This window comes from Psittacula echo (genome assembly GCF_963264785.1).
Source record: "Psittacula echo genome assembly, chromosome: 4".
NCBI lineage: Eukaryota > Metazoa > Chordata > Aves > Psittaciformes > Psittacidae > Psittacula > Psittacula echo.
In genome coordinates, this window is record NC_137738.1 from 61,982,187 (window position 1) to 62,113,522 (window position 131,336).

Below are 131,336 nucleotides of genomic sequence, written 5' to 3' on the forward strand. Positions count from 1 at the left end.
GTAACTGCTTTTCAGCAGCTCCCAGGCTTGAAGCTCCACAGAAGTTATGGTTCAGCAGGCTTCGCTGTGACTTTTTGTCACAGCTGTCAGTGTAGGTCAAAGAGGGATGAAAGAAATAGAGGCTGGATGGAAAGGAAATTGCTGTGCTTTGAGCCCCCACCCTTGCTGTGCTGCCTAGGGTGAGAAAGAGCATTTCTGGTTTCTTTCATAGACACCTTGGAAAATGCTTTGAAATTTAACTCATTTTGAGTTACTCCAGTAACTTCCAGCCAGTATTTCCCAGACTGTCCAGTTAGCCTGATTGCCTCAAGTATTTTGGGTGCTCCAACTAGAGGTGTTTTTACTTTGTTTTGGTGAGTGTGAGGGTTAGCTAATTACGTTGAAGAACCTAGGGCATTGTAATTCAGCACAGCTTTAAAAGCACAGAAAGACAAATGAACTAATCTTCTAAAATGAAGAAGACCAAGAGTGTGGCAGTGCAACCACCTGTCATATAAATCTGTGTAATTAGCCAGAATGACTGAAAAACACGACTTTCATGTGGTACTGCTAGTAACAGATTCAGTCAGCAATGGCGAAGATGAGTCATAGAACCATAGAATGGTTTGGATTGGAAGGGACCTTACAGTTCCACTTCCAACACCCCTGCCACAGGAAGGAACACCTGCCACTAGACCAGGTTGCTCAAAGCCCCTTCCAACCTGGCCTTGAACACTGCTAGGGATGTGGCTGTGGCAGCCACAACTTCTCTGGGCAACCTGTGCCGGTGCCTCACCATCCTCACAGGGAAGAATTTTTTCCTAATATCTGATCTAAATCCATCACTGAGTCCATCACTTCTTTTCCAGCTACAAACCATCTCTAGCCATTTGCGTCAAAGGACATGCCCCATGTGTCAGGGGGAATTGTTCTGCTGGTTAATTATCCCAATACTGGAAATGTCCAGGTACTTTTGGCCCAGGCTTTTTGCCTTTTCTCCTACAGGGAGGAAGGCAGCGTTCAGTTCCCAGCAGTAGCCCAGTAAATGCCACGTTTCCATGACTGCTAAGATTATGCTGTTTTGGGTAACATAGCCTTTGAACAATGGTCTGCCTGACTAGAGGCAGGAGGCTGGTTTTAAAGCCAGAGCTGGATATGCGATTCCAGCATCAAAGCTGAAGGACTGTGGAGGATGACAGTAGCAAGTTTCTCAAAGTGATGATAAAGGAGGAGAAAACTACTCATTAAACCCTACCATGCCACCCCACCCCAAAAAAACCCCAAACAAACCCCAAAGATACTGGGTTTTTTCTATCTTTTCAGTTTTTCAAAAGGGTTTCACATTTTCTCACTGGTGCATAAAGGGACTTTTTACTCTCATCGACAAAGAGCTGGAATTTGAGGCCAGAGGATCTGGAAATGAGGGCCTGCTTGTTAGCAGCAGGTTATTAAAACAAGCTGTCATGGAGCAGAGCATCTCTTTTTTTCCCCTCAAGAGTGTTCAGGCCTGATCTGAAGCCCAGCTGGAAAATATGCTTAAAGCAGCCAAGCAAACAAGGCTCCAGTTAAAGCTGAGTGCTAAAGTTCAATACAATAGCTGCTGCCCTGAATTTAATAGCCTGTGTCATGCAGCAGGACAAACTAGGGAAAGGACATACTTTCTAGCCTTGAATTTTGGGTTATTTGAAACAAATGGATGGATACCCAAGCTCCATGCTTGTTACTCTTTCTGCCTAGTCCACCTTCTCCTGGCTGGTAAAATGGGAGTAATGACGCCAGTTCATCTGCTTTGGTTTATGAACTGCTTGGTGCTCCAGCCCTGAATATTTAGAATATCTAAGTGCTGCACAGCAAGTATTGAATGGCCAGGAAACAAAAACCAACCAGCTGCATGTCAACTGAGCATCAGCAGCCTGAAAATGGGCCTGGGGCTTGAGAACAACTGCTCTGCAATCCTGCAGTGGGCAATACTTGCAATAAAATAACAGAGGCAGTGCAACCTTTTCTTGAGGCAGCTAGTCATCCTGGAGGGCAACAGCATTTGCAGGCAACTGATGCACTGGGCAGAGCACAGCATTTTGCTGAAAAGGTCTTTAAATTAATCAGGCCATCACCTAAATAATAATAATGAGCAGGAGGAAGACATCCAGAGAATGAACTCCCTTCTGTGCACTGCAGAGATTCTTGCTGTGCAAGTATATAGTAAAAGACTGTTAAGTACGTAAGCCACTTGGAAGTGCATGAAATTATTTGCATCTGTAATATTTTATTATCAGGGAAAAGATGACTGGTGTGGAGAGAAGGAGATAAGTGTGGAGCCTTTAATGAACTAAGAGTATTTTTCAAATGACTGGCTTGTGTAAACAGCTCCTGGTCCCAAAGATTGTGGGGAAAAATAAGTTTGTTTAAAAAAGGCTGACTTTGTTTTGCCACTTAGGGTTACAGAAAGGCTGGAAGATGCTTGGAAGTATGTGTTCTAAGACCCGTAGCACAGGGAAGGACATAAACACGGTGCTTTTATAATTATTTTAAAGGGCTGGTGTGATTATGATTTTGTTCTATTGACCAATTCAGAAGCTTCAACCCAAGAATTTCGTCTCATTGGCATGAATCAATATTGCTGTTTGTGTCATGTACCAGCTACCTCATCTCTGCAAGGTTAGGATGTGGGTCTTGGCTTGCAGAAGTGGATTTAAGTATTCCTGACAACATGTCTTTACCTAGTGCACAAAACATGACTTCCACCTTTAAAGTGAAGATAAGCTTTCGTAACTGAGGCAGCTGCTGAAAGAATAAAGACCACTGACTTCCACATGCTCTGAGAGGGCTGGTTTCTCTGTTTCACTTGTTCCAAGGGCTTCTTACATCTGTGCGTGTCCAGAGCTGCTCACAGCTCCCTGAGGTGGTTTGCTCCTTCCAGTGTCATCTTGTGGGTGGTGGAGTAGATAGTAGCATGCCCAAGATATCCATTCTATTCCCTGAAACACATAGGTCAGGCAGGCCAATAGCATGTGTAATAACGCCATGTGAACTGCACTCTTCAAAGTACATACTAATAAGATATTTTAAAGAAAGCCTTGCTCCTTGTGACTGACCCAAGAAGTGGGGCTTGTGGGAGATCTTAGCCAAGAGGATCCAGAGTCATCTCTTCCCCTTTCCAGGAAAGTGATGAAACCATTTGGCTACAGGTTGGGAGTGGCGTGGGGACAGGACTGGATGTGATGGGATATGCGTTTAGGACACATGTTTATATCGCTCTTTTTTTTGAGGCCATGAACTGCGGGGAGATATGGGGAAGTAAACGAAGTTTTCTGTGACTAGAAGAGTAGATGATGGAGAGGAGATGATGGTAACCCTTCACGCAGATGTTTGTACCATTAGAAAAAAATCTCTGTCTTATATTTAGTTGAGATTGTTAAATGTTGCTATTAATCGCAGATACGTAGAGCCCTGTATCAAAACAGGCACTAAAGCTAGGATATACAAGCTCTCAAGTATTTTGATACAGTATGATGAGGCAGTGCTATCTGATTTACTGGTATACTTAATGTAATTTAGAGATGGAATTTCCAGGTAATGGTAGATAACAGCACTTTAATTTCTAAAAAAAGAAACAATCTTCAAATCATTTTAAATTAGTATATGTAATAGATAGGTACAAGCTTACAGATTATGGAAGAAGTAATAAAGATGGGGCGAGACTTAAATACCAAAAGCTTTTCATCCCAGAGAATAACCCAGCTGTCTGACAACTTTAATGACCACTGTATTCTCACAGAGAGTAAATACCAAAAGCTAGAATCTTGCACTGCAATTTTGATAGCTGAATATGGTTTGGGGTGCAACTTCTACAGCATTGCTAGTATGGATCCAGGTATGCATTAATCATTTATAGCTCCCTCCACCCAACAACAGCTTGTATAACTCAAATTATCTTCCCTGAAAATAATCTTCTAAAAGTAAGTGAACATAGGTGCATACGAAAAGTTCAAGTAAATAAAGAAAATCTCAAAGGTTCGCTGTAAATGCCAACGTTATATGTTTTATTTTTAATCAAGTAATTCTTTTAAACCTCACAATATCCATGACTGACAGGAAAAAAAGACATTAGGCATGAAATGAGAATATAAAATACATGATATGTAGAAAGGCAATCAGTGCTTTAGTCCCTCAAGACAGTAAACAGGTGAAATGACCTTCAAAACTTCAACTCACTGTCTTTTTCTTAAAACATAAAATTCAAGTGATTTTTCTTTTATTTCACCTTGTAAACAACGCACAAGTCAAAATGGACAATGAGGTAATCTATACTACAGAAGATAATTTAAAAACACTAGGTAAGACACAGTATTGAAAACATATAGAAATCAGTGTTCACTTTGGTCTCTAGTATGGTTATTGTTATTATTACCACAAGCAACACATACTAGTTTAAGCCAGTCTGGTGATGTTTGTCAGCCAGTTGTTGCTTAACTTAGTAATCCAAGAGGTAGTCAAAACCATTACCCTTTGTAAAGATGGTTGCTCTTACATTTGGTTCCACAACAATGGTAGCAAATACCTTGGTACTTCTCAACATTTTCATAAAAGCACTGCCGAAGCTGCTAATATACAGCTCCAGTTTATATAAAAAAGAGAAATATGTGTTCATAGATCAACCTCTTGTTATCAGTCAACAGTTGTAACAGGGGTAACACAACCAACGGATCTTAAAGAAGAGGCTGTTGATATACTAAGCAAAATAAGATCGATGCATTTAACAAGGCTCTGCTTGTTTCTAAAACAATACTCAAATCTCATTAAGACTTCTAGAAAATTAAAATCAGTGCATCTGCACATGTACATATCTTTCCAATTACTTTTATATCTAGCACAGGGGAATACATATATATTTTTTATGATAAACATTTCTTACAGATAAATTAATTAAATTAAATTTAAGATGAGATTTCCCATGTTCTTTCATAATTCTTCTTACAAAGAATGTTACAAGATTTATAAACACTTTTTATGGGGCTCTATTCACAAAACTAAGCATGACTAAGCAGGAACTCCAGGATAACACTGGTGCAGAATAGAACTGGGCTGAAAAAGGTGGCCTGCAAAGGGAAGAGGTAGGATCCAAACGTGGTGTTTGGCACTCCCTGAAAGCTGGCTAAAAGCAAAATATTGCAAATGGTATTGCAATGCCAGATTTACCCTCAACTGCAGTGAAAAGCTATTTGGCTCCTCCTCCTCCAAATACAAGTCTTCCTCATGGCCTAACTTTTGTAGCATGTAAATAAATACAATGACCTCTCCTTGGGGGAGAGTAAAAAATACCTCACCATGTCCCTTATGATTAAATCAAATTGAATATTTTGGGATGGGGGAATGGGAGGGAGATTCTTGCTCCAGACTATCCCCACTGTTATTAGGAGAAAAATACATCTCTCTGAGCAGACATCTGAACTATTTCTACTCAAATGAGTTTTATTGTGAAGCATTCTGGCAAGGACAGGCTGGTGAATAGGCTGAGCCAATGATGCAGAATATTCATTTTGTCCTGAGACATAAAGGAAGAATCTGAAATTGAGTCTCTGCTTCCTCCTATAAAGGCTTCTTTTCTTATCTGGAGCTGAAGGAGTATAATTAGATAGTTGTTGATTTTTTTTTTTTCTTACTGCAGCCCAGTGCCCAGTAGTTACCTGCTGCTATATGTTTAACTTAGGCATATACATTTTTGTCTTTTCTGTAGGTGTATTTATTTTCATGAACAGTGCCCATAATCCTTTAGACAGAAAAATAAAAGCTTTCAAAGAAATGTTTGGAAACGTCTCATAATTTCAAATGGATGCTTCATCTTAAACAAGTATTTGCCATAATGTATGCAGTGGTGAACTATCAGTTTCATATTTAGTACAGATAAAAAGTATGTACCATAGATCAACAGCCACCTTTAAGGCTAGAGCAGCACAAAGGTGTGTTTATGCAGTAAATATGAGGTAGCCTTTTGCTGTAAACAGAATAATAATTTTATTGTCACCTATGTAAACAAAGTGGGCTTGATGCTTTTGTGTTTTTATTCCTCCCTCTCCACCCCCAGTCCCCCATCCCTCCCCTCCTAGAAAAGCTGAGCACCAATAATTCTGACTGGAAGTCAGTGGGATCGGTGGTTGCCCAGCATCTCTGAAAACTCAGACCCTGTGAATGTAAAGATACAAATGTTCACATAAGTAACCAGCACAGAATACCACTTTATCATTTCACAGGAACTTATAATACAAAACGCTGAGATCTGATTATCAGAAATGTAGATCTATGTCAACTCAGAGGTAGTTACTAATATCAGTACATAATACTTATATAGAGATAAAAAGGTCTAAGACTATTTGGTTTGTTCTGAGTAAGCAGGTCTGCAGACTACTCTGTAAAGAAAAAAACAAAACATTCCATGGTATATTCCCTGAGCAAAGTTCTTTGTCCTGAGTATGTTATGTAATAGTGATCACATTCTAATATATAAAAATAAAACCTTAAGCTTTCAACAATAAGATAGGGTTTGGTATGTGCTCTTAGCAGTTCAGTCTGACTTTGGTGCACAGAGTGATTTCTAACAGCACCAATAAAAATCTGCATGTTGAAAATATTTCCTTTTCTCAGCTCTGAACTTCTTATGTATAAACAGGGAATGACCAGTTTTCAAATCCACAATTGCCCATTTCTATAAGGAACTTTGGTTTAAATTTTCAAAGTGACCTAAGTTTTGCATCTTTGCTGTTTAACCTGGTTTTTACACCGGCTAGAAGGTTAAGCAATGCCACTTTGATTTGTCTACATAATTTAAATAAGTTTACTATCCTTACGTAAGGCAAGGAAGTTCTTCTCTATAGATATATCACATTCAATATCGTCAAAGGTAAGCTTTGCATTAGCATACTGAGAACTTCAGTATAAACCATCAAGATTCTCGCAAACACTGGCATGGGAATTCACACAAAATAATTCTCTTCAAATTGTGCCCTTCGCTGAGGCGTTTGATTACTACCTGTTTACTGAAGCAGCAGCAGCAACAGTAAAAGTCTCATCTGGCAGGACAAGCGGGAAGGGGAAGGCCATGTAATGAGCCAGTCACATACCTGTTGTAACTAGTGGCTGCAAAAGAGTTACCACGGGTAGGACTTTGGCTCGCTGTAGCCTTTTATGCCGGCTGTTTCTTTAGTTTGATTATCCAAGCTTAAACCTACCCGGCACTTCCAAGCTTTAACAGCCTGTGTTTATTGCCAATGTTAAGGATTATATAGGTTTCTCTAATTAACTTACATCCACAATGGGATTTGTCAAAGTACGTTATCTTACGTATGACTTGGTAATTCAGAAGTTACAAATGGAAAGCGACTTGAAGTTTTGATAGGCTCCAACTCTATTAACCCCGAGCAAGGGCTGCAGCCCAGGGAGTCTCACTCTGAGGCCACCAGTCTTTCTCCTTTTTAATGCAGAAGTGTGTGGTCCCAGCGCACTCTGGACCAATGCTGGTCAGCAACAGCCCCCAGTTCACAAGAAGCAGATGATGCCCAGGGCTTCTGACAAATTTGCAGATCTCTTCACTAAGGCTTGTCTGCAGCTGACACCTGTTCTTCTTGACTGTACTCATGCTGTATCATCAGCAAGTGAGGCTGGCTGAGCAACCCCAAGCATCCACGTTTATTCTTAAGAAACTATTTATCCCAAGATCGCATTAGCTTTGCATTTCATTTTCTTTAAAACCAGAACATATAACAACAAAAATCCCTAGGAAGTTCTTTCCATTGCATTTCAACAGAAAACAAGGGGAAGTCACTTCAAATTGGGGGGCACTACTTTGAACCAAGAGAAGTTTCTGCTGCTGCTGCTACTACTGCCACCAAGGGTCCCCTAAATGTTCACAGAATACAAAGGGTTAAACAGGATGGTATCCTGATACCACTCAATAGGGTCAGTTTGGTAACAACTTGTACATTCTCCCTTACACAACAGTCATCTAAATTACAGTTACAGCCATATTAACAAAAATTTTTGAGAAACCAGCACAGAAACTACACATTCATTGTCTCTTCTGGAGCTTTAAACTCCTCATCCACAAAGGATGGTGGCAATGAGAGCCATGTTGAGTCATGACACTGCCCTGCATGGGAACAGGGAAGGGAGGGATTCTGGTGTTTTGTGGAGATTAGAAAAAAACCCAACCCTAAATTGATGGCATGGGGGATGTCTTAGTATCTGTAGTACCATATGGCAGCTTTAAAATATGAAAGTAACCTTTGGATCACAAGAGAAGTAACAGTCTTGATCTCAGTTCTGTGTGTGGCTTATCAAGTTTGGGTTTCTTCTGAGTGAGATTTCTTGGGTATTCCTGTTTGTTTTTGAACACGTTTGGAAACAGGTTCTAGGAATGAGTTCAGGAATGTTTGTGGATACTGTGCCTATTGCTTCACAGTGATGTCTGTGGGAGCTGGAGAGTGGTCTGACGGAAAAAAAAATATATTTATAGATATGTACACATACACGCACGTGCACACTCACACACACACATACAGAAGGTAAAACGTAATGCACCCTGCTCAAATGTATTTTGCTCGGAGTGATTTGTCTATTAAAGAAAAAAAAATTCACAGTTCCTCAACAGTAGTTAAAATTCCAGGTCAGCTACTGGTAATGAAATTATTTCCCCTGTACTTGCATGAGGTAGACATCCCAAGAGGATAAAGAAAATGGAAAGTTATGACAAATGCGTTAAGTTTTTTTCCTTTTCTGAACAGAAGGCCCCTTTCTGCTCGGTTCTTCGGGTGATGCAGACAACTTACTCGATGAAGCTTCCTGTGGTGACTTGCCCGAGCGCTCTGAGTTTTCCGACCTGCCCTCCTGAGAGTACAATGGAGACGAGTAGCTGTGCATTCCTCCCCCTTCTCTCAGGAAAGCAGAAGTGGAAGGCTGCGGTTCAGCTTCATGTCTTCCCTGAGAACTAGTGGGCTGCTGCGAGACAGTTTTATGGGGGCAGTTAGCCACCATGTGCATGATGCTCTGACAGTAATGGCACTTCTTTGGCTGCGGAGGTAGACTACATTCTTTAGCATGGTGGTCGAGGCCACCACAGTTGTAGCATCTAAAAATAGAGAGAAACAACCGGTTATAAAATGCAGTGTTAAACGGCAAGAGGTGCCATATTGAGTAACATCAGCGCGAGCGTGCAGAAGGTCTGCTGGTGAGGCAGCGTGAGTTTTGTTTTGTAAGTCCGTCCCTCGGAACGTGCCCCTTCGCCGCACCGGTGCCGGAACGCGCCTTGCGCTTGGGAGCAAGAGCCGTTTGCCGGCTCCCGGCCTGCCGCCTCAGTCCTCGCCACAGGCCGCCCCCACTAGAGGGCACCAGATATCCAGGCATACTGCCGCGCCGCCGGCGTCGCTCTCCGCCCGCGCACTAAACGCCCGCGAGTGCTTCCCCGCCTGGCAGGGCAGACATCGCAATGCGGGGCGCGGAGAGGAGGCGAGGCGGTCACCAGCGCCGGCCTCCCCACCCCGAGGCACTTCACCCCGGGTGCACCCGTCGCCAGTCGGGGCCATAAAGGAACGTGCAGAGAGAAGATATTAAGCACCAGATGCTGCTTTTAGGCAGGGAAGCCCAAACGTGGCGATGGACGCGGTGCCCCTGTCACTAACCGGGCTCTCGCCCAGCGCCCGGCTCTTGCCTTCTCTGGCTCAGCCAAGGCACGACAAGGCAAGGCTCTGGGCCAAGCTTTTACAGGGCTTGTGTTGCACAGGGTTCCTAATGGCACTTACGGTTTTAATTCAAAAGAAAATAAATAGAGCCCCGCCAAGAGTCACAAAAAAGGGTTTGTTTGTTTTCTCTGGAAATTCCCAAACCGCGTGCAAGTGGCTGTGACCCAGGGTGCCATCTGCAACAGGACACGGAGCTGATGGGCACAGAGAGCCTCCTCCCCAGCTCTCAAAAATGGCCAAAAGCCACAAATGCTCTTCTATTAACCTTGTTAGCCAGGGGAACCCTAAAAAAATCCCCAGCAATTCCTTACTGAATCCTCTTTGCAACACACTACAGAATGCCAGTCCTTGGATTACATTATTGTAACACATGATACAACGAAATAATTATATGCCTGTGGCTTGGTGACCCTATGCCAGACATATTCACCACTGAGTTTTCTATTTTGGCTATTTTTCTATGGTTTCTTGTTTCTTTGTTTCATAAAGCTTGCACTGATGCATAGACATTTGATTTATTATAATCCAACATGCTACTGGAGAGAGCTAAACCAGTAACATTTTTTTTTTTTTGCCTTCCACTAACCATCAGCTAATTTAAAAAATGACTGCACAAATACTTAGACCTGGTGGAGTCAGCTGAATGATTAAAAAAGACTGTAACTATAACTGACTGTATGGACAAAATAGCGCAACATGTTCTGGCTCAAGCCCACATCAAGGTATTTTAAATTTTCAGATTACTGGAAAGTAACAGGGCACTTTTTCAGCTAGTATTTAGTGTTCACTAGTACTCTATACAAAGCCAAGAAGTTTTGTTCACGCAAAGCTGTACGTACAGCTGGAGTCGCACCTACAGAATTTACTTTTCCTTCCAAAGAAATGCTATTGATAAAACCTGCATGATTTTAAGAAAGATTGCAAAATGACTGTTAACATTTGCAAACCATGCCAAGAAACCATCCCTCAGCACCTCCCTCTTCATTTCTCTTCACTATTAGCAAGACACTAACCATATCTTCATTTTCACAGACAAATGAAAAAAGAGTTGCCTATGGCATGTGTCATGTCCCACAAGACTGACCTATAATTTAGAGAAGTTAAATGATGAACAGAACTTCATTATCCTTTCAGAAAACATTGTAATTAAATTGTCATATCTTCCATAAAAATTAATAAGAATCAAGAAACCAAAGCCATTATACTGAACCCTGCTCTTCTGTAACAACTGCAATAACATATTTTAGGTGAACTGGTTCCATTTTTATGGAACTGCTTCCACTCCACTGAAGGTTTATGTGCTTTGTCAATGGAATCTAAAGACTATGCGTATTCTACAAAATAACCCATGAAGAGACACAGAATATAAAGCTTCCCTTCAACTGTGAAGAGAATAACATGTACAAGCCCTATTATCATATAGTATTGATTTCCCTAGCATAGGAAGGGAAAGTATGTATGGAGTATTTTGTAAACCACAAACATCTGATCTAAGACCAAAACATCAAGCTTTTCTCCCCTATAATTAAAAAAGGCAAGTCATTAAACAATGTCCATCTGACTACTATCCCCCAAATCATTGAAGATATTTTCAAATTAGTGACCCCTACTCAACAGTAGCATTCAGTTTTCTTAACTGGCATTCACCCAAGTATGTTTCCCTCACAAGCTTTCTAAACACTTCGTGGACAAAATAATAAGGAAGCAAAACTTGCAATCACAGAAACAAAGTAACAGCAACAACAATACTCCTGAACTGTTTTACCCCATAATAAATACATCTAAGAATTCACAACTGTGGTATTTGTTATAATTTAGGTTATATTAAATAATTATGTTTATTCTTAATTTCTTCACCAGTTTCTAGTAGTGTCTTGTTCCTGGGCTAAGTATAGTATAATACAGTATAACATAGGAGTGTGCAGACATTCTGGAAACTGGGGATTTTATCTTTATTCAGACTACAGAGTTTTACAGCTGTGCATGCATTTGCACTTGCTTCTTTCCCTTGATATTGCATGTATTTAGAAGAGTTAAAGAAGTTTGAAAATAGGTTAAAGGGCCTCAGGAGCAGGGTAGGTGGCTGCCACGGACAAATCAATTTAATCAGTCACTATGGTATGCACTGTGTTATCCAATTCAGTGAACCATTTCACCTCACCAATTGACCAAGAACCTGCTGTCAGGGCCCCTGCTTCCACTCAAGAGGCCTCTGTCACCTTTTGCATATATATTTATCAATACATTCTATTTGCAGAATATTGTAATTCCCTGCCTTTATTCACATCACAGCTAAAATGTCACCATAAAAGTAATCTCTATCAGCAGCAACTGTGATTAAGTTATGATTTGGCTTTTCAGGAATGTTTTTTGTTACCAACCAACTGGAGCATCTGGCTAAAGTATTGCATTAGAATATGTATATGCCAACCAGGCTGTGCCTGGACTTAAACAGGAGGGTGGTATTTATTCAGTTCTTTTAACTATTTATTCATTCCCTGTCAATAACTCTTACCAGGAGAACAGATCACACCCCGCTCTGAAATGCCTTCCTTCTTAAGGGATTTACACCAAAATGGAAATGGTCAGCAACCTCAGAGCTCACAAATGATACCACATGGCACCATCCACATGCATTATGGTATATAGCATTAATTCTTTTGTCCAAAATCCTTCAACTCTTTGCTCCTCTCTGCTGTGTATTACTTACGTTACAACACAATGAAACTTGATAGCATATGATATGCACACACAAGCTTATACATCCACATCTGTGTATATATAAATATATAGAACAATACACGAGCTGGCTTCTGCCAAAAAAAATAGCAAATTCTCACTTCAGTATGTTCTCACAAATTCTAGATTAGTACAACGATACCAAGTATTTCTTCACTTCAGAAGCACCATCAAAATAATATACGTTAGCTTCAACACAAGGTAAAAGTTTCTATGTAGATTACATAATGAGATGAATAAACCACAAAATGCCCTTGAAATTGCAATTACAGTAGAAGCAGCCTTACAAAAAGCAACAGCAAGGCGATTTGTTAAAATAGGACTGTCTTTCTCACAGTAGGCTTCCATGATTTACTAGGTAGCTTCAAGCTCAAAAAATAATGCAACAGGGTAAATAAAGAGATGGCAATTATCCTAACAGGGAATCCTTTCTTCATTATGGCACTGACAGGAAGGTAATTCAGGGTGATTTTTTGATTTAAAAAAGACAAACATTTTAATAAAGGCACACTTCAAGGAACTTGTGCAGCACCATATTTCAGTATTCGCAGGAAAACAGTAACATTCACACCTACTAACTAAGAAAGAAGAGAGCATACAGCAAGGTTAGAACACACTTCTAAATTCTCCTTCACTATGGATCTCATTACATGAAACTATAAGTATTAAAGGAAACATGAGCAAGCAAAAAGCACAGATTCCAGATTCATTAGCAATACTCAATTTCACAACTAAATGCAAATGCAAAACAAAACACTCTTTAGTTTTCAGGTTTTTTGCTTGTCCCAGCAGTCAACTCCTACTTAGGAAGCACATCCTAGCTCTATCTCTTTTAAAGTGACAATACCCCTGCCTTGCAAATATGTTCGGCACAATAACAAACTGAGCTAAGCAGTAACGAGGGTTAACACTACTGCTTGCTTCTTCTTGCTGCTTTATAATATGATTTAGTTGATAATCCAATATATGTGACAAGTAGAGAATAATTTGTGTGGCTCCATGCTATTATCTGTTGAGAAAAAAAGCTTTAAAATTTCCCTGATGACTGACTTTTCTTAGGAGGGGAGAGGAGGGGTTAACACCTAACGGGGTAGTAAAGGGGGTATAGTCAGAGGAAGACTAAAATAATCCACCAGGATATTCCCTACACCAACTCCTCTTTTGTTTTTCTGTTTTGAATGCTATCACACAAGAAGAAGCTGCATCTTGGCTAACAATACTCCACCTAGCAATGTTAATGCTTTGAAAAACAGCATGGTATTCCAACAGCATGTGCAAAAGAGAGGTTTTTACAATACACTGAATGGCAACTAAGCAGTTAAAGCATAAAGGAAATCTTTAAAATTGTACCTAAATGTGCTGCCCTGTCTTTTTTAGTAATTACTTTCACAACATACCTAAAAAAATGGCAGTTCTTGCAGACAGAACATGCTGTAGGTTGCCTGAACTACCCTATTTTGTTGTAAGGGAAGTTAAGCTATCCATGATATAAAACAAATATGGATCTTAGACAAAACTAGGATGTTTTACAATTCAAGGGCTTCAGTGACTTGTCTTGAAAACCAGGCTATAGGGCAGTACAAGGGAACACCTTTTGCTTGTCGATGTGAACACTTAGAAAAGCTCAAGGAAGCATGTGTTTGCACAGGCACCACCTGGGGCAAGTGAGACTCCAACACCTCTGCAGAGCTGAAAGTCTTCTGAACTGTTGAGGATCTGCTGATTTCAAATTGTCTTTGAGATAAATACAAGTATATTTTACTAGATTACTTAAGTATTCCAGCAACCAAATACTGGATATCAAACCTGTCACAGCAGCACTCCAGAGACTGGCAGGATCACAGGTGATTGCTGTTAAACAAGCACCTCTCATATGTTACTATACTGTAAAAGGATCGCTTATCACTTTTGCTTAATACAGGTATAATGCAAAAATCCTTCTTCCTGAGAAGCCTACACTTAAAAACCAGTTTGAAACAGGGTATTATCCTTATGCCTTAAAATAGATAGCACGTGCAGACATCATCCTTTTAAAGCAAGAAATGCTAATGTATGAGGACGCAGTTACTGCAACTTACAATCAGGAAGCAACTACCCCTGGAAAATAAACTTTGGTTGGCTGTCAGGGGAACAAGCTGGAGTGGCAGGAGCAGCATATGGTAAGGGAAGGGTGGGAGGTGATGGGGAACCCTGCGTACCCCAAAGAGTGGCCATCTGGCAGCTCCACGCTGATCACCAGCTCCTCTGGCATCTCACTTCTTCCTCCATGGCTTTTACTGGGGATTCCCTTGCAGGAATTGTTTTGGGGGATTTCTCCCTTCCCCCAAACCTTTTAAGCAACGTTAAATCCTAGGAGAAATCAAGCCAGCCTATGCTATTTTAAAAAACCATGGGGTGCAGGAGGGAGCCTTGCATGGCTGCTCTCCCTAGCTGCTGAGCCGTGCCCCACTTCCCGCACCCAGAGGGGAATTAACACACAGAAACGTGGCCCAGCTTTTTGTTTTTAAAGGACGAAAATCGCTGGCAAGTCAATGAGACATACACAAGACTCACTGAATGTACCCATTCTACCCGCGCCATCCGAGAGGGAAATTGCTGGAATGTTTCTGCTCACATGCACATTGCTGGGTTTTATGCCATTTTGTTTATCAACCTTTAATTCCTGAGCTGTAGCTGAATGCAGGAGTGAATACAGGTAGCTTTGACAACATGCTAATAAGGTATTAGTATTCAAAATACCAAATACTGAAATAATGTGGAAAAAAATCCTTTAAGGTTAAGTGAAATTATCTTGTTAAATAAACCAGAGAATGGAGCACTTAGCATCATCATCACATCATTTATGGTGTGTCCAGCAAGCAGGGTCACACTAAGGCAGAAAACCACTCACATCCTCATTTTTAAATTCATGAAAAAAAATTCAGCTAAATTTAAAAACTGTATTTATTTTTAACACAGTATGTTGAAAAATGGCATACTGTCAATTCAGAAAGCAGCACACTGGGGCCACATTTAGATTTGCGCTGATCCTGTATTTGCTACCCTGAACCCCTTGTTCATGCAAAATACTGAGCAGAGGCAACATGCTGGGAAAGTTAATTACAGGCTGTTGTTCTTCAGTGAAATTCAGTTTGAAAATTTCCTGTGCTTTACTAGCTTTTTGAGATTAACAGAAATAGCCTTTCTTTTTTTTTAAAAAAAAGGATAACCCCCATAAGAAATAAAGATGAAGTAAAATAAAAATGCTCACCTATCTATTTGTCCTCCAAATCCTACAACACACGATAACATACCAGAGATTGGAGACTTTCAATTTCACGAGAAAAACAAGGTCCCTCCATTTTTTTTTAAGCTTGCCTTCTTTCATCTTACAGATAGCCCCAGCAGCATGCTGACACAAACCCACTGTCTGCAAGGCTTCCAATAACACAGGGTCGAATATTGATGATGTTTAGTCTTGTTACAAATAAATACATAAAAATGCTCCGCTGTAAACTCATCAGATTGACTAGTTTTCTGTGGTTAGTTCTAAATCAATCTATTTTCCCCAGTGTATTGCAGAAGTAATATCAATAGGTTACAGTCTTTTGTTGCTTGGGTTTCCCCTCCCCCTCACCCCCCCAACAAAGAAGCTGACAAACAATGTGAGGCATTTGCCTGATAAATCAGGCCTGTCGGGATACAATTGAGCTTAAGTTTGTCAGGAAATAAATTTGTTTAAAATCTACTAATATTTTACTGGAAAGTGGATTTTTTTTTTTTTTTTTTGAGAATCAAGAGCAATGAAACAGAAAGATGGTTCAAAATGCACAAGAACCAGTCTTTTTCTCCACAAAAAATGGAAAGGACTACATGGAATGCAGCTCTTAAAAAACAACCTCGACAATGTTGCTTCCATTCTTTCTTCCTTTCCATGAAACCTTCTCTCTGCTATCCACTCAGCCCTCTTTAAAGGCATGGAGGGAAATTATTTTTCACATAATCACATAAAAATCCTTATGAAATGCATCCTCACAGAGGAATGCTTTGGATGTACTTTCATTTGTTGTAACAAAAGGGTTTTCTATATATTGAGAGTTAAGAACTCCTGAAATAACAATTTACAAAGTGAGGTCTTTTTTCTAAATAACATGAAAGATGGGTTTGCTGCAATAGTATCAATATGGCATGGAAAGAATGTGTATATTTTAACATCTTTAACCCATCTAGATAAAGCAGATACAGGATCAGTGACAGGTTAAGTAAGTTATGTTTTAAACAGTCGTATATCATGCATTTCAAACATGAAATGTTATACCATGATTTCAAGTAAGTCTACTACTGTTAATCTTTTTGCATAATGGAGCCACACATACAAATATTCTCAACCTCAAATTTCCCGTGTAAGCCTTAATTTCTATGGGAATAATAAAAGAAAAGGGATTTTAAATTAAAAGAGTTCTGTATGCAGTAATTTTAAAAACAGTGCTTTCCATAGCTGATGTTGGCGGAGAGGCTGCCACAGGCAGGTTTGCTCTGCGTATCACTGCAATGTGTACCCACACTTGCAGCCTATTGCCAAAGTTAGCTAGGGTACAGCACTGAGCTGTCATGGGGGTAGCCAGAACTAAGTAGACCTTGGCTGGCTGTGCTTGAAATCACGGCATGGTGCCTCTGCAGTTGCCTGCATATGCCCAGCAGCATAGTTCAGTAACACCAGAAGTCTTCACAGAGATGGCTTGAGCCTCCTGGCCATGTGGATAAGGATGCACACTGCATAAAACCAGATCAACTCTTTCTGGGTCACTGAGGTGATGTTCATGAGTTAAGAGGCACGCCTGACCTTATCTGCCTCTCAGCAGAGCCAGTTCCAGGGTTTCTACACCCACTGATCAGCTAATCCACAGATGAGATAAAAGGGTAGCAGGTAACTGGGAATTAGTTGTTAAAAACTTCCATTTCCCTTTTGTTCCTTATTTTATCACTAAAAATAGCAGCAAATACAAGTAACACCAGCTTCTCACAACAGCAGGAAATGGCAAATGGCATCCTGGCAGTAGGCTGGAGCACTGAAGCAAGTAGTGGCAGAGGAAAAGGAGGAGGAAGAAGACTGCTGTGGAAGTTCATAACCTATTCTTCTTCTCCAAATACCAGTTTAGAGTCATATGACTTTAGGTATCCTTTATTAATTGGTATAATGCACAAAGTTTCAGAAATACCTGTATCAAGCACTGGAACTGGCTGCCCAGGGAAAAGATGGACTCACCATCCCTGAAGAGACTTGAAGGATGTGTAGATGTGATACTTAAGGACACGGTTTAGTGGTGGACTTGGCAGTGTGAGGTTAACAGCTGGACTCAATGATCATAAAGTCCTTTCCAACCTAAATGAGTCTATAATTTTGTATCTGTCGAGGAGATTATGGACTTAGATGCTAGTTTTGAAATGTAAACTCCTATTATATTCACTGAATTAAGATAAATACAGGCTTCGGAAGTGTTAAGGATTGCAGGATTTGACCAGCAACTCCCAGCTTCTTTGCATTCATCAGAAATAAAGAGACAGTTACTGTTGACACACTCACTATGAAGAGGCCATGCCAGCTATCTCTATAGGGGTTGCTTACAGAGCTCATTGAATTGGTAAGTTATGTCACATGAGTGAACACTGAATTGGTAAGTTATGTTGCAGGCTTCCTTTCCCAACTGTGCAACAAAAGGACATCAAACATGGTGGTTGATTTTCCTTGAAATAGCACCTATAAGTTCACATGTTCAATACCTGCCAGAACAATTACACCATTCAGATGCTCTATAGCCACATTTTACTGGTAAGGGAAATCTGTATCACTCTGATGCACTGACTGAGAAAGAAACAGTCAGTTCCTAACTCGTTTTTCCAAACTTGCATCTTAGGATGTCTAAACTGGACTAGTTCTATATATTGACATTATTACTAAATGGCTGTGTTCGGCATTTTGTACAACCCATTTTTAAAAGGCCCTCAACATCTTGAAGAAAAAATTATTTTGAAACTTTCCACATAAAAATGCATAAGCAACAGTAAAGCATGAAAAGAGGATTTCAGCTGCAACAGGATTTAGCCTCATACGTAAAAGCTTTTAATTCCCACCTGAGGCAGGCATTTCTTGTTGTCCCACACTGCTCAATCCCTGCGAATTAAAAAGAGAACTAATGCCATTTTCTCCTATTCTGCCCTATCTCATCACAAAATATATCTTCCTTGTTAATTGTCTCTATAATTATGTACCTAAAAATAAAAACCACATTTGTGCATATAAAAACATTTTTAATTAATTCTTTTTCTTAGTTTGGCCTTAAGTTAAGAAAGAATAAATAAATTTCACACACAGGTTTGAGTTTAGTATCTCCTTCTCTGAATCCCGTTAATTCTTTGTACAGTTAAAAATTGTAAAACATAACTGAAATAATTTCACTGTATGTGGTAAACTAGATCACTAGATCCCTCTTGACTGTGATTACATAGATTAAGTGATGTCACTCCAGTAAAATGATAACGAGGTTTCTAAAACTTTTTAAAAATACTGCATCTTTCCAGAAACAGAGACTCTTAATGGCCTTAATTCTGCTCTCAGTCACACAGGTGTAAATCCAGAGCAATTTTGATGACTTCCCCAAACTTACTCTCCATTAACTTTAATATTGTAACAGAGAAAAGTATTTCCCACTGTGTATGAATACTGAAAAGTCACAGTTGCCAAGCAGTTGCAAGGCTGGTTGCAGAGGTCAGGCTGGCACAAGGTGTGAGGCAATGCAGCAATGCAGGCTGAAGCCCCTCAGTTCTACCTGTACATCTGTGTTCGCTGGTTGACAGAACTCTTGAAAGCATAATGCAGCATAAATCACAAAGGTGAAAAATGAAAACCAAAGAATTATAGCCAAGGTAGAAGAGTAATGTGTTTGATTCTTCTGCCTGTTTATGCTCAGCCCTTCAGGTTAAGAAAGAATGAATAAATTATTTCAATAAGGATGTTGATAGGCCAAAGATCAATTTTCTTGGCATAACTGATGAACTTTGCATCAGGAGATTTAGACAAAACAGGAACCCTAGACTTAAAATAAAACGCTTGAAAGCAAAGAACAACTCAAGATAATGGAACCTGAGTCATGATCAGTGCAGAAGATTACAAATTGCACTGGGACATAAAACACAAGGGATATGCTCACCAAGCACAGCACAAACAGATACCTATACTTTTGATCAGAAATTCACACCCAAGCCACAACTTCCATTATGGAAGCCCTGAATTTACAATTTTGAAAACAGTCACCAACTGGAAGAGTGACGAATGCCAGCACCATGCCTGTGCCTTAACAGTTCACCTATACTCTAAACCAAGCAAACTTTCAGTTATCCAGTAGCACTCACTGTGCAAAGCAGCAAAACTGTATGTTAAGATTGGAACTGCATGGATCCGTTTGGGGTTTTTTCCATTTTGGATAAATGGCCATTCTGGGTAGAGGAAGCAGGGAGTTCGCTGGCAAGCAGAGTGAGGAAGCCCAGCTGCTCAGCGACAGGTTGGAGCAGGGTCCCTACCACTGTGTCAGCGTCCTCCACTTGCATGAACCCTTTCTCAAAGCAACTCCTAAGGGGTGGTGTACGGGTGCTGCAACCTTCCATCTGTGCAACAACAAATTGTATCGGGTCAGTGTTAGGTGCCTGTATTACCGCACCATTGTAAAAACCGTATCACCACTCTCAGCAGCTGCCGTACACTTTGTATGTGAACTCTTTACCCTGTACTGCCCAGAGCCTCCATCGCTGCCTGCCCTCTTCAGGAACAGTCTCTCCCCACACCTCCTGGTGTTGCTTCTGCCACTGGATGTAATCCTCCTGTAACTGGTCAGTGACCCCTGTTCCCCACAGAGTGAAGGTGGGAAACTCCTGTCTCTTACCTACAATCTACCAGTCCTTCTTCAAAAGGCTGAACAATGACCATCTGGAGATCACAGCAACCTCCTGACAGAGAGAAGACTTGTTTTTCACACTGAGCACAGTATGTGGTGAGCCCTGAGGGACCTTTTGTGTATGTGAAAGCTTGCTCACTGGCTTGGGCCATTGAGCCATACAGCTTGGGCCATACAGGTGAAGGGGAAGGCTCAGGAGCCAACCTGGTAATTCTGCGGAGCTCAGCTGTAAACTACAGCACTGAGTTGCGGGCTGTCCAGTAGAAACCCTAACTGATTCAAGACAGAGACAGCAAGTAAATTTGAGTTTTGAGGCTCTTGGCAGTACCCAAATATTAAATCCAGGAACCCAACGCCTTCTGTGTGGTTGAAAATAGTAACACCCGAACAGTTCTAGCCATAGCAGACAAGGGCCAGGCCTTTACAAGTCTGACACTTCCTACATGATTCCTGCCTACTTTCAGGAACAAACCAATTGTTTATTAAACCAGTGTCACTCTTGAAAACCTGGAAGGCCAGAAAGCTATACTCCTAAATCAACTCTGGCCCTTCTCCTTACTAACCTTCTAATTCTAAATATCCAAAATACCTGAAAATACCCAATTCCAAATGACCACAGAATGGGGGAAGACTGTGTCCCCACCCAGGTCTCTGAACTTCAAGCACAGCCCACAAATTTAACTCATGAAAAGTCTCATCCTTCCCAGGCTCAGAAGCTGGTGATGGAGAGCATGGCATTTACCTTCTTTCTGTGTCACAGGGAGCCTATGTGACCCTATTGTGTGTAATATTTACAGGTATTAAAATGCCTATGTCCTATTGACTTTAGAGGCAAGCAAGACCCTTGTAGCTTTGAGGATCTGAGTCTGTGCCCCTCAGGATTATATCTGGTAAAGCAAGAAAAAAAAAAAAGGTATGGTTCAATAGTACAACCATACAGCATCAGGTCACAGATTAGCTGGCATTCACTCAACTAGTGGCAGGAATCAAGCACATCCTGGACAATGCATAAAATACTTGATTTTGAAATTGTCGTCTTTGTTATGGCTAGTTCACTGCTGTCCAACTATTGGGATTAAAAGTCATAGACAAGTTGTGTAAAGTCATTTCACTCATGTCTACAATCCAAACATTACACAGAAAATAAGGGCTATTAAGACCTTAAACGGACTTTGCACAAACACAGAAACACTCTCCACAGGTCTTTTTCATTCCCTGGTAGCAGGGAGCACAAAAGATGAGACTCAGATGCAGAAAACACTTTCTACATGGTGCAAAAATCTGAACCAGAATGTCTTCAACAAACTACTGCACTTAGCTTTCATCCCAGTTTCCTGCAAAGCTTTGCACAGCAAGTGTTACTGCTGCTTGCTGTCTTGGCAGCATCAGTGACAGCTCCTGGGGTGCCCTTCTGTTTTCACACTCCACGCTGTGAAACAAGCTAGCAACAGTATGCTGTGCCAGGCAGAACGCAGAGAACTGCCAGGGATCCTGCTCAAATGCTCCAACCCATCCGGAACTGTGAGCAGTGACCAGGACTCCAGCTCAACTACTTCACATTTCATTCATAGTTTTTCTTTGGTAATGTGAAAATAAAGGGAAGATAATAATGTTGTAAACAGACCCCTTCTAAAGAGGAATACTTCTAAAGACATGATCTGCTTTCAAAAACTCCTGAGGATGATCCATGCAGTAACTGAAACTGCTAGCCAACTCTCAACAGCAAAAGGTTTCAGTTAATTCATCTACGTTTTTCGGTTTGTAGTATTTGTTTAGCTTGGTTCAGCTCACACCTCCAGCTTTGAAGCAAAACCATAAACCACTGCAATGATACAACTGCGGGCGTAACAGACACTGGCAGGAGGTGGGAGGGAGTAGATTAAGCAGCGAGACTCCTGTCATTCTCAAATGCTCTTACAAGAGAAACAGCTATGTGGAACCACAGTCTGTGCCTGGGACTTACCCCTGGCTACAGCACGCACACACAGCCTTTACACAACTCCATACTGGATTTCTACCTGGATTCACGAATATAACCATAATAATATTTAATTTATCTGATCTGCAGCAGTAGGAGCGTGTATGTGGAGGATGGATAAAAGAATCACACATTGGAAATCCAAGCACAAGATGCAGATGTTGAACTTAGTTTTGTATGCATGTGTAATTCCCTTTCAGTTAGAGGCAGCGAGCTACCTGCAGGTGGACAATTTCCCTCCTACCTTCTTCACAGGTTCTGCCTTAGTGAATTATTCTTTCTTCCTTTTCTTTCCACTGCAATGCTTGGTGTGGAAGCACTGCACCTGTCAGGACTCAGCAAGAACAGCTCTCTGACTATTTTCTGTCTGAGCCTGTCATGAAGATAAGGCTTAAATGAAAAGCTGCTGCTCACAGACAGAGGAGTCTGGTAGCTAAAAAGGGAAAAGAGAAGGGAATGTCAATGGTGTGTGATCAATTAGTCATGAGATGACTTCTCAGCTCCATTTGTTTTGCCTGTAGTTACCTCAAATGCAGTGGGCAGGAAGCTTTCGAGGAGACTGGCAACTCTGATGTGCCTGTCAAATGGCATCTTACAATAATCACGGCTATGATTACAGGGCTGCTGCATACAGCCAGAAACTGAAATGTCATGTTTAAAGATATTCCTGTCTCTGTAAGAGATATGAAAGGGCAGCACAGAAGGACTGTGAGGGTGGGTCCGAGTGGAACAGAGGAAGGAGAAGGCTAAACAAGCATTGGGCCATCCACACCAACCCCTCCATTACCGGCATGTAAGGGAGCCCATCAGCAGTGACACTGGCTCACCTGCTGGCAAAGTCTGGAAGGTGCTGTCACTGCAGGGCTGTTCAATGCTGGTGTGGCTGAAGCCAAGCTCTAGAAGCGTGTCCCATCACAGCGGTACTGCGCAGCTTCACCAAGAAGGAAGTTTGGGGTGGCAGGATGCTTGCTCAGGGTGAGACTACCAGCATCGCCAGGATGACTGTTAGTCAACAACGTCTGATCATTTTAAGGTATGCAATTTTAATTGTTTAACTTCAGGAGGAGTATGAAGTTCTGCTCCACTACTGAACTCATGATTCTACGGTAGCAGGCAGCCAAGATGACTGGGTTTCTTGTAGTATTTGTCATCCAGTACAACACTAACCCTGCAACACTAGCTGTATTCCTCCCTGGAAATCACCTTAGATCTTTATCATACAGCTAACTGCGCAACTGCTTGTCTTACAGATTGTAAAACAGCTTCACAATTGAATTCCCAACTTTGATACTCATTCAGTAACAACTGAATTTATACTCAAGAATGGGACAGCCTATAGATTGGTTGGGTTCCCCTGAAGCATCTCAAAGCCAAGACAAAAAAGCACAATTTTTGCAAAATACTGTGATAATTCCAATGCTTTATGACACTCAATGGCACAGAAATTAACAGGCTAACATACCTGTTGATACAGCACTTGCTCTCTACAGCTAGAATTTTTTAAAGGTCATTATTTGCCATGGTTAACTATGCTATTAACCAAATATTTTGGTAGCTCTGAAAGCATAATGCTTTATAACAGAATACATTTCCATGTATCAATACCTCTTGTAGCTTAAAAGTGGATTGGAGTATTCAGAAATGGTGGTGGTAACATTTCTCAGGTCTGTAATAATTTCTGCTGTTAGCTGAATCCAATCACTAATATTATAATGTCCTTAAAGTATTTTGAGTAAACAATGTTTGACTGTAATTCTAATTTGTTGAAAGGAAATGTTTTTGTTTGTAAATGATTTAGCAAAAAAATCTGCACTTTCCAAACAGTACTTACAGATTATCTAAATGCTACTACTCTGTAACTTTCAAAGAACGTAATACCAAATGTGCTTACCACACGTTAGGAGACACTTGCCACGTGTGTTTAGAGTGGTGCTCCCTCTGGTCCGGCTCCAAAGTTAAAGCATGTGAAGTGTAAATTGTGTGTGACACAGCCAAGGAAACCCACTTTACTTAAACCTTGTTAATGGCGAGCCAGATGGAACCGCTGAGGCCACCCATTGTTCAGGTTTGCATTTTTGTGTAATGCCATGGTGTAGGTCCATAGAGCCTCATGAATTCCCCTCCTCTGAATATATACTGTGCTGTTAAAGGCACTGAAAGGATCAAGCTCTGCTCTGAGAGCAGCTGGCTTTGTAGTTTCTTAATGGTTGTTAGCAGCAGCAGCAGGTCCATTCTACTCCCCCATTCTCCCCCTTCCCTTCTTGAAATCTTGATCTGTCAGTTCTTGAGTGAAGCCAAACCCTAACTCTGTCCTGTGTAGCACATCATACATTACCTCAGGTTCATTACCCCAAATATTAATCAAAATCTCAGATTCTCCCTCCTCTGCAGCCTTAGACCCTGTCCCAGCAGTTCTTAACCACACAAATAATCATCATAGACTTCATCAACACTGAGGTTGTAATTTCTTTCCTACGAAACCCAAATAATGTGTGCCTGCATAATTTTTGATCCTTCCAGAAGGCTGATCATCACCTTCTGGAAATCTGGTCAAATTTTCCTGTCTTGACCTCTTTTGTGCCTTTAAGATCAAAATGGAAGCAAAAGGAGTTTTGAATAAAGATAGCCCACAGCAGATTCCTCAGTCTGAGAAATGAGGGGAAGCTTGTGAAGTGTCACACACCAAGACCCATCTGTATGGCGCTTGTGATGTAGAAGATAACGTCTTGCAATGCCCATGCCATGATGCAGCAACGTCAGACATTTGCTGATAAAAAGCTGCAACGCACAATGTAACAGAGATAGTGAAAAACTCACAAGACTAAGGCTGGCTGCCTAGCAGGTTTCCAGCTGTGGTGTGAGATATTGTAAGGCTGGGAGAGGGAAATACTCCCTGTTTACTCCAGCTGTGGTGCATGCTGTTCTGAATGAGTTGAGAGAAGCATGAAGCTAACCCTCCAGCCCTTCCTCTCCAGTGGGCCTGCCACCAGAAAAGCAAACTGAACCTCATGAAAATGAGACTGCAGCCAGAAATGATCGAATTGCACCACCAAACACCAAATAATGTGTCTGCTTCTTTGCAAAAGGACTTTGACATACTAGCTCCTAAAGACAATGCAGTTAGCATAACTTGTGAATGGTATTAAGAATTATCTGGTGTTACAGAAACTATGCAAAGTTTTTTGCAACACTGGGGGCAATCAGACTATTGAAGAGGCTGAGAAACCATAATCAATACTTCAGAGCCAATTCCCTGACCTGTTCAATGTGACTTGCTTTGCACTACACTGGCAGAGTAAGAAAAGAAATCCCACTACCAGAACTCCAGGTGAGTGCCTCACCTGGTGCAGGCGACACACTGTTCATTGAAGTGTATTATACTCCTGCTGTTCCCAGCTGGCCTATATGCCTTTAGGAAGAGGAGCCAGGAGGCACCTGAAGCTCAGCAGTGCTGAGCTTGCTCTACCGTGAACTGGAGCATGGAATAGAGGACCTGATCATTTCCCTTCTTTCCCCAAGCTGCTCTAGATGTGTCAGGAAGATCAGCTTCCCCCTTCCTACATGCTCCCCAGAAAAAAAGAAGAAAAATGCCAGCCAAACTCCTTCTTGGGGTTCCTATGACCTGACATAAAAGGTTAGGGACAACCATGACTGGCTGCCAAAGGGGGAGACCAACGAACTGAGGAACAACAGGAAAGACACACCAGCAAGAAAGGCAGGACATGGTAACATCTACTTTCTCCCCACACCAACAAGATCAGATTAAATTATGGCACTCACCACCTCTGTCTTTTAATATAAATAGTAGGGTGCAATTTAGGAAAGTTATTTTAACTTGAATATTTCTTTAATATGGTTGTCCTTGAAGTCTGCCTAGATGCTACGAGGTGGCTCAGTGGCATACACAGCACAAGGCATAGCAGTTTCATACTCACTATGTTGCTAAAAACATTTAGAATTCCAAATCATAAATCACAGGGGAGCATGGAAGGTTCAAACCAAGTGAAGCTCTTGGGTTCAGTAAACTATTTTTTACCCATTTCAGAGTTCATGTGGTAAACCTTATTTTAACTGATAATTCTTTCTTGCACACTGTAACAGATCCCTTTTGAAGGCTACATTACCTTTGGTACATTTCCATTGTCTAAGAATAGAATCACATTAACAAAACACAAATGCTAGGTAAGGTACAATAATAAAGGTAAAGCACAATTTGCAACTGATAAACTAACACTGCACTTTATCCACTTCTGAATTTCCAGGTCTTCTTTATAAGTAGGATGCAAGGCTGTCATACATATTTTGAGATCAGACTAGCTTGATTGCCCTTGCCTGTAGTTTTTATATCCTTTCATGAGCACTCTCTAGCCCCCAGTCCATATTTCAAAGCAAAAGATAATAACCCTGGACTGATGTGACGCTTGGTACTTTTAGCACCCGAGGATGGAGATTATATGCCCCCCTTGATTTCAGCATGTTAAGCTTTCTTGAAGCTTTGTTTCTTTCAGAGGCAGCTGCCTGCATTTCCATACCTTACCCTGCCTCCTGCCACCAGCGTTAAAATCACGTATGTATCAGTTAGAAAAAATAGCTGCAAAATTATTTCCTGTATGAAGTCTTGTCAAATGAATTAGTTCAGCTAGTAACTTTCCTCTGATAATGAGGACAACAAGAAAACCTTAAGCTGTCTTACAGAAAGAGAAGTCATCAATAAATCAGGACTTTAATTGCCCATATCACACACTTTGTACAAAAGAAACTCTGAATAACATTAATATCACTATAGAGTTTTACCATAAATTATTTTTTAAAAATGAACTGGTGGGGTTTTTTTGGTTACTTTTCTATTTGGTTGTTGGTTTGTTTTTTTAAGGTACTTGTTTAATTTTCCTGGTAACTGAGGGTGATTGAAAGACTTAAAATTAGTTTGCTATCTCAACACTGCAAATTAGCATTCTATAAAATACTTTTATACTTCATCAGTGTTTATGAATGCTTTGAAAACTCACTGATTCCTAGCAAAGACTAGGAAAATATGCATGCCTGGAAATATCAGGGAATATATGTTTTCCTTTTTTGGAATCCTGGAAAACACAACATTGAATGGATTATATACTGAGTTTCACAAGGTTACTGACACTTTTCAGCATGACAGTACTACTAGCTCTAAGTGCTGATTTTATATAATCCTTTTGTTCCATTCAGTGAGAAAATTTCCTTTGAGGAACTGTCATTAAAAAACCTGAAACATTCACTTCTTGTGTATTACACAAACACTGCGTAACTGATGCATGTAGTAAAATTAGGTGGAAAGAATATGGTTTCTGCTACTGTGCGTTAAATTTGTTATTTTTTCCCTTGTCACAATGAAGGCAGGTTATAATTTTCGGACATTTAAGTTCCAAAGTAAAACTCTGAAACTGTAACATATTTAAGACAATATGATTAATGTGAAATAGCAGAACATTATATAGGAAATGCTAGCTTTAGTACATATTAGTACATTGTCTTCACATCATTCAAAGCAGTTCAAAGTAATGCAACAGAAGCAGAAAAAAATTAAACAGATTGCTCAGAGGAAGCTGGTGGGGAAGGAACAACTGTGATTACACCACACACTGCATTCCTCTGGGCCTACTGCTCACATTTTGCAAGTTTTGAGGAGCAGCTGCTGAAGGGCAAGGGGAACCGAGAAATGACCACTGCACATGTGCTGCTCAGCCATACTGTAACACCAAACCAGAAGTTAACCATGAATTAAACCTAACCACTGCAGCTTTTAAAGGCTGCTCTTCAGCCCTGCAGGGATGTCAGGCACACAGCTGAGGAATGCTGCTTACCTTTCCAGTCAGTTGCCAACTGCCTGGTACCATAGAGCTTAATAAACAAGCTACTGGGGTGGTGGCACCAAAGCATCTAAAATAGGTAGGATTTGCTTTTCTCATCCTGTTTTCTCTCCCTCGCCAGGGAAACCACAAGCTTCAGCCCTGCTAAAAGAGGTCAAGTGCAGATGACATGATTCGTGCCAAGCTGCCCCTAGGGTTTTGTACTCCAGATAAACCCACCAAATGCAGAGGTTACCAAGAGGCATCCCCCACTCCACCCTATCTGTTTGCTCCTCGGTACCTTTTTTCTTAATTCAGGATTGGTTTCCTTCAATTAAACTCCCTGCACTGGCTCTGTAGAATTGGATCAGCACCAGCAACGCTACGAGGAGAAGACCACAATGCTGGCTGGGGATGCAGCAGGCCACAGCAGCCGACCATCTCCCGGTAATGTGAAACTGCATCCTGGCAGAGACCTGGCTTACAGAGCCAGGGGCAGCATCCATTTCTTTTAAAGTCACAGTTCCCCTACAGGAAAAAATAACTAATGGGGGGTGTTCAACCTGTTAATGCTGTCCAGTACTTGGGAGATTCACATTTCTTTAGCTGCTATAGCGCAGTGCAGAAAAATCAACAACTTAAAAACCTCATATACTTTAAACTACTGTATAGTATTGCTTTCTGAAATTTACAGTATTTTCAACTTAATAGTGACTCTCTAACAAGGAAAAACACCCTGAAAAGCATCATTTGTCAACCACAAACAAGCAAACCAGAAACCAATTCGTTGTATTATGAAGCACAGCACAAGTTTTGGGGAGATTGTTGGGGAGAGTTCTGCCAAGCCTGAACCAGATGCAGTTGAACACTAGCTGTGTGTCCCAGGGGAATGAGGAAGAGTCCCAAGACCCGCCTATGCATTAATGAACACAGGCATGAGATACAGAACGAGCTGATGGAAGTTTATGCTCTTGCTATTCAGCATATATGATCTACAAGCACATACAAAGGAAAAAAAAAGCACAACTCAGGATGCTCAATGTCTACATTGACAATAACCTAAATGTACACATTTACTGCACTTTTAAGAACACGATTATTAAGGAATTTGAAGTTAATCCCAAATCTGAAGGAATTTGTCTTGAGTCCTCCCTGAGAAAGGGTATGGCCTAGGGCTGGGCTATCTCTGTACCTTCGCTATCTTCTCTTTCTTTCAGAAAGACTCCTTTCCTGTGTAGAAAGAGAGTGCAGCATATGCAGAGTTAAGTTACCCGGCACATGCTGCCAGACAGGTCTCTAGGCCTGCGTGTATTAAAGCATCCTCAGGAGAACTCTCCTGGCCATGCTGCTCGACTGTCTCAGCCCATGGGAGTGTTTGGCAGCGTCATGAGTGCTGCCTGCCTGAAATACCAAGAGGGGAATTTTAGAAGTGCCTGTCATTTTACAGTGAACATTGTGCAAGCAATCCTCTCCCAGGAGGGGCCACCCCAGGATACCTGAGCCTGCTCATCCACATCCCACACAGCAGCAGCACCAGAACCCCTACCTTCAGACTACACTCTTGGCCTCCTACCTCAAATCGTCCGTGCATAGGCAGGAAAATCAGCTGTCCTGCTCCCCAAGGCTACACACCAGCCACAGCATACCTAGAGGGAGCCCGGCACACCAAGACACCCCCCACCCGGCTTCAGCACAGCCACAGCTGTGGCACACATCTTCATTTGCGCTGGCTTTCACAGATAACGCACACCCCATGCACATGCACACAGAGTGCCTGAGTGGCTACAGTGGGGTCAGCACCAAGCCTGCCCCAGCAGAGAGCTGCATCCCAGCCAGGCAGAGCACTCTGGATCACAGAATGCAAAGCACACAGCTACAGCCTGTGTTGTTCCTCTGTCTCTTAGCTAGCTTGCAGCTGACGCCCGTTTGGCACTCCACTTCTTCTGAATTATGTGAAATATGCATGTCAAAGAAGCTTCTTCAACTATTCCTCAATTTTTATGGGGGAAAAACTGGGGCAAAAGGAAGGAAAGCACTACAGCCTATCTGATTTGGGGCAGAAGTATGCTGAAAACCTGTCTAAAGGCACTTGGAAGTCTTTGGTCCATAGAAAGCATCAGGTCAGCAGCAACCCTGCCATTGAGAGATTAGTATTGCCCACCCACCATATCTCTTTAATCCAGTCAGCAGCAGTCCCACAAACTTCCTGGTTCATATCCAGCGATCCCTTTTACCACATTTCATCCCCATCTCTAGTTCTTCACACCCCCCCTCTTCAGTTCCATCCCAGTTCTAATCCTAATGGTCACGTTTAGCTTTTACATACTGATATGCATGAACCATTTCAGAGGTCACAGCTGGCCATCACAAAGAAATAAGGATTTTCAAACTGACAAACTTGAACTATTGTTTAATAAAGCACTGCTGTTTTATTAAAACCACCCAGACAATAAGAACAACAAAACAACACCCAGACTGTCCTCCCCTCCACCCCCAACCAATGGATTTGTTTCAGGTCTTTATACATTGTCCCTCTCCCTATGGAATCTTTAATTTTTTCTTTAACTAAATGAGAATCTGTTTTAAGAAAACAATTCCAAGTTAAATGGAAGTGGATTTATATGCCACACACAAACTACAGTCCTCTACAATGTAACAAAATATGCAAGCTTAAGCAAATTTACCACCTGCTACCATAGAAAGGGAACATGGTAGTATCCCATTCCCAACACAGCATCTCATTACAGCAGCCGTATGTTTCCATGACAGTGATTAGTGTGCATACAGCATCACAATTAATTTCCAGTACTCATACCACCTTACAATTCATGTACTTTTTCACTTCAAAGTCTCAACCATAATCTGTAATTCAAGAATTTTTTCAGGTTTGTGAAAACTTGCAACTGACCTTCTTACACTTGCAAGACCATAGATGCAAAAATGGCATGTTGTGACACCATTACTTCTGTTGTTACTTGGCCTAATGAGAGCAAGCTAACACAGTTATATCAATATAGCTTCATTTTGTCTAATACCTCATACTGCAAAAGGAGAGTAAGGCAAAACAACACACTCTAGGATGCACCAGCAGAAGAGAACTGGGAGAAAGGAGCACATGCTGCTGCCATGCTAACTACACAGACACAGACTGGGGACTGTCAGCTGGTTATAGGTAAATGACCTGCTAATATACCACATGCAGCATCTTTTAGAAGAAGCCTTAGCTACCAGTCTGCAATAAACTAAACTGTGTCACAAAGCCAGGATTCACCATTTTCCACAGCTTCACTTTGTTATGTGACCACCTGTACTGAGTTCACCTGGTGAAAGTTTGGAACAGAAAGGGAATCACTGTCAACATAAGGAAGAAGCACTGATCAGTTCCTGTCAGGTTTACCTTGCAACTATAAAAACTATGGGGTTTTTTTGTTTGTGTGGGTTTGTTCATTTGTTTGAATGGATGAGGTCATAATCAGGTACATCTCATTCTGAACCAATTTACTAAGTCATCTTCATTTTGACATCCACTTTCTTCAATGCTGCTGAGGCAACCTTTCATTGATCTATTGTGTGTACATTTATGTGTATACTATATATGTATACAACACATGTATGCAACAGATTAAATATTTTTTTTTGTCTCTAAGCAATTAAACTCAATCTTCTGTAAAATGTATCTTAACATTACACTAGGGTGAAGACTATTATTATTCTGCCAAATACAAAAGCTTTCAAATTTGACTCATTCATATTTTATGCAAGAATTAAGCAAGAAATGTGGGTCATTAAGAAAAAGAAGATATAATGGCTTAGATATATTATGGTATATTTCTAAAGATTTTATGGATAGCTAATCACCTGAAGTATCTCATAGACATTCACGATCACCTGGCAGTTGGGAACAATATAACCTCTGCTTACAAAGAAACCCAACATGCTTCTTTGTTGGTTTCTCATTCAAATTAGCAGCTAGAAACAGATGAGGATCACAAAAAACAATAGTCCCTTCAACAAAAAAGGCAAGGCCACCAATAATCCAGATTCCCGAAACCCTCTGAACTCAACTGCATTACTACAAAAGGTATTTTCTGATGAGTTGTTATTTTGAAAAGGAGGGGGGCAGTGCATGCTAAAGCCTAGAAAGCAAAGCAAAGAAATAATGTCTTTATGGCAGTTCGTGGTAAGGAAGTGACTCAGCTGAGGCAAATTACAGAGCCCATTTGGAGGCACTGATTCCAAGAGCACTGGGAGCTGCAGTCAGAAATCTGGTGCAGCTGCACTGCCAGAAATGTCAACCTTCACAAGCACATAAGCCTGAAAATACTATTTGCAGTAATGCTAATCAGTTTTGTCTAGCTCTGAAGCAATTTTTTGTTGTGAAAATAACACGTGAGGGAACTACAGATATATTCTCTACCTATTCCTCACACAGATCAAGCAAAACCAAAGCAGGGTTTCATCATAAAAAGTCAAATATAATTTCTAAGTAATTAAAAAAATTTATTATAACTTCTTTTGAGTTTTGAATTAACCCCTCCTGCAAACTCAAGCAATCTACTCTGCCCTGGAAGCTACTGCACACAAAACTTGAAGGCAATTCTTAGTACATTTCGAACTAACACAACAGTAACTAAGAGATGAAAAACCTCCAGCATCCTACTCTCTACTAGAGCAATTTTCAATTGGTAGATCTGAGGTATCTACAGACTACTTTATAAAGGATGGGCTAAAGATAGTTAGGAAAAGCAGGCTTGTGGACTGGATGTTTGAATCATTATCACACATCATGAAACATGAGGATACACATACCCAACACAAATCCTGGGAAGCAGGTCTTCCAGATAAAAAAATGTGTGTATCATTGCTCTCTAACAAGTCAAATATCCAAGAATCACAATTACTGTTGCAATTAAAAATGGCAGTGATTTTAAGTATTTTACAACTAAGAAGAAAACCAATTCTGCTTTGAAGAGTTTACTATCTAAACAAACAGAAGGAGGTACAGAAAGCACTTAGGCAAACAAGAAAGTTATTTTAAATCATCTCAGGCACACTATTTTTGTGGTTGCTTAACTTTTTTCCTTTATTAATTAACAAGTCCTCTGTTCCTTCACGGTGATTCACGTGTTCTCAAAAGTGGATGACCAAAGCCGTTCCATAAAACAGAATTAGCTCCCCATCCATTGATCCTACTGATTTATTTAAACACAGAGAGTCCCTGACAAGCAAGAATCACAAAATAGCTGATCAGAAGCTACCCTACTTTATCCGACGAATACAAATGTGGAACAGATCTCTCATATACAACAGCCTTCAGGATTGGTGTGCCCCTTCAAACACTCCCTGTTTCCCCTATGCCTGTGGTAATCCCAGGGATGTGGGACCCAGCTGGCTGTGGCAGTACCACCAGGGATGCAGGGCACACACAGTCATGGCAGCACCACCATGGCCAGGGGGCACATGTGGCTGTAGCAGCCCTTGCAGCTGGTACAGAGCTTCTTCAGCCACCCCAGTGAAATGGCAGGAAGGAAACAAAGAGGTGGCTGCATCCGTGGGAATGATCCATGGGCTGCTGCAGTCTACAACAGCTGTTCTTGCTTTCCCTTCTTTCCTCCCATGAAGGAGAAAGAAATGATTGTGATCATTTTGCCCCATTTCCCATCAGGTGCAAGTCAGGGGTAAAAGCTAGAGAAAGGTTTTAGCCTTTAGAGGAATAGTTTGGAAAGTGGTAAGCTTGCAAAAGGGCTTAAATCTCATATCCTTCACTATCAAAGGAGCAACAATAATCTGTGGAGGTTAGACTGAGGCTTACAGAGGGCTGATTGCTTCAGTTTACCTGTATTTTATTTACAGTATTTTAATTTAATTAGTAGCCATATAGGAGAGGAACCCTTATCTATACACCGTTAGTCAGAGCCTGAGCTGTGAGATATCCGTAATTTTTTGTTTTCTTTCCTGGTAGGTGGGTTTCCATGCTGAAACACTAGTCTGGCTCTTGCATCTGATACTGAAACCACTTTATTTGCACTTCAAATAATCAAGACAAACTGTGATTGCTTATACAAATCCTTGAACTTGCTTAATTATCAGATGTGGAAAGGTGTCTTTTTCTAATACTATCATCGCTGCAATTGATTGTACAGATAAAAGATTAAGTCCTCATTCTTCTAAAAACACGTACTAATGAATTTCAAATGATGACAGACAAAAACAAACAGATATTGCTGTGTTGTTTTTGCAAATCAATTAATAATCTATGAAACAACATTCCTTAGTGACAAGTTTGCACTGGAAAGGAATTCACATTTGAAAAGCTGTAACAAAAACAGATGCTTGCAAATGTTTCTAAGCATCAGTCAGGAAATTTTTAAATGGGAATAACTTTTCCCATGTACTGACAGCACCTGTATTCTCCAGTGCTCTTCAGCAGACCACAAGCAAGATTCAGGTTCCACAACACTTACTATTGCTGTTTGTAAGAAAAAGAGCTAATTAAGTACACACAGACTGTATGATCAGATCCTGAATTATTATCTGAAAAAATGTTGCACAAAATCATTTAGTATACAAAGTACATAGTGCATTTACACTGAACAGGCATTACGTTTCTCCAATAAAAAAATTCTTCAGTGTTAATGTCCTCAAATAATATAAATTGCTTGCATCAACAAACAGTACAATTAGCTTGTTACCCTTAAACTGAGTTTAAAATAAGCAAATTGTTTGATGACTTTGATGTTTTCTACCCAAAATGTGCTGGCTAATTTTTCCATTCCAGTTCCCATTCCAATCTTTTAACTGCCTTAATCTCCTGCCCTCAGATGCTGACCTCGTAAGAACAGAGGTCATAGGTTAGCACAGACAGACCTCAAAAGATCTGGACTATCAATTCATGCCTGAAAGATTTCTCTTCCACAAAAGAACCACTAAAAAAGCAAATTCCAAAACCCAGCTCCACAGGCTGCACAAAATACAAACTTGTTGATATGTTACATTCAGAAATATTCTAAAAAGATTGGATCTAAAAAGTATGAATTAATTTCTGGAGGATACAAAAATAAGTAGAACCAATAGCATCGACATGAAATAATGACTGAACTTCAAAGATAAAAAAGGAAAGCTCTAATCAGGAGAGAATTAAGAGTCAGCATCTTTAATCACAGATACGTGTTTTAAATGTTTCTAATCTCTTTCTGTCATTTGAAAGTAGAATTTTTCCACACCAGGCATTTTTAAACATTTCTTGTCAGGGTAAAAGTATGAGATTAGCTAACTCAGAAAGTGAAACAGCATCAGTTTAAACAAATTTTACTAATTATTAGTGAGACTACTACCTCGTTTTCTTGCCATAACCAGCCATACAACAGATTCCTTGCTGCTTTTTTGGTCAATCAGCATACAGCTCATTAAAAAAATGCCAGATGTTTCTTTTCTATGCATAAATGAAATGTATAGATTGTAAAGGAGAAAAGATAACTTCATGAGGCTCCAGTGAGTTAGAAATACAGGGATCACACGAACAAGCCATTTGATAAAATTGTTTCTGAGCTGTAAGTAAAATTTGTACCTTATACAATGTGCGTGAGGACAAAGTTCTAAAAGTGAAGTGAGTAATGATACTCCTACATTTAATAACATAAAATCCTATTGAACTATTTAACAAAAAGTAAATTAAAACCCTCTGTGGATTCTTCTTTGACTTAGAAAACTGACGTACTTAGCACATTTTAAGTAATTATTAAAAGGAGATGTAGGCACATATTCCTAGCAATTATTATGTGAGCAGCAAACCATGATTTTCCAAAAGTTATATCAAAGCACAAATACATGGAAAAATGAGCCTGATCAACAGGAAATTCAAGATTTTTCGTATACTTACCAGAAAGAAGTGATTTACAACAACTAACTTGAGAAAAAGAATGTAAATAAAATTAAACCTTTAAGAAGGTAAATAAATAGGCTCACATCTGAGCTATATACAATTTTAATCCTATTGCCAACTACTGATGATTCTCTCCCATTGACAGAAAAAGTAACACTGCATAATTTTATAGAACAACTTATCTCATTAAGCAGACACAGACCGACACACCCCTCCCATTGTTTTGTTTTACATTATTAGTTCAGCACAACAAAAAAGCAAAGGTACTAATTTTAAACACTAGCACATCTGAAGCTGAATTGGAAACATTGAACTATTTCAGCTTTTTTGTACTGGCCCAAAGATATCCATTTATCATTGAGGAAATCAAAGCATTCTGGTTAAACTTTGACGCAAAGGCTGCTGCAACATTAATTGCAGACAATGAAATAAGAGCAGTCTGTAAGTTTGCTATTGTTTTCAGAGCTGTCTGAAGTAAATTAAATGCTTAGCATTTAAACCGTCCAAAAGCTCAGAGAGTAAAAATCCAAGTGACTTCTAGGTGAAAGAAAAGCCATTCAGCACAAGACCAGCACAATTTAAATCAATTTTTGTACTTTCAACTATTCATTGTAAAATCTCTAGTGCCAGGAGACTCAGCACCAATAAGATTATAAATGAATGGAGATCAAAGAAAATAAATTGTTTAACTCACACCCATATTTCACAGTGACCCTTCATAACTCCTTCCTCCTTAACCATTCCATGGGTCTGTTACTGAGCAAACCCAGCTCCCTCTACTCCATCAATAATGATATCCTCAGCTAGCTAGTCCTCCAGTTTGGCCACGGCCAACTTTGTTCTCTCTTGCACATGTATGTGCAATTTCTTCCTTGAAACCAGTGTCTTCATCCTTGTCCTACAGTGTCAAATATGGTTTCAAAGAAAAACCAGTCCAAATCCCCAAGCCTAGCTGCTGAGGAGTGTTCAGGCCAATTTCTACCCATTACCTACAAATTCAGAATTCAAAAGAGAAGGAAACAATTTACACTGTAGTAACAGCCTGTGAAGAACACGCAAGTTCTCCTATGTGGCCTTTTCTCATTTGCTGCATGAAATATAAGATAGTTATTGTGTACTACTTCTTTAGCCCACTCAATTCAGTGCTTGGACTCACCACTAAATCCAGCCAAATCCTGAGCACAACACAGAAGTACTGACTTCGGGGCTCTAAGATCTCTCAAGGCATTACAAATGTTAATTACTTTGCAATGGCTCTATGGAATTGTGTGGTTTAACTGGTCTCAGTAAAATGCATAGGATTCTGAAGCACAAGAAAAAGCCAAAATCATTTTCCAGAGGAGCCTTATTCTAGGTGCCCAATTTGACATATTAGAACCTGCAGAGCACTTACTATTTTACATCACCTGACATGTTTAGGGCAAAGCTCAAACCGAGCAACTCTTACAGCTGGGAGCATTTGGTGGTTCTACAAAACAAATTCCACATGTGTCATGTTTGTCACCCAGTAAACGAGGAACATGCTATAGGCACAGTACTGCAAAAAGTTCCATTTCAGATCAATCCTCCCAGCTGGAATCACCTCAGTCTTTTCAGGGCTGCAAAACAAGAGCTTACAACCCACCTATACTTTCGTGTGTTTGCTCTTGATTTGCAGATCTTTCAAAATGAAGGAAAATTTGATTCAATCCCTGTTTGTACCTGAGAGGATTCAGGCTGCTTTGCATTCCTTGAAAAGTGCCCCGAGTACCAGCTTTGAGGTGGTGATCATTTGGAGACCAGGAAAACTCCGTGCTTCTCATATTGACACCATTTTCAATGGTCTGTCCTCCCCTCCCCAAGCCCTCCTCTTCCCTCTCCTTCCTCATTTCCCCTGTGTTTGTGTTTTCATGTTCCTGCTCCTTTCTTATCTTCTGCCTAATCAACTGTCCTTGAAATACCTTCCTGTCACCCTGCCTGAGGAATCATGGACATCACAGGAGCATTTCTATTTGAACTCCACTGTCTCTTCTCTGAACAGCTTCTCATAACCAGAAGGAGCAACTGCAAAGTCCCACTCAGTCCTGCTACTTCTGGATGGAGGACGCCACATCACTGTGCAGGGGTGGCTTAAAAAAAGGGTATTTTTTTCCAGATTAAACTTACTTTCTTGATGTAAACATGCCCTTAAACTCATTATTTCTTTCAGGACATAGCCTGCGTTGTACTACCTGCTTGAGAAGTGCTCTAGCACACTGTAGGTGCACTTCGGGGCATGGTGGGTGTGCACAGTGGGAATAGCAGCAGCGTGCCTGCACCACCACTACAGAGATGACTACCTCAGTGACACATTCCTCTTATATAATGAACTCCTGAGCTTTTTGACAAAATAAGATACTGAAGTAAATTAACGTTTTTAAATGATTCATATTTAAGTAGGTTTGATCTTTAAGTGTCAAGGACAGAAACATGAAGCCACAGCTAATAAAAGAAGCAGCTGAGCGATTTAGAATTATATTACTGCACAATCTTTACTAATTTGAAGTTAAAGGGCTCCAGAATATTTATTCCTTCTGAAGAGCTTCAGATTCATTAACAGTGGTAAATCAAAGGCAACTTTTTGGGTATATCTGATTTAGCAGCTATACTATAATTCCATTTTCTCCAACTTTAAAGTTCTTGGATTCTTTTTCAAAAGGCCAAAATATATGGCAAGTTTTTCCATCATCTAGAATCACTATTATAATCTTTCCTTAGTATTACATATTTATTATGTGCTTTGAGTATGTTTGCTAGATGAGCTGAGTGCAACACATCAAGAAAAGCAAGAAAATGCAACTGTTTTCCTAAATTAAGAAGTATTTAAGGTTTAATTATTGACTCTGAATATTTCTGTAGTAAAACGTAGCACAGGTTGTGTGCATCTTTCAAAGACATTTCATCCTGTGAGCAGTTCTGTTCTCAGTTCATTGATAGTTATAACATGCCCTGTGAGCAAAACCCAGCACTGTCTGTAGTAAGGGTCAACATCAACTTAAAAAGAAATTTCCACAATCAAGGAAATCCAAATAATGACCTCTTCCCTACACTTTCAAAGCACAGGCTTAAGTATTTACTGAGTTGGGCCCTGAAAATGTATTCAGTTTTTTGTTTATGCTTGTCTACTAGAAAGTAATATATTAGCATAGTAATAACAGTGAGAGAGAATTTCAATTAAGGAAGATGCTGCCAGCTGTATTAGGAAGATTTTTAGAAACAGAAATATTTTGTAAATTATTTACTGAAATACTTTTAACGTACACTCTACTGAAGTTCACGCATGATCTCTGTTAAATTGAGAAAAGTTCTCAGTTCCTTCTTGCTTCTAAATTCCTTCAGATAAGGGGAATCATTACTATAGGTAGGACTCCAGTGTGATCATCAGGCATATCAGTACACCATCACAAAGGCCTGAATATATGCCAGTTCTTTATGGTAGATGAGTGAGAGCTCACCCCTTGATGAAAGAGGGTGAAATGCTCAGAAAACACACATAAGAAGACACCCGATTACGGAAAAATATTCTGCATTCCAAAAACTGTGTATGTACTTAAGAAACCCATCTGCTGCACAGAGACAGCTTTACACTACATGAGATTGCAGAAAACCAACACATTCCTACTCACTTCATCTGTTTCTTGTACATTTTCAGAATGGTATCTACTTCAGCATCAAATTTGGATTTCATATGATGAACACTATGAAAAATTTGGGGCCTATCTCTTCTTAACTGTACACGTATACAAACAGATACCAAAACCAATTTTATTCAGGCTCTACTCTGCTCTTAATACAAGCTTGCAGTGAAGAAAATTGGGCTTTGACACTTAGTGGTATCATTGTCACCAGGTTCCCAGCTCTTGCTTTCGCACAGAAACTTGCTTTCACTTGAAGCACACGTATAGCTCTATCAAAAGGCACATCTGATGGAAATGAAGCACATTTTTGTGTGTTTTGTTGATTTGTATGCCTAAGTCCAAAGCCCAATTCCCACCCGCACCTGAGAGAGCAGGCTGAAACACCGCATGGCCATCCAAGTTCACCAGCAACACAGCATCTGAAAAGAGCCCTTGCTTTCATGTTGCCTTGTGAAGAATTTGATAGTTAAATTGTGTGAAACCAAAACACAAATTTCGTATGAATGAGGAACTGCCTGAGTAACCACCCAGCACACTACAGTGTGCTGGAGTACCCCAATATAACTCAACTTGATCAAACAAGCAGCACAGCTAGAAAGGGATCAAATTAAGCTTTGTAGCCTGCATCTAACTATGGGCAATTGGCCTTGCAAATTAAACAATGTAAAAAAAAAAAAAAAAAATTGTAAAAAATGTATTGTTACGCACAACTGTAACCATTTCTACACCTAGCTCCAACATTCAAATACTGATCTTTCAGCTCTGCATCCTGGCTCTCCACTGACTGAACTACGAAAATAGGTAGGAAGAGAAATCCATTATCTTTTGTGGAAGGCAACTCCCGATGCTCTCTGTTGGACGTGGGAGAAGAAGCTAGGCTAGCCACAGCTTGCTGTCTTCTAAGATGCAAGGCTTTCCTGCCATGTGCTCTCACTCTGGGGCATTTATGCTATCACAGCTCTACATCTGGTGCTTCCAAAAGACTGAAGTTTAGCTACACCCTAGGCTGGAGATGAAAACATGCCAAATAGCATATAGATATTGGGCACCATACACACCAGTCAGTGGCAGTTGTTCTGTCTTTACTCCCTTAAGCTTCTTTCCTTTCATCTGTTGGTGAAGAAAATAGTCTTGGAGATCTGATTCTAAGGTCACAAGGCTGGATGGACAGAGTCCTGGAAGCACACCATGTGTCTGGTATGCAGGACAGCTGTGGTTGCTGAACTCCCTTAAACACAGTTGGACGATGTAGATTTTAATAAGGGTTGTCTAATTAATACATGCAGTAACATTTTTCAGAGGCTTCTAACTTAGACTTAAATGAGTCTGCACAAAGATAAGGAAAGATTAAGCCCCTGCCCTAGAGATCCATCTCCAAGCCCGCTTTCAAGCCCCCAATCCACAGCACGAAGTGGTAGCTATTTTTTAACAGTTACCTATTTTTTTAACCCTATTATAAAGCCCTCTTTTTTTATCCCAGTCTTGGAAAAACCTGAACTGTTGCTAAACAGTTCCAAAAAGTTGTCATCCTGAAAAAAAGCACAAGTTTGGAAAACTTTGTCCCTAATGACTGCAGTCCAGCAAGATATAACCTCCTTAAAGTACTGGAGTAGTGCAAAGCTCTCAGGCTTTTTGGGTTTTGCCTGTCTTCTGTTACTTTGTTTGCTCAGTTAGGGTGGTTTTTTGTTTGGTTTTGTTTTTTTTTAATCTAGCAGCATTCTGCTGCTCCTGTTATGAGCAGTTCATACTAGTTTAGTGGCTTATTTATGACACAGTCAGCAAATATCTATAGTAAGATCATGTAAGAGAGCACATCTCACATTAGTATTTATCTCCCTTTTTAACTTATTTTTGAGTGTACAAATTACTATTTAAAAAACTATTTATAACCCTGCACAAACTCAAATTTTGCTTGAGGATCCAAGAAGACGTTGACTCCAGCAACTCAGATACTTAACACATCACCAAACTGTCTTTTGCAGAGTAAGTGTTGATATGAAAAAATGCCTAAACCACTGATTGCCAGAGATGAAGAGCTACAGCTCCCTATTTCTTCCAGTGTTTCCTTAAGTAGATGTTCTGGCTGCAAAGAGGATAGTAGAATCATAGAATCCTAGAATGGCTAGAATTGGGTAGGACCTTAAAGATAACTTAATTCCAATCCCCCTGCCACAGAAAGGGACACCTTCCACTAGACCAGGTTGCTCAAAGCCCTGTCCAGCCTGGCCTTGAATATTGCCAGGGATGGGGCATAGTAGCCCAGAGGGGCCTTATTTCATATGGCAGTTTTCACGTAAGAGAACAAAATTATGGTGGTCTTTGCAGACCATAAGCCTAAGAGTGGTCTCAAACATGACTGGAAAGAGCAAATAAAAACCCAACAGAATCACAGGCGAAAAAACCCAACAACACAACCCAACATATCCTACACTTGTAAAATGGGAAAAGCAAGAATGAAAACTGGAAAGAAAGAAATCCTTAACATCTAAAACCAAGTGAAAGAGAGTCAGAGAGGAGGAAGAGGTGTTCACATTTTAATTTTTTAAATGCCACCATTGAGAAAGGTCCTTTGCAAGGCTGTATTTTTAAGAAATCTGTGCACAAACCATGAAACCTCTGCATTATGTCTCTGCCAGCTTCCTCCTTAGAAAACGGCAAAACTGTGAATGCAATCTACCTTGGATAGGACTAGGAAAATTCAGCCCTTTTGACAGTGACATGCTGACTCCATTTTATGCCGAAGGCTACAAATCCCCGGATTTTTCATCCATTTCTCTAGTTGGCTGAGCACTGTTGCTTTGCTTGCTCCCCGTATCACCAAGGTGCTGTACAGGATCTGCCCAAAGTGGGTCCCTCGGGCTGTCTGAGGGCAGGAACGGATGTGCCCCTTGCACTGTAGCTGTGTGCTGTGTCTGCCAATGTCAGCCTTGCCTCCCAGCTCTCGGGCGAAGGAACCCTGATGGGTTTTCCCCGTCCACCTCAGCCCCATCCATCTGTTAAGCATGGTTTTTATGAGCTTCTCCCATGTCAGTCAGTAGAGACGGAACTGATAAAATCTCAAGTTTGAAGTGACTTTATATCACGTAATTTTGCTGTCCTAAACTAACTCTCCTAGTCCTGTTAACTTCCCTTCAAGTGTCCTCTACAGCACTCCACCAAGCTGTCATCTCTGCCTGTATCACAACAGGTTAGTGGCTGTGCAGATCACGAGCTTTGAAAGACTTATAAGAATTTCTTATTATAGTCTGACTTCAGATAATCCACAGAATGTCTTCAGATATTAAATAAATTTTCTGTCTGACTCAGACACAAACTGATTTTAAGGGACAGTTAATCAGGGAAGTATTATATTATTTAATTACAGTCTCCCTTCCCTATGTGGTTGTAATTCCACCCAATCAGTGGTTTAGAAATATAATTTTCTTCATGTGAAAATTATACTTTTAGTCATGTCCAAGACTTACTGGCAAACACCATTTATTGCAGCTTAACAATGCGTACCATATAGTATACCTTACAAACCCACTTTTCTATTTGTTGCTCCATTACAGATGTCTACATTGGCAAAAGGTTTTTGAAGTGTTACATCGATGCTTCAGTGCTCACGAGTGTTTAGCCAACTGAGCTAGAAATACATAGCTATTTCACTAGCCATATTCTCAGAACATAATTCATCATTACTGTCTATCCAGTGACAATGCTTTGTTAAACTCTGTCATTTCCAGCAGCTCCCAACTCCATCCCTCACAGTTTATTTGCAGGGCTGTACTATAAACCAAGTCAGTGAAATGTTTTCATGTCAAACCCAAAATTTCACAACATACTGCTACGTTATTACATGCTGAAATCCAAACCAATTATTGATACAGGTCACTCATGCTAGAAAGCTGCCCTGCCACAAGTGTGATGTTAGTGGATGGTAGCATAGGACTGAAATGTCATAAATTAGAATTGGGAGATGGAGCTAGACCCTTAATTATTTCTTCTTTGTGTCCTCCTTCTTGCCTTATTTTATTGCTTCCATTTTGGTGTAAATACTTCAAAACAAAAAAAAAGAATGTTGTCATTATCTCCATCCTGCCTGTAATGTTCCATGTGAAGGAGGTGCCATGCTAAGCAGATACAACACTACAGACACTCTGCTGAAAAAGTATCCAACTTTGAGCTCCTACTCAGAATATTTAAAGATACTGGATAACATCCCTAGGTCCCAAAGATAACTGTAACTTCTAGTCCTGTATCATGCATCTTCTTTGTTAATATTGTGTCAAAGATCTTTATTTAAAGAATATTTTTCCCAGCTATATACATTTATTAATATTAAATAAAAAATTATGCTTGATATAATGGTCCTTGACACAGTTTCATTTTAGATCACACACAAACACAGGAGAGCGTTTTGAACAATCGAGCAAACAAACAAGCAAAAAACCTCAAAAGGAGCATAAATTATTTTCCTTCCTCCCCTTTTCTGCCTCCAAAATTTACCTGAGATGGTGGGGTAGGTTCTGATTCTAAATCAGGATTTTACAGGCTTGTCTACAAGTTACTGAGTGTGAATTCGGTGTACTTTATCTTTTCTGCATCAGTTACCTGTGGTCATTCCTAGAAAGCAGCATAATGTGCTTTTTTGTCGGCTCACCACTAAACTTGAGCAAAACACACTGTGTTTGGCATGTTTTAAGAGCTGCTATGAAGGCAGCTGCAACGTGCCCCAGTGTAACGTGTTGGAAATTCATCCCCTTGCTTATTTAAGTAGAACCAGCATCTCCACTGTATATCTCTGCCATGAAACACCATTTCTGGACTCAGCACTTGTCAGATGCAAATCCCAGCTGAGTCTTGGTTAGAATCCTCACCTCTAGCCCACATCACTCTAGACGCTGTGGAAAAATACATTTAAGATACATGGATATTACAATAACTTAAACTGAGGTACAGGAACCTAAAGCCTGCAGGCTACTTATAGCCACAGCTTCACTTCATATGGACTGCAAACATCTTCTCCTTCTAAGGACTGGCATGTGCTAGCACACTGGCTGAGAAAGATGCCAAACTGGCCAGTATCACCAACAGCAATCACAAAGCCTTCTCGCCTATGTTATCAAATTAATGCAGCCCACAGTAACACTGAAGGGGAATATCACAGCAAGGTGTCCACAGCAACAACACTCTGCAAATTACAGCAACTCTGGAGTCCATTGTGGAAGCCCCACAAAATCTATGAACAAGCAACAATATTGGTAACATCAAGGTCATAAATTTTTTCCTCCCCCTCAGCACATATTGCTGCTTTCCCTCCTCTTTTTCCCGTATTTGCTATCTGTAAGTTTTTCTCTCAATCTTCTCATCTGTCCTAATACACCATTACTGAAGTCATTGAATCTATACAAAAAGATATACTAAGTCTGGGCCCTTGCCCTATTACACTGGTAACATAGAAAAGAGATGAACACAAGAAGCTGGAATTAGCTTTCATAAATGGAGACAGTTCTCACAGTGTAACAGTATCTTCAAAAAATTTTCCACTACATATGTTGGAGATGCAGTTTTTATTGGCTAGGCATTGAATCCAAACTATTTTTCCTTTAAGTAATGACACTGTTCCCCAATAAGTAGTAACGTCAGAGCTACTTCAAACATTTCAAATTTCAGACTTTTGTGTGTTTTATAACCTAAGCATAAGAATTTTGAGACAGAAGTGGTTAGATGGTTTTGCCCACATTTTCATATTCGAATCAAGTCAAATTATTTTTTAACTTTTCCTCTTTTAAAGGCAAGAGTACAGCATCTCATAGATCACCCCTTTGCACTGTTTCTCAGGGTATATCTGTTCATTTTTTTCTATGCTTTAGCTATGAAAAAACATCACTGAAATTAGGATTCATCTCATCTAACTTTAGAGAATTGTAAGGGAAGTATCTACAGCATTGGAGCTAGGCTCTCTTTGTAGTCCCTGAAAAGAAACAGCCACAAAGTAAGATTCATCCCCAATATTTTAGATGCTTCCCTAGCATGAAATGAATTGCACTCTGATAGTACTGCTTCCTCTGCATTGACTACACGCTGTGCACTCTAAATATCTACATTTGTTCAAACCTGTCTCCTTCAATATGTACTTTTTCCTGTCTACTTAAAACCCGTCCATTTAAATTGGAAGGGTTTTGAAGCAAGGACTGTCTTTCTTCATATACATGTACAACAAACAGGACAACAGTATCACAACTGTATGACTGTGGCCTTCTTTTGCTGCCACAGTATAAAACATAAATAACAATGGTAACACTAATACCCTAAACAGATTATTAATTATAGTGCATGGAAAACAAAATGGTTTAAATAAGAATTTTATTGGAAGCCTAGCTCAAAAAAAAAAAAAAAATAAAAAAAAAAAAAAAAAATCACAACCATTGCATGCAACAAAACTCTGAACTGCCAGATATGGTGAGCAATCAAAAAGAAAGCTTTGTCTGGCTTACAAAGTCTCTCGTTGTTGTGGTTATGGACTCTGATCTGTTACAGCAGCAATAAATTTTGTTCATGGCCTTTAGCTTTTACAAAGAAGGTGAAAGAGGGACAACTATCATGTTGTCTCCAGTCCTTAATTTAAAAAGAGGAAAAAGAGAAAAAAGGAGGGGAAAAGGCGAAGCAGCCTTTTAACAGAGGTAAGGACAAGTGGAGTTCATCTGTAGTCAGCAAAGCTTTCTGATCCTCCGTTTCACGAAGCTGGGCTACGCTGCTTTTCCAGGAGACTCCCTCTCTTTCCCAAGCTGTCCTACTTCAGAACTTGCAATAGGGGAGAGCCACCTCTCAGTCATTCCATACATGAAATACTGCAGGCTAAACTTGAGTGGATGTTCTTGCTAGGATCCTTCACAAACTATATATTCCCCTTGAACTCAGTCATTACAGCTACTGGTCTGAGCAATAAATATGAGGAGTAAAAAAAAGGAGATTCATCTAAATACAAGAGCTTTGGGCAGGAAGGCTCCCCTTGGGAAACCAGGCGCAGGTGGCTTTGCAGTGAAGAGGATTACAGGACTTCTTCAAGCCCTCAGAGACAGAAAGTGAAGTAAAACAGAGAAAGTCGGACTGCTGCATTTGTATATAAAGAAGTGCACCTCTCAAGACTAACCTGAGATTTGTAAAACATTACAACAGTTCTACAGACCACTAAGCATTAAAACCTTTGGAAACACCTGATACTCTGTTCTCTAGGTAAAAATGTAATTAATCAAATTATGCATATCTCAACCCTGACTGCACCACCTACACTTTCTTCTGTATAAAATTACTGATGCACAGTTTAAAACCCCACTGCACACAATAGTCTCCTTAGCATGCACAATTCTCACCTAAACATGATGCTATTTAACCTGTATTCAGATTGACCTTTCTTCTCAGTCTAACAGTAATATTTTCAAAATAATAATTACACTCCTTTGCAGCCTCCCTCTAGTTCATTAAAAACCTTCTCAAGTGAAACCAATCAAGTGGGAGATTTATGATACAGCTTAATAAGTTTAATCAAATGACCAGGCTAGATGTAAAAGCCAAATTTACATAGAAGGCTTTCCTTTCACAAATGAATAAACGCTGAAAACATAGTTTCAAGAAAAAAATTGCAAAGAAATAAAAAGGGGGGAGGGGAATAGCAAAGTAAGGTAATTACCTATCTCCCTTTGGTTTTCTTTTTTGTACTGTCTTCCCTTTGGGTCGTCTTTCACTTCCTAAACAGGGGCTCCCACCAGGGCCTGTTACCCGTATTGATTCAAGGCCTTTGGAAGATTTCTTAAAAGTAAATTCCACTGGTTCTCCTTCTTTTAGGCTTCTAAATCCTTCCATGTAAAGCTTGCTCTGTAAATAGGAAAAATACTCTTGGTTAAAAATACTCTTGCCTTAAAAACAATATTTACATTTATTATCAACAGGACAAATTATCCTATTATAGAATACACATGGGCTGAATAACAGTTTTCTCTGTGTGAGCTGTAGCAGGCAAAACTGCAGATTATAATCCTGGATACACTGAACACACTATTCAACACTAAACAAGTAACAAAAACCTAATTTCAGTACCAGCAAAACTGAAATAACATTTTCGTTTTCCATGATGAATGTTATAAATCTAAGAAGCAGAGAAAATGCTGTACTCTTAAACCAAGTGTCTAACAGGCATCAGGAACTGTAAAGGATTTTCAACAAAACAGAAAGAGAACAAATATTCACTTCAGGGCTAATCTGTTTATGATCAAAATCATCATAGTTCATATTTCTGGGACGTGACTCTGCTGCTCAGAAAATGAATCAAAGATACAATGAGCAGGAGGAAGGCACTCTGAACAAAGTCTACTGAAACAGGCAATTCAAATATCCTTAGTGAGCTGCTGTATTTCTGTTCACTACCCCAAAAATCTTATCTAATTAGCATGACTTACATATAGATTTGTATTTTCATTTACAGAAAAGGAAATTATTATTATCAGTGCAATTAAAATATATACTGAAAAATCTTCTGATATTACACTATAGCAGCAAAATCTTGGACAAGCTGAAATCAACAGGAGCTCACCATTGATTTGGATGCAATGAAAATTTTCATCTCAATTCCTAATAAATTACCTGGGTTTAAATAGTAGGTCTAAGTCCCAGGACAATTATGATTAATCAAACTCTTAAATAAAATTAATCAAAGTAAGTGAGACAACTTGGGGGGAGCATGGATAAAATGGCAGGACACTGGTTGCACTAAATGTTTAAGTTACACACTACACGAATGAGATCAGTTGGACTCGCAGAGAATACTACAAAATCCACCAATTTCCAAACACTTGCAGTTTATTCAGGGAAGTTATAAACATGTTTTCTTCCTTTGCTCACGAACTCTTCATAGCAAAGAGAAAAATGTTTCCCGACTGTTACTCTGTTCTCCAGCAATCAGCAGTTGAACCATGGAGTCAAGAAGGTGTCATCCCACTCATTCACATGTCAAAAAGAGCTGAGTGACACTGGACTCTCTAAGTTACATCCACTATCTGACAAGTGCAAATAAAGAATGTGTTCAAACCAGAGGGCAATCCCCGAGATGGGATCTCTGTAATCACGTTATGGGTATGGGAGGTTTGCAGCACCAAGCCACTATTTCATCAGAGAGCAAGAACTGACATCTCAAGAGTTCATGGCTCATACACAAAGGAGGGAGCTGGTCTCTTCCCAAGGATATATGTAGAACAGGACAGAAGGCAACAGGCCCAAGCTGCTTCACAGGAAACTCCATCCAGACATGAGAAGTAGCTCACCATGAGAAAAACTAAACAAAGAAGCCCAGAAAAGTACAGTTCCCTTTTCTGGAAACAGCTAAGACTCACCTTAAAGGTAGATAATCACCTAATCCAAGGCCCTGCTTTCAGCAAAAGGTTGGACCAGATGATCTCAAGAGGTCCCTTCCAAGCTTGACTTTTCCGTGATTCAGCTAGCTTAATCTGGAGCTACATCACACCTGGCAAGACTGGAAAACAGAATTCCAGTTCCTGGTTCTGGAACAGTTAGGGAACTTGTATCATGTAACTTCTCCTTGTCTTTCTAAAGAGAGATGCCACTGCAGAGTCCACTGCCCACAGAACTAATAGACTAAGTTAAAAAATATAAAATTATTATGAATATTTATTTTAATGAAACCATGTAAAAGCATAAGCACCTTTGCTTCCAAAAAACCCAAGTACCAGACCAGTTGAGTCCTCACAGCCTACCCAGCAGCAACCATTCCTAATTCCAACAAGATACTACCAATGCCAGTCTGGCTGAGGGACTCAGTTGTTTGTGATTTTTCCAGCAGCCAAAAGTAAGCAAGAACACAGCTCCACTGGTTAGGATGAAGGCTGGTTTTGCTTATCCAGTTGTACAGCTCTAGTACATGTGGCTCTATCACAAAATGTTGTAACAGTGTGAAGCATGAGACAAATAGTTGACTTTCTAGATAAGAGGTTGAGTACTATTTAAAATGGAAAGAGGAAAAGGGGGGTGACAATACAGTGAGAGGAGCAACACACATTAAAGTAGAAAAATATAAGATCTGTCCCTTGAATCAGAAGCTTGGCTGTTTTTTTAAATGAAAATATAACATATGGAAAGGAAATACGCAACTTTTCTCACTGATACAACCAGAAACAGCAAGTCTACATAAACCAATGAAACCTACCCAGGAAGGCAATATTATTTCAAGCAAGCCCTCCATGTCTATATAGCAATAAGAGGCTCTTTGTCACAAAAAAACCAAACATCCAAGTTCAGAATATCCCTAAAAAAGACACCACCACTTATCAACTGAAACAACTGATCCTGCCTGTGGTATGAATCCATCTCTAGCTCCATACACACTTCAGCAGCCACCAGGGAAAATCTTGTTAAAAGGAAAGAACCAAAGAATATGTATTTTGTCCCAAACTAAAACATAGAGTTAAATGTTCCAAAGCTAAACAATCATGACAAAACCAATGGGTAGTGATCATAAGGTGAACCTCAAGCCAATAAACATAAGTCCTTATTTCTCAGCAATACTGAACACAGCATGGACGCTTTTGTCTTTTTAACTATAACTTAATGAAGATATAGTTAAGTCTCAGCAAGACTTAGGTGTTTTTCTTTCCAAGTTTCACTGTTATAAAACAAATGCCAAAAGGTTGACATCTGATATGCACATAACATCTTCTACTTTACTTCAAAAGAAATAAGTACTTAAAACACAACCTAAACCAGGGCATTATTAGTTTTTTAAAATGTTTTTATTTTTCTCATTTCACTTTTAGCCCCAGAACTTATTTCCAAACTAAGCACTGTATTTACAAGAGGAATTTAAAAAATATTTAAAAGCCAAAGTAATGGGACAATTAACGCTTTCACAAATTGTTATGCAAGTGCACAGTTTTTTGCATGTTTAGTTTTTTTTAAGCTCCTTTAACAACAGAAAATGTTGAAAAAAACATTCCAAATGACTTTGCACAGTACTCTCCTTGAGTACACCTCAACAGCTTTTTAATGTTATAGATGCATTTGGTGCCATCTGACTTACTTTGTAAATGTATACCACTGTGCTGTCAGCCGACTCATGGTGAGATTCTCTGAGGGTGCAATAACAATTCAAACCCATTGTGAAAAAATGGCATTTGGAACCCAGCAAAACATATCTAAAACCTGAATCCCTCAACTTCTCTATAAAGAGTTGGGACAAAAAATGTCTCTAAAGTTGATAATTTAATGTTGAGAGACCTAGCTCAGTGCTTTCCTCGCATTACTTAAACAAATAAAACCCATACAATTAAAAGCAGCCAAAGTTTCAAGTCAGTGAACCATTTCTAGAGCCCTGAATGGGGTGTATGGGCACACCGCCAATGAACAAAGGGAAAAACTTAAAAGCAACATGCTTTTCTTCCTTTCTCTCTCTTTCAGCTGTCAGAGACTTTGCTGTTATTTTTACCAGCAGTCAATACAGTGATTTCAGAGCTTTTTTCTTTTCCCCTTTTAACTTGACAGGAGCATTTCTAACTTTTTTTTTTTTTAATAGGTATCCTATTATTTCTTGCTATTTTAGCCTATAGTCTCACACATCTCACTCATGAGCAAAGGCTTGGTCCAAAATGCTGGCAATTTCGTAAGAATATTAGCAACAACAAAAAATAAGAGTGAAAAAATCCAAGATGACAAGTTCTTGGAAAGCATTTCCTACTATGAAACAAATATCAAAACATAACTGTAACAAAATATAAACTGTATTAGCAAGATGGTCCATTCAGACCATCTCCTGGTAAAAGTACCATTTCCTGGGCAGTGTCAGGGAGAGCTTACAATTCTCACCAGGCTCTAGGAAAGAAAGGAAGTTTGGAATTATGGCTTATTACTGAGGCCAAATCGCCTCCAGTACGTGTGCATTATTTTTATTAACATGGGGAGGGAAAGGGGTAACAGGGTCCCTGTAAGTACCTCCTCATAACAACTTTGCCATTTCCAGTCAGGGCTGTGACCAACTGCTGTCACAGACATTAAACTCTTTAAAAGGGGGAGAAAAATAATTCATTGGCGTTCTACTTAGATAATTTATTTTCTGTATCTCTCATTTCTGCCCCTTTTTATCTAGTGATTGACTGATTGCTCAGTAAAATGACCAGATGCCACCACTATGCCGGGTTTCCCAAAGTAAGAAAACAGTTTTCCCTCCAAAATTATCTACAATTAAATCCAGACATGAAGGAAGGCATATCCTTTAAGGCCAACTGCACTGAAGAGTGTTAAGAAATTCTCTCCAAAACAATCTTAATACAGTTCTGTCAAGAGCCAGCAACCTGTGAGTAAAGTACAGAGTAAGAAGACAGAGCAGCAGAACAATTTACACAGGGTCTATACTACTGCTCTTACCTGCATTATGTGGAAACAGAATTTAACTTTTGTACAGTGCAAATGTAGGGGAAAAGCTACAAAATAGTATCAGTTGCATGATACAAGGCCTGCTGCAAGTACTTTTGCTGCCCACCAAAAGTTCATTTTAGGAGATTTGCTAAGATTATATACTTCTGCAGGCACACTGCTAAAACAAACAAAAAGTCCACTACAGTGAACAGCCCTTCCAAGAGCAATGCATAGCTCTTCCGCATTAACAAAGAATTCGAAGACCAAGCACTCACAAGACAACTCGCCATTGACTCCGGCTGACCTCAAGGGCTTTTTCCTGCTCCTAGAGGCTTATCTTGCACCAAATCTGGCACTTCTTGGTCCTCCCCATAAGCCAATTTAACTCACTAATCTGACAGGAAACAAACTTGGTTTAAAAGCAAGGGGGAAGGGAGGGGGCAGAAGGGGGATAAGAGGAAGAGGAAACAGGGATAGATTTTTGTTTTTCCAGTGAGCTAATTCTGTTCACTGAATGGTTAAAGGAGCTCCAGGGCATATACAGTGGAAATGGCAATTTTTGAGATGAGAATGTGTTTAATACTTTTTCTAAAAAAAAAAAAATAAAAAAAAAATAAAAAAATGGTAATCTATAGTATTTTTTTTTAAGTTCAACATAATACAAATAAACTTGACTCCAAAATAGAGCTATAAACCAATTTATTTCTCAAAGATTTGCACTTCAGCTCTTAGGCAATGAAGAGCCATGTATACCACATGTACACAATGTTTATTAGATAGGGTGAGGAAGTAACTGACAGGATGGAAAGAACTGGTACATAGGTAGTAACTGCAATGCAGCTGGTACATCGCAATTTCACATCTTTATTTACTTGGAGTTTGTGGCTTGAATTTCCACCTCAACCATAGCCATGTTCAGAATCTTGTTTCCGTTCACCATCCTGTTTCTCTCTTCACACTGTTACTACTCTTCTCAGTGAGAAGTGTGCAAAAGTATTTATTCAGCTTTTGAACAATAGACGCTAATTCAAAACCACCCTCCTTATACAACAGAAGGATTTCTTCCTTCTCAATTTATTTATATGTCTGAAGAAACTTTTAAGTGCTTTAACTCTTAAGAACTTTTAAGTAAATTCTAACTCAGCTTAATACTTTTGGGTTTTGTTCCACCACAACTTCCAAGAAGTGACTTCCTTTGATAATCTACTTCTTCCTTTTGCATTACCTTTTCTCTACCAATATCCCTCACAGGACAAGGTTTTCTGCTTGAAGGATTAAGTAATTTCCCACAGTTTTCCTTTACTTGAGATTCAATTTTAACCTTTTTCTCCATGTCAGCCTCCAGTACTTCAGCTCACCTATGTTCACCAACCAGTTCTCTTAATTCAATAAATGTCTGCCTTTAAAAAAAAAAAAAAAAAAAAAAGACTTTTTATCATCCTATTTAACTTAAACCAAATTAACCTAGTTCATGTTTTGTCTTCATGTTTTAAATAAACAGGTTTCCTATAAAGTCAGCAATTCCATCCTAGTCCAAAATAACACAACTTCTGAATTACTCTTGGTAAGAAAACTATTGACTGCCACGTACAGAAATATCACATCATTAGAATACAATCTGCACTTAAATACAGATCTGGCCGACTTTATACCCCACCTACAATGCTACTATTCCTACTAGTATTCCTCTCTTATAATATTGTTATTACATTGTATGTATATAACTTATAGAATCATAAAATGGTTTGGGTTGGAAGGGACCTTAAACTTAGAGCTGTATAATAGGTCTTTCATAATTCCTTCCCGAAGTGATTTTGACCAGATTCTACTGTGTCCATGCTACTGTTTGTTTCTTTACATGGTGCCACTTCATTAACAACACCTTACTAACTTTCTGCATAATTTTCAGTATTTGTGTTCAGGCCATGAATGCTATTTGACCATGTTTCCATTGTCTCTGTATCTGATTACACATTCAGCACCAGCTGTTCTGGTTTTGTATACTAATGAAAAGAGCCTGGATAACAAACATCTCATATGCTTTTTCTCCATGACCTCACCCTCTTCTCTTGCTACAGTAAGTATACTTTTTGTTAGTGTATTACCTACACAACTAATCTTCTACTACTAGTTTTCACCCTTCCACTGCTCCTTTGCATAGCTTACTTGTAATGTGCATGTGCAATTCTCATTTACACAATCTTCCTCCTCCTGTGCTTTTAATACCTTAGGCATGAAAGTCAAGCCAGCCTCTTCTCCCATTTCTTAGTTTAAGTATTTTCTCATCAGTCATGCTAGGCACAAGGTAGTTTTAGGACTCATTTCAGACAATTGAAAGGAAAGGTTCGTCTTCCCCCCTCTCAGTCTCATACTGACTCAGAAAGAAAACCATTTGCCTCTTCTTGGTAATGTCAGGTTTTCAGCTATTGTTCCTGTTCCCTGAATCAGTTCCATGCAGAGTCAAAAAACCCACCAGCACACCTCAAAAGAAGACATGGCAGGTAAGGCTGTCCTGTGCAGCACCTTGACAACTTACCAATTACACTGCCTCAGCGATCTGAAACCACACTGTTAATCCCAAACAGTTTATAATACCCTCTGAAGTCCACCCATTTGAGAAGCATCTCCTTCTCTTGACGGCATTCCAATGATTGAAAACCTCCAAGCTCCCTCCTCACAAGTGCTCCCTCACTACTGACCACACTGCCTTTGGGAGTGACCACAGATCCCCGGGGGATGGTGGCATGGCCCTTCCCTTCCTTCACTCACCACTGAGCTATCCCACCCTCAGGCAAGTGCAGTCACTTCATGCAACTGAAAGCAACTAATTTTCTGTTCCCAATACTCATCTGCTGTAAGGCAGTGTTGCATGGACCTGAAGACTGTACAAAATTTAGGAACAAATGAACATAGAATCATAGAAGAGTTAGGGCTGGAAAGGACCTTAAGATCATCTAGTTCCAATCCCCCTGCCATGGGCAGGGACACCCCACACTAAACCATGTCACCCAAGGCCTCATCCAACCTGGCCTTGAACACCGCCAAGGATGGAGCATTCACAACCTCCCTGGGCAACCCATTCCAGTGCCTCACCACCCTCACAGTAAAGAATTTCTTCCTTATATCCAATCTAAACTTCCCCTGTTTAAGTTTTAACCCGTTACCCTTTGTCCTGTCACTACAGTCCCTAATGAAGAGTCCATCCCCAGCATCCTTGTAGGCCCCCTTCAGATACTGGAAGGCTGCTATGAGGTCTCCACACAGCCTTCTCTTCTCCAGGCTGAACAGCCCCAACTTCCTCAGCCTATCTTCATATAGGAGGTGCTCCAGTCCCCTGATCATCCTCGTGGCCCTCCTCTGCACTTGTTCCAACAGTTCCATGTCCTTTTTATGTTGAGGACACCAGAACTGCACACAATACTCCAAGTGAGGTCTCACGAGAGCAGAGTAGAGGGGCAGGATCACCTCCTTCGACCTGCTGGTCACGCTCCTCTTGATGCAGCCCAGGATACGGTTGGCTTTCTGGGCTGCAAGCGCACAATGAAGCCGGCTCATGTTCATTTTCTCATCGACCAACACCCCCAAGTCCTTCTCTGCAGGGCTGCTCTGAATCTCTTCTTTTATGCAACCAATAATTAAGGCAGAATATCCTTTTTCTATTATTATTGGGAGGAGGCACTTTTTTCCCTGTTTATTCTTCTTTCATGGGACAAGGGCCTGAGAAAAAACTTCCCTATGGGGGGAAAACAAACATGCCTATGGGAATGGTGTACCTCTTCCCCTGATGATGTGCTGTACACTGGAAAATTCATAAATATACATATGGAAATACTGTGAGCTGTGTACTTTCTTGGAGTCCACTAAGTATTTTTCAAGCCTCACAAACCTCCATGGAAGAGGTCAAAACAAGCCATTCTTGCTTGCATTCTATAACCTGAAGAAAGGAGGTGTCAGAGAGTCCTAGACCTCCCCTCTTCCCCTCCCCCTCCCCCAAAAAAAAGTTAGAAAAAGAAAAAAAAAAACACCCAAAAGAAAAAAGAAAAGAAGGGGAAAGAGGGGAAAAGGGAGGGAGAAAAGGGGACCACCAGAAAATTCTTGAATGTCACCAAGTCTGGTTCTCTCATTTCTTCCACAAGGGATACAAATACACTGAATCCTGTGTGATGGATGTGGCTGAGCTGCCTCCTGTCTGGCATCTCTCCTATGATTTAACAGTGAGAACAGAACAGAATATGGCTGCTATTCACTCATTTTAAAAAGCACACTGAATATACTGGAACACAGTTCTCACAGATCTAAAAATCAGCTGATTTCAATGTAGATTGTCCCATAAACACACGTGGAAGTGCAGAAGCACAGGAAGGCGCAATGTACAACCCACACAGTTTGCTGCATTTTTCAAGTACTGAAAATGTACTCAGGCAGAAAGCACAGACTCAATGGCAAGAGTTATTTCACCTAAAACTAAACCACAATTTCCTCCAGATTTACTACACCTTGCTAGTGTTGTTAACCACATTTTCAGAAACAACTGCAGCATCTCTATTTTCCATGCCTGCCCGACGATGTCTGTGAGCTTCGTTTCTGTGTTCCTCTATACACCCCTACGCATGGGAACGTCAATCCCCTATGCCAGGGGATATATAAAGATATATATAAGATATATAGTCTTAGCTATATAAAGGTTTCCTCACCACCTCCTGCTATCCCAAACAGACTACATATAATTAAAAAAAAAATCAGGTCTAGACTGTGCTCTTCTAATTCAGATGTAGCAGGATCTCTCACTTTTCCCTTCTCCTGCATACAACTGCCCCGAAGGAGAATCATGTTTTCTTACTGCACACCCTTAGCATTCATCTCTGGGAAGCTGTCCTTAACCTTTAAATTGGTTACAAGTATCGAAAAATAGTACCAGGAAAATCCTGAGAAAGTGGTTCACCCACCTTTTTGCATCCCAGCTTTACATGAGAAAATTGACCAGTTCACGTCTCACTGGTAAACAGAAGAGCAGCCAACACTGTGGGCAACTACAGAAGCCACAGGCTGACACTGAAAAAAATGGTGTTTCATACAAATGATTCCTCAAGTCAGGAGTACAGAGGGAGTTATGAACATGTTAAGACAGTTCAGCTCACCCTATTCTCATAGCAAAATATAACCCAATGTACCAACCTGCCTCTCTTCCAGAAGCATGGTGTAACAGGTAACTACCAACAATTCTCCAGACCAGTGGGGGAACAGCGAGTTGGGGAGCAGGCAGCTGGGCTGTGTTGGTAGGTACAGGCTAATGTACATCCAGGACAGAAAGAACCTCACTTGTGAGCAGTAAATTGAAGCAGGACTACTGGTTAGAAAGGATGGCGGTAAGAGAGATGGTGGGTAGATCATGCTGGAACACAGCAACTTGACCTTCTCAAGGGGCAGGGGCCAAGGTGGTGGAAGGGCTGGGCCACACTGAAAAAGCAGGGGTGGCAGCCTACAGGGAAAGGCCTGGGGGAATGGCCTGGCTGACAATTCAAGCTAAAACTCATCTGTGGAGAGGAAATGGCTTACAGTTACAGTGGCTACAGGCTCTCAAAGCCACAGAAGAGTCAACTCCCCTCTCTTCCCAGGCTGTGAAGGCACTGGAGGGGCTCAAGTCCTTGAGGGCTTACAGCCCAGTCCTGACTTGGCCTGTCCTAGCAGTCCACCCCTGCCACTACCTCCTTTTGTTTCTCCTCTTCTGGTGGGTCCCAGCTGCCTATAGACTGAAGCCTGAAGAACTGTCCCCATACCACCACCACCACCTTTCCCAGGCCATGGGCTGAGAAGAGAGCCTGCCAGCCCAGCACAGTGCCACAACTGCAACCTCATGGGTTCTTGCCTCAGAAACCAGAAATCCCTGCTGTGCAGGATGCTATCTAAAAACCACCATCAGCTGCACAAGTGCAAAGCCCTTCCATACTTCAATGACCCTTTCTAATACTTGAGAGAGAAGAAAGCTGTCTGCTTGAAAGCTACTGTGAGTAAGTGAGCACACATGATATTTTAGCCAAATGGGAGTTAACTATGCTCTAAGCAATCCCAACATAAAAATCCGTTATCTTGTAAACAAGAACCTCTCTTAAACTATTCTCAAGCTTTTGATCAAATATTATTTTTACTTTTATGGTACAGGTGTCCTTGGACTCACATTGCACTGTGCAAGGTACTGCACAAACGATACAAGAAGGCATGGATGATCAACAGGCAATACATCAATCCTGCTAAATCATTTAGAGGTCAGAACCTGCATTTACTACTTATTTTTAAATTCAGTTTATTTAAAATGCCAATATACAATTGAAACACAAAAATAAAAATACTGGTTAGACTGTTTACTAAAATCAAAGTCATCATGAACACAAAAATAAGAGAAGAATAAATGACAAAAGTGGTGGTGTTCAAATGTCATTGCTCATAAAGCAGATAAGTGATAAATAGGCTGAAATTTTTATTTGGGCTGGTTTATTTTTAAGTTGTAGTTATTTTCCCGTTTTCCTTTACTGTAAAAGACAAATTAAACAACAACATGTATTAACAGCTCCTGATTTACGATTCAAGTTCTCTAGCATTTCTGGTTTGGGTATGTTTTTTTTTTTTTTTATTTTTTTTATTTGTTTGGGTTTTTGTTGTTGTTGTTTTGGGGTTTTGTTTGTTTGGTTTTGGTTTTTGTTTTTAAATTATGGTTAATTTCAGCTATTTTTAGGAGATTATACATTTACTAATTTTTAAAATTTTTTAATCTAGTATAGAATAATCCAGTATCCCATCAGTTCTACCAATTTACAGTCAGCTATATCTTCATTAGATACAACTATATCAGAATTAAAATATTGATTAGATAATCAGATATTTGAATAAAAGAACACTTTTGTCTTGGAGGAAGAATAAGCACAAAGTTATTCTACACTTCAAACCTTTATCGCATATTTCTGGAGGGAAGGGAGTGTCAGGTCATCTAAATACATGACAGTTGAGGTACTAGAGAGCAGTGAAACTAGTAATAAGTGTCTAACACGGTCAGGACATAACAGCAAATGAGTGAATGACTTCAAATTATTTTTTTAGAAATACAGGGTAGTAGAAGGAGATAGCACTGATGATTCAAAAAGCAACCTGAACTTAGCAGCACCTTCAAATTATTTGGGAGAGTATTTAATTTGTAACATTACTGTGAACTAGTTCTCAAACAGCTGCATTTTAAAAGCTGACAGAAATGGTTAGTTTGGAGTCACTTTTGTTATAAATGCATAACCTATATTCTGTTACAAAGGAAAAATGTTTCAATGAAACGTCTGAATTTACAGTGATACAAATGAGAAAACAGCATGTAAGGCAAAACTTTTCAAAAGTAAATGTGATAAAACTGATTTTTATGGAAGAGAACAAAGGATTTTAACCATCAAAGATTTTTTTCAATTTATTAGCATAGGTGTTTACTTTTAAGATAGTATCTTATTACTATAGTTATGATTATATTTATTGAGAAAGTACTTGTGAAACTGGAATACCACACATATAACTGCATTAATCAAATGACAGTAATGTTGGCTTCTGCTCAGATTACACAATGCAAGACTACTTAAATATTAAGACTCAAATACTAAAACTGTCATTTTTATGCCCTAATTTTAGCATGCTCTGCCAAAGAATGCAAATGTTTTCCAAGGCCTCCTGAAAAAGGGTCAGATCAGCTGCAGCAGGAACACACCAAGGGGTTCCTTAAGGACAAGTCCTTCCTCTTACAGTCTGCTGACACAGCTCCCATCAACACTCAGTGGGGAGAGCAGACCCAGAAGCATCTGCCTGTTAATGCTGAATTTATCTGCTTTTGTGGGTTGGTTACACCTCACACACACCAGACACTGCATTATGAAACGTAGACAGGTGATTAGTTCTGATGCAGTTGTAAGGCAAACATTCCACAGGAGAAATCCTTCCAAACACGTTTATGGTTTAGCTGCATCACCTAGTAATATCCTTTCAATATCATGATTTGAGCTGTAGACTGTCCCCTGTCCTCCTTTTAACACTAAAAGCATGGTGCTCCACAGGGCACCGGTGGCACATGTGACACGCTCAGGCTTCCACTGCCTGTCAGGGGTACAGATCCTGGCTGACAAATTACTAAGTATCTTCTCTTCCCAATATTCCCTTTCCAGGGACATCACAAGACCAAGGACACTAACTTTGCAGTAGTTACATTTTCGTAACTTCCAAGATGTTTATTTCTGTTGTACTCATCTGTAATAACATTAGAATAGTCCTCTATATAATGATTTCATTCCTCTCATCGTTCTGGCCAAACACTTCTCCTCCTCTTAACGCTACACTTCATATAGGGAAAAAAAAACCCAAAACAACAAAACCAACAAACCAAACTATACAAAAATTGAAGTCTTCACTGCAACATATTTGTTTCCACTCAGGCCTTTTGCTGCATTAATGTAACGGTCTGATCTCACAGTCTGCCTAACAGCAGTGAAAGCTGCCAACACTCCCCACACCAATAGCTTAGTACCCCTCAAAAAATGAAAACCATAGTAAACAAAATATAGCCTGAAATCTCTACCATCGGTGTTACTCCTTTACAGGTCCAATAAAAGCTGCCTGTTCCTTGAGCTGTTTGCTTTTAATGCCAGAAGTAAACAAATTCCAGGCTCCGCTTTTATTGAACTGTTTGGAAGAGAAAGCTCCAAAGGCTAAAATCATAGGTACATGGCACAGTAACTGTGATGCACGAAACACAGCTGAGTTGTGGCAAACATTAAATTCTGTGTATCCTTTATTTAGAATCTTTTCAGTGACGTATCTTATAACCATATTCACACCATGTCGTGGTTTAAGCCAGTCGGCAAGTCAGCCACGCAGTTTCTACTCCCCCTCAGCCAAAGGGATGGGGAGGAGAATCGAAAGAATGTAACTCCCACGGGTTGAGATAAAAACAGTCCAGTAACCAAGGTACAACACAAATCACCACTGCCACCATCACCACCACCAATGATAAGAGAAATAACAAGGAAAGAGAATACAACACCACCTGCCGAAAACGAGCCCGACAGAGCAAAAGGGACGTGCCCTTCCGGGTAACTCCCAGTTACATCCCCCGGCATGACGTGCTGTGGTATGGAATACCTCTTTGGCCCGTTTGGGTCAGGTGTCCTGTCCCTGCTTCCTCCCACCTTCTCCTCCTCCCTGGCAGAGCATGAGACTCACGAAGTCCTTGGTCAGGGTAAACATTCTGACCAGCAACTGAAAACATCGGCTTTATCAGTATTATTCCCAGGCCAAAAGTCAAAACACAGCACTGCACCAGCTACTAAGAAGGAGAAAAACTGACTGCTGCTGCTGAACCCAGGACGCACCAATATTTTTTTTGCTATTATGCAAAATACAGCCATTTGTACCTGAAAGCATAACACATTATGTTGGGGGTGTAGCAGATGATCATAAAAATCAAGCAAGTATAAATTAAAGTGAGAGAAGTAAAAAGCGGTTACACTTGCAGCTGTATGTGCAGCTTGAGTATTTTCTCAGTTTCTTCTTCCTTGACCATACAACTCAACTTTCCCTTATCACAGTTTATATACATGTGTATGTGCATGTGCAAATGCGTATGTAATTTAAAGCCAACTCCATAACCTACCTTGATCAAATAGATAAACCAAACAGAGGCCAAATTACAAAGTAGGCCACACAAGATGCCCATTACAGAGTACAATAAAACATTAGCTAGAAAGCTCTTGCTGGCAGAAAAAAATTACTTGCCAGTAACCTGAGTTCTGCAAATGCCTCTTGTACATATTATGATATGGGGGAAAGAGGTATGTTGCAGTATTTAACCACAAGAGCTTTTTTTAATACAGGTAGTACCTACACTGGATATATGTGCTAAGCAGTTCTTGCACCAGCAGCTTCCAGACAGGTATCCTACCCGGAGAGAAAGCCAGCAGAATTAGAAGGAGAAGCACAGGAGAAGGCAGGCTACTGAGCAATTTTTCAGGCTCTGGTTAAATGAACTCTAATGATTACCATTAGATTCACTTAAGCATGGGTCAATATCTGTGCAGTCTTTGACTCTCAGTTATAGCTACAAATAGCTGTGGAGATGCAGTGATGTGAACTGAGCAGGAAAAACTGAAAAACTATTTGTGTGTGGGAATGACTCAGCTTTAAGTAAATCTGGTTTTGGGAGATGGTAGATGAAAATGTTATATGAAATAACCTGAAAACCTAGAGTAGGAACACAATGAATCTTCAGGGAAGATCTGTTACTACTACCCTCTGCAATCCCCAAAATAACACACCACTTTCCAAGAATTTAGAATCATAGAACGGTTTGGGTTGGAAGCGACATTAAAGATCATCTAGTTGCAATCCATGGGCAGGGATACCTTCCACTAGACCAGGTTGCTCAAAGTCCCATCCAGCCTGGCCTTGAACACTTCCAGGGATGGTGCAGCCACAACTTCTCTTGGCAACCTGTTTTCAGTTATCTCACCCCCTTATAGTAAAGAATTTCTTGCTTATATCTCATCTAAATCTACCGTCTTTCAGTTTAAAGCCACCCTCCCTTGTTCTATCACTATTTGCTTTTATAGCAGTAACAAGGAGATTGTCATCAACACAAGTGGCAGTCCCACCTGAAAGGCCCTTTACATTCTACCTTAACTAGATCCCTGAAAGTACTGTAACACAGAATTAGAGAAGATGAAAGTATCAATGTGGACACTGTGTAGACACTGTGCTCTTATTTCCACCAGGCTTGGACGGCTGAGGAATATGCTCACTTCTTGTGTTGGATTTTGCTCACTTTGTCAAAAACTATCTGCACCTTCAGGTAGAGACTCAAAACTGCTACAGATAAGAAAGGGGATAAGCAGGATTTAACAGTTGCCAGAAGTCATCCAAGGTCTATATAATGATACGAAATAGAGACTCCGATTGCAATCAGGGCACATCTCCCTCCTGCTGTGACAGAGGAGGCCTGAGAGCCCTGGGATTGTACAGAGGGTGCACAGAGATGAGCTCAGGAGAAAACCTTGCCTGCCTTAGCCATATGGAACATGAACAATGAAGATTCTCACTTTCTCCTATAAAACACATGTAGGGTTAAAGGCATAAATAGATGAGCAGATAACAGTTTCACTGACCAAAGGACAACAGAGGTATTGATACCAAAGCAAGACTAAGAGCTTCTCCAGAAAAAAAGGTTCCAGCAATTTTGGATAACGCAATAAATATGCCTCTAATTAGACAGGCACAGTCTAAGAAAATGTTCTGTGTTAGAGCTCTTGCATTTCTGTTCACTACACTAACAAATCTAACCTCATAAATCTGCTTATCTGGTACTCTTAAAGGTTAAAAAAATACACTACTAATATCTGTATCCACAAAGAAGTAATGAACTAATTCCAGAAGCTCATAGCCACCTCACACAGCAGGGAGAAGATGACAAAGCTTTTGCACAACCTTGTCAGCGTCAGGGAACAATGATTACCCAGTGTGGATGTGAGGCTGTACAAAATCCTGCAGGAAGACTTGGCAGGCTGTGCAGCAACATACCCAGCAGGCACTGCAACATGATCGCAGGAGACTGGACACCAGGAGCTGGAAGCGTACTCCAGAGTGTGCTTCCACACCCCAGGGGAAAACTCACACAGGCCATTTATGACAGACGAACTACTCCCTCCTCCAAGATACAGATAAATAATGTGGCCTACAAGATTGTGAAGGCTCGGTAAACATTCTGCTCATGAGCAAAATGTGTTCATGGATGAAGAGACAAAAAAACCCAAACCAACCAAGAAATAAACAAACAAAAACCCAACAAAAAACCTTAGAGAAACGTGAATCATTTTGAGGCCAATCCTACGTAATCTATCTCACTTTCGTGGACACATACCCTTTCAATTCAATGGATCTTCAGGTCAAATCAGTGAAACTGCTTTTTTCTTCATAGCTACACAGTACTTCTGCACTTCCCGGGCCACTTAGACATGACCACTATGTCATGTGACTAGTTATTTTAAGAATTCAAAGAAAACATAAGATGATGTTCATGATTAGTCACCTGTCAAGTTTCTATGGTTTGCATACCATGTAGGGTTTCTTACAGCTGGCTTTGTTCTGCAGACACAGGAATATTCATCAGAGTAATCAGGTGCATAAACGTCTGTTATGTAGACAGGCAAGATATTTTTGAGGTAAGAAATTTTAAAAGGCAAGGTAGGCTGCCTCAGTGCTTGTAACACGATGCTTCCCTGTTTCGGGAGCAAAGATTTTGCTAGGAGGACAGGGGTTTGAGTATTGTTAAAAGTTTCTGTATATATGAGCCCAGAGCTTGCCTGCTGGAGATCTGGACTGCTGGCATTGCAAATATCACTACTTTATTTTCAGCTCCCCTCCTTGCACTGGTCCTTTTGGTTTTATCCTCCCCGTAAGACATATACGGCAGAAACACTGGCTTTGTCTGTACAAAGATTCAGACAAGGGCTGGTCTCAATTACAGTTGCTGATGTTTGAGCAACAGTAGGTGTCCTCGATTTGATAGAAATTGCTAGTATTTCACTGCTCAAAATGCAGGGTAAAACCAGCTGAGCCAACAGAAGCTTCACTCACCAAGTCTCAGAGTTTAAACTATCACTACTAGATAGATGGCTATCAATGGTGGTGTTTATCTGAAATTTGGAAAAAAAAAAAACCAACCACCCAACCTCAACCTCGCATACACCACGATGCATTATTAATGACCTGTTATACATAAAAACATTTGTCGCATCTGTTTTCTGTTCCTTTTTCTACATCAAAGAGGAACACTGTCGTTTCTGATGCAGCCTGCCCACAAGTCTTGAAAACCTCCAACTCAGTCATACACTATCTAAATGTCAGGAACACTCTTGGATGCCTTAACATGCTTCAGCTTCAGGGCTTAACTGGAATTTCTAATATAGAAATGGTAATATGCTTAATAATGGGCTTAGACTTATAACATATACTAGTTGTGTTTTATACTGTAACAACCTGTACTCACAATTGCATGCAGTATTTTGGTTTTGTCCCTGTTGTTTTCTGCTCTATTTTATTTAATATGAAAAGCTACCCAGGAATGTTTTTTGTCCAAATACAGTATTTTGGTTCTTAAAAACAAAACAAATCGATCAAAATGAAACATCACAAATTAATAATGTTCATAAAATAAAAATACCTGATTCTTTAAACAACAGCTTGAATCTACAATATCTTACTAAATTTCTAAGAGTATGCGTGGACAAAGACAGGGATATGGCTACCTCTATGTAGATACATAGAGAGTATCCTGTTTTCAGAAACTGAGTATTTCTGGAATGACAACAAAACTGTTAGAATTACTCATATAAACTCATTAACATAATTTTTAATTTAAATGATGCTCTTTTCAGGAGAAGGCAGCAGCTCCCTTCTGCTCTTCCCAGCTGCAGATTCTTTCCTCCACCCCTTGTACCAGGCATTCATCTGAGTCATCATTAGTTAAGGTAGCAATGCCAGCACAAAATTAATTCTATAAAAAGAGGATGGGGTTTGGGGGGTGTTCGTTTGCCTTCTTTCTAGAAAACGTTTAGCTTGATGAACTGACTCATGCTGGAGCCTCGGCCAGCATGGAAAGAGTGAAGCAGGTAAGACTGCTCCTTCCAATGCAGCTAAACTCAATGGGCTAAACTTTGATGCCAAATCAGACCCTCGGAGTACCAGTCACCTAAACCTTTAAAAGATAAATGATGTTTAGTAAATAACTGTAATTCCAAAATATTTTTCTTTGTGGGATGTTACATTCATCACACACTATAGTCAAAACTCAGGGCACACACGGATGAACTCTTTGTACAAAATTTGGCATCTGTGATAAAACCTTTTCATCTGTAACTACAAAGACCAGTCCAGTCCTCTACAAGAAAAAGAAATTTTTTTTGAAGTGAGGAAAACAAAAAAAGAGAAAACACTTCACTGAGAAATAAATTTTTTTGTATTAATACACCAAATCTATACAATTAATATCTGATAAGCGAATCAAGATTTTTTCCAACCCCCTTCTCATGTCAGCTTCACACATGCATTGATTCCAACATTATGGATTAGTAAATGCTAACATACTAAAATGGCAACTACTGTTGGAGAAAGTCTGGGTCAACAGTGGAGCTTCCTAGTAACTGGGAACTAATATAAAGCAGGAATGAGAAACATTTCTGGGAGATCAAGCTTGCAGGACAGGGCTTTAAAAATTATTGCCATCAGATCCCCCCTAAAGCCATTAAGTGACAAGAAAAGATATTTCTACCTCAGTATTGGAAGTCAGCCTACAGAACAGCTAATCAAATAAAAAGGTGTTACGCAGAGCATGCTGATCCCTCCCACTCTGCAAAAGGTGTATTACCAATGGTCACAGTATCTGGAAAATACATGCAAGGAAGCAAAAACTTCAGGTTCTACTTGGACTGTGGATGCGGCTGAAGCTAAGCACATTTTTCATGCGCTGTTATGAAGAAAATTTTCAGCCTCCTGCAAGAATCACTAACCCTGACGATCAAATATGTAGTCACATTTTAGACTGTAACTGTGGGCTCATCTTCACTACTGTTAAATCAATTGTACTTAACTCAATTACAATGAGGTAATTACATTAACATGAGTCAGTGCATCCACACATGGCATTTGCACGTGTGCTTAGTGAATTGCTGTTACCTCCCACATGGCACAAGTACTTCACTCAATCACATTAAAGAGTACACAGCGCAGGACACTTTGGCTCAAGCGAACATGAAACCACACCACTTCCAAACACCTCTAGCTCTACTTGCACAAGCACAGATCTACTGCAAAGCTGTCCTTAACAAGGTACAAACTGTACCCTGTGTGGGTTTACATACCCACTGTAGGGCCTCTCATCTCTTAAAATTTACCATACCCTAATCCTTTTGGAAAGGGAAGAAAAACATTTGCCTTTGCAATCTGTTATTACTAAACAGAAAGGTGAGGAGAAAATTAAAAAAATAAATAAATAGAACAACTGTGTGGGCTATAAGAATTTTACTGTTACCACAAACATTGTGATTCATGGGGTCCTGACTACATCTGCTGGCAGCCACATACACACCCATTTCGAAGTCTCTCCTGCCTCTTCCTCCCTCCATGTTCTCAGGCTGCATACATGTCGCTAATTGAACAGCTCCGGCATCATCCCCTGGCTCTGAAGCAAGGTGGCACAGCATAAGTTCAAATCCATCTGGCAAAATTGTTTTCTTCCCTCTCTCTGCCTCACTCCCAAAACACAAGGTAGCTGTGCTCAGAATGCTGACGGCAGCGATGCCACCAGGCATGCACCCTTCTGCCAGATGTGCCAGATATGGTAACAGTTGCTGTGGGGATTAAAAAACCCGTTACCTGTCACACAGCACACATAATCCACTGTCTCAGCCTGCTCCTGACCCTGGTTCATTTATCACAAGATGCAGTCTTAAAGCCCAAAAAGTGAGTAATACTGGTTTGGTTAATAACGGAGACTTTATGCTGCTGATCAGGCAGGTGTCTGCAGCAATTATGCTGAGCTGGCTCATGCCTTAATTTAAGCAAGAACCTGTACCCTGGTATCTGTGAGCACAGCTCAGCAGTGATCCTGCCTTGTCTCTCGATCCTGACAAAAATCTCTATACAAGTTATTAATATGATCAACAAGCAGTTGCCAAGAGACTGAATCCATAGTCAGCTGTGTAAAAAGCACACCCACGGGTACAGAAAAATAGTAAACTAATATAACACAGATTTTCTTTTAAAAGATTTGTTCAAAGTCACTGAACACAGTATTCAGGAGATTCTATAATGTAGCTATTGCACAGAACTTGTGAGAACCATGACTGATAAATATGGAAACATAATACCAACTGCAGAATATGTTCCCTGGTGTTCAGGTGTATGATATGGCTAACAAATGGCAGTGCTAAAATTCTATCAAAGATAAAAATCAAACTAAAGATGGATATAGCTTTGGAGTATAAGGACAAGAGGAATGCAGGTTTCTTAGGTTTGTCTAAAGAAGCACTTTCTAAAATGCTTTTAAGTAGCTTCATTATCTACTCAGCTAGGCAGGTATAAGCATACTTCATCACAAAAGTACAAGTATTTTCTGCTTATATTCTGGACAGGAATACACCGTTCTACAAAACACTGAACTTAGAATACTGATGCCAAAGCGGTTAAACATTTTAATATAAGGTTTTAAAATCTTATTACTAAACACTAAGTTAAGGTAAACTTCTGATGAAAAAGTATATTTATGCACAGATCAGAGATGTTATTTCTCAGGAATAAATAAAAGGCACTCATTTGTAAGTACCAATTAATACTTAAATTGAGCCATATGGCTTTCAAGGGTTTATCTTAGAGAAACTTGTTTCAAAGGCAGAAAACCAGAAAGAAAATAATCACTCTATTTGGCACTCACTTGCCTTTTTAGACTGATAGTCTTGTAACTATTCTTATTTTTTCTGAATTGTGATAACAGATCACAATAGAAAAACAGATCTTAACAAAATCTATTTAGGGATTTTTTTACAAATAGTTGTGCTAACTTTCAGTATTAAATGTCAAATAAACCGTGCAAAACCTCAAGCCCTGGCTAAAGGCTACCGCATTATTTTATAGACAAAACAGTAGACCTTTGCCTTCCTCTTGCTGCCTTCACAGTCTTTTTCCTGACTTGTGCATTCTTGTTTTAATGCAACAGTAGTATTCTCTGATTTTACCAGTGTCCTGTGTGGCTCACACAGAAGGGTCAAGAGAGACCACAACCAGAAAACTTGTGAAAAAGGAAAACGAAATGGAGAAGAGGCACCCGCAGAAGATGAAGGAAAGCCAGCAGAAATGCCTACGGCATACACTGCATTTTGCTCAGCAATCCCATAGTAGTGTTTCCTTGTCACCACTTGAGAACTAAAAAAAAAGTCTGAAAGAAAAACTCTTTATTGGTCAACCTTCTCAAATTTCCATGGGCAATTCTGAAATTATTTACTACAGGCTATATCTTATTTGTAAAGAAATCAAGAGTTTATAATAAAATGCTGACCCGCAAAAGTAAGCTGATGGTTATGATGGTAGGTTTATAAAGTTTCTTCTTTGTGAAGTTACATATTTATGTATTTTTGCTCAGAAAAGTTGGATAGTGCTTCATTTTGTAAAATAAAGAAAATCCTGTGCTGCGCAAATACCTTTAAGTGGAAATTAAGTGTACATTTTATAGTAATTCTTCAAACATTACTTTCATAGCTAGTACTCCCTTTACACATATTTTCTCACACACAGCTTATTCTTTCTTACATTTAATTTTCCATTTGCTAGCAACATACTTTCCCCCAACCACTGAACCAAGATAATCTGCTTACTGTTAATGTCACCGTGGTAACTTATTATAACTACCTGAAATCTGGAAATCAATAATGACCTGTAGAACCATCTATAAATAAAGATAAATGGTATTTTGTTCACCTAACTCAGTCTCTGCTAGAATAATGTACCAAATAATTCAATTTGTTACAATATACCCCAAATTGATAACATTCTCATCTGTGTGCCAGAAATGGCCATACCTTCTTTGGTCAGTCTTACATTAAGGGAACAGTGTACAGTCATGATCCACTCAGACCATGTACGTAATGTCAGTGCACAAGGTGCACAAATTATTGTTTGCAAGAGAAAAATGCCAAATTAATCAACCACTGATCAATGCAATAACAAAAGCCACTGAAAAGTGTAACGATTTCCTCATACTTACATGTTGCAGTTGAAAAGAATATTTTAGTGGCATACGGCAATTTTTCTATCTCAAATAAGCATCTAGATGCACTTACAGGAAAAGCAGATACGAATTCAAACCATATATAATTTTATATATGAAAGATAACATTATTATAAGGATTCTCACTTAATGAAATAAGGATTTCATTGACCACACAATAAAATAAGGATTTCATTGAACCTGCAGAGCCAGAATTCAGTCCTACCTGCTCTCAGATAAATTAAAGAGCCCATCCTGCAAATTGCTGTGCAAGGAAGTCCTGCACAGAGCTCAGTTCAAGACCTCGATCATCATCAGCCAAGTCCAGTGAAGTCAAGTGATTTCTTAACTCTGTAGGTATGGTACTGTGAACCAGTGTTTTGCAGCACTGAACTCATACATGAAGAACCAACATGTCCACATGCATGAGAAGTATTTAACAACACTTCTCAGTTCATCCAGGACATTCCAGTGGTTTATTTTGTTGAAAATATTTTTCAAGTGTCCTTAAAAAAAAAAAAAATTACCTTGCTTCAAAACAGAGATTAGACACCAAAAGAGCAGCTGTTTATGGCTTATTTAATGTAGGACTGGTTGGTCCTGAACCTCCGTGAAAATAGCTAGTGAGTTCAGCTCACCAGCTATTTATACTCGACAAAGTATAAATCATGGAGACTCTTCAAGGGAGATTAACTTGATCCTCCTGTAATATTAAGTAAAAGGTATACCTAGTAAAGGAGACAGCTCAATTACACCTGCTAGCTATACATCAGCAGGGCAGTCATAACTTAAATGTCACCAATGACAATGGGAATCTCACTCTGAAATGTTTCTATTTTTAAAAAAGTTACAAAAATGGACAGAGCCACTATCTGCAGGACCGGATTGTTAACATCCTTTTCTAAAGGAATGAATGCAGACCAATCGCAGCACTAATACAAGGCACAGTCACTATGAGCATACACCAACAGAGACAGAGGTTCTGTGAGATGCAGTTGTGCAAAGTCTCGCTTTATCATTTTTTCCTAGCTAGCAAGTTCAATCAATAAGACTGAAGTGAAGTTCAGGAAACAAGACCTCCCATTTTATTTTGGCTCAGTTCCTCAAAAATTAAACCAAATGGAGTGTTGTATTCTGTATTTCCTCAGGCTGCATGCTTCAACTTCTTTCTTCAAGTTAGCTTCAATTTTCACATAGCAGAAACAAAGCCCTATGAGGTTGCTGATATGAATGAAATTCAAACATGCAAAATAAACTACTAGTTTTTAGCTCAAAGAACAAAGGAGCGCAATTCCTTCTCTAGTCAGTGGAACTTACATGGAAATCCAGGTGAGAACATGAGGTCAGGGGAGAGGAACGGGTGGGTGGGACTGCCTCTTCTAGCAAGGGTCTAGTTGGGTGACTTAAGGTAATAATGAAACTGCAGAGTTATAACAGGGGAGAAAAAAAAACCAAAGCAAAACCAACAACCAAAACAAAAGCCTAGCATGGCATCACATCTTCAGCAAACATTTCTTCTTCAAGAGCAACAGAAATGCTTACTTAATTTAAAAATACCCATGTGGCATAATTCTGAGGGTCATAAAAACAGCAATGAACAGTTTGATGTGTATCAGCTAAAATGTCATTAAAGCACTGGTGCATGGAATGACAATTACTGGGCTCTCAGATATTTGTGATTTTGCACACTTGGGATTGTAAAAGCAACATTTAACATAAACTTTAAAACCATACAAATACTTTGACATAGAAAGGTTAAAGTTGCCAACCCCAAATGAAACATTACCTAAATATTCCAGTTATCTGATATATATAGTAAGAAAACTGTACATTTTGTAAACAACCCTATGTTTAATTGAAGAACCACAGCCAGATACATGTGAAATAACTAAAAATATAGAAAATCTCAGACAAAATTATCTATACTTGAAATGTGAAATATTTCTGCTTGACAAACACTTTCAAAAAGCATGTGTCACCTATTTGAAGCTAACAATAAAAGTAAAAACCAGCCTTGATTTCAAATAGTCCTGCACTATTTTGAACCAACCAAAGCAACCTTAGGGTTCTGTCAGTACAAATTCCCTTCATAACATAGGCATCCATAAAAACCGTTTGCAAGTAAAAATGTTATCAGAAGAAACCATGAGATTCCAGTGAAGTGGATGATAATGGATGCTGATGGAGGAGGAAGGAGCAACTCACACAAATGTATCATAGTTAATGACACTACACAAATTCATCCATAGGAGAGACTGTCCCAGAGGAGTGAATCACCACACACCATTCACAGCCTAGAAGTGCATCTTGCATTTTAAAATGTAAAAAATACCTGTTTTAATTATACTGTTATAAACTACAGTAACAGAACTTGTAAAACAATTTTATACAATTCACCCACATAGACAGAAAAATCAACATATTGGAGACCCACATTATGAAAGAGCACTTGGTTTTTCTTGTTTTGCTGCAGAACTGTTGTGGAAGAAATATGTATATTTCATATGTAGAATATAAAGTATATATATACACACACACTTTTTTCTTTTTTTTTTTTTTTAGAAATAACCCTTCAGACTATCAATTCTTTCCTCAATTAGAAAAGTATTTTAAGTACTGAAACTATAGTTCTAACACAAGAAAAAGAATAACCCTATCCGATCCATGCAGAACTTTGCCCAAGGTCAAACTAAAGTCTAAAGCAGAAGACCATTTTTAACAGGTGATTAGTTATATGTCACATATTTAAGGTCACAATCTTGAAACCTTTATTTACATGAATAGTTCTTACCTTAAAGAACAAGTGTTTGCAAGATTGGAATCCTACAATCATTAATCTTTTTAAATTACTTTTTGGAAGAAGGACTATGTTCTCCTTCAAAACAAACAAAAGCAGATAATTCTGCTCAATATTTTGCAGTCTTTGTGCTGTCATGTTGCAACACAGAAAAATTGTAAGCTGTGAGGTAAAGCACCACTGAAAAGTTCTAGAGTAACTGGTTGTTGGTAGAAAGTTATTTAAAATTTCAAGTTTATCTGTAAATAGGTCTATCTCAACACAGCATGAAGTACATATTATTTAGGAGCACGTTTTGCTTGATTGCTGAATTAAGACGGGAAGTCTAGCTACTTACTGAAAGAACCAAGAAAATCCCTGAATGTCTAACTTTCTGTCATACCCACATTTAATTCTCCATCTAGTATTCTTTTTTCCTCTAAGCATCAACGAATCAAACAACCAATGCAACACTTAGCTCAGGTTTCATATGCTCCTTTCAGAGCAGGTTGCATTTATTTCCAAAGTCGGTTTTAACGTGAAAGGGAGAGGAGCCACCGCCACCCCCTATCGTCTACAACCCTCCGCTGTGACGCCTCCACCCTTGTTCCCAGGGCAGGGAAAGGGCTGGGTGGCTGCTCTGGCCTGCCGGGGCCGCCGGTGGTGGCGGCAGCAGTTCCCGCAAGCCCCGCGCCGCAGAAGCTTAGTACGGGGGTAAGGAGGGAGGTCTTCAGAGAGTTACGTGGCTTCAGCCCAGATAAAATGAATTGAGGGGGCGAGGCGCCGCGCTTCGAGCTGCAGGGTCGCAGCCGCCAGAACGACCCGCGCCTGGCCGGGCAGCCCACGTGTGACGGCCACCAGCCCTCCCGCGGGGCGGAGGAGGGACAGGCCCCGCGGCTGCACAACAAAGGGTGGCACTGGCCGCCAGCCGCCTTCCCTGAATGGGGTCTGCGGGCCGAAAAGCGGCCCTGGGCCGCAGCTAAGCGTAATGAGCGCCCGCGGCTGCTGTCGAAGGCGGCGAGAACGCAGGTGGGACGCCTCCGCCGATCCGAGCCACCAATCCAGCCGCCATCTTGCTGAGCAGCGCCCGCGCCTGCTGCGGGCCTGGGCCGGCTGGTGCCCCCGGCGTGGGGAGCCGAGATAAGAACAAAGCGTTGGGTGCTTGCCTTAGCCAGGCTCAGTTTAAAAGTGTTTACATCTTCGACAGCCCCCTGTATAAACTGATGCTACCATGGTGCTCAGCGCCTGCGTAAACCGTAGCAAACCTCCGGGGAGGAATAAACCCAAGTTATTCTCAAGGTCTTTTATTTGTAGTTGCTGTATATTAATTTGCTCCGTGGCTGATGGTAAATTGGTTCTGCAGCATAGGAAACGGTTATCATGCTCGCTGCACCATGACAGTGCAACAGCGGAGGGCAAGTGCGTGGTTTTGCTGGTGACAAGACATGGCATGGCATTAAACCCATTAATTCCAGGAGTACTGCCCCTTCCAACGCATCCGGCCTTTGTATGGCTCGTTCTGATCGGTCATTATCAAGATTCTCAAAGACACCGGCAGTTCCAGTTCTGCACTGTTTGATAAATTAGATTTTCTTTTAAAATAATTATTTAAACAGTATAAAGACAGTAATAAAAGGACTCTCTTTGAATCTTCCGTATCACTTCCTCAGGCCAACTACCTAATGGGGGGGGGGAACTGCATTATCCACGGCAGCGGGAGGCAGCGAGCAGCCCTGACCCCGGCTGCCGCGGCTGGGTCCGAGCGCCTGCAACCCGAGCCGGGTGGTGCGAACTCCTCCCGCCCGGCAGTCCAGCCCGGCGCCGTCAGACTACCGCGCGTAGGTGCGTTCCGTCTGCGAAGAGAACCCCCAAACGGCACTGTACCTCACCTGCCAATACCTGGCTGCCGGCCTGAATCCAGCTTCTTTAGCTTAGCATTAAAACCGGTTTATACTGCTGCATTAAACACATACGCACAACCAGCCTTCCTGCCTGTTCTGCCCTTGACATGAAAAAGCAGAATTGAATCACCTGTCTTTTACATCAGGCGACCAATTAGTCTACATTTTATACACTTGTAACAGAGAACAGGATTTTAGATGTTTTGTTCACCGTGGTGGTAATGTTTTGCTGTTGTTTATGTTCACAGTGATGGTCTTAGATAAAAATAGGCATCAGAACAACAGCAACAAAATTTTGCAATGATTCCATTCGTACACGTCTTAAGAGGTACTAAAGAGCATTATCCCAGAGTCCCTTCATTACCAAAGCAGTTCAAGACAACTTTTGTATGAGAAGGAACCTGCCCTACTTGAATATTACCAACTGAACATACAATAAAAATACAACATCTATACAAGAAAAAAAATCATAGCTTATTCTTTGCAAGATGAGAGGTCCATCCACACCAACTGTAGCAGAGCCAACTGGCTAATCTTGTTGGCAAGCAGAAAAATTAAGACCCAAAAATCTTTACTTTTGGCCCCTTATAGATAATAATTACATAGATTTGTAATGCACTGACCCAGAAGGGGACTGACCGGCAAATATCAAAACCACTGTTACAATTAGCATCCCTCTCTGCCATTCCTTTATGCAGCAGAATCCAAACTGACCTACATTGTTAAATGTATTTCCTGAAATAGGCATGGACACCTTAGAAGATGAAAAAAGTCTTGTAGCCAAATATTTATGAGATCTTGTATTAATTCATACTGAATATTTCATTTTGGTTTTTTTTTTATATAATATCTAGATTATGCTAATTTAATTTCTCAATGCTTGAATGTAGGTTTTTTTTTTAACAGTAACATTTTAATAGCAACATTGTTACCAGAGAGCTCTTTATAAGGTTAGTCAAATTCATGGAAACTGCACATTTACAAATCTTAACATCTGCTTTAGACATGAAAATACTTTGTCTCAAAAAGGTGTCAAAATTATTGTAATGTAATCAGTATTTTTGAACAAACCAATTTTTAAAGGAAACGAGGATTACTGTCTTTCATATAGCTTTAGCGTGTACCCGTATTGATTGATAATTTAATCCCATGCAGATTTAGGAAATAATGTTGTCAATCATCTTTAAAAAATTGGCAATGAGATGCTAGTGTGCTCAGAAGAACAATGTGCTAGCACGACACACAAATTCAGATTAGCTTTGTTAAACTGTTGGAATTAAACAACAACAAAACCCCCCATACTAAACTTGCTACATGTTAATTTAAGCAAAGAAAGCCATAGATGGGTACACATTTTTATTTTCTTACATATCATCAGTAAATAATTTTTCTGGCAAGTTAGTTCTCTTTTAGACCCAAAGTGCCAGGAATTTCAAACCTGCTCACAAAATGGCAAAGCTACACTTAAACTAATGAAGACCCCGGTTAAAATGAACAAAGGAAGCCAGTAGAGTGTTTTCTGCCACATAAATAGAGGAGTCACATTTCTCATGACATACATGGTGCAGCTGAATGTGCTGCAAGAAGTTTAGATGAACCTTCATATATTACAAGTTCATAAAAATAATTCTATTATATAATTAGCTTAGGGGGCACTGCAAAGCATTCACAATCATAGTAAAAACAAGTACACCAAATGATAGTTTATACTCACAACACCTCTCCAACATTTATTTAATGAAACTTTTCTGGTTTAAATATCTAAGCTCCCAAATGACGCTATCAGAAAAAGACTCTTGAGAGAAATTATGCATACCTGTTGAAGCTTCCTGGTAACTATTTCACCGGTTTCACCTGGCTCAACATTTCATCTTTTAGAAACATTTGGTCCCTGAAGTGTAGTTAAAATATACCATGCTACTTTCAAAATGCATGTTAAATGGAGGAGAAAACAGAAACTAAGTTAAGGTTTATCAGGTTTTAAGATTTTACCAAATAGATTATATTCATCACCCTAAACCCAGAAATATTGCAACAAAATCCAATGCCAATTGCCTCAATACTTTTCAAGAGAATATAATATACTACAGGTGCATTTCATGACACCTATTGTGGTCAGTGCTGGTTTAGCTCCCTTGTAATGGGCACACCATAAATTAAGAATAAATACTAAATTACATATGCATAACTCCCCCCCGCATTATAACTATAAAACCATTGTATTGCTTTATATATAATTAAAAACCAGATTCCCATATTAAAAATGTATTAATATGTAGGAGATCACAAAAAATGTTAAACATTTATTATCAAATACTGAACACTAAAATAATCAATCTTTGGCAAAAGAACAGTGCTTCAACTGTAGCCATTTTAACAGTTTAATCTTGATCCATTTACAGTTATCACCAGTTAAAGAAATTATCATCCAAGGATGAAGTACTATCTGTGTGAAACAGATTCACAATACCCCCATGTGCATGGAAAGAGCTATCACTTTCCAATAAACTATCAATAATTGTCAGTAAAAAATAAACTACTGTATTATAAAAATGAAATAATCTGCCATTTAGAAAAATATGTAACTGCTTAATGAAAATAAATTAATGAAGATTAATGTAAAAATTCTTTGGAGAAACTGAATCCACCAGTTATATTATTAAACATAAAAAGATTTTGTTGCTCAGAGCAGCCTGCAGATTAATTTTGAAAAGTATTTGCTGTCATGCAAATATATTACGTAGTCATTAAATGCAAAGACCTCATATAAAATGAAAAATGTATTTTTATTTTTTACAAAAGTAATTGCTGATTTCTGCTGAAGACAACATAGGCATAGATCAAATTTAAAAGAACCTTCTCAACCAGTGTTTTGAATTTAAATAATTTAAAACATTTTAAATATTTTTTAAGCATTTGATCAGATTTTTGAATGTTTAGAACTTTCTTTTTTGTTTTTTTTTTTTGTTTTTTTTTTTAATTTGATTTAATTCTCGAGGAAGGGAAGGTATTGTTAAGAGGAGAATCTGTCAGCCTACTTTCTTAGTGTAGATAATATACTATAGTCCAGGAGAATTAAGCAGTCCCTAGTGAAGAATGTGGTATTTACTGCTGCATTAAGTGTTTGCAAAGGCATGAATTAACACAGTTAGACTAAGCAAAGATTTTATCTTCAGATGTACACTTCTGCCTGATAATCTCGAATACAATTTTTATCTTGGCAACACACCTTGAAAATCTTTTGCTCTTTCATCATCTAGAGTTCAATCCCACAGTCCTCTCTTTGTCACTAGTCCTTTAAAGTCAATGGTGACATGCACAGTTTCCTGTAAAGAAACTCTTAGTTTCTAGTATCGTTTATTCATGCATCCATTTCACATCCAGATCAATTGCCTTACAAGTAATGTCTGTCTTTAACAATTATCACTAATTCCTGAAGCCAATTATAAACACTTAAATTATTTTACTTTTATCTTTGTTTCTACATTGCCATAGTTTCTAAACCAGAATTGCACACAAGGAACAGGATGCCTTGCTGAATGTCCTGTTACTTAAAATCAGTGTGCATGCTAAAGCCTCAGATCCTTCTACAAGAAACCATACATTCCTTACAGGGTAGCTTCTACCCTGCATTTCCCATCCATTAACCAATTTTTGCAAAACATGCTACCTTAAAGCATTAAACAGATGTAATTTTGATTCCTATAAAACAGCTATTACAAATGTAACATGCTTTCTTTAATTAACACACACACTAAAATCCCCAAAACTAAACAATGAAGCAAACAAACGCAGCAGGTTTGGCACAGCCAAATGAGAATTTAATCACTGTAGTGGAGGACTATTAGGCACTATGGCAAAATGGAAAGTTTCTGACTAACTGCATTTACAAATATTTGACGACCATATTATGCCTCCAAATCTGTAAACTGTTCACTCCCTCCTGCCTGGACAGAGCATTCAGCTACTTCCCCCTCACCATGAATCAGTGCTCTCTCTTGTATCTGCGTAGAATCTCTACATCCCTTATGCTGGGGGCTGGGAACAAGATCCTGAGGGACTCTGCCAGGAGGATTCTCAACCTTCGCCTTGTGAACACAGATACACAATACTGCAGTTACAAAGTTTTTCAGAAGTTTTCCCAACACCTACCACATCCCATTGCCCCCACCAGAAATCAAAGGACCTACACAGGTGGCCCCAACTGTCTCTGGCTTACTGAATAGCTGTTCAAGATCCCAAGGGGCTTTCACTGCAAGGGGGAACTTCCTTCCCCTTCAACAGAACCTGCCTGCACTATGGTGATGGGTCTTGTTCACATTAGGAGCATTTTACATACTACTTCCACCACTCTCTCTTCCTGTGAGGGAAAGATTTGGGATTGAGCAATTTTTCAACACAGAGATGAAAAAACCCACGACATTATCAGCCCAAGAGAGCATTGCATTGAAGCAGTCTGGCAGATTAGTGGTCAGGTGAATTTAGGTAAGACATTAAATATTATACATTCACAGTACCAAAAAAGTAGTATATGGTGAAAAGTATATACAAGCAACATAAGTGCCAAATTCATGCATACACATGGTGTTAAGTTGTATAAATTTAAGTTAACTTTTAATTAAGCAGCACTAACTCAAACCCAAGTTTTCTACTCTAAGGTTTAGGCACTGTACAGAGAACAAATCAGATCACAGTAAGACCCTCAAGTTTTGGAGGGCAAAAAGGACACTTATACACTTACAAAACCAGAAGGATGTAAACTACATTCTTTCAGTAAAAGCATTCATATAAGACACTTAAAATCCACTCTTAATGTTGAGTTTGTAGAACAAGTTTCACAGGTCAGGGGGACCACTTCACATGAGAAGATTGAGCAGAATTTGTCACATCAGGTAATATCCATAAGAAAACAAAAGAGATGTCATGGTTTCATTAAATTACAGAGGAGCTTTTGTTGAAACAATTCTCGAATTCCCATTCACTTGATGTACTATTCTTTTAGTATCTGGGGGAGAGGGAAGCAAACAGGTTTCTGAATAGTTTTTAATCTTATTCCACTTTAGTGTCAACAATGGCAAATTCTCAAGATGTGCAATCTACATAGAATCATAGAATAGTTAGGGTTGGAAAGGACCTTAAGATCATCTAGTTCCAACCCCCTACCATGGGCAGGGACAGCTCACACTAAACCATGTCACCCAAGGCTCTGTCCAGCTTGGCCTTGACCACCACCAGGGATGGAGAATTCACAACTTCTTTGGACAACCTGTTCCAGTGCTTCACCACCCTTCACAGTAAAGAACTTCTTCTTTTTATCTAATCTAAACTTCCTATGTTTTAGGCCAGGTAATTAAACAGGGTAAGATAGCAATATATACCAGTTAATTACAGGGAGTAGTTGGGAGTCTAATCCAAAGTCTACAAAATTCATCTTGGGTCTATTAGGTACATTCTGTATTAAAACTTTTATATATTTTTCTATTTCAAATATAACGAGTCTAAGAATATTCAGAAATTACTACACATGGTCAGTAGAGGCTTTTTAAAACCCCATATTTCCACTAAAATTGTATTATTATAAATACTATTACTAGCTTGTAAAACCCAATTGTAAAATGAAATATTTTTAAAATAGCACAAATACACTGTTAAGAGATTTTAAAGACACCTGTACTGTGAAAAAATACAAGCTCATGCTTATTCTAGTCTGCTTGAAGTACACAATGTACAATGAACATAGTAATGGCATTACTGTTTTCTGACAGAGCATCGTAAAAATCTGTAGCAGTCATGGAATGTTACTTCAATTTTGTAGACAAATTCATACACTACAAATACTGATTATATAGCTATTTACTCCAATTTTACTTGTTAAACAATTTTACAGGTGAAAATACTAACCTATGATGCTAACAAAATCAACCCAAATATTTCATCCTCCCTCCTTCCAAAAATGTAATTCTACATTAGAATTACTAGATTAGAACTTTTGAATAGAAAGTATATGTGTGATTTTTCTTGCCTCCTGCACTGGTAATAGAACAAAGATATTCTACACACTGTCAGACAAACAACTTTTCAAATGTATTGATGTACTTAATTTTCAAAGTTGTATGTCTGGAATAATGAAGGAGCTATACCTTTCAGATTATCAACTACTTTCACTAAGCTTTCACATATCTGCTAAAAAAGATATATCCAAATCATTCTGGAAGTACCCTGTAATATACTTATTTTTGTTCTGAAGAAGAAACACACATAATTGTGATGAAATGAAAAGTCATCACTTTGTTTTGTTCTATAAGTAGTGCTGTATTAAAACTGCAATTCAATATATTTCAATGCCACAGCTTAATTGTAATCAATTAAACAAGAAAGATGAACGTCTAAGATTGAACTGAAAGATTCCTGTAACATTCCAAGGAAAACTCAAGATGCTTGTGCTCATCCCAAAATACCCACAAGTACCTTTTTTCTTGAAAAGTCACTAACACTGTGGTCATCTCTCTATCCTCAGCTGAACGTAACACCAGTATTCTGCTATTTCGCACCAGAGGAGACTGCAGTTTCATTCACATTTCTGCAAGGTCTCTTTCCTCCTATACCTTCTCCTCGCCCTGGCAGCTGCTTGTTTGCATCTTCAGCTGCCCTTCCATGGTGCCAGTACTGCCCGCCCTTGATCTGTGGGGATTATGCGGTTTCTCCAGTATGAAAAATGGTAAAAATCAGATGTGAAAGCCAGAATTTCCCCAAGCTGAGTTTGTCATGCAGCTTCAAAAGCAGTTCTGCTAACCAAACAGGGAGAGTGCTATAAAAGCTGTTGAAGCTTACTAAAGCAGCAGCACTGCTGCCAAAAGTAAAAGTAAAATCACAGCCATATAACTCCCACCAAGAAGGGTGGATGTAGGAGTTTCAACCTCCACCTGTTCACCACACTGCTACTGCAAAGCCAACTCAGCTGCTGGCACAGCAGCTGCTGACCTGCTGCATGCTACAGCTTTGCATGTTAGGAAAAAATCAAAATCAGTGCCAGTTTTCCTTAATATAGTGGACTATAAAGCTTGTGGCAGTTTCCACAGCTGCTCTGCAAGCAGCTGAGCCATCTCTGGAGAGAGTATCTGGAATTCCCTGTAGCCATCTCCTATGAAGTTAACACACACACCCCCATTTTAAGTCAGGAACAGCCAGAATAATCTGAGAAGAAGACTGGACACCAGTTTCTCCAACTAAATATGCTTGAGCAAGCAGAAGCACTTCCCTACCTTCCATGAAGAAATCTTTACTGATATTCTGCTGATGAAAAAGCAATTTAAGGATTCACTGCTTTCACTAATGATAGCCAGCAAGCAAAAGCTATTCCAGACCTGTCCTGAGTAATTGTCCCTCAGAAACAACTGTCTTAACAACACAATATTTTTCTAACAGTCACGATAACTTTCAGCTGATTTAACAAAAGGAGGGAAAAGCATCCTTAAATACAGGAATGAAAAATGTAACCGTAAGTTCTTATTTGTTTGTATTTGTTTAAGAAACCTGAAATGGTCTTTACCCCTGGTTTCTAGGTTCCTAGGATCTTATTTAAATTATATGTCCACTTTTATACACTTCTGTAGAAACTGATGGGCCTAATTTTACTTCTGTTGATAATTAGTGGGGAAAGATGACAGGCCTTTACTAAGATGAGTTTTTAAGGAAGATGAATTAAACAGTATTTACCTGGGAGTCTATTTTGTAAAGGGTCTAAAACAAAACTCTGGATGGCTCTAGATATACTTACTATCCTCAGTAATGTAGCTGCATACCAGGGCAAGCAACAGTAATGTTTTTCCCCATTTGACGATTCATTTCCTTTTAGCTTTGGTTCATGTATCTGCTTTGATATCTTATGTTTGTGCCCCAAACAAAATATCCTCTTCCTTCCAGTATCCCAACTCCTGTGCACAACTTCCTCAGGCTTGGAGAAAAGGAGGATAGCATGCTCTGGAAAGGGTGTATTTACTGCTCTGCCAAAGAGGGAAATCTCCCTTAAGACAAAGAAGTCCTATTGCTGGCCTCTGTCTCTGGGCAGCTTCTAATTTTTGCTTGTCAACATTTGGCGTTCAAACTTCCTCAGCAAAATCTGATCTGATTCAGCACCATTTAGGTTTAATAGGACTTGCCATTCACTTAAATACTATGTAAGCGTACTGATAAAAATGCACTCTAATGTTGGGTTTAGATGTAAATAGATGAAACCTAGAAAGTACTTTTACAGATGGCAGCTTCATAACATAAATAACAAATTACAAGCTACTTCACTCAACCATCTTAAACCATCAAAGATCTCAGTCAAGTATTTTGCTGTGTCCAGCGTCCATAGGTAGGACTTGAAATGTAGGACTTGGCCTAATGAGTAGCCAAAACAAATAGATAAATAAATAAAAGTAATTCCAAACAAGGCTGTACTGCTCTATACCACAAATTCGCGGTCCCCATAATTTAAAAGTCAACTTTCTCCGTATGCTCCAACACAGCTTGTGAGTGCCAAAGCTCAGCTCCGGATCTCCAACAGTTACCCACTACAGATTCTACATGTGTTGAGGCTGCTGAGCAGACTTTGACACCCACATCTTTAGTGTAGGTCTGATCTCTGACATACCTGCTCACTGCAGACATAAATTTACTCCCCATTTGCTTCCTTCCTCAGCTTCCCTCTCTAAATCCTGTTTTGATTAGGACTGCGCTTGCCTGGTCCCCTGCAGAAATCAGATGACAAGTTTGCAACAATGCACTTTCCATGAAGACTTCTGTACTTCAAATGAGTATTGCTATGTCATATTTAACAATAAGGAGGAGGATAATATTGATCCCACTTACTTGCCCAAGAACTTCCAGTTATCCTGAGCAATTAAGTAGCTTATTACAGGCTCCTACTAATGCAGAAATGGAAAATATGTGCTGGATGAATGAATACATCCTTGCAAAAGCACAGGATCACGTGTCACAACATGAGAAAGTCAGCATTGTGTATCATGCCATGTCCAACTTTATCCTAGAAAAAGTAGTTCAACTGTAGCTAAAGTACCAGGAACTTAAAGAACAGGCATCTGATTTCATCATCAAAAAGAATGGTTGGTCAAATTGAAGGAACTTCAGATGCTGCTTAAATGTCTAATTTTCCATTTATTCTTTGGTTTATAATCATAGCTGAAGACTCCCTTCTTTTTGTATAGGTACTTGCAACAAGAAGAGCAAAATTTGTAACATAAAAAAATTTATAGTGCAGTGCAGAAGAACTCAGTGAAATTAAAAAAGGCTCTTTTCCATTTTTATTAAATTTTGTAATAACAGTAACTTGCAGCAACAGTAAGAAAGTTCAGATAAAAGTGAAAAATTTCAAACCAACTGTGTTCCTTTTAATGAGAAAATAAAGTACACCAACTCCTGTGTGCTGCTCCTCCCTTCCTTCCTCTCCCCACCTCATAAAAGAGGATTCCAAAGAAGGACCACATTTAAGGTCCCAGTTCAGAAATCCTGTATCAATCCCCTTAATGTGCTAAGAATTTTGGACTACAGAGCCAGGTCACAACAGACATCTCACTGAACAATTCATCTTGTTCTGAAAGACCACATTACTCAGAAACATTATGTAAAACTATAACCCTTTATATTCACAAACGTGCATTTAATTGCATCTGTTTACATCTGGCACCCTACCTTTCATTATCATCTTTAACATCTGGGATTCACACTATGCAAATGAAAATAGACACGTTAGTCTACCTTAGTGCATACATGTGTGCAAAAAAGAATGCACAGCATTTTTGCCTTGCTGCCAGCACCCAAAACAGTTGTGCATATCTAAGTTGAGTGTACAATTTTAAACATGTAAATAACATTTTAATAAACTTCACCCTTTTCTCTGATTTCATGAAAGCTTTAGCTGTTCTCAGCAACGAAGACCTTTCTTCATGTGCACCACAAAAGGTTTCACTTGTTCACCCCTACAGTCTGTTTTATCCTTTGACAGACCTTTTTCTAAAATTTAACAAGAGCTGTACACACATAACTGTGCAGAATAAAAGCAAGCTATATTATTCATTCCATGCTAACTTTTTATAAGACCAAATGACAATACTGAGCCAAATTCAGTAAGGTGCACATTCCTTGGATTTAACAGAGTTACGAAGGACTAACATTGCTACTCTTCATTTTTTTGTAAAAAACCCACAGTGGACCGGGTACATTGCTGCATTGGACATGGCTTGTCTTCAAAAAAAATTAGTTTTCAGGACTTGCAATTTTTATACAACACTGAACGACTTGAGCACTTGACTTAAAGATATAAGGATAAAGCTAAAAAGGACAAGAGTGTAGATGTTTGTAAGTATACCTTATTTACATTGTACACACACAGATGCACATATGTAACCGTTTCTACCTTAATGCATTTGGCTCGTGGTACCTCATTACCAGAATGGTAACAACAAACAACCTGAAGGTACCTCAGAAGATCAATCAAAAAGATGAGTCCTGAAAGACTTAAAAGGCAAGAGTTAAAAACTCAAATACTGCAGCTGCTTCATGAACAGAACTTTCATTTGGTGAAGGGAAAGAGAAGTGCAAACAAAAGCATTGTCCTCTAAAAATATATCAATTTATACAATTAGTGAAGCACTGACTTCAGAAAAACATGTCTGTAATCTACATACAAGGAAGGGGGAGCTCCAAGAAGAAAGCAAAATTATTTATTGCAAACTTTAAAGTCTAGGTATAATGAGCTTAAACTATTACAGGAATTTTGACTCATAGCAAGACCTCATAAACTGGGCATAACCTCACCGACAAAAAGTAAGATAAAGAAGAAAAAATAGTGTTGCAGGGTTTAAACCAGCTTTGACAGGACTTGAACTAAATAAAAGTTTTTTTCCTCAGTTTAGACTGTCTGATTCTACAAAATTATACTAGTTACAATCATTGCAGGATGAATGAATGGAAGCAACACTATGTGCACACACTTAAATAGATGTGAAGTGTTCTCAAAGCAGTTTTGAACAGCAACATTTTGTTTCAACAGATGAATAAACTAACATCAAAAAGGCTTTTTCACTTGCCTAAATTTTTCAGCTTCATGAAACTAGTAAGAATAGGGTCAAATCACTGTTTGGGCAACAGACTCTCTTGTACAGGGCGCACTGTTAAATAACATTACCAATTCAAAGACATTTTTATGCTCTGGCTGCTACTGTTACCACTGGTCAGGTAGTCACCTAACAGAAAGCATTCTGTGCAGTGATATAAATTACCTAAAATGTACTCTGAAACAGATACTGCTTCTCTCCATTAAACAGAAAAGTACTGCTTTTGACAGATGTAAAGAAGATTCATGTCACCATGAAGTTTACATATATCCCAGATTTAATCAGAAAGAAAAAGGTGAGAAACTTTCTGTCTTGTAAGGGCTGTCCATTGCAGAATACTATTAACTCAGTGAGACATATTTCTGAGTAATACTTAAAATTACTGAGGCTCACAGTTCATGTACAATGAAACACGCTGTTTTTTACTGCATTTTACTCTGTGGTATAGAGTTTGGTCTTAGAAACCTAAAGATATTGGTAAACTGTAGATTATTAAACTGCAAACAAACATATCTAACATTTCCTTCTTGTTCCTTCCTTAAGGGTCACAACTAAATAGTGACTTCCAAATTTAATACATACTTTTTTTATTACTTGCTATGACTACTTTCCATTATGGAACAGCACATCTTGTCTAGTATTACTTAAATGTATCCCATTATCATGCAGTTCAACACTTCTCTATTTCCACAGCTCTCAGGATATTTGTTTCCAAATGTGTTTTTTTATTAACATTGCTATGCTTCAAACGTTTGCCTTCTATTATTTCAGAAGCAAAAAGAATGACTTGTATTAACACAAAACTAGATTAAGAAAAAGGTTTGTTATCTGTAAATTTATAGAACTGTGAAGAGCAATTTCACGACTTAAGAAAGTACAAAGAAGGTAAGAAAGGGGGAAAAACTGGAGGAAGACTGCTCTTTCTTTGATAAGTATTTCATTCATTCAGTTCCGAGAAGAAAAAGCAGCAGCAAAGAGGGGGCATCTCATATGCCAGTACAAAGCAGTGTAGGAATTCAGTAAGGTCACTACTGGCTTCTATACCTTGTACATAATTCCAAATTCAAGCAACTAAGATTGATGTGCAGTCCCTTAGGCACAGGGTACATGTAAGGGAGCAAGATCTGGAACCCACTTCACCAGCACAAGGAACAAGGCAGCATGCAACAGCAGCAGCATTATTTCTAAATTTCAGTCACCTTTTTACTAACCTAATAAAAGGCGTATTCTTTTAAAAAGCCTGATGACAGTTACCACAAAACAAGGCTGGACCATCAAATGGAACACTGAAAGGGTTCATGGAACATGAATCATGGAACATCCCCCCCTCCCCCATCATTACAAACGTCATAGAAAATGGACAACCATGTAAAAAGTTAAGATGCCTTTTTGCCTTCCTAACATGGCCCTAGCCAAACCCAAAATGGTCTCTTTACCTGATACTGCTCTGCTCTGATCAGAGAGAAGATGGGTGAAATTCAACATAGCGTTGTTGCAACTGGAGACTAAACAGAAGGACCAGGGAAGGTCTACACATGCTCCTGCTCCACAAACCACACTACAGACGTTGGGAAAGGTTCCCTTAACTTTGTCATTTTGTACGTATCTTGCATCTGAAACTCCTTTGCATGAAGGCATCCATACCAGCTTCCACATTCAAAATACAAACACCGTTAATGTTGTGCTTAAAAATAAAACCAATGGCCACACACCCCTTCTGTCCTCAACAGCTTTACAGAAACACTGCTTTTGGTCTGATTCCTGAATCGTTACACTTTTTCTTTTTTTTTTTTTTTTCCCTTTAGAAGGGAATATTTAAAAATCAACCAACCAAACCACATGCATGCTTCAGTGTATCACCACAGGGACACTCTCAGATCTGAATTACTGCAAAATTACAGTATAATTATGTCTTAATTTCACTAACTAATCTCAGATGAGCTTTTAACAAGTAATTCAAGGTTTACAACAAAAGCATTTAAAATTGTATGCAAATGTTATCTGAATGAAACCTTACATTTATTTATCCTTTTCCGAGCTTAATTTTAATCAGTTTCTACGGAAAGGCATATCTGCTCCTGATCAGGCTGGTGACAAATTATAAACTTAGTAAAAAAAAAAAAAAATAATTGTGTGGCCTTTGAAGCAAAAAGCACAGGAGAAGCTTCTAACCAAGGAGGAAAATACAAAGAACTAACATTATCCCTTTGCACAAATCTCCAGCCACAGAGACTAAACACAAGCTAACAACCTTATTTACTCAAATTGCCCGCTGCCAACAAAACCACTACCTAAGGCAATTTTCTAATTACAGATGTACCTAAATATCTAGGAAAAACAGGTTACATCTCTGCACGTGAAACTGGAGTCCCACTGAGCTCAACCAAATGTGGCAGGCTGAGATGGAAGACAAAAATGGGTCTTACTTGGTGTACAAAGACATCAACTGGAGACTCCAAGGGGCTTCCCTCTCGGTTGCTCATGGAGATGAACCCAAATCCCATTCTCACATTGAACCATTTGCAATGGCCGGTTCCATGCAAAACCTGGGATTCCTCCTCTTCTTCCTGCTCCGACAACTTCCCGGGCTCGTCTCCACCTTTACTCGCCCCTGCTGAGGAAGAGGGGGAAAGGCGCGGGGTAGGAGAGGGGGAAAGAGGGGGGCAAGTGAGAAGGGGGGAGAAAAACAAGGACGGGGGGGACAAGATGCAAAGCAAAGAGTTAAATTCTGGTAACATGCTTTTGCCACTGTACTAAGGAGTTACTAGAGAAGAAAGGAGGAAAAAAGAGCGAACAGAACAAAATCAAAAAAGTGAAAATAGTTCCTTTTTTCCTAAATGCTGAAATAACCAACCTTCTCCCCAAAATACTTAAAAAAAAAAAAAAATCACCGGAGGCTACAGAGAGGAAACACTGCATACGGAGGCTCTCCCTCTCTTTGCCCAGGGCAGCCCACGTTTCTGTACATACGTGTATTTTTCCATTTAACTCCATCTTTCAGTCATATAACAGCACGGAACGCGATACTTTACTTGAATATTGCTGGTTTAAGACCGATCCCATTTCTCAACAGAAACTCTCAGCCCAATTAGTCTCTCCTCGCAAGGCGCAGGACCGGGTGGGCGAGGGGGGAGGCCGGCCGAGGAGGGGTGGAGGAGACAGAATAAGCAAAATTGGGTAGATTGCACAACTGGTTATTGCACATGCAGCGCCGAAACCACTATTTTCCAACGTGGATCCATCCCTCCTTGGAATAAACTTTCGATTAAACTTGGGACAGGTGTACGGCCGTTTTCTCATCCCACCACTGCAACTGTGCTTAATCAAACAGGAACAATTCAAACAATAGACCCCTGAAAGCTTTTCAAGTTGTGAATCGGTGTGGGCGGTACGGAACAGTTTCTGAGCGGGGTAACAATGGAGCTGGAGAAAGCCCCCTTGCGCGAGCTGCTAAAAAAGGGTAATGCAGAGTTGGGTTAAAAGGGGGAAAGGGGTGGGGGGGGGGGAGGAAGAGGGAGAGAGCGAGCGAGCGAGCGAAAATCATAGTAAAACAATAGAAAAAGAAAATTAACCTTCGGCCATGTTGCCCCACGGGCCCTCTGCTCCAAACTCGTGAGATGAAAACTTTCCCTGTGGATCGAAGTAGTCTTCTGCATTAATCTAACATCCTGATTTTGAACGATCGCAAATTTAGCTCGCATGGTCTAATGTGCTTTCCCTCGTTTGATTTTTCCCCTTCTCTCTCGCTCCGTTTCTGGCCCCCTGCGCACACGTGACTTGCTCAATTACATGCTTTCTTGCTACTAATTTCACATCGGATCCTTAAGGGGTTGGCAGGAGGCAGGAGCAGCCAATCGCCATTTCAATGAGGCTGACACACCGAAATAATTTATGAATGAACAAGAAATTTCCAACGCGCCCTTTTTTTTTTTTTTTTTTCTCCTCTCCCCCTTTTCGACAGCTAATCTGCACGCGTCCGTACGGGAAACCGAGATGACGTATGACCGTGGGGTCTGTGCTCTCCCGTGCGCGCACAAATACGTAGGAAGCGCTCAGGGAACAACGCACACCCGCAGGGGCGGGCGGCTAGGGGGTTGGGGGGGGGGGGCATACACACGGATGCAAGGCGCCTACAGACGAGGTACACGCGTGTGCGCAGACGTGCGCTTAAGTACGCGGGGAGGCGGCTGTGCTGTGCGTCCCTTATCCCGCATTCAAACAAAAAGCGCGCCGGAAAGCCGGAATCACCTTAATATGGCCCAGAACGCGCGGAGGTTTGGCGTTTCAAACCATTTCTGGAGGGGGATGGGGCGAGGAATTGTACTTCACAGGTTTCTCCGCCATCTCTTTCCGGGGGAGGGGATGTGATTAATGACTTCCTAAATAAGAACCCAGTTTTCAAGCCTAGGATTGGAGTGAACCTCTATCAGCAGCGATGGAGAGAGGAGAGGAGAGGAGAACTGACAGAAAATGATTTGCTGGAGAGGAGGAAGGCGAAAAAAAAAGAAAATAAAAAAAACGGAGGAAGAAGACAAAGAAGGGAGAATAGTGCTGACTGGGGATTGCTGGTTTAAGTCTTCACTGCCAGCGGGAGGGGGGATCCAACTCGGATAAGAAGCGTGTGCCGTGGAACGGGCTTGGTAACCGCCCCCGTTACCACGGCGCTGCCCCTCGGCTCGCCCCAGTACCGGGTGCCGGCCCCCAGCACGCCCTCGCTGGTGCTGCTCTTCGGCCAAACGCTTGTTTAAAAAAGTATTTTCAGAAACGTTAAAAAAAGGCAAACAAACAAACAAAAAACCACAAGCCAACTAAGCCCTAATTAGATGAGATTCCGTTTTATTCTTCATTTTCCCTGTCTCCTTAGGTGTAAACGTACGGATGAAGGCATGAAAACATCACGTTTGCCTCTTCTGTCCTCACCGCTACCTCCTCGCATGTAACCTCACTTTACATCCAGTATAGTATAAGCTTTAAACGTCGCCCAAACCTTGTTAAAACCTGGGTTCAATTCTTTCTTATTAAAATCTCTCCCTACCCCCCCTACCCCGGCATCCTCTCTTATCCCAAGGACACACACAAACAAAAGCCAAAGCCCAAACGGATCAGCGAAGAACCTGAGCACAAGGGGTTATGCATTTGCAAGGCACTTGCTGTTGTTTGGGAAGTGGCGTCCATCAGTCTGCCCAATTACGGGGGACGCCTTGGCCCCTCAGGGCCTGTTTACTCCTTTTGTTGCCTTTCGGGAAAGCGTAAATTCCCCTGCCAGCCCCTCACTCCTGTGTGAAACACCCAGGTGCTCAGCCTGACTGTTTGCTAGGAAGAGAGTGGGCAAGAGCGTAGGAATATGACCAGCCTGGCAAGTGAAGCAGAAGCTTTAAATCCTGACATTCCTTTGCAGTCTTCAACCGTAAATTTCCTATAGGTTATTTCAACAGTGGAGGTCGCCTTCCTACACTGACCTGCCTTACGCATTCGTGCAACACACCACTTCTTTTTGCCTGTAACCTCCCTCCCCCCCTCGACAATAGCGATTATTTTACAATATTAAATCACCAGTAATTTTATATGCTTGGCTCTTATGACCGGGACGATATTTAATATATAATAAATGTACAAGATTTTAACACGCGTTAAAACTCCACTATGAACAACAAATAAAGGTTACCGGAAGAAAATAAATAATAATAATAATGAAAAAAAGTTTACACCACTTATTTGAAGTGCCCAAGGCTACATTTCTTGTAGCAGAATGGCACGTTTATTAAACACAAGCTCTCTCTGCCCCTTCCCTCCCAAAAGACAGAAAGCATTCTGGTTTATACTGTTTTAAAAGTCTTCGGGTTGGCTTTGTTTTGCTCTGTTTTTTTTTCTCAGATTGAGTTATTTTACCGACATTTGGTATATAAATTCCTTAGAGGCAAGAATACTGGTTAAGCAGATACAAACGAGTTGCTTAAGTTTATTAAATGGACTAAATGTCTTGTGAGCAAATTTATGTTAAAACAAAATTCAGTATATGTTCTTTGACGAATAAATGAAAGACTATAAACCGCGTACATAAATGAATGTAAAGATATTTGTTGCAAAGTATTTATTATATTGCAAAATAAATACAGATTTTGTAAAATGGGGGGCCGTGGGGGAGAGGGGGAGATTTGCAATGGGTCTTTACTGAGATTTTCAGGCCTCCAGTATTAGTGGAATTAAGGTTGGGGTCACTGGACTGGTCACTGGTGTCAGATGTTATCGACTCATTCATTTCCTGCAAGGGACATCAGCCTTTCAAGTTTTGTGGAAGGTAGAGAGCTGTTGCCAGCTGGGAACTCTTCGGGAAATAAAAAAATAAAAAAAAAATAAAAAAGAAAAGAAAAGAAAAGAAAAAAGAGCCCAACTCACTAACACCCTTTTCCAAAATTCATTTGCAAAGGATCGGGGGGCGGGAAGCCAAAAGGATAAAGACGGGGAAAAACCCTACAGAACAAGCCAGCTCGTGAAAAATTAGTTTAATGGTTAATAGTTCACATATTAAAAAAGACATTTCTATCTTTTCTCTACAGAGATGCTAATTTTGGTGAAGACAGTTACAGGCAGCTGGAATCCTTGTCTTTCTAAATGCACGGTAAAGACTCACTTGAAACTATGTAACCAAACCCAGTGGTGTTGAATTTCCTGTCACCTTCCTAAAACTTCTAAAAGTCTTAACTCTAGTTTCTTCTATTTCTCAAAACAAAAAACAAACAAAAAAAAACCCCACTTCCAAAGAAAACAAAACGGGAGGGGGCGGGGGTGAAGCCAACCAAACGACCTACCCGCGTGCATTTGAAACAAAACGCGTGTTTTACACTTGAAAGCAGAGCTCGGGGTGCTGCCCCGACTTCCCATTTCAAAGCACAGACACCGTTTCTCGCCGGCGGGCAGGCAGGACGCGCACGAAAGCCGCTGGAGCCACTCTGCCACCCCCCCGCTACCCCTCCTTTGGTTGGTGGCGTTACGCCGCGGGAGCCCCACGCAGGACCGCGCCGGACCGCGCGCGCCGCTCCCGCTGACGTTTGACCGCATGAGAAGCCCGTCGTGCTTCCTACACGTTTTCTGTCGAAATGGGCTCTTCCCAAGGCGGAGGGAGGGCGGGCGGGAGGCAAAGGGGACTTTCCGGCTGCTTCCTCAGGACAGGGGTCTCCGCTCAGCGTTCCCGCCAAAATCCTCTCACCTACAGTTTGGGCGCCAAACCCGCTTTCTCTTTCCGCCGCCGCGAACCGCCCGGCTCGAGGGCGCGGGTATCCCCTGCCCGAGGAGGCCGCTTCCGATCGCTCCTCGCCCACCGGGGCGCCGGGGGCCGAAAGCCGGGCACCCACCGGGCGCGAGGCCGCTATCAGTGCCCGCGGACGCGGCGGTTCCGTCCCCGCCACCCTCCCCTGGCGCGGAGCTTTGCCCTCGTTCCGTTGTGCGACACGTCATAAAACGCGGGAAATGTGACGACGCGCCCTCCCGCGCATTTCGGGGAGCAGGGTTGGTCATGCCCTGCCACCGCCCGGTTCTCCCCTTTTCCTTGTTTCACGCTTGTTACCCTCGGTAATATTCCCGCAGGATTATTTGAAGATATTTTTAAACGAAACAGTTCCGACCCAGCTGCGCTATTCCCATGGCTAGGGACGGGGTTTGCTCGACGTGCATCTGGGGAGTATGAAGTTACCGGTGTTACAACGGTGCCTTCACGCCGCCCCGTCCCGGCCGATGTCTCTTTTCGGGAATCACCGTGCTAAAGCGTAGCGGGCGCCTCTCTCTCTCTTTCTGTCTCTCTCACACACACCCCGCCCGCCGACTGGAGCCGTTGGGAACTCCCCCCCGGCCGCCACAACGGCTGCCCCCGCGCGCCTCAGCCGTTACCCCTGAGGTAGGCGCAGCGCGCGTCTCCCCTCATGGAGACGGGGCGGCCCTCGCCGCGAGATCCCGCCGCTGTTTACCGGCGCCGCTACTTTAATTGACGGCCAAAGCGTGGTTTCAAGGACGAGCTTTGCTGATATTCCATGTGGAAATAGAACGCAGCGGCTGTCGGTGCCGCGCAGCCCTCTTGCGCGGTCCACCCTGCTTCCCGCGGATCCCTACCGGCAACGCCGGCGGCCGGCCAGGGGAATTTGTAATATACTGGAAACGGTTCTAACCCCGCGCGGGATCCGAGGGCAGGAGAAGGCGGGAGGCACCACTCCGAGAGCTCAGCTACAGAGTGTGGTCTCACATACGTTAAACAGTCTCTCAGCTGTGGATTTGCAACTGATAGCGACCGCTTCCCCGGCGGATTTAAGGAGGCTCTAACTAGTCGTCGTGGGAGCCCTTCTGACAGGGCTAAAATTATACAGCGGAAACCGGCCCTTGCCAAGGGGACAGGTCGCACTAAGTAACAGCGCCGGCGGCCAAGGGCTCGATCACCGCTTTGCCTCCCTCCATGTAGGCGCAGGACGACAAGCGGGCGGGTCGGTTCCCGGTGTGCGTGTCCCAGCAGAGTGCGCATCTTCCCCGCCCAGGGGCTCTCGCCCGCCGCGCGGCCGGCCGGTAGCACGGGGCGCTCCTCCCGCCCCAACACACAGGTAAAACGTGAGGCCCGGGCTATCTGCCGCCTCAGCGACCGCCTCCCGGCATACGGGAGCCGAGGCACGGATGGCATGCACGTATGCCCAGGATGAACGCCCCTCCCTCGGGCAGGCAGCACTGCTCCGCGGGGAGCTCCGCGAGGAGCTCCGCGCTCCCTGTGCGCCACCTCGCGCATGCGCCGCCGCGGGCGGTCACGCCGGTGCCCGGGCAGGGAAGCGCAGGGCAGGGCCGGGCCGGCATCGCTGTCGGATGGGCTAAACTTCAGGGAAGCGGTCGCGATCGGGGCGAGGGGCTGCGAGGCGGTAACGCCCCACTGGCGCCGTAATTTGGCAGAGGCATAAAAGTAACTCAAGGACGTAAAATTTTAGTCGAGGACTGAGATGCATATGGCCATCGGTACATACGGCATGTTGTGTTGGTGCTCCAACAGCGTCCTGACAGACGCCTGTGCTCCTACGGTTTACAGCAGCTGTCTGATGGTGAGTTACTGTAAATAAACTTTCCTTATATAATTGTTTATTTGTATTACAGAAACTGAGTCAAGCAAGAACTCTAAAGCTTGTGCAACCCCAGCCCACCCTTCCCCAAGAATTCATTCGAGCCGGTGGGACAAAAGTGCTGCAGTAACTCAGTTTTATACATACAAAATCAGCCAGGTAAGATGCTATAAAGACTGACCTGAGCCTGAGGAGACCTTCTTGAGTGACTTCATCGTCTTCTGAGGAACCTAAAATCAGAGAGCTGGAGTCAGTACTGTGTACATTGTACCAGAGTACCATATTTAATTACCTCTTTTCCAGTTTAACGGCTCATTAGGAGACCATAAAATGCGAGGGCATTGACTCTGTGAAGTGACCTGTAAACTTATTAACTGTTTGAGTCTTACCTAGCTCATCAGAACCACAATGAGATAACCAAGGCATTAGATAAAGATCAGCCACTGATTTATTTTTTATTTTTTTCCCCCCAAGCATCCATAAAGGGACTGCCTCTTTCATTAGTCTCTTATGAAAATGCAGTTGGTGATAGCAGAAGGGAAAAACACAGATTTGCACAATATTGCAAGCTGTTTGTTTCCCTTATCAATATTTAATTGCAGTAGGTAACCTAAGAACTAGTGAGTTGTCTTTACTACACTTAAATTGTGCAAAATAAACAGTCATACCTTGTATGCGATTAAAAAACCCAAATGATTCTTCAGGACTCTTCCATGTAACTCAATGCTAATTTATTATATCACTAGAGAAATGCTTTAAATTTTATCAGTTATAAAACTGCAGAGCATAATATGTAATAATACTAAATTCTAAGACTCAATCTGAACAAAAACAGTCATAAAAATACAGATGTGTGACTTGATCAAAGCTACATGAAAGGTGTACTTTCGATCTACTTGAGCAAGACCTGGCTAATTTTGTATAATGCAAATAAGAATATCACACACAAAATGAGTGACACAGATGGTAGGAAGCATGAAGGAAAAGACCGTGGTTTTGCAGCAAACTTGTTGCTTAGGCTGTCCAGTTTGTTAATCAATGAGAGATAAATAGATAGGAGCATGCACAAACTCACCTGCTACAAGCCTCTCCTCTTGTCACCCTCTACTGTCTTTTGAATAATCTACTTTAATTAAAACCCACACAAAATTAACAAGGAATTGCATTACTCTCCTGTTGAGATATAAATCAAATTCTCTTTTAAAGAAAACTGAGATGAGTTCTTCAAATTTAAGAGCACATCCTGACAGTTACCCTCCTCTCTTACTGAAAAAACAGGATATTCTACTAGGAGTGAACAAAGCCAGAAGAATCACCAGAGACAAATTAGAACTAAATTTCTCTTCTTTTCCCCTACAGCCAGTTAGCCTGAATCCTTTCTAACACCAGGAATTGGAAAAGGGGATGGTACAATCTTTCTTTTCAGTGCAACAACACTGGCAAGCTCTTCTTGCCAGTTCTTCTTCTGTAATAACTTAAGTTTTCCACTGGAATTGTGTGGACTTTTTTACCTTGTATTAAACCTAGCTTTGCTTTTACACCTTCAAGCACTAAAGCCCGTTCTCTTGTGTCTGCTGCTTTGTTCTGCCAACCTGTAGCTATGTGCCTTTTGTGTCTTTCGGATTTACTTGCATTATTTATGCAACATAATGAAATATGCAAGCATAGAGTAAAGGATACGTTCTTGGCTTTGGCACGTAGTCTGCTTTAGTTTATGAAGGGATTGAAAATAAGTATTTGGGGAGCAAGGTCAGGACTCAAAGGGGAAAATTGTGGTTCTTAAGAATTATATCAGAAACAGCACAAGTTCAAGTTAATAGTTTTCAGTATCGCATTGCGTAACATGTTTGTAAGTATTACATATTTGAGAATGACAAATAAACATATCAGATTATTAAGTAGAAAAGGGATGTAATTTTTTCTTAAAGTTATTATGAACAGCTTCCCGATACAATACACAAAACTTAGCACAAGGGAGGTCAGAAGAACATTCCAATTTAAATAGTTTAAATGAGAAACTAATTGGCTTGTATTTTACTGCATCCTACCAAAAGCTGTAAGTAAACAGTCCCTGACTTAAATGGAAGCAGGTTTGGGCTCTAAAAAAGCTCATGGTGAACCCTCCTATGCCTCCTTATGCTGTACAAAACAGAAAAGTGTTTTTTGGTGTTTAAGTTCTGAAACTATCTTGGAATTTACTTGAACTGCAAAAAAAAAAAAAAAAAAAAAAAAAAAGCCAACAAAAAAACAACCCAAATAAATACTCTTTAGGACTTATGTACTACAGAGTAAGAGTTTTTTACATTAAAAGTTACTTGCTTTGAAAGCAATTGTTTTAACTATGTATTTGTGGCATGTGGAAGGCTACTGTAACAGTAAGCACAAAAAATAATGCAACAGAACACCACATGGAATTACTGCAGACCCATCAAAAGACACCCAACAAAAGTAATCTGCCTTTGCTTATAGGTAGCACATTCTGTAATTCACTTGACACCTTACATAGGCTATTTCTGACAACTTATTTTTCAGTGGAAAATAAAAATACCTATTTAAAAAGAAAATAATTCTCTTTGATAAGCACTGTTTTGAATTAATTCACTTAAACAAGTTCACTGCCAAAAAGATTCAGAAACATAATTTGCTTGGATGAATGTAAAGCAGACACACATAGTTACCCCATTTAAATAAGTCAGATGCTTTACTCCAAAAAAAAATTGAAAAATTAAACCTGTTTCTTTCACTCTCAGTGGCAGCCAGGGACTGACTGGTTCCACAGAGTAAAGCGAGCAGTATTGTTTGAAAGAATGCTGGATACTGTAAGTACAATCAGAGCGCAGAAGAACTATTTATTTTCTAACAAACCGGTATGACAGTGATGCAAGGGAATTGGAAAGAACATTCTGATGTTAAAGGAACTCTTCTACTTATCAGTAGTGAAAACATAAAGAGATGAATGTTGAGAAGTATACACAAAATTTTAAAACTCTGTGTACAGAACCCAAACATAAAACATCAGATTTTTAAATTTATACGCACACATTGGTCAGATATATTAACTGAGAAAATGCATTTTGTAATTAACAAACTCTGCCATCTATCTTTTGAACCAGTGAGTAAAAGCTAGCTAATGCTTTATTCTTGTTTACAGTTCTTGACTGCTGGTAGAAGCACTATGCACACAGTATTTTGATTTCAAACATAACAAATTATTATTGTCTCACACTCTGAATTAAGTTGTTTTAACAGTATTTACATGGATTCCTTAATGTACAATTGTAAATAATGGATTTCCTTCTGAGATGTTTTCATTGTTTTGATTCTTTTTTTACTTTTCGTTTCATTCAGTAAAATATAGTTAGTTTGAAATGAATAAAGAAGGAAAATTAAAATTTCCTGAAGTTGTGCACTCAGGTGTCAATGCCCTTCTATAATCTCAGGGTGGGGGTGGGTGCAGGAATTGAAAGCTTTTACGATGCTATTCTTAGTGTATCCATAATTTTTTTTTTTACTTTTCTTCCATACCTTTCTTCTTACACCATGAAAATATTTTTCTATCAAGTGAAGATAAAAGCATGTGTATGTGAGATGCCAAAACATTTAAAAAATACTGATTCAAGAAAATTACTTGAAGAAATAGCAAATTAAAATTCAATCTTTCTTTACTAATCTCACCCAATTTTGTCATTCATCTGACGAAGCTAATTAGTTTGAAGTAAATAAAATAGCTGGGCAATAGTCCATGTATGCTTTTCTGAGATCCAAAAAGGGGCTAAGCAAACCCTAGTTTTTTAGAAATAAAGTACACATTCTTGAGTATCAAACATCCTGCTATGCACCTTTTAACTGCGAGACTGTCATTTGACTACAGTGAGAACAGGAAGAGACAAAGGTAAAATGTGCTTCCACCATTGTTACGAATCTGATTCTTTTGGGAGATGAAAGGGAGTAGTAAGCCCCATGTTATCAAAATCAGAGCAAATGAAAGCCTGCCAGCTATTTAAATTGGATCAAAGTTTCTCTTTAAAAGTGAAATGTTATTATTACATTAATATTTACAATTATTTTAGCATTTAAAACTATTCAGATTCAAACTTTAATAATATGTACTTAAGAAATATGGTAAACAAAATTATTATTGTTTTAAGGGCTGAAATTAGGTATACACAATTATCATATTTAGTGTACTTGATTTAGTATAATCTGCAATTTCACAGTCTGCATTTGAATGTACGTATATTAAGCAACTATGATAATGATTTAATAAAAAGCAGTGTAAAATAAGTATGTTTTAAACAGTATTTTGTAAGATTCAAAGATTAATTTTTTAAATACACAATTTCAAAATAAAACACACCACCCTCTATTACTACTGTTTTTCTACTTCCTTAGTATTTATTTTGTTCCCAGTTTACTGTTAGTATGGATACATTGAAATTCCACACACTGATCTGCCATGCAGGAAATGAAACAGTGAGAAAACTACCTTGTGATCTTATTACATTTGTTTTCAGACATTTTTTCTTTGTATTTTTAAAATTAATTGGTTTCAGTATTTTGTAAAGAAAAAAACCTTTAAAACCTGCAATTCCTAAAACATAGTTAGATCAGCATATTTTTCAGAGCTTGATCACTGATTTTAGTTATTTCTGTGAGAAACTATAGAGTAAAAATTTATTTCCCCACTTGAGAACTATCTGCAAACAAAACAATGCCAAATGAAGCCCTGAAAAGATACTTGTTAAAGGCCAAATTAAGAAAGAGCCATTATGGCAAAAAGGCGAATTCAGTATTTAAGTTTTTAGTTTAAAGAAAAGTGAAATTTTTCTCATTGCTCCTGATTACACTAAATTGTATGTGTATTGTTCACATTCAATGTAGAGATGTTCTATTTTTAATCCAGAATTGCACATGCTTTTTCCTCAATGCAAAACCATTATTAAACCAAGATTAAATCTGTTCTGTAAACAAATGTGTAATTTCCAACTTTTGTTTATAAAAATACTCTAACCAATTAAGACTTTAACATCATCCCCTCAAAAATGATGGCACTACAGCAAGTTTTATTAAAAATACATATATGTTCTATAGATTTTTGGTTTTATAACAACTGTAGTATGGTTTGCTCAGACCTCTTTCCTGAAATGTTTTACACTAAGCTAATACTTGTTTTCATGGAATTTACACATCTTTCACATAACCTTCCCTTTGCATAGAATTTTTGTTTTATTTGTACATGCCATTTACCTACAAAACACAGAATGTTCTTTCTTGGCTTGGGTCTTTTTTTTTACATCACTGACTTATTACTTGTGAGTGTTAACAAAGATGGGGTTTTTTTAATCACTTGTATTTTGTAACATGCTCACCAAATACTGCTATGGATATTGTGGATTAAAACAATCAAAACAAAGGTTATAAAATTAAAACAACAGAATGTCTGTAATAGACTCATATGACACCAATTAAACACTCATTAAACATCTATATTCACTTTTCCTGAATAGTACAGGGGGTATGACATTTTTCTCATTTTAACAGGAGTGGACAGCAGTCCTGTATGTTATACCTTCTGACTACGTCACTACTTAAAAAAACTAATCAACTAAAGTAATGCAATGGTCACTTTTTTTCATTTCACTTTAGTGAATATATGTCATTCATTCAAACAGAAAAAAATACACAGGAACACCAGTCATATATAACCAAAATTTCACAATCTCTTAAAAATTAAAATATTTTTAAAATCAGTGCACACATCAGTATTTGAAGTAGGTACAGGAGACACAGTGTCTGAAAGAAAAGCAAACCCTACTATGCAATACAAAAATACTAGTGAGCACACAAATCTTAACAGTATAATTTGGGGGAATTATCCTAATACTGTGTGTAGTCTAAATATGTATCAAATGTTAGCTATAGAATATCTGTTTAATACCTCCAGAATATTTATGACAACATGGGTTAATGTAAATGTGATATCATTAATATAAAGATTTAAACAACCCCTTCAAAATGTTAAGAACCCTGAATCTAAATTAGTGAAAGAAGACTACACTGCACAAAATAAAATGATAATCCCATACACACACTCGTGAAAGAGTCAGCTTCTAGGTCTGTGTAATTGCTGCACAGGGACACACACAATGCTGCAGACTAGAGGTAGGGCTTTGGGGAAGCAAGGTACTTTGTTAGAAATATTAAGTATGTGCATGAATGCCAAACTGCACGGACCTGCAATTTAACTTTTTGTGAAATCATAGTGTGGATCATCAGGATAGACACCTCCCCCCCCCTTTTTTTTTTTTTCAAAGAGCACTGAAAAAGCAGAAGATGGCTACACACTCTCTCCTAGTTCTCAAGTACAAATACTAAACACAGAGTGTAGATTATTAGATGTTGAATTTAAAAATGTATTTAAACAGATTTAGACAGACCTACCAGTAGCACAAATAATTTCACAATACATCCACATTCAAGAAAAGAGGGAATTGTGTAAAACTACCTCTATTTCTGTTACTCTTGACTAGTTAAATATTACAGTCCTCACTTTTCTGTATAATTAAGCTTTTGTTCAACCATGAAAAAACTAGAAACTGATTGCTTGAAAATGAGCTGTGTGACCTTTGTCCCAGTTTGTCACCTCTGACCTTTAATTTGAAGACCCTGCATATCAATTTATTCTATTTTTAGAAGCAGAATGTTAAAATTTCTGTATATTTTTTTTTAAATTGTTACCCTCCCCTGTGAAACACCCCAAGCTGTTGTTGTCTTTTATTAGCCTCTCCACACCAATCCAGAGTGGCACATTTGCTTTTTATTGTGCAACTGCATTTGCAACACCCAGGGTGCAATTACAGAAAATGAACACTTGTCTCTGTGGTGAAAAACGAAGCTTGTTTTTTTTTTTTTCTTTTTAATGTACTAGAGATGCTGAAGCACATTCATGTGAATTTAGACAGAAAAAATTTCCTAGAGCGCACGTCCTTCCAAATTCACTGTCTTTTCCTAGAGAGAGGAAGAAAGCGAAAAAAGCTGGTGTTTGTGTTGGTGCTGCTGCTCACTGGTAACTGTTTTTTCTTGAGCCGTCCCCTTACTAGGAACGGTTATTTTGTTCTCACGGATGACACGCTGTTTTGATACTAGCTTTCAGAATGCCCTTTCATGAAATCAACCTGTGGTTAAAAACAGCAAATAGCAAGCGCCTGTCTAGTTGTTGGTTTTGGCTGTGCTTCCATTTTACATGGGTAACACTACGCTTCACAGGTTATGTACAAAACCCCCTTTTCTCCTGTCAGGGTCCCTTTCTGCAGAAGCACACACTGCAGTATTTCTGCCATTGGTTTTACTACCGGCGTTCAATACTGGAGCGGTACCGCGGGTTCCACAAAGGCTTCTGGCGACACTACTTCCCTCCGTGACCCTTCGTGCAGGACGCGAGCACACCCGAGCGGAGCACAGGACGCAAGTGCAGCCCGCAGCCGTGCCTCAGACCGGCCGGACCTCCGGGCCGCAGGCTCCCGCTGGCATCAAGATGGCCGCGGGATTCAGCACCCCGGCCAGCGGCGCAGAGGAGGCGCGGCACCCCCCGTCCACCGCCCACGGCGGCCGCTGCCCGGGATCCGCCGCCGCCGCACGACGGCCCGGGGGAGGAGGAGAAGGCAGGGTGCTGGTGGAGAGAAACGTGGTTCCTCCGGGAACCACCTCTCGGCCCGGCACCCCGCTCGGAACCTCGCCCGTGAGCTCGAGAGCGCGCTCCGCACCGCGGGCTTCAGCTGCGGTTCTAACGAAACACTACCGGCGAGTTAAGGGAAAAAGAACTAAAAGAGGAGGCAGAAATATCTTAACTGCTTGGTCTTTACAACCCGCTTCTGTGCTAGGGGGTGCTACCTGAAGCACTGCTGATGACCTGCCACTGCATCCTAGCAGCGGCCCGGGCAATAGCCGTTCAGGCCTAGGAGGGACAGGGTCTAAGGTCGCCGCATGCATTTATTTATCACCATTTTTCCTCTTCTGATTTTATAAATACATGACAACTAATATATTTTTAATTCATTTTTAAATGTTTTTGAAAACCGAGATGGCATCACATGTGCTTTATAGAATGTATTATAAAAACAGAGAAGACAGCTATTTGTGATACACACACAAGCAGTTTTTACTACAGCTGTATTTTTGTAACTACTACACAGGGCAAGTATCAGCTGTAATAACTACTTTTTCCACTACATACATGATTTGTTTCACTACAGCAAAGGAAACTTGGCTTCCTGGTGTATTAATAACTAAGGTAATCATTTAATTCAACATTCTTTCTACTGTATAAGGGGGGTGGGGTGGGGGGAACACATCATTCTTTAAAGAACCATGGCTTAGTTACACATCTTAGAAATAGTTTTCCAAATAAACTTGTCAGTGTTGTATCCTGTGAAACTTTAAGGGTTTTTTTAGTGTGGTTTCAAAAATAAATTAGTTTTGTAAAACAAAGCATACAAGCATCAATCTAAGATCAAACATGCACTCCTGCATTTTAGTGCAATATAACATACAAATACCACTAAAACTATACATAGCTATATTTAAATGAAACAAACCCAAATTTAACTATAATTATTTCTTTAGTATCTGATGACTTGTGACAGGACATTTCTCCATACTTGCAGTAATTAATACTGCTTCCATGCAAGATGTGACATTCCAAACCAGGCTATTAGATGGGGGGGAGGAAACAGCCCTGTGTACGGCCTATTTAAAAACGGCAGCAACATGAGTTACGTAAGGGAAAAGCGTGAAATGTGTAAACATGCTGGCAGCACAGTGCACACTACTATTTCATCCCATGACTGTAAGAATGTCATGCATTATTTACTCACAACCACTAACAAGTAATAACTGGTAAAAGGGAAAAAAGTAAATTAATCAAATTATCATATTAAAATGGGTAGTTCCATGGTGGTAAAGCCAAGAGATGCTTAAAATTAAACTTTGAGTTCGCAGATTCAGATACTCCAGGTTTGTATTTTTTAATAGCTTGCGCAAAATGATTACACACACTGCCACTGTTCTCTTATTTTCAATTTAATTTACTATTTTACCAGCTGTTCGTCTGCCCCAGTGTACGATTTACTGCAGCCCAACCTCGGCAGCTGGGTGAAGCGGCCGCCGTTCAGCTCCGGACCGCTCGCCAAGGCACCGGCAGCAGCGCTGCGGGACCAGCGGCAACGCAGGGCCGGCGGAGCCCCCGCCGAGGTGCAGCTCCGCCTCCCGCCGCGCCGCGGGCAGCCTGCCCGCACGCCCCCCCACCAACGCCCACTGGCCAAACCGACTCCGCTGCCGCCTCTCCCCCCGGGCGTGAAAACAGACAAGGAGAAACGAGGCGTTTGGAGGCACTTCTGCACTTTATTTGTTCTCCCTCGCACTGCGATCCGTCGGCACCGGCAACTCCACCTCAGGGCCAGCCGTCAGGCTACATGTGACCGTTACCCAGAAATCCCGCCCGGCGGCGGGACGCACTCCCCTCACCGACCCAGCCCTCTCCCCACAGCTCCCCGGGGCGGCTGCCACCGGCGGCCAGCTGCGACCCCGCACTCCCTGCGGCGCGGCAGGGAGTCATTCAAAATGGCGGCCCCAACACCGCTCACGTTAAAACCCCCCGCACCACGCATACGGCGCCGCGCGTGACACCCGGTAGCGGTGCTCGCCCCGGTCCTTCGCCTCCCTCCGCCCCGGTGGTAGTTACCACAGGGCAGTCAAGCCCCACGACCTTCGGGGCACACCGTTGCGGCCTCATCCTCCGCTCCCCGGCCGCCTCACGGCGGACGCGCCGCCCGGGGGGGGTTCCATTGCGCCGTCCGTCTACTCTCCTCTCCGGCCTCCCCTACCGCTGCGCCTAGCGAGCCGCGGGCGCTCAGCGTCGGTCACCGCCCGCCCCGCCGGCCGGTTACCGCCACCCGGCGGCCGCATTCCCGCCGCCCCCTGGCGTCGGGCTGCTGCACCGTCCCCGCGGCCGCTGCCCGGCCGTTACCTCGGCCCCGGCCGCCTCCGCGGCGCAGGCGGGTCTCGGCGGGGCGCTACTCCTCACGCCCCGCTCGGCGGCGTGGGGGCGGGGGGGGCTCCGTCCCCTCACCCTTCCTTTACTACGACTGTTATTGTTCGTGTTTGACGTGCGGCGCGGCCCCACACTCCCTATCCCGCGTCCTGGAGGAGAAGCGGCGGCTCAGGTGCTGACAGCCGAGCCGCCAGCTCCAGCGGTTGGGGCTCCGGCTCTGCTCGAGGACAGAGGAGAGGGCGCGGAGCAGCTGCGGCGAATGGAAAAAAGGTGCGAACCCGGAAGTACACCCGCCACGCCGCCGCCCGCAGGGAAACACCCGCGCCCAAACACAACAATGCGGAGTCGCTTCGCCAACGCCGGACGCAACTTTTCCTCCGGCACCGGGAAAACACACCTGGTCCCCACTATATCCCTAACCCGCAGCCGCCCAGGACCGGCGGGAGGCGGACCCGCGGGCGCCCGGGCAGGTGCGGCGCCAGCGGGAGGGCGAGACCCGCGGGGGAGAGGTGAAGGGAACTTGCTTACCTCCCGCACGCCATGGTGGCCGGGCTAAGCGGGGCTGCGGCTGCCGCGGTGGGGAGGCGAGCCCAGGGGCTGGGGGCGCGCACGCACCGACGGGCACCCCCGGGGGCTCTGTCTTCCCGAGCCGCTGGGAGGACGGAACGGAGGAGGAGCAGGAGAAAGCGAGCCGCAGCGGCAGAAGGGAACCGGTGCTCACGCCGGGAAGGCGGCGGCATCCAGCGAGGAGGGGCGGCGGCTGTGGCGGGCAGACACAGCCCCGGCGCTGGCTCACGCCGCAGCCGCCGCGCACCTGCCCGCTGCCTGCCGCCCTCCCCGCCGGCGGGCGGGCGGGAGCCCGGCGGCTGCGCGCGGGGGCGCTCGAGGGCAGCTCCAGCCGGCGGGCGGGGCGGCAACGCCCGCTCCCCCCTGGAGCCGCCCGCGCGCTGCCCTGGCAGCGCCCCCCAGCGGCGCGGCCTGCCCGCTCTCCGCCGCGCGGATTTCCCGCCGGGTCCTCTCCCACGAGGTCCCGCCGCGCCGGTACGGCCTGCCCCGCTCACCGCATGCAGACAACCTCCTCCCTCCACAGAGCGTGGAGGCACCTCCTTGCCTCACGGCTGGCACGCGTGGTGGAGGCCAGTTGGCTCCCACGGCTGCATCTGGTTCCACCACAATGAGGGCTGGACTTGCCAGTGAGGTCCCCTTGCGCTGCTGCACGCTCCCGAAATGCCTCAGACAGGTAGTGCTTTGCTCTTCTGTGGAGGATCTCACCCAGCTGAACACCACCTGCTGCAGCTGTGACCTGCTGGTGGTGCATCTTAGGTCTTACGATGTGCTGTCCACATCAGCAAAGCAGGCATCTGCTGTACAGCTGGTTAGTTAGGAGCTTGTCACTTTCCAGTTGTCTTGAACCATGATTGTGTTCCTTTCCCAGCATGTGAGGCTTCATTAATCCCAATTCTTTGTTTTTCTAGCATGTTCTGTTTATCCCCAATGGTAGTTTATGTACCGTCATGAACAGGTTTCATCCAAGTGTATGTAGCACATTGTTCTTGAAATAACAGGGTTAACTAAGCTTGGTTACCTATGGATTAGTGTTCCACATCTTTTTCCCACCCATCCCCTCTACACAGGCTCCAGCACTCCACAGTTCCCACAGGCACTATTGAAATGGAGATGGTTCCCAGCGGTGTGTACATTGGTAGGCTCACCAGGCACTTGTGCTAAGGATTAGCCAAGTGGTAAGTCAAGCAGTGGGTAACTGATGAAGCCACACCGTCTTTTCTCCGTGTCCAGCAGACACAGATTGGAAGTCCCTTTTATCTGACCTCTGATTTTCATGGCACTTAGCATCTTCAAGTTGAATTTGGCTGAAATTGTAGAAAGGATTTAAAAGGTGTTTGGGAGCAAAGAGGTGGATACTGAATACAATTGTATTAAGAGACAGAGATAAAACTGGGGCATGTGCAGAGGTCATCTTTTTGAGTTGCTTATTTCCTGCTCTGTAGTAAGCCCAGTTCATGTAGGTTTCTATCACTAGGTATTAGTATGCCAGCCTTGGTCACAACTTCTCATACTTGGGCTTTCCTGGATTTAATTTTTGAGGCTTCTGTAAGACTTTCAAGAATTTATCAGCACTTTTTGTGGGCAATGAAGGGCTCATTTAGTGCTAAAATACTTACTATGCATTGCTTTTTGACTTCTTTTTCACACACACAAAAAAACTTTACACAGAGTTCTGCTCTGTGATCTTAGCCTGAGATTAAAGAAGCTTTGGCTCTGAAGGCCTCAAGCCTTCAGATACTGTGCCTTACATAGGTGAGAAAGGTTGTCCTGGTTTAGCAGTAGCAGTCATTTTTTTCTCCTTCTTAGTAGCTGTTGCAGCACTGTGTTTTTGACTTTCGGCCTGGAAACAGAGCTGATAACACTGATGTTTGGTCTGAGCAAGGACTTTGTGAGTCTCATGCTGTGCCAGGGAGGAGGAGAAGCCGGGAGGAAGCAGGGACAGGACACCTGACCCAAACTAGCCAAAGAGGTATTCCATACCACAGCACGTCATGCCTGGGATGTAGAACTGAGAGTTCTTGGGAGGGCTAGTTCGCAGCTGGGTGGGGATGAGTTATCGGTCGGTGAGCGGTTGTATTCTCTTCCCTTGTTATTTCCTTTATCATTATTACTATTGGTGGTAGCAGTAGTGATTTGTGTTATACCTTAGTTATTAAACTGTTCTTATCTCAACCCGTGGGAGTTGCATTCTTTCAATTCTCCTCCCTGTCCCTCCAGGAGCGGAGGGAAGAAGGGGGGGGGGGAAGTAGATGGCGTGGTTCTAATTTACGGCCTGGGCTTAAACCACGACAAAGGTTTTGCATTGCACAGAGAAATATTTTCAAGGCTCAGGATTGAGTCTTGTACAGGAAGTCACCAAATGATGCTGACCCACTTAGACTTTGTGGACTGTTGTGGTTTAAGCCCAGCTGGCAACTAAGTACCGTGCTGCAGCTTGCTGACTCCCACTCCTCCTCCCTCAAGTGGGATGGGAAGGAAAATCAGAGGAAATGTAAAAACCCATTGGTTGAAGTAAGAACAGTTTAACAATTGCAATAAAAAGTAAAATACAATAATAATAAGAAGAAATAGGGAGGAAGGAATAAAACAAGTGAAGAACAATACAATTGCTCACCACTTCTGACTGATGCTCATCACGTCCTTGAGCAGTTATCAGCCTCTCCTGCCAACTCCTCCCAGTTTATATACTGGGCATGATGTGCTGTGGTATGGAATACCCCTTTGGCTAGTTTGGGTCAGGTGTCCTGTCTCTGCTCCCTCCCAGCTTCTTGTGACCCTCCTCATCAGCAGAGCATCAGAAACTGAAAAGTCCTTGATCAGAGTAAACATTGCTTAGCAGTAACTAAAACATCGGTTCATTATCAACCTTGTTCTCAGACTAAAGTCAAAAAACAGCATGGCACCAGCTAATAGGAAGACAAATAACTTTATCCCAGCCAAAACCAGGACAGATTTATCTAGGTGGAGCCCTAGAAAGTTACTTTGTTCATGTTTTCCAGATGAGCTTTAAGTAGCTGCATTTTGCTAGTGCTCCTAATATTTAACTCTGTTACCTAAAATCTAGCGTGTGCTCTATGTGTATATAAATATAAGTGTAGCTCAGTATATAGCTAATTACCCTAAAACAGCTCTAGCTATATGTTGTAATAATCTGATCTTTTCTGGAAAACAAAACACAAAACCACAGTCAGAACTTGATTTCTCACTTAATTTTCTGTTTATTTGTAATAGATGAGGAAGAGTTCCTTCCTGCTCCCTGGTGTTTGTGCTGAGATATTTTTGCAGAAGAAGAAACCTACCCACCTGCTTGGTTTTTGTACCCTCAGCATATGGCATAATTAATTTTATAGCAAGTTTATAAAACAAGTTATATGTGGAACATAAGCAGAATTGAACTCTTTCAATAAATAACTGATGTGCAAAATTTGAAGGGCTATGAAATCATGGCACATTCTTTTCTACTACTTTCCATTTCTCGGGGTCTTCTTCACTGGGCTCGTTCATGGGGTTTCCCCTGAGGGCTTGGTGAAATATTTGTTTCTTCCTATGCAGATTAAACAGTTATAGGCATTTTCATGAGGTCCGAGATTTTTTCCTTGGGTGACCTGTTAAAATGACCTGCCATCCCTCGTGAAAAAGAAAAGGCACTGAAGATATTTTGCAAAACAAATTAGTGCTGGAAAAAGCACTTTTAGCTTTTAGCACTGTATGTTCCACCCAAAGCAAAACAAAAGAGTTTAGTCTGTGTTGTGCTGCTAGCAAAAATAATTTCTGGAGTAGTTCATGATTATATGTCAAAGAATCAATAAATATACTATTTTTCTAGTGAGGTCTACTGAAGTTTTTTCATTTTAGTAAAACAAAAAAAAAAAAGAAAGAAAAACATTCAGTAAATACCATTTTTTCCATTCCATAATGGTGTCTCCAACTGTGGGAAATATTCGTTGAACATTTGAAAAGGAGCTGAGACACTGATTGTCGGGGGGGAACTGCTGATGTTCTGGGTAACAGCTTCTCCAGGACATTCCAGGGTTTTGGAAACTAGTGTTAGACCTAGAATGGTTGTTCCTATTCCACCTGACTACTACTCAGACCAGAGACTACATTTACTCATTTTATCACACAGAGGGAGTCTTCTAGTCCCACAGCTTTGTGCTGCCTCAGGTTTCCCATCCTTCCACATTTATTCTCTTGGTGTTTGTTTCAATCATGCTATGTTTTCTCCCCGATGGTATCATCTCCCAGTTGCAGCCCATTCGCTAGTCTTTCTTTACGCCAGCTAAATCAGGGTCTGAGTAGGCACTTCTTGGAGATTGTGTATAGGTTTATCTGCAATATTTCTATGAACTGTTTTTTGTTATAAGTGGGTGTGTTTGTGTCGGCTATTACTAAAATTGTCTAAAAATTTACCATTATATAACAGTTTTCCAGTTGCTTGTGTCTTTGGCAAGCCAGCTCTTTCATACGAATTTTTTCATGCCTTCTATAGGCTGTTTACATTTTTTCCCCAGATTAAAAAAAAATTATTATATATATATGTATATATTTGGTCCATGTTAAGATATTATTTTCATCAAAATGATAGGTCCTGACATTTAGAGCAGGCACTCCAGATCTGGTGTAATGGCAGTAAAATGCCTTTTGTTGTTTGTGTGGGTACTCTGTCCAGATCTGGCTGAGCTACAGCCCTTGCCACACTGCAGTTTGCACATACAAAGAGGCTTTCTCAAAAGCTAAAATCTCCAAAGCCCTGGTCCAACAAACACCCAAGTCACTTCTAACACTTGAATGCTGAGCAGCCTATGTGCAACGGGTCTTCTACAGCAGCTGGGTAGTTCACATACATACTCTCCCTCCTTGCCCGGGCTACAGAATCTCAGAGAAAACTTTCCATGAATCCTTTCAGCTGCTCCTTTTCCCAAACAGGTTCTTGTTTTGGGAACAAGAACAAGGAATTTCTCTCTCTTGTCCTTTTAGTGACCCTACTGCTAGCACCCTGCAAGGATGAAGGAAGAAGCTGTCTGAGTCAAATGTTGAAAAAGACAAATGCAAGACCAGGATGAGAAAAATAAAAAAAAACACAGTAAGAGGAAGAGTCCCCTGAGATTAGGACTGTTCAAGGGACAAAAAGCTAAGTCTAGAAATGGGAGTGGAGACAGAGACTCACTGCCGAAGAGCATGTCACCTCCATAGCAGCATGTTTATTTGCCAGCGTAGTGTAATCCACAATATGTGAAGTATGAGTTGATGAAGACCAGGGTTACTGTTGGCTGAAAGAGCTGTCGTGTGTCTGTGGGAAGTAACAGCATCTCTCCTATTAGTTGTGAGGGGCAGGGACTGAGAATATGCCTGAGGGAGACTGACTGCTATGAGGAGAGTGTGGGAAGTTAGTGGGCGAATAGGATGCACTAAAAGAAGGAAGAGAAAAAGGGTGTGGGAATGCAGTAGAGAAGGAAAAAAAAGTATTTTGATGCTTCTCTGCAAAATGGGGATTACAAAAGTGTTGAGATAGATTTGATAAGGAACTGTGGTAGACGAAGGCAGGACAGAAACATGGAAAAATTTTGAGAATGGAAATGGAACACAGCTGGTGGGGGTTGGGGGGGGGGGTCCTGTGTGCACCCCCTTTCTAGGTGTGTGGCTTCCTGGGCTCAGGGCCAGTGTAAAGATAGTAAAGTTGGTAGCCTTGAAAGAAAATGCCAGAAGAAACCTCAGTGAGGGCCTGCTGCTCCTTTACTCATGAGCTGGTTTCAAACTGAGGCTCTCACCCTTGTTCCCAGCTAAAGCTCCATTGCAGCTGTGCTGCAGCCACAGCCATGCCTGTTGATCTGCAGCCTGAGAGTTGACAGGCTTGACCTTGGACTTGCCTCATCATCTGGCTACTTGGACTCTTGACTGCCACTAACAGACCTGCTCTGCACCCTTGTCAGTGAGGTCCCTGCATCACCTGTGGCTCCTGGCTCCCTTTCCCCAGTAGAGCAGCCCCTTGCCACTGCGGACTCACTGTGGACCTTTTCCTACAGGTTCATGTTCCACCAGTGGTCTTAGGAGCAATAATGAAGTAATATTGCAGTAAGATCGCTCCTTTAGCTTTGGAAATTGTATACCGGGTATATATCCACATGGGCTCAAGCCTGGTGATAAATCACGACTACCATATATTCCATTTAACTCCTTTGTAATTTATGGTTAAAAAATACATCAAGTCTACTGTTAATCAAAGGAAGATTACTGCAGTTGCAAAGCTATGTGTTTCCTGCATGCTCACAGCAAAACTGATACAAGATGTGCTATAGAAGGACCCTGGTGAGGGTCTTGTTTTCTGTTTCCTTTTCCTCAGAACTGCTCATGCCTTGTGAAGGTCCAAACTGTGCTGTGATGCCAGAGCACTGGTTGCGCACAGTCGATGAAGTGGTTTTGTGCCAATCAGGCCATGCTGAACAATTAGTGTCAGGCTGTGGTTGGGCAACTGGCATTAGACCAAAGCCAAGCCCTAGTATGCAGATTGCTTTTGGCCTGGTTGCAGGGATAACTGGTTTTAAACCTTCTATGGTTGTGAGATATACCAGGCTAATTAGTCACAGGGTCAGAAAATGAGCACTGTACTGTTTTATTTATCTGTATAGATATGGCCTTCAGGCCTTCACCCCACAATGAAGCTGGTGGGAGGAGGAGAAGAAAGGTCTCTACTATGAGGACCTCTTTTGTAAGAGCCAGCTCCAAAAAGAGACTAATAATTGAGTGGTTGCTGGTCTGAATTGCTTCTAAATTCTACATTGTACTGTCACTGAAGAAAAATAGGTAGTAGGGAAGGGATAAAAGCTCAGGTCTCCTTGTGTCCAGCTGATTACCCAAAGTGGTAGTTTGTGGCTGAATTTTTAAACGTTTATTCTACTTTCTGATCCCAGGATTCTGACTCCTGTTCGGTCCAGTTCAAACAGAAAGGTTTGAGCACACTCCTCCACAGAATAATTATCAGTGTGGTGGTTATGGCACTTCTTTTTTAGAAAGGCAAATTAATACGTAAATACGTAAAAGAATTTTCATCTAATGCTCATCAAAAGCACAGCAAGGAGTCAGGTGCAGGAGGAAGGGTTTATGGTGACGCTGAATTAGTGCACAAGATCTAGAAACTTAAACAATTATTTCAAAAGGACCACATTCATGTTCAAATACTTTTTTAGGACTTCAGCAACATATACTTGGTTAACCATTGACATTTTAATGCTTTTTATAAATCAATATGTATAGCCTTTAAGAATAACAACCATAAGAAAATGTTAGCTTAATGTTAAGAATAAATTTTATTTTGATATGACTGAGACTGGTCTGTGGGTTTTATTGCATTACACTATACACAGTTTTCATCAGCTCGAACTGTCTGGCTCTTTATAGCAGCTTGATTTAAGGAGTTTGAACTAGTTTCCTCAGGGAACTGTAGTCTCAAAAAATTGAATTGTTAGCTGGTAGGAAAAAATTACAGAACATTTTTCAAAGTATACAGTGGTGAAGAAAGGAAATGATTACTTGGAGTTGGGGGCGTAGAGTGAGAAAGTGTCTGCCTCATGCGTCTGTGGGTGGTAAGCCACAGTTGGTTTATACATTTACCCTGTTTCTTCATCTACCATTACTCCAATCACAAGAACTAATTACAGTCATTTAGGTCAGCATCTCTCTATTCTATTGAATATTGAAAAAACCAGGTAGAGACGTTAACATGATTTAGAAGGAGCTTCTCTGCATCTCCACTGGACTAGAGTAATGCACACCTAGAATAAGAATTTCCAAGCATTCATTTTCGGCGTCACTTTTGTTGTTATCTGAATTTTTAAGAGTGGTACCTGAATTGATAAGCAAGGCTTAAAGTGCTCAAAAATACTGTCTCAAAAGGTTTTAACTCCTGGCTTACCTCTGCCACTTCAGTTCGAGTCAATCAGAATACACGCATAGAATAATTGCAGAAGTAAACCACATTGCTGAAGGGTGAACGCATTGAAAGTGATGCTGATTCAAATGGAGACTGCTTTCATGTGTCTTCCTTCATATTCTTCACACTCTTTTAGATAAATAAATAAGACAGAGGAAATAGAAGCATGGAGTTTTAATAGATTTTGGGTTATTTTGACTTTAAAAGTCAGTATAGCTCACCCTGGACCATGTCATCCAAGGCTCTTTTCAACCTGGCCTTGAACACCGCCAAGGATGGAGCATTCACAACTTCTTTGGGCAACCCATTCCAGTGCCTCACTACCCTCACAGTAAAGAGCTTTCTCCTTATATCCAATCTAAACTTCCCCTGTTTAAGTTTCAACCTGTTACCCCTTGTCCTATCACTACAGTTCCTAATGAAGGGCCCCTCCCCAGCACCTTTATAAGCCCCCTTCAGATACTGGAAGGCTGCTATGAGGTCTCCACGCAGCCTTCTCTTCTCCAGGCTGAACAGCCCCAACTTTCTCAGCCTATCTTCATATGCGAGGTGCTCGTGGCCCTTCTCTGGACTTGTTCCAACAGTTCCATGTCCTTTTTATGTTGAGGACACCAGAACTGCACACAATACTCCAAGTGAGGTCTCACAAGAGCAGAGCAGAGGGGCAGGATCACCTCCTTCGACCTGCTGGTCACGCTCCTTCTGATGCAGCCCAGGATATGGTTGGCTTTCTGGGCTGTGAGCACACACTGAAGCCGGCTCATGTTAAGATTCTCATCGACAAACACCTCCAAGTCTATCTCCACAGGGCTGCTTTGAATCTCTTCTCTGCCCAGCCTGGGCTTGCTCTGACTCAGGTGTAGGACCTTGCACTTGGCATGGTTAAACTTCATGAGGCTGGCATCAGCCCACCTCACAAGCGTGTCAAGGTCCCTCTGTATGGCATCCTTTCCCTCTAGCATATCACATCAGCCACACATCCTTCATCTAAGGAGCTGAAAGCTGCTCTTTTTCTGCATTTCTTTAAGAGCCTGTTTTCATGTGATAGAGTATCCCTTGCTAATCCTAGCTCTTTTAATTTATCAAAATTAAAAGAGAGTGTCCTGTTCCTCTTTTATTACCAAGAGATTAAAATGGAAGTGACACAAATCAGTGGAGAGACTTTTCCACCCCTACACATATGATAGATTAGTCATACTGGAAAATCTTACCCTGTAAGCTAGTGTGGAAGAATCTAATTGTTTGTGAATTATTTTGATGAAAGCACATTCATATATAATTTTCAGGTTATTTATTAGCAGTGGCTGCTTGTGACCCTAATTAAAGTAATAGTTGCAGGTGACCCAAAAGTAATGGAAGAACGATCATTTCCTGTGGCCCAGTTTCGTGAATGCATTATCTGCCTTTAAACCTAGACTCCTGCATTGAGAACAATAACATGCCGACACTGTCTAATGAAATCAGCCTCAACTGCCGTGACCTTTGGTTTACTCAACCTTTTGCTTCTATTGTTAATTATACATGCATTATAGTTAGAGGAGATGATTTGATCATTATTAAAAGCCTATCAAGCTTGCTTTCTTCTGAAGAAAGGGAAAATTTCTTTCTGAAGAAAAAGAAAAACAAAAAGCCTGGAAATAAGTAAAGGGATAAAGCATTCATTAGAGAGATGAAAACTGAACTTTCTTCAGCTGGGAACAGTGAAGAGATACAAAGCAAGTAGAGGGTAAGACATTCTGGGAAAGAGCAGAAGATACTTGCTGATATATGTAGGGTTTGTACTTGATCCATTTTTTAACTTGCATAATCCAGTGTAACACCAACAAAAGACTACAAACTGACAATCTTCTGAAAGAGAATCAGATACACAGTAGTTGCACAGTAGGGAAATAGCTACGTTCTTGCAAGATACCAACATCATTTGGTCTTGATGTACAGGATCTGTTTTCACAAATAAGAGTACATTTTGGAAGCGGGTATAGTCTAGATTACGCAATACCTGTCTCAGAGTTAGCTCCTTGTTCTCTTCCCAGGTCTGGTCTCTTTTCATAGGCATACCTTCTCATGCATCAAAATTTGAGCCCTTCACTAAGCTGAAAGGGTCAATGAAAAGAAGTATTCTGCCTCAAGCTGATTCTGGCACAGACAGTGTCTTCCTTCACTGGGAACTGGCCTGGGGAATGGGCACGGCTGAAGTACATTTTTTTTCCAGGTAGCTAAGTCCCATAGCTGTGATTCATTGTGCAAGTGAAAGAGAGTGAGCTGGGTGGGAAGAGGGAGAAAACAACCCCACCTGTCACGTCTGATTTAGTCCCTGACTTACTGTGTTCACAAGGCAGGAACAGGGTCCCTTCCCACCTCAGCAACTCTGTGATTCTGTGATCTATTGAATGAGGCCACTTGTGTACTAACCTCAGTAGTTCTGGTAAAAAAAAAACTAATTTAAGCAAAAGACAGGATATTGAAAGACATTTGTTTGATCCCGAAAAGATTCATAGATTAATTTAGCATTAAAGAGAAAGAGAAGGAAGAAGTTAGCAAATGGAGGGAAAGAGGAAAATGCATCAAGGTGGAAACACCTAACAAGGCAAACTAGCAGCAATGAAACTGTTCCATAATAAACATGGGGTGTAATAAGTACTAAATAAAGGGGTCCTGCAGAGGATGGACAGCAGAAAATGTACATTACAAAACCAGAAATGTATAATTATCAACATGAGGTAAGAGTTTAATAATAATGAAATAGCAACAAAAATACTTAACTCAGATGGTACCTGTCTTCCAGAGGTTGCCAGGCACTTTCACAAAAACAAAACCCAAGCATAAACACACAGCTGGGAGGGAAGAGGTTTGGTGCAGAAACAGAACATTTTGCTAAAGGAAGCTCTATTACAGATGTTTTTAGTGCTGGAAATAAAGACATAAGCAAAAAGTGAATTGCAACCTAGAAAATTAAGATAAGCACAAACACAATCAGAGCCAGCATAAATGGCAGAAATCATTCAACATTAAAAATTAAATGTAAACACAAACTCTGTCCTGAGGGCAGCTATCTGCAGCTCAGCTGGAGCTGTATGTAGCTGCATTTGGGTGCCCAAAGCTTGTGAGATCAGCGCTCAGGTAAGGCTGCATCAAAATTAAGAAAAATGATAAAAACTTAAGTTCTTCTTATCTTAGGTTAAGAACTCCTCTGTCCGAGTCACTTGAGTAACTCCATGCTGTCCCAGTAGAGTTTATAATGTTGGAATATGATACAGTTAGTGCAATTAAAGTGCATTGCGCAAATTTGAGCTGATCAAGTAAGTAGGAAATTGTCTGCTGAATTCAGACGATGGTTTTAAAATGGTCCCTCAAACATATTTTTGGGAGCAGAGGTAACCAGTGTGGCTATCTTGCTCTCTGTCCTTCAGTTGAAAATAAAAACAAAAAAGCAAAACTGGAAAGTCCTTTGTTTTCTGCACAGTGCAGAGCACAGAGCTTTAAAATGCTGATTGTCATGGAATGGGAAACTGTTCCCTTTCTCAAATCTGCTCACATAAAACAGTGATATAGCATATATTGTGATGTGTAAATCACTAGGAAATGTGTTAATCAAAGAAGTCCTACTGGAACAGAATAAACAGTGCATGTCAGGATCAACAGGCTCCATGTCGTTCTCTGCCTTGTCGCCAGTTGACTTGGGGTAGTGAAGCCAAGCTCTGTGTTATTAAACTCTCTAGATTTCAAACAGGGGCAAGACACAACCTCATAATTGGAAATGGTATGCTCCCCTCACCCCCCTCTTTGCTAACTTCTGAGCTGTGCCCTAAAATTGCTGAGAAAAGAGAAAATTGGCTCAGTGTTGGTGTAGATGAGTAAGCTCCTGTATTCAGACCTATCTTCTGGCACTGTTTAGTTTACTACTGTATGTGCATCCATATGTTTTCATCCCAGTATCTGAATGCCTCATAGCCATTAATGAATTTTATTTCTTATGACAGCCATGAAAGAAAAAGAAATATTCTTCTAATTTTACAAATAATGGATATAGACTAAAAGAACAAAGTATTTTTTTGTTGTTGCTGATGGCTATATGCCTGAGCTGGAAACTGAACTACCACCACTTTATCTTTAGCCTAGTAGCCTATTCATTAAACTATGTTCTCTTAAACTGGAAAAGTTAAGCAAGTTAAGTTTGATTATACAAATTTAGAGATTAATTAGATCATTAGCAAAGCTGAAACAACTGAACATTTAAAGATTTATTGTAGATCACAGAGATTGGAATAAATATCAATTTTGAATGATGATCTCAAAGTACATCTGAGCATATCATGTGTAAAAATTTTACATTTAAGAACGTGTTCAGGTTTGCATTAAGTCAAAGGGAATCAACAGATCTGACCTGATAAAATAAGCAAAAGTTTCTGCAGCTTTCATCACCTTTCAGTTAAAAAAACAAAAATGTGTACACGTTTACACATTTTGTTATAACTTCTACACCACTGATATACTAAGTCACCATATTCTAGTTCTTTGAGTTCTTTGTAGAGATATGGTAACATCAGATTATGACCTGAATTGAGGTAAAGCCCCCAACAGTATGCTATAAATTAAAAAAAAAAAAAAGTAAAATTTACAGTGCACCAAACACAAATTTGTCAAACACAAGATATCTTAAATGAAGAGGAGTGAACACCACTGTAATTATATGAAATAAATATCCTACGTCAAAAAAAAGCTGGGTGAATATTTGACTGGTTTTGAAAAAAAAGTGTCAATTTTAAAAGATAAAAGTATCCTAAAGTTACATATTAGGCACAGCATAATTAGATACACTTACTTTTACTCGTTAAAATTAAGTAAATTCAGTACCCTACGTTCATCATAATTAAGTGTTCATTTGGAGTGCCTCATGAGAATAGTTCAAGAGTCCTTGAATGATAGAATAATTTTTTGATGGCTTAAGAAGTTCTTTTTTATTTATTGGTTACTGCTTTAAGATGATAATCAGATAAGATCAGTGTTCTCCTAATCATACATGCTACACTACAAGTAGCAGTAGTACTTGTCACTTAGCATCCTTCCAGTGAGTTACTTTTGGTACTTACAGAAATACAGCCTCACTCTAGGGATACAGAAATTAAGACATAAAAGAATAAATTGTACAGCATCACTCAGTGAATCAGTGACAATATTAAATGTAGAACCAAATGGAATTTGGGGAATCCATTCTGCCTGTTAAAAACTCTCTCATGGGAACTGGATTCTCTCACTTTCCTTTTTTTTTATAGCATGAGAATAAAAACATCCCTTAATGAAAGGCTTCAGAGAAAAGAATTTTTCTCAAAGTTTGTTAACCACAAGTCTCACTGCCTTTCTAAAAATATAATTGCCAACCTGAGGAAGAGTCAAGAAAGCCTAGAGAACTGTCTCCCTCAGCATGCTCTTTTCTTAGCATAGGTAACAAATACTGGGATTCACTTACTTCAGCTTGATGGCATGCTGGGTATGCTCCTTATCAACTAATAGTGGAACCCTCAGAGGAAAATTAAATGGAAGCCAAACCACAATGAGGAGTTTTCTGTAACTCCTTAATAGATAAACATATAAAACACGTACTACCCTTCATTATGATCCTTCCCAGGTCTGGATATCTAACTCTGCTTATAAATTCCTCTGCCATTCAACCGTAAACTGACACTTAACAAGGGAAGACAAGTCTCATACAGCTCTGCGGATCCATCCTATTGTGCTGCACCAGACCTGGGAACATCTAAATAACAAATATGCTAACACAGCTGGAAGTCCAAAGAAAACAGGATTCCTTTTCTCTTTTTCTTTTGTTTAGCTAACCAGTCAGCAAGTGTGAGGGGGGCAATAGCAAAAATAAGGAAAGAAAGAGATAAAGGCTTTATCCCATCATTATCTCTCAGGTCAGAAAAAAAAGTCTGTTAAAAACAGAAGAGATTTTCATCTGAGCCTGCAACCTCTTGCACTGATGCATCCTTCAGGCTCTGTTCATGAAAGGTAAGCTGTAGCCATGCGAGCCTTCTGCAACTTTTATTCAAGGGGACCTAGAGCTTAAAAAGTGAGTGGAGCAGGCAGAGAATAGGTGAATTAAATTATGTGAGGTGAATTCCTTTGTTTTTTTTCCTGCGTGACATCTAAACGGCAAATCTATTGGTGAAAGGGTTCAAGCAAATAGAGGAAAAAAACAGTATCCTCAGTAAAGAGTTTATCAACTCAAACTAAGAATGAAGATTGATAGGAAGGTATCAGAACAATGAGATAGATGACAGTGACCACAGCACATCAGTAATCTAACTGTTCTTACATTTCCTGCAGGCATTATGAAAGATGTTTAAGGGACCTATCTGTAAAAGAATAATGAAGTGGCCTTGCAGTTGAGAGCTCCTACTAAGTGCAGTGAACAGCATGGAAAGAATTACAAAGTTTATTTATGTGTTTGGGTTTTTTTTTGGTTTTTTTTTTTTTTTTTTTTTTTTTGTAATTATTTTAATAAATAGGTGACATAGAGCCTGATCTGAGACAGGAACTGACATGTTACTAACAGAGAACTTCATCAACACAAATTGAGTTCAGTAGGGAGGGGTATGTGGAACGGCAGTTAGAGATGTGACAGTACTGCCCCCTTCCACAGCCAGTAGTGCTGCCACCTGCTCTCTCCTGTATTAATATTCCTGCTGAATCCCTGTTGATACAGAAGTGGATTGGGAGCAAATCAAAGTCTTTGAAATGAAACTCCTCTCTCATTCTCTCTTCCTCCCCCATCCCAAGGCACTCCTGCCATCCTCCAAATTTGTGTCAAGCTAATTGTTCCTTGTCTCCAGACACTCCATCAAACAATGCTGCTATTGTCTCAGCCTTCTGATATGTCTACCCCAGGATTTAGCAAGACAAGTGAAGAGCCTTTCTTCAATACACTTTGAAGAAACAAAATAATCTTTTACCCCTTTCCTATTTACATTCTATATTAAATGAATTTGGACTATTAGCTTTCACTGGTACTCACCAAGTAAGTCTGTTCTTTGAAAAACCATCAGGCCACCATACAAATGATGCACAAACTACGTAACGGTTGCCTATCAATTTTGTCCAAAGTTAATTGTCCAACTTCTTGTTCTACCTAACCAGGAGGGCTCTAGCTGCAGACCAACTTTTTTGTTGGTCTTGTCCTCTTGGAACCTTGAACAAAACCACATGAAAGCAAGAACTAAATGAAACTTGGAGCAATCATATGCTATGTGTATGAAAGACACCAAAGTAGCTGGAGGCGAATTTTCATGGGGTAAAGTACCATTGTTCTGCTGACTTCTGAACCAATCCATCTGTCAAATGTGACCTACATTACAGATTATGTCTTGAGCTTTGAAGTTTCACCACAGCTGTGCTCCTCTTGGACAATTCAAAGCTTTGGTTGAACTAAGGAAGGGCTGGAGACAATACTTTCTCTGTCAAAGAGATACAGAGATAGAGCAAACGTCCAGAGAAGAGGATGATCTGGAGTAGGACATGCCCCCAACCCTTGTCTTTTAAAGGCATCTTTCCAACATTTGTGACACTGATCAATGCCAACTTCAAGTACTTTTTTCTTCAAAGGGAGTGTTTAAGAATTTTTTCTTCTGCTGTTGCCTGATAACTGTTTCATCTGTCAATAAAATACTATAGGCATTAGATTTTCTAACTACCAAATAGTTAATTTCAATAAGAAAGGATCTGGTGAGCAGTAGTATGTTTCATAACTGTGAAATTACTTTCTTGCCCTTTCTATAGTGTCAGTCTTTTTGCATGCTCTTGAAGCTGGTCATCAGCTCTGCTTCATAAAAAACAGAACCCCCTGCCCCTATTTTTTTTTTTCTTTTAACTTACAAAAGAATGTTGGAGGTTTGGTGAAATTTACTGGGTATTTTTCCCTTTTTTTTTTCATTTAGTGTGGGAGGTCACTTTCAATCAGCAAAACTCCCCAGATATCTGCTTACATTTCTGAATTACATCAGGTGGCATTGCATTGCCATCAGCACTTGTGGGCACATAATTTGGCACATACATGTTTTCTAATATGGTTATTTAAGATCCTACCTTACAAATGAGCTCAAAAATGGAATAAACTGCAGGACTCATTGCCAGCATTTCTAGGGACTGTTCTCGTACTATATTTTGAAACCAAAGTTTCATAGGACTACATTTAAGATGCTCTTTTCCCCTGTAACCAGGAGATTACTTTTTCCATCAAGGTATCTTCCACTAGTACACACGTAACAACCCTAAGCATACATTCCAGGCTATTCTGTTCTGGGCTGAGCATTCAGTAATTCCACAGATTTGTTCGAAAGAAAGTTGAGGCAATAAAGCCTAGCTGACTGAGACCTTTAACTAAGGTTAAAGTTGCGCTGACAACAATAATAAGTTAAGCTTACGCCCTACTAAAGGGAAAATACAAGTACAGATCTGCACCTGTACAGGCTCATTGGCTAAGCTCTCAGGTAGTTAAGAAGTAAAAACCCCACCTCCTTCGCCCTGTATAGTTTTAGATAGAGTTGTCAGACTCAGAAACATGTATGTTCTGCCAGAGTTTGAAGGAAAGAAGGAAAAATAAAATAATTAAAAAAAAATTAAAAAAGGCCGGGGGGGGGGGGGGAATACACATATGATGAACAGATGGAAAGGAATTGGGCAAACTTGTTCTCTCTGCTCAGCTTAAAAGATCTGTCAGCATATTAAATAAATAAACTTTGTCTGACTTCATGTGCCCAGAACTTGCTACATTGATGCCCATTCTTCTTTAACTCACTTACTAAGGGCCTAATTTAGGGTCCGTAGCTACATAAAGTCAAACTTTCTCAGTTTTGTTGCTGAAGTGAATCATGAGCTTAGTTGGCCTGACTTCATCAGTTCCTGAGAGGGGTTGTGAGTAGGGACTTTGTTAGGGTATCTTTCTTCCTGGAAAACTCTAACCTCTGAAGTCAAAACTCACCTTACATAGCCGTTGAAGCTATTTTTGTATATCCAAAGTTAATCCAACTCTGAGCTACAGTAACGATGATATATCCTTTTAACAACAGGCATGGCAGCTTTACTTTGTTCTTTTAAAACTATCCCTAGCATGTATTCAGTTGCACACCTTGGATATCTGACAGACCAGTATCTGATGAGATGCTATCATTCTTCCTCAAAGTTATTTGCCTTTAAATAAAGCAAAGATCCAAACCAAATATTTTTTTTTGGATAAGGCAAACCTGAATTTTTATTAGCACTTAAGCTCCAGTTAATGAACATTAATTAACTAAGATGATTATATTATAGACTGGACACATACATTTTTGATTAATCATGTTTAAGGAGCAAACGTTTGAGTCATGGAACAAACACGTAAATAGTGTCTGCACTATAATTTGTAATTGCATTAATTAACATACATTAAACAGACCAACAGTTTATGGAACAGCCAGTGAAAAGTCATTATATAATGAGCAAATTATGGCCTGGCAATAATTAACAATTATCTCTGTAATTAACTAAATAATTTACTCTGTCAGAGAATAGAAAATAAAAATGGTTTTACTAATCTAAATGTAAAGCCCAATATTCTAATCTCAAGTAATGATCAGCAGTATGATTCACTAAAATACGTAAATCATATAGTGATACTTAGTATATTCTCCTGGTCTTGTCCACTGGTATTTTAGAGCCAGAGCTGTATCCAGGATTTAGTATATAACAGCCTTTGATGAGCTTTTTTCTTGGAACTTCTCTAGCTGCTTTTTGAACTCATCTATAATTTGGGCTACCACAATGTCCTGCAGCACTGAGTTTCAGTTTCCTATGTGCTGTCTGAAATCTTCCTTCTGTATTGAAAATGCTGCCTGGAAATTTCACTTGATGCTCCATAATCACTTGGTGTGCACCTTTCTGTGCTATTCCTGACTTTACAGAGCTCTATTATACCTTCCTCCTCACCTCCAGCTGTATTTTTGAGTATTCAGAAACTCCTAAGATGGGAACAGTTTCATAACTTTGACCATCCCTGACATCCTTCTACATCTTTTCTGAGCAGGGTGAGGGGGTAGAACTGCCCACAGTATTCAGTGGTTCAGTGGCATTTTCTATTTGTTCTTTCTTCTGCATTGATTTACCCAGTATCATTCTCCCATGTGCAAATACCACAGGGCATCGTTGCTGCCTGTCCTTGAAGAGATGGTGCCTGCGTGGAGATTGTGCCTTGTGGGAGGCTTGAAATTCCTTCTACCAGACATAGTTCAGCACCTTTTTTAGGAGCTATCATCAGCTCTTCAAAGTTAAATGAACTCACATTTCATCTGTGAAGGAATGGGCTCCCTAGTCAAGTAATTAACAACCTAGTAGTTCTCTGGGGCTGACAAAACAGAGAGTATTGTCCCTTTTTTCTAAATGAGGACGGCCATATCCACACCCTGTAGGAAATGGTTCCTGGCTTTGGACAACTCCTAAGCTATGACTGGGAATTGCCTGGGAGAAGTGTGAAACTCTTTGAAGGACTCTTTCAACAATTTAGCAATAGAGACACTTCAGTTCCAGTGCTGGCAATAGTCCAGAATGTTCAGAAATTAGATGAGTCCAGCTATGTTCTTCTACAGTATATTCTAGGTATACCTAGAATACCTAGGAGACATAATAGCATAAAAGAGCAACATTTAGGATTGAGAACATGAAAGACAAGCCATATATATGTAAAATACATATATTGAAAGAGAGATGATTCACGTTAATAAGCAATTGAGTATTTATAAATAATCCAGGAATCAAGATCAGGTGATTGCAGAGGGGAGGACAGGATTTTCTCTGATTTAAGATTAGGAATAATAAGAATTAGATATTGACAATAAACCTTGTGGAGCTCACAAGTTCTGCAGAGTTAGCATACCCGGAAATCCGATTTTGCTTAATAACACATTAAAGAATTTTTAACATACATACTCATATACAACTTTGGCCTTGCATGGGGATAGATATCTCCCCAGTGCTTCATTTAAATTTACATAAGGGCATAATTTGTATGCAAATAGCTAAATATTAATTCCTTTATGGCTGTATTCTGATGCCCTTACTCACAAAGAAGAATATTCCAATCTTTATCAAATTCCCTTGCTATAAATAGAAAACTGTCAAAAAATATCATTCAACCTCTGTTCCGGTTTTATTGAGGGGATTTTTTAAGGACAAAGACAAAAAAAATAATGTATTTCTCTTGTATATATATGGCTGCGTGTACCTTTATAGATGAATATAGTTGGAGTATAACTTTTGTTGCTTGATTAATTTTTTAGGTATGGTATGAAAATCAAAGTTTCAGATTAAAATAGCTATTGTCTGCTTTTATGAACAGTCAGAAACTAGGTCACTGCAAGAACTGAAAACATCTCAGTGGTCTGTCATAAGTCTGTCATATTCTATATTTTTATGTGTAGCTAATACAGTATATTGTTAATGTGAGATCTGGAGTATCTTATTCTATCAGAGCCTAATTTAAGTTGTGTCATCTGTGAAACTTGCCAAGTGAAGTAGAAGGCAAGCACAGTCTGTGGGTGCTAGGCTGCCTTAGCAATTCTTATGTGACAGCTCAGAAGGCTCTTGACCTCATGCCCTAAACTTCCTTGTACATGCACATGAAAGTTTCAAAACTCAAGGTTTTTGCTGAGCTCTCCCAAACACAGTCCTGATGCTCCATGTAGCCCTGCAATGTAGCTGGGACGTGTGGCCTGAGCATGGGGCTTGGCTGGTAGTGTTTTGTTCGTGGGAAAGTCATGCCAGTCCCTGGAAAACAGCGGTAGGCAATAAACTAAACTCTTCTGTAGTACTTATCTTCCTATAGCCTTCTGCTGCTGCTGTTGTTTCCTGTGCATTCTGGTCTTCTTGTCCCACACGGCCACTGACATCATGGGCGTACTGTGCCCTTGCTCTTTGCTGTCAGGAGCCCTCTCTATCATCCCATGCATGTTACAGGCAGCAGCTCACCAGAGAGTGTCACTTTTCCTCGCTTCTGTAACTCAAGTTACAAGTAACCAACATATGAGAAAACTTTGCCAAATGGTCTGCGGCTGTGTGCTGCTTTTTGGCTATAACTACATCTTCTAGCACTTTACCATAGCTGGTTTTATCACAGCTTCAGTTTCCATGAGTTAATCTTTTTATACATACATTGTCTTCAGAAAAGCTGAGCTATAAATAGCGATTTTTTTTTTTCCCAAAGTGTACAAAGTAGACCATTCATCTCACTGATTTCTCTTAGGTGGCCCCAAAGAGCCCAAAGAGGGAAATGAGTAACTGCCTAAATAATAGCTTGGAGAGATGTAAAATATTCTGCTTCTTGTCCTGCACACCCTGTCCTCTCTTCCCAGGATCTGCACTCCCCCTTTGCTCTGAGGAAGTTACTGATATGATGACATAAGCAAGGGTGACAAGACTGGGTATTATATACAGTTATTTTTGCCAACCATATACATGTTTTAGATGATTAACTCTTAATTTGCAAAGTTGCTTTCACTCATAAAGTTGAATTCGTTGGCAACAGACACATCCCAGTGAGAAACCTCTCTGAATAATTATAGATACTATAAGAAAAAACCTATAATAAGAACAAATAATAATCTTACCATTTATTATCATTACATTTCTGTTCTAGTGCTTAGGGTTTGCCAGGTGTTTAGAGAGTAACGGAGAAGGAATGACCTTTCCTCTTAAATCTAGATATGTCAAATTGTTCTTTAAAATTGATGCTCACTGAGCCTCCCTCATGCCGCATATATCCAAGACATGGTACCAAACAACTAGCTATCTCCAGGATGTATCCCTAAGCTAACATCTGTTTCCTGGCTCCAGAGTCCCATAGGCCAGGTGTGGCTGAAAGGCTCACTGCCAGCTGCTTATGGCAAGACGGACATGGCAGGCCATTAGGCTGAGGAGAAACCAGTATATTTCCAGCAGTATGTGCTGGAAAACAGGCTCTCTAGCTACAGTTTTGCCCCTTGGCAGGTCCTTTGCTGCATGATCCAGTGCTTAAAGGAGAAAGTGAGCCACAGGAGCCTTGTCATGTGTCCAAATTGGGGGAGAAAAAAGTGGGCGACAAAGATGTTGAGACGTCTGAAAATTTCAAAATCCAAATATGGGTTTCATGCAGTACAGAAACCCACACAAAATAAATCTGGAAAACAACGTATGTTTTTGGTTTTTTTTTTGAAGCTGAAACCAGGAGAACACCCAGAATCCTATCCTTCCATGGTCTCCTCATGAGCTGTCAAAAAGAAGCCTTATCTTAAAGTACATAACATCCCATTTGGCTGGCTAGCTCTTCAGGCACACTACTAAGCCACATCCTGCCCTCTGGGAACCTCTGGTGCAAGGAGGAAAATGAGACTGCAGCAGAAAACTGGTAACTCTGCATATCTCATTGGGTTTGGGTTGATTTGTTTTCTGCCCGTAACTGTGTTCTGACGGCCTGAGGTGATACTGGAAGCTGATGCAGAAGGGAAAGATGAGGGTGGTGGTTATGGGTGGGCAAGTTCTAAAAATCAAAATAAAACGGCAGAATAAGAAGATAAGGAATGTGATGGGTAAGCTCAGGAATGCGGGGCAGGAAACAGATTGTGAATTAGCATCTTGCCATGGGGGCAAAGGTGTGCATTGTCTATCATCACGTGAGTGCTTAAAACACATGTTGAAAGAAACATCCATCTGTAACTTTGTCTTAAAATGCTAAAACTAGAAAATCACATACTGAGAACAGGTGAATGAGTGAATAACATTTAAGCAGCTGATTAACCATCAGGCAAGGAAAGAAAACTCTCTTTAATGGAATACAGTAACTCTATTAGCTGTCAAGGAAACCTGAGCTTGGCTTGTACAGACTAATGTAAAGTTACTCATGAAACCAAGTGCTCTAGGAGCTGCTGGTGTAAGAGCTGGGGAGCTACACTACATTTTGTGATACAAACAAGCTCTTTAAATGGCAAATTCTAATAGACTCTGTTTAGAAATGTTGAAAAATACAACTAACTGACTGGCCTGAAGATTTGATTTTTATATGTTGGAAGCATTAGAGTTTCTGCGGAAAGTATTTATGTCAGATACACTTTTAGACAAGTTCTGGTATTTCATTGTGTCATGGTATATTTCATTGTCTTACTGACATCTTACATTTCTCCAGTGGTACTCAATACAAAATAATTGATGAATACTAAATCAATGTATGTTAAATCCTGAGTCTACGATTCTGTATCCCTTGTGACTGCAGTAGTGGTCAATATGTCTAGTTGCTTTCCAGACAAAGAGTACATAGGAAGGAACTGATTTTGTACCAAAACCCAAACAGATTCCAGACAAATTACAAGGTAGAAGTTAACAGAAACAAGAAACAACAGCTATTCACCCTTTACCCTTCTACTGTCAATATTTGTGAAGGATTACTATAAATAAAGGATACTGTTATAACAAGTGATGTATCAGGAAGAAACTTAAACATCGCAAAAAATTTTCCCTCTTAAAGTTTAAAACACCCATAACACATTCATTTTATAAAGCATAGGACATCTCTCAGTAGAACATGAACCACTTTTCAACCAGGCACACAAATAACCTATGTTTGCACACACACTTATCCAGATGGCAGGTGACTTTCAGCCCTGAGATGCAGATTCAGATGTCTGGAGCTCCACACCAATGCATCTCCCTCCTTGCCTTGTATGAGTACATTTTGGCTGTCCCTGCTTTGAGGGTACCTTTAGGCAGTTGCGGGGTAGAGTCTACGCGCTCTGTTAATTTCTTACCACTGGGAAACCTGGAGCTGAGCCCCATAGGGCCTTTAATCTGCATATTAGGATGCCTGCTCTCTTCAGAAACCAGAAGCAAATGCCCCAAGGGAGACTGACAACCATCAAAAAGGTGCATTATGAAACCTGAAGACACAGCATGTGAATTAAATTTAAAGGCCAAAGTAACTTTGGTAAAAGTGCTTTCACTTAATAGCTGAATTACAAGAGTCAGTCAACTTCAGTAAGGTTGGAGGTGTGAGGTGCAGTGGAGGGCCTGTGTGAGAACCCTGTAAGATGGGAGCCTAGAGCCTGCCTGCCTGCAGCAGGCTGAGAGCCATTGAAGGAACTACAGGGTTCTGGTGCCTCAGGGTATTTCAGCTGCAAGTTAATGTATAACGGTTTTAATTATGTTTAATTTAATTTTAATTCTGGCCAACCTATCTGTGACTGCTGAGGGAGCAAATGCCAGAGCTTGTCATTACATCTCACAATGATCAAACCAAAAGTAAACCTGGATCAAAGCATCTTTTGGTGCTTTGTTTGTGTTTTTCAGAGCATGGGTAAGATCCTGATGGGAAATTTGCCTGTTGTGGCAAAGGCTCTGTGCAGATCCTGGGTACCACTTCAACTTTCTAAGCACAACTGAAAGACTGTATGGACTGCAGAAAGAATGGGTTGAGCAGAGACAGAAGCAGCCAGCAGTTTTACTGGAGACCAGAACACAGCAGAGCAGAGCAAAGCAGCACAGCATGAACAACCAGAAGAATCAACAACAGAGGTTTGTGACGCATGGCATTAGGGCAGCAGCTAATGGTAAACCTGTCTGCTGTGAGCAAATGGTACTAAACAGAAGAGCATTGCTAGTGTGAGAAGCTAGAGGCAAACAGAGCATCCCTCAAAAAAAAAAAAAAAAAAAAAAAGGAAAAAGCTTTCAAATGGTGAACTATGGGGCAACAGATTTCAAAGTATTCCAGGAACAACAATCAATATCTGTCACTGGGATGTCTCCAAACCTGGACTGGAAATGGAAATTGGGCTTTCCTATTATCTTACAAGCATTCAGAACTGTAGGATGAAAACATGGTCAAGAATATTAGGGAAATAAAAATAGCTTTACAGGAAAAAGCCTGAAGTCCATCTAGTCTGATACCCTAGACCTGAGAGCAGACGCTTAGAGAAAGAGTGTAAAAAAAAGAGCAAGTGGAGAGTGACAAATCCTTGCTATGTGCTTCCTGTGAGTCTCAAGCAGAAGGGTTAAATCTTCAGCTTTTTTATTTTTTCCTAGTAGGAACAAACATGCACAGGGGCTATATTTGAAGCTGATAATTCATTTTGTGAACATGTTTATGACTAGCAAAAATATTCTTAGATTAATTTCTCCACAAAATTTTCAGCACGATAAATAGTTTCCCCCTATCTAGTTACTGATCAGAAAGGAGCCAGCAAGAATAACCCACTGTAAACCATTACGGCTGACATCTTGTGGTTGCTTTTTGTATGCCGCCTTCTGCTCGAGTTTCTGAGAAAAGACTGAATTTTCCCTTATAAATAGCAATTGTACATCATCTCTATGCCACTGATTGTGCATTATCTACAAGATTCTAAAAATTATTCAGTAACCCCAACAGGGAGCTGAGAAAAGAAGTAATGCTGGTATCAAAATTTACTTCCTTCTTTTTCCAGAGCTTTACAGTTTCGAATTGCTAATGTACGAAAGCATTCTTACTACTGCAATCACAGCCCTCTTTAACATGTCTCTGTTTACATGCTGATACTTATCAGCTTAAGTATTTTTAAAACTCTTAGTAATCCTACCCTGGATCACTGAACAGACTTAAAGGCATTGGCTAGAGTAACAGGGGAGTATAGTTTGAAAACCTCTGTAATTATGTTCTATCTTTTATGAATTAATAGCCACCAGCGTCCAGCAGAACGGGTATAGCGAGGCCTGCCTCTTGCATATATTTAGTCGAGATAGTTTCTGGGAGCATCACTGTGCTCTCCAAGGTTTCATCATTTTATTTTATTTCATTTTATTTCATTATATTTATTTTATTTTATTTCATTTTATTGTGGTGCAAGTGTAAAAGGCACACCTCCAGTGTCTGCAGAATAGGATCCATTTCAGAGCATGAAATATTGCCAGTCCAAGGAGTATAGCAATTGCTACATTATTGTTTTAATCTCAAGATGGTGTTATAATACGAGGCTACATCTTCATATTCATCTGTATTTAAAGGTAGAAGTTTCTTTCTTATGCAGCAGTTTGCAACTTGCAATATATTGATACAAAGCTGGAAAGTAATTTGGACATTTATCTGAAACTTTCTTCTATTCGTACTTTATTAGTTTGTCCACTGTTCACAGGAATCAACAACTTCTGCGGCAATACTTTGCAGTAGGTTTGGGATACCGAGGGGAGTTCACCTGTATAGCATCAGCAGCAACCAGCAGAGAAATAGCAGATCAACTATCTCCAGTTATTATTGTGTTAAGTAAGGTTAGATCAACCCAGTATTTTCTTATGTGTATATAAATAATTCATTTATTTAGAAAAAAAGAGATTTCCTTCCTTTGAACTTTTCTGAGTGACAGAATGCTCCCTTGTGTCCCAACAGCATAGCCCAGTTTTAATACACTTCCAGGAAGGAAATCAGTTGATCAGGAACAAATGAATTGACTTTGCTTGTCCTTCAAAACAGAATCAATTCTAGAATGACACCTAAGAGTGTAAGCCTGAATGACGTATTTGCAGAGTTAATGAGGACCTGAAACAGGGATAGATAACAAAAATCTCAGTATATCATAAACTATACCTTTGCAGCAAATACAACAAAATAATTAGTTCCATTGTTCCTGTAATACGTTTAGGTTGTTTAGAGTGTAATATAGTATTTCAGCATTGTTCACCTTTCAGGTTTCCTTATTATGATCTCTAATTGAGTTCAGAGATAATGAATTACAGGACCTTAAGTCATGATTACTATTGCAAAACTGTAAATATGCATGTTCTAAAAACATGAGAGAATGTAAAGAAACTGCTGTAGTTATCTGGAGGAAAATAACCCTCACATCTGTAGAGCTGCAGCTGCACAGAATAAAGTTGCAAACACAACTACCCAGAGAAAGGGGGCAGGGAAAACATGACAGCCAGCAAGAACATTACAAGAATAGCATCACCAAA

General features: G+C 40.5%; 1 protein-coding gene across 3 annotated transcripts; it reads right to left on the bottom strand.

The window, feature by feature from the left end:
• Nucleotides 1–8,730: 8,730 nt before the first annotated feature.
• On the bottom strand, nt 8,731–95,039 carry LIN28B (lin-28 homolog B; the record flags this gene model as incomplete). Of its 3 annotated transcripts, none has more annotated exons than XM_080615292.1 (4): nt 8,731–9,100; nt 47,391–47,575; nt 88,168–88,355; nt 95,006–95,039. In XM_080615292.1, 4 exons carry the CDS (start codon nt 95,037–95,039, stop codon nt 8,731–8,733), a joined length of 777 nt encoding a protein of 258 aa, XP_080471418.1. The 3 variants fall into 3 exon arrangements, with proteins under 3 accessions (XP_080471418.1, XP_080471419.1, XP_080471417.1); XM_080615293.1 differs by lacking the exon at nt 95,006–95,039 and adding an exon at nt 88,774–88,804; XM_080615291.1 differs by lacking the exon at nt 95,006–95,039 and having other exon boundaries at nt 88,168–88,790.
• Nucleotides 95,040–131,336: the final 36,297 nt, after the last annotated feature.